At 33.6% G+C, this 139,732-nt stretch overlaps 19 protein-coding genes and 6 pseudogenes across 24 annotated transcripts; 14 read left to right on the plus strand and 11 right to left on the minus strand.

The window, feature by feature from the left end:
- Window positions 1-297: 297 nt before the first annotated feature.
- Window positions 298-3,558, minus strand: LOC120134154 (putative zinc finger protein CONSTANS-LIKE 11). The gene is made up of 5 exons (XM_039150628.1): window positions 2,898-3,558; window positions 2,539-2,763; window positions 1,507-1,853; window positions 1,090-1,246; window positions 298-556 (listed from the first exon to the last, which is right to left on the minus strand). Exons 1-4 carry the CDS (start codon window positions 3,483-3,485, stop codon window positions 1,120-1,122), a joined length of 1,287 nt encoding a protein of 428 aa, XP_039006559.1. The 5' UTR covers window positions 3,486-3,558; the 3' UTR covers window positions 298-556; window positions 1,090-1,119.
- Window positions 3,559-8,010: 4,452 nt separating this feature from the next.
- Window positions 8,011-11,647, plus strand: LOC120133978 (traB domain-containing protein-like). The gene is made up of 8 exons (XM_039150459.1): window positions 8,011-8,644; window positions 8,849-8,896; window positions 9,064-9,123; window positions 9,416-9,499; window positions 9,605-9,709; window positions 10,129-10,242; window positions 10,370-10,470; window positions 11,095-11,647. Exons 1-8 carry the CDS (start codon window positions 8,306-8,308, stop codon window positions 11,333-11,335), a joined length of 1,092 nt encoding a protein of 363 aa, XP_039006390.1. The 5' UTR covers window positions 8,011-8,305; the 3' UTR covers window positions 11,336-11,647.
- A 596-nt stretch (window positions 11,648-12,243) lies between these two features.
- LOC120133815 lies at window positions 12,244-17,278 on the minus strand (annotated as a pseudogene).
- A 944-nt stretch (window positions 17,279-18,222) lies between these two features.
- On the plus strand, window positions 18,223-20,796 carry LOC120134446 (probable metal-nicotianamine transporter YSL7). The gene is made up of 6 exons (XM_039150878.1): window positions 18,223-18,601; window positions 18,687-18,850; window positions 18,955-19,052; window positions 19,136-19,270; window positions 19,384-19,573; window positions 19,657-20,796. Exons 1-6 carry the CDS (start codon window positions 18,367-18,369, stop codon window positions 20,761-20,763), a joined length of 1,929 nt encoding a protein of 642 aa, XP_039006809.1. The 5' UTR covers window positions 18,223-18,366; the 3' UTR covers window positions 20,764-20,796.
- Window positions 20,797-22,632: 1,836 nt separating this feature from the next.
- On the plus strand, window positions 22,633-33,806 carry LOC120134583 (eukaryotic initiation factor 4A-3-like). 2 transcript variants are annotated; one of them, XM_039151022.1, is made up of 8 exons: window positions 22,633-23,017; window positions 23,460-23,781; window positions 24,218-24,325; window positions 24,416-24,535; window positions 24,694-24,861; window positions 25,204-25,290; window positions 25,378-25,496; window positions 33,796-33,806. In XM_039151022.1, the coding sequence occupies exons 1-7, from the start codon at window positions 22,716-22,718 to the stop codon at window positions 25,489-25,491; spliced, it is 1,221 nt and encodes a 406-aa protein (XP_039006953.1). In that variant the 5' UTR covers window positions 22,633-22,715; the 3' UTR covers window positions 25,492-25,496; window positions 33,796-33,806. The 2 variants fall into 2 exon arrangements, with proteins under 2 accessions (XP_039006953.1, XP_039006954.1); XM_039151023.1 differs by lacking the exon at window positions 33,796-33,806 and having other exon boundaries at window positions 25,378-25,689.
- On the plus strand, window positions 29,414-32,219 carry LOC120134584 (glutamine synthetase nodule isozyme-like). The gene is made up of 13 exons (XM_039151024.1): window positions 29,414-29,539; window positions 29,617-29,656; window positions 29,753-29,856; window positions 30,061-30,109; window positions 30,202-30,308; window positions 30,780-30,867; window positions 30,946-31,074; window positions 31,185-31,259; window positions 31,356-31,409; window positions 31,495-31,532; window positions 31,630-31,789; window positions 31,894-31,954; window positions 32,055-32,219. The coding sequence occupies exons 1-13, from the start codon at window positions 29,466-29,468 to the stop codon at window positions 32,144-32,146; spliced, it is 1,071 nt and encodes a 356-aa protein (XP_039006955.1). The 5' UTR covers window positions 29,414-29,465; the 3' UTR covers window positions 32,147-32,219.
- An 811-nt stretch (window positions 33,807-34,617) lies between the features above and the next one.
- On the minus strand, window positions 34,618-35,617 carry LOC120133817 (ATP-dependent Clp protease proteolytic subunit 2, mitochondrial-like). The gene is given in 3 exon segments (XM_039150334.1): window positions 34,618-34,911; window positions 34,914-34,984; window positions 35,202-35,617. Coding segments are annotated over 3 exon segments (666 nt in total). The 5' UTR covers window positions 35,503-35,617.
- A 589-nt stretch (window positions 35,618-36,206) lies between these two features.
- On the minus strand, window positions 36,207-37,318 carry LOC120134585 (annotated as a pseudogene).
- A 1,905-nt stretch (window positions 37,319-39,223) lies between these two features.
- LOC120134651 (uncharacterized protein YpgQ) lies at window positions 39,224-41,364 on the plus strand. 2 transcript variants are annotated; one of them, XM_039151089.1, is made up of 7 exons: window positions 39,224-39,476; window positions 39,765-39,795; window positions 39,887-39,905; window positions 40,041-40,138; window positions 40,374-40,472; window positions 40,768-40,979; window positions 41,036-41,364. In XM_039151089.1, exons 1-7 carry the CDS (start codon window positions 39,312-39,314, stop codon window positions 41,135-41,137), a joined length of 726 nt encoding a protein of 241 aa, XP_039007020.1. In that variant the 5' UTR covers window positions 39,224-39,311; the 3' UTR covers window positions 41,138-41,364. The 2 variants fall into 2 exon arrangements, with proteins under 2 accessions (XP_039007020.1, XP_039007022.1); XM_039151091.1 differs by having other exon boundaries at window positions 39,227-39,476; window positions 40,768-40,940; window positions 41,086-41,364.
- Window positions 41,365-41,602: 238 nt separating this feature from the next.
- Window positions 41,603-43,607, minus strand: LOC120134650 (cytochrome P450 86B1-like). Its single transcript, XM_039151088.1, has 2 exons — window positions 42,233-43,607; window positions 41,603-42,062 (listed from the first exon to the last, which is right to left on the minus strand). The coding sequence occupies exons 1-2, from the start codon at window positions 43,481-43,483 to the stop codon at window positions 41,667-41,669; spliced, it is 1,647 nt and encodes a 548-aa protein (XP_039007019.1). The 5' UTR covers window positions 43,484-43,607; the 3' UTR covers window positions 41,603-41,666.
- Window positions 43,608-50,044: 6,437 nt separating this feature from the next.
- On the plus strand, window positions 50,045-51,861 carry LOC120134034. 2 transcript variants are annotated; one of them, XM_039150512.1, is made up of 4 exons: window positions 50,045-50,184; window positions 50,355-50,450; window positions 50,555-50,811; window positions 51,607-51,861. In XM_039150512.1, the coding sequence occupies exons 2-4, from the start codon at window positions 50,440-50,442 to the stop codon at window positions 51,633-51,635; spliced, it is 297 nt and encodes a 98-aa protein (XP_039006443.1). In that variant the 5' UTR covers window positions 50,045-50,184; window positions 50,355-50,439; the 3' UTR covers window positions 51,636-51,861. The 2 variants fall into 2 exon arrangements, with proteins under 2 accessions (XP_039006443.1, XP_039006442.1); XM_039150511.1 differs by having other exon boundaries at window positions 50,065-50,184; window positions 51,612-51,861.
- A 1,127-nt stretch (window positions 51,862-52,988) lies between these two features.
- LOC120134032 (serine carboxypeptidase-like 34) lies at window positions 52,989-56,029 on the plus strand. The gene is made up of 10 exons (XM_039150510.1): window positions 52,989-53,339; window positions 53,989-54,096; window positions 54,223-54,318; window positions 54,404-54,496; window positions 54,588-54,676; window positions 54,755-55,048; window positions 55,134-55,270; window positions 55,348-55,440; window positions 55,514-55,622; window positions 55,734-56,029. The coding sequence occupies exons 1-10, from the start codon at window positions 53,024-53,026 to the stop codon at window positions 55,881-55,883; spliced, it is 1,485 nt and encodes a 494-aa protein (XP_039006441.1). The 5' UTR covers window positions 52,989-53,023; the 3' UTR covers window positions 55,884-56,029.
- Window positions 56,030-57,021: 992 nt separating this feature from the next.
- LOC120133818 (receptor-like protein 9a) lies at window positions 57,022-57,992 on the minus strand. The gene is made up of 2 exons (XM_039150335.1): window positions 57,729-57,992; window positions 57,022-57,486 (listed from the first exon to the last, which is right to left on the minus strand). Exons 1-2 carry the CDS (start codon window positions 57,990-57,992, stop codon window positions 57,022-57,024), a joined length of 729 nt encoding a protein of 242 aa, XP_039006266.1.
- A 5,099-nt stretch (window positions 57,993-63,091) lies between these two features.
- On the plus strand, window positions 63,092-67,490 carry LOC120134010 (succinate--CoA ligase [ADP-forming] subunit alpha, mitochondrial-like). The gene is made up of 7 exons (XM_039150490.1): window positions 63,092-63,437; window positions 63,749-63,958; window positions 64,241-64,411; window positions 65,068-65,191; window positions 65,504-65,565; window positions 66,546-66,627; window positions 67,135-67,490. Exons 1-7 carry the CDS (start codon window positions 63,186-63,188, stop codon window positions 67,272-67,274), a joined length of 1,041 nt encoding a protein of 346 aa, XP_039006421.1. The 5' UTR covers window positions 63,092-63,185; the 3' UTR covers window positions 67,275-67,490.
- Window positions 67,491-71,512: 4,022 nt separating this feature from the next.
- On the plus strand, window positions 71,513-74,390 carry LOC120133981 (E3 ubiquitin-protein ligase RING1-like). 3 transcript variants are annotated; one of them, XM_039150465.1, is made up of 2 exons: window positions 71,513-72,592; window positions 74,134-74,390. In XM_039150465.1, the coding sequence occupies exon 1, from the start codon at window positions 71,583-71,585 to the stop codon at window positions 72,585-72,587; it is 1,005 nt and encodes a 334-aa protein (XP_039006396.1). In that variant the 5' UTR covers window positions 71,513-71,582; the 3' UTR covers window positions 72,588-72,592; window positions 74,134-74,390. The 3 variants fall into 3 exon arrangements, with proteins under 3 accessions (XP_039006396.1, XP_039006397.1, XP_039006398.1); XM_039150466.1 differs by lacking the exon at window positions 74,134-74,390 and adding an exon at window positions 73,526-73,757; XM_039150467.1 differs by lacking the exon at window positions 74,134-74,390 and adding an exon at window positions 73,134-73,517.
- Window positions 74,391-75,638: 1,248 nt separating this feature from the next.
- Window positions 75,639-77,259, plus strand: LOC120133984 (E2F-associated phosphoprotein-like). The gene is made up of 3 exons (XM_039150469.1): window positions 75,639-75,807; window positions 76,072-76,237; window positions 76,934-77,259. The coding sequence occupies exons 1-3, from the start codon at window positions 75,696-75,698 to the stop codon at window positions 77,187-77,189; spliced, it is 534 nt and encodes a 177-aa protein (XP_039006400.1). The 5' UTR covers window positions 75,639-75,695; the 3' UTR covers window positions 77,190-77,259.
- A 693-nt stretch (window positions 77,260-77,952) lies between these two features.
- LOC120133982 (superoxide dismutase [Fe] 3, chloroplastic-like) lies at window positions 77,953-80,810 on the plus strand. Its single transcript, XM_039150468.1, has 8 exons — window positions 77,953-78,065; window positions 78,248-78,337; window positions 78,911-79,102; window positions 79,414-79,585; window positions 79,939-80,012; window positions 80,108-80,134; window positions 80,217-80,240; window positions 80,321-80,810. The coding sequence occupies exons 1-8, from the start codon at window positions 78,000-78,002 to the stop codon at window positions 80,444-80,446; spliced, it is 771 nt and encodes a 256-aa protein (XP_039006399.1). The 5' UTR covers window positions 77,953-77,999; the 3' UTR covers window positions 80,447-80,810.
- Window positions 80,811-85,065: 4,255 nt separating this feature from the next.
- On the plus strand, window positions 85,066-99,279 carry LOC120133985 (annotated as a pseudogene).
- Window positions 99,280-99,810: 531 nt separating this feature from the next.
- LOC120134575 lies at window positions 99,811-117,911 on the minus strand (annotated as a pseudogene).
- LOC120134578 (putative GEM-like protein 8) lies at window positions 106,844-108,039 on the minus strand. Its single transcript, XM_039151017.1, has 4 exons — window positions 107,781-108,039; window positions 107,623-107,691; window positions 107,270-107,544; window positions 106,844-107,173 (listed from the first exon to the last, which is right to left on the minus strand). The coding sequence occupies exons 1-4, from the start codon at window positions 107,929-107,931 to the stop codon at window positions 106,970-106,972; spliced, it is 699 nt and encodes a 232-aa protein (XP_039006948.1). The 5' UTR covers window positions 107,932-108,039; the 3' UTR covers window positions 106,844-106,969.
- On the minus strand, window positions 113,882-115,143 carry LOC120134577 (annotated as a pseudogene).
- Window positions 116,835-117,808, minus strand: LOC120134576 (annotated as a pseudogene).
- A 3,680-nt stretch (window positions 117,912-121,591) lies between the features above and the next one.
- LOC120134410 (calumenin-A-like) lies at window positions 121,592-125,563 on the plus strand. Its single transcript, XM_039150844.1, has 7 exons — window positions 121,592-122,046; window positions 122,503-122,702; window positions 123,042-123,144; window positions 123,236-123,301; window positions 123,927-124,269; window positions 125,184-125,324; window positions 125,401-125,563. Exons 1-5 carry the CDS (start codon window positions 121,709-121,711, stop codon window positions 124,147-124,149), a joined length of 930 nt encoding a protein of 309 aa, XP_039006775.1. The 5' UTR covers window positions 121,592-121,708; the 3' UTR covers window positions 124,150-124,269; window positions 125,184-125,324; window positions 125,401-125,563.
- An 8,657-nt stretch (window positions 125,564-134,220) lies between these two features.
- LOC120134634 (protein ASPARTIC PROTEASE IN GUARD CELL 2-like) lies at window positions 134,221-135,693 on the plus strand. Its single transcript, XM_039151078.1, has one exon. The coding sequence runs from the start codon at window positions 134,221-134,223 to the stop codon at window positions 135,682-135,684; it is 1,464 nt and encodes a 487-aa protein (XP_039007009.1). The 3' UTR covers window positions 135,685-135,693.
- Window positions 135,694-137,681: 1,988 nt separating this feature from the next.
- Window positions 137,682-139,603, minus strand: LOC120134633 (LRR receptor-like serine/threonine-protein kinase FLS2). The gene has a single exon (XM_039151077.1). The coding sequence runs from the start codon at window positions 139,559-139,561 to the stop codon at window positions 137,771-137,773; it is 1,791 nt and encodes a 596-aa protein (XP_039007008.1). The 5' UTR covers window positions 139,562-139,603; the 3' UTR covers window positions 137,682-137,770.
- Window positions 139,604-139,732: the final 129 nt, after the last annotated feature.

The raw sequence follows: 139,732 nt of genomic DNA on the forward strand, positions 1-139,732 counted from the left end.
CCTAAAGTCTTTAAAAAGAGGTTTCCAAGCATGTATAGAGGTTTAGAACAAGGTTTACAAGTAATCACATTTTCTTTTTATCACAACTTGAGTGTTTTATAGTACATCATCATTTGCTTCCTGCATATACATGGTACACTATCCTCTTCCTCTTCCTTTTCTTCAAGCAGTTTCCCTATTTCATTCTTGAGAAGTTCATTTCATCTGCTAACTAAAAAAGCAGGCAGCATAAGAATATACGGTACTCCAAATACCAAAGAAATAAAAAAGGATAAACTGTGACCAAGTTCTACTACTTATTTCAATTCGATGACCAAGGATCAATGTTTATTACATGGAACGGAGCACGTGTTTTGCACCGGTTCGAAAGATAAAATAATATTAACAAAAACTAACTTGCAACAAGGGTTTTGCCTTGTGCAACGGAGACATTAGATGGTTGGCAAAAGCTAAGAAAAAAAGGGTCTAAGTCAGAAGTAATATGCACCAAAGGTTTTACTTCAAGGTTCTTCAAAGCCAGTTGGACACCTTGATGTGTACCTTCATATATAGTTTCCTGCAAGGAATCAATAGAACAACATTCTCAGTATGAAGTGTATAATTTCCCTTTTTCTGTGGTTAATGAAGCTCAGAGAAGTATCATGTCGGTTTCTAGCGTGGCATGTAAGATAAGCAGTGGTTTTACACGAATAATATATTGTCAAGAGCCCCGTTAGCAATCATACGGAACTATAACGCAAGCATAACTGAGGCAGTTCATAGAAGCTCGGGGATGAGCTCGGTTATTTTGATTAAGTAAATCACTAATAATAAGTTCAATTGAAAAGGCCTAAGTTGAGCATGTATACAAGGAAATGACGCACAAAAAAGTACTTTAAGAGAGGAAAATCTTAAAAGTTGCATAAGTTTATGCATCAGGTATTTTTATCAACATTTGCAATCTAGCATTGAGCAAGATTCTATCAGCTCCTAAGCGATGAAATGAAAGGGTTAACACTTGAACGTTGAAAGTGCATGCAATATGCTACCAATGCCGAGATTAATCTCTTTGTATGCTAAGTCCAACTATTATCTTATTAAATATGTTACCGTCATGATCAGAAGCTTTCATAATCTGCCTTAGCAGTTCCGTGCAACGAGAGGATCATAGTCACACTCTTCACCTGCTTTTACAAATCTGCCTTTCACACGTTTCCTAGTGTCGGCTCTGGCCTTACGGGAGGCATATCTTATTTGCTTACCAAATCTGTAAATAGAAAAATGAAAAATACCAGTTAGACTTTAATTGAACAGGACTTTGTCATATATCACTCTGACCATGTGAATGAATAGCTATTTAAACTGAATGTCTAATTTTTTTTGCAAAAACAGACTCCTCCATCTTAAATCAGTAAAACATCACTTTAAACATATTTTTAACCCAAAATTGAATTATCTCATGATCATATTAACCTGAAAACAGAATGTAAAACACTACTTTCAATGGAACAAAGATGAGAAACATACATTCGTGTTTTCTTTTTTTCAATGTATCTCTTCTTTGCCTTATCCCTAGCTTGTGGCCAACTAGCTTCTGAATTTGATTCCCATCGGGAGTCACCAGTTAGAAAAGCTGGAGATAATCCACTGTCTTTGTAATCAGAAGGGCTATTTTTTCCTGTAAAGTTGGATAGTGGAAGAGCTGCCATCGAAGGAATTTGACCAACAGGATATCCCAGATTGATGTTTCTGTTACAATCCGGATTCATAAGCATGCAATTGGAAGTGCCAGTCATGGAAGCCATCATACTAGCTGAGCCACCAACTTGAGAGGATGAAAAAGGCAGGATCTCCTTTTGTTCGGATGGTGATGCCTGTTAAGTACACAACGGTGGCTTGTCAACCACGAACAGGCTTAAAATCTCTTATCCAATTTAACAAGGAAACATATAAAAACAAGAACACAATTAAGCATGTAGTTGCAGGTTTGTCATTTCTCTAGAATAACAGCAGTAATAAGTAAGCTCGATAAATAAAAAGCATGCAAATGCTAGAATGTCTTGTCAACACAATAACATGACTACCATACCAATCTTGTTGCTTATGGACGTCAATGACTAGGCCTGACAGGTTAAAGCATCTAATAATGGATCATGGAGGAGAGTCTCGACTTGATCCTAGCAATTATTAACTTGAGCGATTCCCAAACTTCCATATATCAAATGCTTATTTCTCTTTCCTTAGCACGTGTCTGTTTGATTTGTAGAAAGAAGTTAGTAATACAAGGTACGATTTGCTCATACGAGCAGAGACTAATGTGAAATGAGTCGGTTATTCCAAACAAATGCTGCATATGTGGGTGACTTAGGTCAAAAATAAAGGGTTTTCTATTAGAGCACAAGGTTTCCAATTTTTCATGTACCAGATTTTACTTTATATCAGAAACATATTAGATGCACATACTCACAATACTACAAAATATATGAGAAAATGGGAAGGGAAGAAATAGAATACTTAACAAAAGATGCCTTTATTATCAATTGAAATTGGAATAAAAACCTCTAACATGTTCCCAATAGGACCGTTAAATTTGGTTACTGATAAAGTTTTGTCCATTATAAGGCAGTCTGTCCCTATCTTCTCAAACTGGTACCTAGTTTGACCTTGAGAAGAGACAAATATCTCCTCAGCAGTTTCGAAGCTTAGTTGAACATCGTTCATGTTGAGAACTTCACATAGGCCATAACCATCAGGAACTTTGCAATCTCTGAGGTCAGAATAACCCTGCAACAAAGGAGGCAAACGATCGAATCATGTAATCAGAAATGATCCATCACATTGGAGGAATCAAGTGATCACTTAAATTTAGTAGTTTCTATCACCAACTCAAATAAATACAGCACCAAAAAAAAACATACATTTGGCATACTCGGTTCGCCTGAAAAAAGATGTTCTCCATCTCTATAATAAGGAACGTAATTTGCATTTGGTGATATCAGAGAAGTTAACTCCATACTAGGCTTCATCTCAGAACAAGAATCCAGTTCATTTAAGCTGGTACCAGCCAATTCAAATGAGCCCCCTTGTTCTGTTTGATTCAAACAGTCAGCAAAACAATTTTCATTAGCAGGGGAAGCACCGAGTGGCCCATCAACGTCGACAACAGCGGGAGACGAAGTACGGAGAACCGAAGACCAGATTATTCTAAACTCAGCCAAAGAAGGACAATCTGTATAAGAATTCAATGCTTCTCGACAATGTCCCAAACTCGAGCAACCGATGCCGTTCCTATCACAATCTTGACAAAGAGACAATTTCTCATCCAAGCATCTAACTACCGCTGATTGAGAATTGCATATCTCACACAAAAGTGAACGAGCGTGTCTACGTGACAACAAATTCGCAGAGTGAACGCACCCATCACAGCTCAAGCAAAGCCGAGCCGAATCCGATTTACAGTAAACCACCGCTCTTTCCCCTCGACAAAAATCGCATATAGGTTCCATCCCGTTCTCTCAACTTTTCCAACAAAAACTACTGCTCGTGGGCGGGAATCCTATTGAAAACTACCCTTCATCATTGAAATTAACAAACAAACAAAAAACCCCATTAAAATATACCCAAATAACGTACAAAGAACGAATGAATTGAATCATTTGAATGCTTTCGAATGAATTGAATCATTTGAATGCTTTAAGATCATGGGAAATGTAAAATAAGCTTAGGCTTTACCACTTCAATGAAAAACACCGAATCCCAGCCTCCAAATAACCGCATAATTCATCAAGAAAAAGCAAACATTCTTTGAATTTTGAGCGAAACAATTCGAAATTGGCGAAGGAAAAGGTTATATCAGTGAAAAGCTGTCAGCGTCGGTTACTGGAAGTTAAAATTTTCTGCGAGCAAAATCGGTCTATTTATCACATTTGTCCGAAGTTCGTTGGGTGAGTGCCACGTGGTGCAATGTTAGCTTTGTGGACGTTGATACTCTGGCGAAAGTGCCCAAATAAGGACGTGAGAATGTTTAATTTTCAAACTAATGCATTCATCTAATTAATTTTTGATCTAGGATATTTTTTATAAGATTTTGGGATTTTCGACGTTTTTAGAGTTGGATTAGATTTTTTGACGTCTTTAGGGTGAATTTCATTGTTGAAATCTCGACGTATTTAGAAGTAAAAAAGTTGACGTTTCTACACAAATATCACCTTAACAGAAATTAATTACTTGTTAGACACTGTTTAAGAATATTTTACAGATCTAACAAATTTTTAAATATTTTCTATAAAATTATTCCTGCATTAAATTACATAATACAATTATGTTTACCAATTACCACTTGACACTTTATGATGCGTTTTTGACCATTTCAAAATCCTATATGTATAATATATTCTAGGATTTTAAAAAATAATTTTGCAGAAAGGCGCGACACATTCACCGCATATGATTTTGAAAAATAAATATTAGTTATAAAACTTTTATAAATATTTTTCAAAATCCTATGCGGTGTATGTACCGCACCTTTCTGTAAAATTATTTTCAAAATGACGATGATGATGATGACCCGTAATATTTTATAAAATTATTTATATTTTAAATTATTTAATCTCAAAGTTTTTTTAGAATACACTATACGTATAGGATTTTGAAAGGGTTAAAAACGCATCAAAAAGTGTCAAGTGATAATTGGTAGACATAATTATATTGTGTAATTTAATGCAGAAATAATTTTATAGAAAATATTTAAAAATTTGTTAGATCCGTAAAATATTTTTAAACAGTGTCTAATAAGTAATTAATTTCTGTTAAGGTGATATTTGTGTAAAAACGCCAATTTTTTTTCTTAGATTTCAATTAAAGACGCCTAGAGATCCCAAGAAACAATCAACACCCCTGAAGATGCCGAGAGATTTCAAAATCCTGTAAAAAATACTGTAAATAAAAAAATAATCGGATAAGTGTATTAATTTGGGAATTAATACATTTAAACACTTTTGCCAGATACTCTAGGATGACGTGGACATAAGATTTTATTGCGGTCATCCGGTTTGGTCGGGTGGTGGCAACGATGGTAAATAAGTAGATGATTGAGGGTGGTTCCTTAAAAAAGTGGTCACAAACCGATTACCACGTCGGAAGCCGGGTTTTCTATTTGAACTCTAAGACGATAGTGTACCCCCGTATCTCGAGATTACGGATTGACACGTGGTTTATGTCTCTAAAAGGGTTTTGACTTGTCGTGAGATATACTGCTTACGTGCCCTACTCACTTGCCTAAAATGTTAAATTTATTTTTAGTGTTTAAATTTATTAATTTGAAAAAATATATTCAATTTTGATAATATTTATTAATTCAGAAAAAATGTATAAAACTATAAGAAAATAACTTTAGTAACCGAAAATATTTTATAATATACGATTTTAATTATTTTTTTTTATTTACGAAAATAACCAACAAATTCGCAACACGAACTCCAGTTTCGCAACACAGTTTTCAAATTCGCAACGCGATTCTCCAAAATCGCCACGCAAATTTCGCAACTCTAATTACCGATATACATAAACACAACTATTCGCAACGTTAATTATCGATATAGGTAAACACAACTATTCGCAACTCAGTTTTCAAATTAGCAACGCGAATTTCATTTTCGCAACTCGAATTTCGCAACCTTAATTACCGATATAGGTAAACACAACTCAGTTTTCAAATTATTGAATTCGGATTTTTATTGGATTTTTTCTATAAGTTTACCTATATCGGTAATTTAGTTGCGAAATTGGCGAATTCGAGTTTTGAAATTCGCATTGTGAAAACAAAAAACTGAGTTGCGAATAGTTGTGTTTACATATATCGGTAACTAGCGTTGCGAAAACGAAATTCGTGTTACGAATTTGAAAACCGCGTTGCGATTCTGGAGAATCGCGTTGCGAAATTGAAAACTGTGTTGCGAAACTGGTGTTCGCGTTGCGATTTTGAGATTACGTTGCGAATTTGTTAGTTATTTTCGTAAATCAAAATTTTTTTGATTAAAATCGTATATTATAAGACATTTTCGGTCACTGAAATTATTTTCTCATAAAATTATATTCAACTTTGTTAATAGTTTGTCCCTGTCATCTTCATGCTACGATGGTCATTGGTCAATCTAAGGTAAGAATCTGGCAAGTCTTACTCTGCTAGCACCGTCGTGCTTCATCGTTGTCGGGGTGGTCTCGTAGTTTATGGGAAGGAGAACCTATTCGTGTGAGTGGTATTTCATTTGATTTGAAGGGTTGACACTAGGAGTTTTTTTTTAACACTTTAAATTCGATTTAGATAAAATTTAGACCAGAGATATCAATGGTTAACATAAAATTTAAATACTTCTAAATAAATATCAAACATTGATCATGCATAAAAATCTAATTAAGATAATTTTGAATGATTGAATCACACAACATACGATAAAGTTATATAAAAATTATCAATTCTAGCGAGTCTCAAAATCTTTAAGATAATTTTGAATTGCCGACGAATTTCAAAACCTCGATTTCATTTTACTAAAAATATCATTTTAAGCCCAACAACACAAAAATACAAAATTAAACATTAAAATACACTCAACATACACTTATTAAGTCAATACACAATTAAATGTTTAATTCTAAATACAATCAATCTATTTATAAAGGTACTTATGAAACTCAACTTTCTTTATGATCACTATCCAAGCATCATGTAAGCACTTCATGCATTACTTATATGACCTTATAAACCTAAACAAACATTAAAAAATAATTTATGCATAAACCTCGTATAATATCTAAAAAATTATATTTATATTTATATTTATATACTACCATCTAAAAGTTTAAACCAAACGACATTTACACTAATTTAAAACTGATTTATAATATCTAAATACGATCTCAATAATGCTATAAAGATTGAGTACGTGAAATGATAAAAAAATAAAGATAAAAAAAACTTATATAATTTAGTAGGATAGTTAACAAAATGTAAACTAAAGATGTCAAAAACATAAGCTCTTAATGATTACAATGAAAATAACTTATCGACGGAACTTACTTGTATTTATGATCATAACATATAGAAATTTCATATCAATGTATATTTAATAGATTAGTCCATTGGAGTATAAGTAGTTATAGATACATAAATCTCTTATTCTTCGTTAATTAATTTAGAATGATCATCCTCCTTTTCATAAAAGACTCATAATTTTCCCCTATGCGTCAAAGAATCGTAATTAAACTCCAAAATGAACTCAATAGACTCTAAAACATGTTATGTATACCCACACTAAACTTATCATCCAAAGACATGCTTATCATGAGTTTATTATATTTGATTCTTATCTTGCTTACCAAGTAGAATAGATAAGCTTATATCTCCTTAATAGGTCACAATTTAGTTTGATTCATGTTTACAAAAAAACATGTATCATAATTACATAAAACTTATCACAACATAGCTCAAGAGATACATTGCAAGATTAAGAAGTTTACCAAACTTATCTTAATATGCAATTTATCATCTAATGATATAGGTGAGTTAAAATATATAAATAATTTTAATTATAAAAATTAATATAAGTAATGCATCGAGATAATATTAAGTTATCTGAGAACACAAACTGCATTCATAGATTAGATAACATAAAATATACTCACATATTTACTTTAAAATCACATAATATCTCAAATTATATATTGTTAGATAACATTTTTAGAAATTCGTTAATTTATTAAAATTCTTTTAGATTTTTAATAATTAGAATTATTTTTAAATTTTATGTGATAAAATTATAGTGTATGTTATAATAATAATAATGTATTAATAAAAATTATTAAAATTTGACTATTAAAATTGATGAAAGAATTTAACTAATTAATTTTTTAATTTAAAGATTCAATTGAATAAAAAAATCATTAACTTAATTTGTTTTGAAAATAAAAAATAAAAATAAAAAAATTGAGCGCTTCAAGCAGGCTATAAATAACTGAAATGATAAAAGGCCAAACCTGCAAACAGCAATTCTCCCGGTCCGAAGTGCAAATCATGCTCCTCTTTGTACACAACGAATCCCTTAACCGGAACGGTTTATACGTTACTCTTGACTCGCCCACTCAACCCAGTCATCTCGCCCGAGTCACCCTTCTCTAGCTTCTTTTCTTCCTCTAAATTCCCTCCCCGTTATTCCTAAACAATCTCCCCTCTTCCCTATTTGAATCAATTAACGGTCCTTAAAACCCTATAATAGCCACTTTCTCCGCCAACGCCGTCAACCGTTTCGATTACAAGCTCAAACTGCCGGCAATGGAGCCGATGCCGACGGAATCTGATCAACCGAGCGGCGAGGATTTTGTGCACATCGAAAGCCCTAACCCTAATTTTGTGGATGCATTGGGCGATAGCATCGTGAATGTTGAAAGGGAGGAGGATGAAGGAAAAGAAGAAGAAGAAGAAGAGATACTAAACGAGGGTTATGACGGCAACAATGACGACAATGTTTCTATGAACGACAGATCCGATTCCTCGGAGAGAAGGGAACTCCCGGAGGAGCTTTTGAGGAGCGTGATGGTTCTCTCCTGCGAATCTTCCGCTGAGGGCGGTAATTGCGATGTGTACTTGGTTGGGACTGCGCACGTCTCCATGGCACGTGCCGGTCTTGGTTTCTGATTGGTTTAATGAGAAAATGTTGGAAATTCATAGAATTTAAAAATCGGATTTTTTTTCTTCCTTAAATTAAGCTTTAAATGAAACCTATATGTAAATTCTCTGAAAGTCATCAGCGATAATCTTGGATGGGCAATGAGTATTATAGAAAGAGATTGATATTTACTTATTGTGGTTTTGCAGGAGTCATGCATAGAAGTTGAAGCTGTAATCAGTAGTTTGAAACCACAGGTGCTTCTCTTCTGAAACTAATTAACTCTTGATTCATGGATGGATCGTTTAGCAGGTTAGCTGCCTGTGTTTATATTGTACGGTGACTTGAAACTCACCTCAGCAATTAACTTGAAATTCTAAACTCACATGCATCTTTTTTTTTTAAAAAAAATTGTCTCCTTTAGGTTGTTTTCTTGGAGTTATGCTCAAGTCGAGTTGCAGTGCTTACTCCGCAGAATTTAAAGGTTTGTTCTTTCTTTAGTAAATTCTTTGCTTTTAAAGGAAGGGTTAACATGAGGCTCCAGATATTGGAATTTGGATATTGATGAAATAATTTTTGCCACCCTTTTTTGAGCTTGCTGCACTCTTTTGATATTCTTGTGCATTCTCTGATTAACCTTGCATAACTTGGTCATGGCATTGGGCCTTTGTTTTGATTGTAAATCTGTTTGACTGCCCTGGTGTCGCATATTTTCTAGGTTTTAATATTCTGTTGCTAGATTTTCATCTTCGTATTTTAAATCTATCAATTACCAGGTACCAACCATGGGAGAAATGGTAGATATGTGGAAAAAGAAGCATAACATGTTTGGTATCCTTTACAGCTGGTTTCTTGCTAAGGTACTTATATCTTAATACCGTTTGTCCCCATTCCTTTGGCATTGCTGTTGTTCCCATAATGAGTAAGCAATTTGCGTGTCCTAAATCATTACTCAATACTGATAGGTTGCTAGTAGGCTTGATGTCTTCCCCGGGTCTGAATTTCGTGTGGCATTTGAAGAAGCAATGAAGTATGGTGGCAAGGTGATTCTTGGTGATCGTCCTGTACAGGTAAGATGTTTCACGGGTTGCTAAAAGAAAACATCATTGTCAAAAGTTATTGGAGAAAACTCAAATTTATGTGCGACGATCTAGTTATTGTTTGAAGGCAAATTGTTGAGAAGGTAGTCAAATGTTTAATTTATGTTTCTCAATAAAAGAAGTTGGACAGGATTTCTCCACCTAATTGCTCAAGGAAACATTTTAAAACCTTTTTTCTTCGAATATTTAAATCACGTAATGTTGAATGCAAGATAATGTGCATAAGCCTCTCAGCACTGCTAAATATGGATGGTGTCATCTGTCATGGTGGTGCTATATGTGGCTATGCTACCGTTTTCTCAACATTTCGTGCTAGGGTAGCATTCTATGTACGGTTATTTTAAAACTTCACCTGCAAGCATTTTCAAATATTGGATTGGATGAAACAGGTTACTTTGCGCAGAACCTGGGGGAAAATGCCACTTTGGCATAAGATAAAGTTACTGTATTCCTTGCTTTTTCAAGCAGTATTCTTGCCGAGCCCTGACGAGCTTAACAAAATGGTGAACTTTATTATGCTCTTATTTCATCTTCAATAAATGTGCTTTATTTACATTTTCATATATTAAAGCACTCAGACTTCATGAAAACTAAGTACTTATGATGCTAAAAAATATATTGTATGTTCAGTTGAAGGACATGGATGATGTTGACATGCTGACTCTTGTTATTCAAGAAATGAGCAAGGAATTCCCAACTTTAATGGAAACTCTTGTACATGAACGAGACCAGTCAGTATTCTTTTTTCTCTCTTAGATGCTTATCAAAATTTTTGTACCAGATTATGTTACTTGAACTTTTATTTAATTTTCTAAAGCACCATTGTCCGGAACATATTCAGACATAGATATAGGGGCATGACCTTCCAAATGTGTGTCTATAAACGAGAAAAAAAAATGAGCATACCTTTCTCATACACATGCCCATATCCAACACGTTGTATTTGGTTAACTTTGAGTGTTAGTATTTCTCTTTTGACTACAAATCTAAATTTAATGGTTTTCTTTCTCTTCATTTTTTTGTTGTTGATAAATTTGGGATGAATATAAGGTAGTATGTGTTCAAAGACTCTTAACCATTTGACAATAAATGATAATATCCCTGCAATGCGGTGCTCGAACCCGGGGCCTCAAGGGATAACAACAAATCCCTTAACCATTGAAGTTGCTTGGTTTGTGCTTCAAAATTTGTATAACCATTTATGATTTAAGCCTGCCCTTATAGTTTTTCCCTAGCCTTGCATGTTGAATAACGAAGTATTATTAAGCCTTTTCATTTTATGCTTTTTGAAGCGCACGTTTTATACCTGTGCTACTTTTTGTGTTTGATCTTCTAAAACTTGTGTAAACATTCAGGTTCATGTCATCCACATTACTAAGAATTGCTAGCGAGCATACTTCAGTTGTTGCGGTAGTCGGTAAAGGTCACTTGCAAGGAATTAAGAAATATTGGAAGCAGCCTGTTTTGATGGACAATCTCATGACACTTCCTTCACAGAAGCCGACAGTTTCAGGTGGCAAAATTCTCATATCGCTGGGCATCGCGGCTTCTGGTGTGGCTATGGTTGCAGGCATCTATCTTGCGGGGAAGAAATAATCCACTAAAAGCATTTTTGATTGAGCAAAACTTGGATTTTGGTGAAGAAACTCGTCTTAAGCTTGATATATAAGGTTCAAACTCCAAGGAACTGACTGATAACCAGTTTGTTTCACAAAAATTGGGATCCAATTCGGAAAAACAGGTATGCTGGTTGGTATAAATGATTAAGATAAAAGCAGTTTTATCATTTTGTATCCATGTTGACACTCATAAATTTCGGTTTTAGTCTTCATTATTTTTCTTCCTTTGTATAGCAGCTGATTTGCTTCAGTTGTGTCCTCGCAAGCTATTTCCCTTTCTTCTACTTCACTTGTTACCCGCAGGTACATAAAAGATTCTGATGCTATTTGCTAATAAATATATTTCAAAGCGTTGTTGTCTTAGTTTTCTGATTTAGGCATATTTGGGGATGTTTTTAGAAATAATCCATTTATATTTGAGTATAGCTAAATCAATTTAATTTTGTTTAACAAACTAATAATTTTACTCTTACATACATGTTACAAATTTAAAGAATAAATCAAATCGAATTAGGTGACTAAAATAAAATAAAATTTTAAGTTTAATAATAATTAAAAAATTGAATAACTAAACAAGAACTGTTGAAATAGTTAAATGACTACATACTAAAATTTTCCCTTGAAACAAATAAAATAACGATTTAAACTTCAAATTTTTTACGATCGGTAAAAGGTACTCGAGTTAAAAGGTACATCATGTACGGGACAATGGTGCATCTAAACCAGCAAAAACAGTAAGCTTTTTATTTTAATTTACTCGGATTGAGCATTTACTAAATATTTTTTATATTATGTTATAACCCACCTATAACTATATGCGGCAACTCCAACTTTAACTTAACAAATCCAAAATTTCAAATTTCACTTGCATCAAATTTCCGTTACAGTACAAAATCTCGTATTTACAAGCTTAGCGAAGGAACGTTTCTCATCGAAACCCCTGGCCTTAAGCCTAAGTCTCAATTCAACGGCCAATCCAAGCTCTTACCATCATTGCTCAAGGTCCATGCACCTTCTCCAATCTCCTGAAACAGTTGGTGCCACCCCCAAACTGTGTGCCCGAAGAATAACCAGTAGTCATTGATCGATTCGTTTCAGCTCTTCAATTTTAGTAACCGTGGCAAATTGATCAAGAAAGTAGATGCCTGGAGATACTTCGACATACTGAGTTTTGCTAACTGTCCTAGTTAAAGCAATGAAGGGCATCGCCGCCCTTTTTAAAACGGGGACTCCAAAAGATAGAGGAGCCTCTTTCAGGGACTCTATCCCTTCTCCAAGTTGATCTAGAGCGTCCCATCTGATTGGCTTGTTAAATATCAGACCCTGAAATCCAGTTTCTTCATCTGCCCCCACAATGATAATCTAAGAACTATCAAATGGGATGACCTCGAGAGGTTTATCGGTGGCAGTAAGGATTGAACCAACCACCACCTCAAATGTGGCTTTATTCGAACAACTGATATGTGTGACCTCGACTGGCCACCATTGTATTCAGAAACTCTTTTTGGGTTCTGGTTTTTCAATATTACTTCATGAGATGTGTACTTCGCAGTTTCATCTTCCTCGTGAACTGCAACCCCAGGAGAATCTTGATTCTTCCCAACTCCTTCGGTGCTCGTCAATGAAATTCCTACAAAAACCGGAGAAACCAAAGAAATTAAGTCTGCGCAAACAGGAAATGTTTACAAAAGGAAGAAATGTAAGAAGGGAAAAGGGAATTGTGAGCATGAAGAATGGTTAAAAGTAGGGTGGAAACATCAAAATTTATCCATCTACTTCAAAGATTAAGAGATGTACATATCAAAGATGACGAAGAAGTTACCTTTGTCGCCATAGAGACGATGAGAATTACTTCCATGCTGAGCTATGATTATGTTAGTTACTGATATGTCTCCATTGTAAGAGAGAGCTGTTTCAGTTTCAGGCGGGAATAACACCAGAGCAGGATAAACTTCCCTCTGCAAAGCCCAGGTTTTATTGACAGTTAAAAAAGCATAATCATAAACAAAATTTGTTCTTTTTCTTTTGCAGCAATGGATGCATACAATTTCAACGTAGTAGAGAATAGGAGGTTTAGGAAAAAGGACTACCATATTTCACCAAGAGTCACAAATGAATATAAAATTAACCTGGTTTGCTGATTTTAGGAATAAACTGCAGTCATTCAATGCGCAATCCATCAAATAGATGAGTGGAAGTTTCGTATTATTATTCATCGAGTTGTCTGCCACAAATATAACACCAGTCAATACATAATTATTTATGGAACATTTTTCCCATTTTAACATTCTTTCTACCAAACAAACAAGTTGTTCGGTAGTAATAATAATCATAGTGATTCAAATACTTCATAAACATGAAGCAGCATATCCTAGCAGAAAGCACATATAATGGATCACCAATTAACTGAATTTTATTTGTCAAGTTGACGAGACAGAGAAACAATAGATTAGGTGTATATCTCTCATAATGGCTCCAAAAAGGCCTTTGAGAAGCATGTATACTGAACGACTATAACTAGTTATCATAAGGTTTTCTCAACATGATTTCTGTATAACACAACTTCAAGATAATCAATAAATATCCTCATTCAAAGCGAGCCAAATGTGGCCCTCAGCCTCACGTGCCTCTTTACAAATTCACAGAATTTTTATTCAAAATATCAAATAATATGCCTACTTAGTTATTATTTCTCTCTTTCAATAAGGAGTACACAAAAAAGCTACATGTCTAAATATGACAGGAAGAATAAAGGATTAACTAATTATAAATGTGAAAATCATGCTCTTTCCCAGAGGCGCTTTTCAACATTTTCATGTAACCCCTTATGGCCCGATAGACTTCACGAACAACCAATTCCATTCTCTGGCAAAAGCCACACCAATTACTACTAAAATGTACAACAATATCCTCACTGCGGGCACGGGCCGCATTTCCACTGTTTGATTCGACCCAAAAACAAGCTTGGACAGCGTAACTTGAGGGACGGAATCAATTTCATGAAAATCTAGATTAACAAACGGCGGAGAAGTGGACTCCCTGGGGCTGTGAAGAACAGGCACAGAGCGTTGGTACGGAGCAAGACTTCCTCTAAGGTATTCTTTAAGAAATTTAGAAATTGACAAGTAACCAAACATTGTTTCTTCAGAGTAGACATAATGATTCTGAGATCTAGGATCAACTAAAACCAATGATGGAATTGTTGATCCACCAGTCAGAGATTCAAGTAGTCGATAGTTATCATCACATAAGAAAAAAAGAACCCTTAAACTCTTTAACTTGAGGTTCCTGTTCCCCGGACTTCTCTATCTCCGAAGAAATTTTCTCTTTTTGCCTTAAAATCCCCAGCTATAACTAGATCAAGACTTTCCAAAAGCTTTTCAGTTTCTATAGATATGAAATGTTTGCTTTTATCAGGAGAAATTCCCTCATCTTCCTTGTATGGAGAAGAAGGTCCAACTTCAACACCGATAGATTTTGGTTTTTCCTCACGCACCAAAGCATTTTCAGTTTCCATTGGTAGAACCTGTGGATCAGCAGTACCAATTAAAGGAACTTCCTGAGATGGTGGCTGTGAGGCGTCATTTGATTGACCATCTGTTTGTGATGGTACTTCCTGGGCTGTTTTGAGTCAAGATCATCTGATAAAAGACGAAAGCCTAATTCCTTTGCAAGTGAGCTCAATTTGGTTTCCTTCTTTCTCTATATAAGATAAGCTAAGATCTCTTACAAAGATTCACCTTGCAAATCTGAGGCTATATTATCTAGAGTGGCATGCTTAGCCTCATTTATAATCATGAATGAGATTTTATCCTGTAACTTAAACTTCTTAGCAGTTTCAGATAGCTGTAGTCTCGGATGCCCTGATGTACCCTTATAAGCCAGAAGTGATGACTTTCCTTGATTCGCATTTTGTGAACTCATCCAATCTGAAATCTGGTATTGAAGCGCTACTTCTCTAAATGCATCAAGAGCTTCCCTACTGCTTCTAGTTTCTGATGTTTCAGATGATCTATCAACAAAAAGGATTACCGATGGCTTATTTGCAAGTGGAAGATTTTGGCCATCAAATTGTAGCTACATTGCGTGGGAAGTTAAACACGGAGAGAAAGAGATATAATCAGTATAAGAAAGACAAGCTATAAGAGACTAAAATCAATATTCTAAAAGAAAGAAAAAGATAACCACATTGTACGTGGAGATTGGAACTTAAATATAAATTCACAGGAAATAGGTAAAAAAATGGCAGTTGGAATGCCACCCCTGTGCATGAAAACCAATTGTACTGTATGCATAATAAGTATAATATGCTTGCTCATAGTTAACAAATACATTGTTAAGGAGCCTTATACACAACTAGATAGCTGTAATGCCAGTATTGGTGGGATAGATAGTGACCAAGTTCCTTTAATTCACTATGCTTTAGTAATCGGCAAAAAGGGTAATTGCAACTTCAAGCTAGAGAGCATTTGGATTAGAGCAAGATGTAACATAACTGGCAGAAACATACTATTCACGTGTCCTACCATAATAAGAAAAAAGAAGCAATTACCGATGTGCCTGTTTTATGTATTTCAGTGGTATACAATCAACCTAAGATCAATCTTTTCCCACCAAGCCTAAAACACCATGGAAAAAAAAGGAGCTCTAAACCAAGAAGGCTTCCACCACAATTTTTGGAGGGCACTGAGATGTAGAAAAATCCATACCTCGCGAACAACTGAATTGTCAGTCACTAAGGCGTTCTTGAGGTCATCCTCATCTTTAATAACTTTTGAACAACCAGGACATCCTTTAAAGTACATCACTGCCATCCATGTACCGGAATCTTCAATACCAAGCGATGGCATCAATGATCTATGAGAAATCAACCCAAATTTAAGCCTTTCGGGAGGAACTAAGAACTCTCTTCTAAGTTTCTATCATCAATCAACTTAGAGAAAAACGAATAAGGTACAGCTCAATCCAAGACCAAATTTCAAACTTTCACTCTCCCGTGAAGAAATACTATCATTTACCATACTAAACTCAGTAATCCAATGAATTCCAGCAATCCCATTTTCAACACCATATTTCAGCATCCCGCTTTCCATTGCCTGAATTTCAAGAAGATAAAAAAACAAACAAACAAAAGTTTAAGCAACATTACCTCTAACCCCAACCCAAAATTCTCTCTTCATTAATCAAGTCAAATCTGGAAACAAAATGCAATAAGAAACTACCAGCAACCTTGGGCGTCAAATCAGTCCCAGTTTCATTATTCTTGACCTAAGCCAATAACTTGGGAGCCCAACCACAGAATTCAGCTAAAATCAAAGCTTTGTCAGTTGCTTCTAGAAACGATTTCAAGTCCTCCTGAGAATTAAGGGGCTTTAGAGGAAGTTCTTCAGGAGAATCAGCTGTCATATAAGGATGAATAGAGTTCAATATACTTCGAGCTCGAAGCTTTCCTCTGTACTTATAAGATACGGAGTGATCATAATAAAACACCGTTAGTTATTCCATACGAAGCACCAATGGAATCTGCGAACACTTTCTCCGTGTTCCTATGAATAAACATCAATTTCAAGGAGTCAAACTCCATTTTCTTATCGGCAACTGATCGGGACAGTTCCCTCATGAGGGACCGGGACTGGCCGCACCCTGTAAAACAAATGAGAATAACGTGATTACAGATTACAATTGTAACATATCTATATTCATATTCGTAACCCTAAACCGAACTCTAAAAAGTCAAATTGATTTGTAGGATACATAGGACGGTGACGAAAAGGAGAGTGTGGGGGTGGAGACGGATATGAGAAGAATAGTTTAGATTGGTGAGGATCTGCCATTCCCCTGCGCCGTTTGATGCGCAGTCAACGGCGGACAAAAACGCGAATGAAATTATCAAAATCGGGATGGAGAAAATGTTGTTCATCTCCTTTTGGTAACACGTTCGTGATCATCTTGAAACATGTAATCATTAACAACATTAGTGATCTTATAAATATTAGAACCTATGGCATAGAATTGATTGAATAAATAATCCACAACATAAATAAGTATATTTTCAAAAGTTTCAAAGCTTAAAGGGAATGTGGAAAATGATTATTAAGTATTAAATGGTATAACATCCTCTTAGCAGTGAAAAAAAATCATATTGTAACAAATTAAAAAGTTCATGAATAATGATGATGATTTTAGTTACTTCCAAATTTGTATTAAATGAAAATAAACACCTATTTGTTGTCGGTTTAGAAATTGTAATATTTTTATAATTTAAGTGGAAAGGTAGAAAAATGATATAATTTTGTTATTAACACCAATGCTAAGAATTCTATAGAAAATAAAATTATCAAAAAGTCATTATTCTATACAAATAAATTAATTATAAATAAAAAATCTTAATTCAATATATTTATTAATTAGAATTTAAATCAATAGTAACAATTCTATCTTTATCTAAAAGTAGATATATTTAAAATTTAAAATAATAATTTAAACTAATATTATTAATTCGAAATTATTTCACGAAAGAGACAATTTGGTTTATAATTAATACGATATTATTTCTAAAAAGAGAGGATTTCGCGTAACATCTCTATATTCCAAATAAGGAACAAACACTAAGACTATCATCACTGTGTACGCGCCAATTGAATCCCGATTCTATCAGATTCCTTTCCCATCGAACGTATCCCTGTGCCACCCTGTAACCGTCACCACTATAAAATCTATCAGCCTTTGGACCATCTCCATTGCTCACATTTACCTGGATTTTCCCAATATTCTCTCAGATTTTTCAAGACTTGGGATCTCCGCCGATTCTACTTTCTCTTCAGAAAAATCATTTGAGAGTGAGAGTGCACCATGGATATGGAGAGTTCAAGAAACCAACATGAAGAACAAGGGTGGGAAACGCCAGCCATTGATGATGATCATCAATCAGCCGATAAACTATTGGTGGAGTCTGCTTTCAAGTCCACGCCGGTACCGCCGTGGACTCAACAGATAACGTTGAGGGCTATGGTGACTAGCCTTATTCTGAGTTTGGTCTTCAACTTTATTGTCTGCAAGCTTAATCTCACTACCGGTGTTATACCGTCTCTCAATGTCGCCGCCGGTCTGTTGGGTTTCGCCGTCATCAAAGCATGGACCACCACTCTCGCAAAGGCTGGACTTTTGAAACAGCCCTTCACTAGGCAAGAAAATACCGTCATCCAAACTTGTGTCGTCGCCTCATCGGGAATTGCATTCAGCAGTAGGCATTCAGAACCCTGATCTTTTTTACTTTATTTTATTTTTGTTGTTTTTTACTATGACTTTTTTTTGGTTATACTTTATAGGTGGCACTGCGAGCTACTTGTTGGGGATGAGCCCGTATGTAGCAAGTCAAGGAGGAAGTGGAAATATGCCGGAGAATGTGAAGAAACTCTCTGTTGGTTGGATGATTGGTTTTCTCTTTGTTGTTAGCTTTGTTGGGCTGTTCTCCATTGTTCCCCTCAGAAAGGTTATTTCCTCTCTTTCTTTCCTTCATGTCTCAAAATATTTGGCTACAAATATCATACATATTCTCAAAATAATGATTCAAAAATCTTCTTTGTGTTATAACAGATAATGATCCTAAAATACAAGTTAACATATCCTAGTGGGACTGCAACTGCATATCTTATCAACAGTTTCCATACCCCCAAAGGAGCAAAGTTAGCAAAGTAAGTGTAATTTGATCACATCTCTTTCAATTTGCCTTTCTTAATCACCATTCATCAGGCTTGATTATGAATTGCTTTTTCAGGAAACAAGTTCTGGTTCTCTTCAAAAGCTTTGTCTTTAGCTTTGCGTTTGCCTTTTTCCAATGGTTTTACACTGGTCTTGATGGATGTGGATTTTCCAGCTTTCCTACTTTTGGCCTTCAAGCGTACAAACAAAAGTATGTGTGTTTAACCTTAGTTTAGTATCCATGGAGTTATTTGTTTTTGTTCTTTTAATTTTGACAACTAGCGACTGACTAAATTGATTACATGATAATCTTCTTTTTTAAAGGTTTTACTTTGATTTTTCATCAACATATGTTGGTGTGGGGATGATCTGTCCTTACATGGTGAATGTTTCTTTGCTTGTTGGAGCCATTATCTCATGGGTATTCATGTGGCCGATGATTGAGAAGAAGAAAGGCGATTGGTATAGCGCTGATCTACCATCAAGTAGTCTCCATGGTCTCCAAGGATATAAGGTAAATTTACCAATTGATTTTGATCTTGTTATTAACCCATGTCTATTTAGCAACTTCATATTTGTTTTGGTTGGTCTTAACAGGTCTTTATTGCTATAGCTATGATGCTCGGGGATGGCTTATATCATGTTGTCTTCATGTTAGTCAAAACTATACTCAGCCTGATAGCTAACTCCAGAAGGAAGGACTCGTCCATTGTTGACCCTAATGGAGCAGACCTTGATTCTCAGGTGGTAGATTACGATGAAGTTAGACGATCTGAATTCTTCCTAAAAGATCAGATTCCGAATAAGGTAGCCATTGCAGGCTATGTTGCCCTGGCGATCGTATCCATAATTGCTGCTCCCTTCATCTTCCACCAACTAAAATGGTATCACATTTTGGTTGCCTACATCATTGCCCCAGTATTGGCCTTTTGCAATGCTTACGGTTGTGGTCTCACTGACTGGTCTCTAGCATCCAACTATGGTAAATTGGCCATTATCATTTTCAGCTCGTGGGTCGGGCTTGAACATGGTGGTGTCATTGCTGGTCTTGCATCGTGCGGTGTAATGATGAGCATCGTTTCTACAGCCTCTGATCTGATGCAGGACTTCAAAACAGGATACCTTACACTGTCATCTCCCCGTTCTATGTTTTTCAGCCAAGTTATTGGGACTGCAATGGGTTGTGTCCTGACACCATTGGTCTTTTGGTTCTTCTATAAATCTTACAATATTGGTGATCCTGACGGCACCTATCCGGCACCTTACGGTCTCTTATATCGTGGAATCGCACTTCTTGGCGTAGAAGGCATCTCTTCACTCCCCAAAAACTGTCTTAATCTTGTCATCACATTCTTCCTCATCGGATTCGTCATAAACTTGCTTCAAGAGCTGTTGAGGCGTTATGAGACGAGATTCGGGATTTACAGGTTCATTCCAAGTCCAATGTGCATGGCTATTCCGTTCTACCTTGGTGGATACTTTGCCATAGATATGTGCGTGGGGAGTCTGATTCTGTTCATGTGGGAGAGGAGTAACAAGAAGAAGGCTACCGACTTTGCACCGGCGGTCGCGTCAGGCCTCATCTGCGGTGATTCGTTGTGGAGTGTACCGGCTGCTATTCTGGCACTTGTGAATGTTAACCCTCCTCTTTGTATGAAGTTTTTCACTGTCGCACAGCTCAATGACCTCTTGAAAGGAAGCTAATGCATTGCGTCGGCCCACACAAAATATTATAGTGTACATACGGTGGAGTAACCATTCTATCAGGTCTTTATATTTTAGGATTTTATCGTCAGGTTTTTATATTTTAAACAATTGTTGGAAATTTGGATTTAGTGGTTGTGGGCAGTGTTTTTGTTTATTTTATTTTATTTATATGTTTGGGGTTCTGTTAATTATTTCTTTATGGTTTATTTTCTTTTCTTTGGTTGATATTTCATTCTTATCATAGTCATAACTTCACAATTTAAAACCAAACTCAACCTAAATTTTCGTAATTATAGTGTTTTCTCATACTATACTCCTTGATCATTCAATGAGTTTTTGTTTTTTATTAAATAAACTTATTCTCGACCATACCACTCTCTGACCCAAAATCATCATTTGCATTGGTCAGTAGCCGTGCTCATCGCTTCTTGAAGATCAAACTTATTGACGTTTCATCGTAATTACTGGTATGGAATGTAGGGTTGGACTCCAATTTTAAATAATTTAGTATTGGCAGATGGGTTTATTAGTCTAGTTAAACATATTATCATTTTCTGTTAATTATGTGTTGATTGTATGATATTACTGGAACTGCTATTATGTCTATGCTTCTCTAATATAATATAATATTATTTTTTTAGTTAATATAATATTATAATTTTATGTTTTTTAGTTTATTATATAATAACATTATTAAATAATGTTTTAACATTAAAAGAAATAAATAATCACGACCTGAATTACATTCACTTTTAATGAAGCCATAGCTACAAACATGAGAAGTAAAGCAAGATATAGATAATAAAATACTAATGAACATAAATTAGCATTTAATTATAGTAATAAAATAATTTATTTTTTATTTACTAGGAAATATACTTTTAAAAACATACAAAATTCTAATAATAAATAAATAGTTTGTCGTACTTATAATTTGAGTGAGTAAAATATTTTATAATATTTTTATAAAATTGTTCAACAAATGATCATGTGTAGAATGATAGAAATTATATATATATATGAATTTATTAATCTCGTATTTATTCCTTAAATATTAATATTTAATTATTTTATTTTAAATCATATAAAACATGAAAATAAAAAATATGTATTATTAATTAAAAGAATAATATTTTTATTTTTAATTGAATTAATATCAATCAATTCATAAACCAATTCAGTAATTATATATATAATTTATTAAATTGATTTTTAATATAATTTTATTATGAATCAATTATTTTTAAAATATGATTTTATTTTAAGTTAATATTTGGTTGTAATTTAAAATTTGGTTATTTAAAGTTTTTTGAGTTTAGATATTTTTTTTATTTCCAGATCGAACTAATAATGGAGTTAGGGGTGATATTTAACTTAAAACTAATTAATTCAATTTGATAGTTTTGGATTTTTTTTAAAAAAAGATTGGGTTTGCGTTGGGTTGGATCGGACTTTATAAAGGTGTCAGAACAAGTCGGGTTGGATTTGATAGAGGGTAAAAAAAATTTGACTCGACCAGACTTTAGGGTAATAGTATAATTTCATCAAAAAAATTTATGAATAATTGTTATAATATCCCTTTCGTTATTGTTTTTTTAATTAAATCTTTATTTTAGATCACATCGATTAAAATTTATACTCTAAAAATTCAGATCACTTCGATATGAATTAAATAAAAAATATATATTTTTCGAATCAAATTAAATCACATAAAACAATATTTATTCAAATCAAATTAAAATAAAAAATATATAATTTTCGGTTCGTGACAAAAACAAATCCAAACTCCGACCTATCTACCACTACATCGAGTTATTTTCTAACATAAATTTTCTTTTCGTTCCCGCTAAGCCAACCCCTTTATAGCTGTTTTCTGCAGCTTCTTTTTAATTAATTATCTCTTTAATTTAACCTTCGAACGAGACTTAGGCAAAGCAGAGGCCAGAGAAATGTCGGCGGCGGCGACAACTAGCCGAGCAACTAGGCGGATGGGAGCGGAGGATGAGAAGTTGGTGTTTGAAACGACGGAAGGAATCGAGCCGATAATGAGCTTCGATCAGATGGGCCTTAAAGACGACCTCCTCCGCGGAATATACAATTACGGCTTCGAGAAGCCGTCGGCTATCCAGCAGAGAGCGGTCATGCCGATAATCAATGGTCGCGATGTGATTGCCCAAGCCCAGTCTGGTACCGGCAAAACATCTATGATTGCCCTCACCGTTTGCCAAGTGGTCGACACTGCAAGTAGAGAGTATGTTTTAATTTTAAATACTTTTCAATTTTAGTCTTTTACTGTTGATTTGAATGTGTTGTGATATCGATTTTGTGTATTTTTTGTGAAATCCCTAATTTTTATATCCCTGATTTGTTAAACCCTAAACTTGAAACGCAATCGATAAAATTAGTCGTATTCTGATGCTTTAAATGTGTTGTGGTATCTGTTTTGTGCTTCTTTGTGAAAGCCCTAATTCTTAGTTACTTGTTTGATAAAACCCTAAATTTGAAAGACATTCAATAAAATGTGTAAAAAATATTATTTTGAAAATGGTAAAATTGTGTTACAGCTTTGAGGTGATGTTTCAAATCTGTTGATGGTTCCCTAGAATTGATTTGAAATTTATTTTCTATATTTTGAAGCATGAATTGTCCTTGCATCTGCATTTTTTTAATAATGTTAACTGGTATTATTTCAGGGTTCAAGCGTTGATCTTGTCACCCACAAGGGAACTAGCTTCACAAACCGAGAAAGTGATAAGGACAATTGGTGATTTCATGAACATACAAGCACACGCTTGTATTGGAGGCAAAAGTGTGGGTGAAGATATAAGAAAGCTAGAACATGGAGTTCATGTAGTGTCGGGAACTCCTGGTAGAGTTTGTGACATGATCAAAAGGAGAACCCTACGTACAAGGGCTATTAAACTACTGATTCTCGATGAATCTGATGAGATGCTCAGCAGAGGGTTCAAAGATCAAATTTATGATGTTTACCGACATCTTCCACCAGAGATTCAGGTTCCTTTCTCAGTTTCTTAAAATTGCCTTGTTCAAGTTTTTCATATTCTTTGTTATTAGGGCCCTTCTAAGTTCTAACCCTCACAATAAATTTTATAACCATTTTTAGTTCTTTGGTAGTACAAGTTTGTGTTGGTTACTGTTTTCTTGGTTGCTTAAACAATTTTAGAATCTAATTTGATTTGTCTTGCTGCTGCTATCTTGCAACATTCTTGTCACTGTGGTTACACTATCAAGTAGGTGAATTGGTTTGGTTTCACATAGGATAAATTTGGGTTGGGTCAATTAGGTTTTATATTTTTGGTTTAGTTTCGGGTTTGGGTTATTTTGGGTTCAAGTCATTTTAGGTACAACAAACATTGTTTTCTCTCTTTATCCTCTTCTGAGTTTTGTTTATGTTTGTTGAAATTGATTTTTGATTAATGAATTCTTTTAGGTTTGTTTGATATCTGCTACCCTCCCTCATGAAATCTTGGAAATGACGAGCAAATTTATGACCGATCCTATAAGAATCCTTGTGAAGCGTGATGAACTGACTCTGGAGGTAATCAAATGCTCGTCATGCTAATGAGATTTTTACAAGTTCTAATGTGGGACTTAACACAAATATTTCTTTTGTTTTCCAATACTACAGGGAATCAAGCAGTTTTTTGTGGCAGTTGAAAGGGAGGAGTGGAAGTTTGATACACTTTGTGATCTTTATGACACGTTGACTATCACTCAAGCTGTTATTTTCTGCAATACAAAACGAAAGGTCTCTTCTGGAGTCTCATAAGCATGCATTTTCAGATTTTCTTTTCAAAATTGGGACAGAAACCTCAACTGTATTCTTATGTAGTTCTTTTATTCATGTTTTTGGATTTCAATCTGTGATCTTGAGGCTTGTCTTTGTGATTTCTGCTTTTGGAATAGGTTGATTGGCTAACTGAGAAGATGCGTAGCAATAACTTTACAGTGTCATCAATGCATGGGGATATGCCTCAGAAGGAAAGAGATGCAATTATGGCCGAGTTTCGTGATGGTGCAACCCGTGTTCTTATAACTACAGATGTTTGGGCCAGAGGGCTTGATGTTCAGCAGGCAAGTCTCTAGGGGTGCTTTTTATGTCCCCTTTCTGGATGTATTTTTTCTTGTTGTTTCTCTATGAGTATTAGTTTAATTTTTTAGACAATAAAATATGGTTTGATGCAAGTATTATAGTTCAGTATCATCTTGGAGATCAGTTATGTATGGTAGTACTGGCTTTGATGTATAAGGTTACAAAAGATCTAAGTGCATATCACGTGCTTGTTTTTCTATAATTGATTTTCTTAATCTAGTGAGGGAGAGGCAGGAGAAAGAAAAGCTTTAATTTTCTATAGAACTAGAAGCCTTTTTGTTTTCCATTTTATATTCTACTAAATTTACCTTTCTTGTTTCCAGGTATCTTTGGTGATCAATTACGACCTGCCAAACAATCGAGAGCTTTACATCCATAGGATTGGACGTTCTGGCCGTTTTGGTCGAAAGGTATTTCTTCTGCTATATTAGATCCTCTTCCCACCTTCAAGTTACCTTGTATTGTTACTGTATGGTGATTGTAATGTTGCTTTGCAGGGTGTTGCTATTAATTTTGTGAAAAGTGATGACATCAAGGTTCTTAGAGACATAGAGCAGTACTATAGTACCCAGATTGACGAAATGCCAATGAATGTTGCGGATCTGATATAAGGATGGTTTTTAAATGCTTGGATTGAAGGGTGGCACGTTCCATACTATCTGTGTAATTGACTTGTGTATACAGTTACATGTTTCTGTGTGATTGTCTTTGTATGCTAGCTGGAGGTAGATTGATGCAAAGTGGAGGTTTTGGTAACCAGAAAGACCGAATCAAATTAAGGATCTATGGAAAACATAGCGATTTTCGTGCTTTTCTTCCATGTTGTATGTATGTGTAGTTGGATTTTCTCAAATTTCGGTAGTGTTAATATTTCAGGAGTTTGATTTGTAAGGTTTTTAAGCGTCATCTCTTCTTCACACTTTTTTTAATTCGTTCCTCCTGGGATTTACCAAGAGTGATTAAAAAAAACCTGGAATGGAAGTTATCCGAACCTCGTACGATATAGGGTTTGGATCTTAAATTTTGATTTTATCAACACAGAATTTCAAACCCTACTCTCTTGGAATTGTTAGCGATAATTGTACGATTTCATGAGCCATATTAAATATGCGTATTAAATTACGTGCATACAAACTTAAGACAAATTGGAATTCAGAACTGAATCACTGCTATATTTTTAGCACCACTAAATGACGACCGAAAAACACTAGTAAGACGAAATCAAATTAGAACACCGTGTATTTATATATATTTTCACTTCAAAAATGAAATGAACTTTGCGGTGTGAAGGTATGTCTTTGAAGAAGTTGTCAAGAGGTTGGAATTACAATTACTTGTATGACTTAATACAATTGTTTAAATTTTGTCTCGAAAAATGTTTTAGTGCTTATATAAATTTTTGCAAAAAATAGGTGTCTCATGTTTTATCAATTATATTTTTAGGTGTCTATTGTTATATTTTTTAATTAATTTTTTTAATAATAAAAATATTTTTTTAAAAAAAATAAAAAAATATTAATTTATTTATAAAAAATCGAATTTTTAATGAAATTATAAAAAAAAAACTCTAAAAAACTAAAATATCTCATTTTAACCCCATTACCAACGGTTGCCGGCCATCTCAAATCGCCATCGCCACGACCACTTGGGTTTTTATCGGAATTGCACGGTGGTTTGAATGGTGGTGGCGGTGTGGCTTATGGACATCAGGATTTGCCGGAATCAACGAAAAACAACGACGATGCTTAAAACCCAACGAACCTTTGAAAGTTTCTCCACGGAAAACGGTGACAGTTTACGACGAAATGTCAACAGGGGTTCGTTCGAGGGTCGACGTCGGTGCTAATGAAGGTGGCGATGACAGTCACGGCTGTCTGGTCGGTGAACTATCGAAGGGGGAATGTGGAAGGGGAAAGGGGGTTGACGGTCACGCTGGGATTTTTTTTAATAAAATTTTTTTAAATAAATTCTCAAAAATACTAGAACGTGACATGTGTCACTTAATGACAAAATTTAACGGTTGTTACGGTCTAGGCACCTAAAAATCTCCAAGGAAAACGTTAGGCACTTATTTTTAGCAAAATTTTCTTTAGCAATTAAAATGTTTTTCGAAGCAAATTTTAAGCGCTTGTTTTTGTATTAAGCTTACTTGTTTTAAGTTAGATTCGATTAAATGTTCATAAATTTGGTTTGCGTTTGTATCAGGATTATGGTTGGATTCGAGAGTTGTTTAAACGTGGAGAATATTTAAATATCTCCAGAGATGTCAAAAGCTTGACACCTTAAAAAATGATGTTGTCTCAATGTAAAAAATAATTAGAATGATATTATACAGAAATGTTAGGAATAGTAATAATAATATTAATAATAAATGAAAATAATAGTTAGACTTAATTATAAATATATGAAAATACTAACACATGCATGCTAAGGGATCAATTTGAAAGGAAAAAAACATAAATTAATTTGACTAAATTGTAAAAGAAAATGTAAAAAAAAAAGGGTACTTAATTATTATTAATAATAGTGTTGAAAAGACTAACACATAAATAGCTCAAAAACAAGCTAAAGGCAGGTGAAGGATCCGGGTCAGATCAGGCGTGGGTCGGTGGTTCAAATAGATATTGTGCAACATATGATGAGTACAATAACAAATTGACGATTACTTCAATGCCTAAATTTAATTTAACCACGTGATATTTTCTGGATGTGTTGTTCTATGACGGTTTTAGGTATTATCGTATCAGCCTAATCGATGAATAGATCGAAGAGGTAAATGTAATAATAAAAAATATATTAAATACTTGAAATATAAAAAAATAATTAAGTTTAAAGAATTATCAGACTTCAGTTTCTTTTAAATGAAATGCTTTATTACCAAATATACTTTGTATCCAAAAATAAAACAAAGTTGAATTTATTATAATTTTTTCTCAAGTAAATTTGGAGACTGAAAAGACTTTTCACTCAAGTTGTAATGTTGGTCCCTTTGCTATATTACAATTAGGGATTCAGTCCTTGCATTTAATTTCGGATGATTTTATCCCTCTATTTTTATGATGCCAGTAATTACTCTAAATCTTCAATACAATTAGTTACTCTAGATTTACTAATCACGCTATATGTGTATGCATAGAAGGACACGTTCTCCCCTCAAATGATTGTTTTAAGTACCTAGAATCTATGATACATAAAGATGGGGGTGTAGATGATGACGTTACACACCGTATAAAAGGCGGGATGGCTAAAGTGAAGGGTTGCTGCTGGAGTTTTGTGTGACAAGAAGGTGCCTCTAAAACTTAAGGGAAAAATTTATAGAATGGCAATAAGATGAGCGCTGCTGTATGGATCAGAATGTTGGACAATCAAGAAGGATCACGTAAGGAGGATGGATGCCGCAGAAATGAGAATGCTTCGATGGGCATGTGGTAGGACTCTGTGGGACATGACACCAAACTCTGCTATTAGGATGTCATTTGGGGTGGTGTCTGTATTCGAAAAATTGAGGGAGAGAAGACTACGGTGGTTTGGGCATGTCCTTAGGCGACAACCGTCGGATGCGGTCAGAAGGGTAGAGTCGATTACAGTCGACGGTGTCAGAAGGAGAGGACAACCAAGGCAAAAGTGGGAAGACTGCTTGAGATCTGATTTGAAGGATTTAACCCTTAACAAGGACATGACCTCTGGTAGGAAAGTATGGAGACTTAAGACTATGGTAGCCGAGTAGTGCGGGTCACAGCCATACGGTGTAACATCTCTGTCTTCTTTTTAATGCCTTTGTAGTAATTCCCATGACTTCTACTTTTTATACGTTTCTGTCATTGGAATTTATGAAGGCTTAGAACTAGGGTAGCGGAGTAGTGTTGTCTTAGTTTAGGTTTTAACCCATTTGACTTTAGTCCTTCTCGTAGCTTGCTATCGTTGACTTCTTTGTATCATTCTCTTCAAGTTTCCTCTTTTTAAATTTAGCCGGGTCTTACGTTTCTGTCTATATGCAGAGAATTTTTACGCATAGATTTTTTTGCAGGGATTACTTTCCATTACAGACTCGTATATGAAGACTGTTCAACTATGTATTTACTTATTTATTTATACACGCATTGCATTTTATCTTTATTTTTAATTTTCTAACTGCCGGAGGTCTTCCACGGAAGCTTGCTCTCAACCTTGCGTTTGGGGCCAGCCTACTAACCTACCTCCCACTTATCCCATTACATATGAAAATAGAGTTTTGTTGTTGTTGTTGTAGGCAAAGTTCAAAATTTAATCATACTAGAGGGACCAAAATCAAATTTTGACCTTTGAACGTTGAAATGCTTTCCAACAATTTCGGAAACATGTGAGGGGAAAAAAAGGCAAGTGCATTGCTGTGCACAACTGGCAATCACCTTTGATTCCCTCGTTTTACCTTGAATATTCCGTTGCCAAAATAAAGTATCTTCATTTTGATTTTCTTACTGTATACTAATAAATGTATTCACATTTGTTTTCTTAGAACTTTCCATCCTCCCTGTTTAAAAGCTACAAACCAACCAAACAAACCCAAGCCCATCTCTCTGAATTTCTTCCTCTAGAAGCAGTGGCCATGCCTCTTCTCAACGATCTCATCAACCTCGACTTCGGCGAGACCACCAATAAGATCATTGCTGAATACATATGGTTCACGAATTTTCTCTTCCTTAGTTTGAAGACGTGCAATTTGCTCTTCTTAACAAACTTTTCTAATTATGTTTCAGGATCGGTGGATCCGGAATGGATCTGAGGAGCAAAGCAAGGGTGCGCCTCTTAGTCTTCAAAGTTCAAACTCTGTTCGTTTGTTCAATCTTTTTTCAAGAAAAAAACATTTGATTTTACCGTATATGATTTCTACAGACTTTGACTGGACCAGTGAACGATCCTTCGGAACTCCCGCTCTGGAACTTCGATGGTTCGAGTACGGGCCAGGCTCCCGGAGACGACAGTGAAGTTATTTTACGGTATTTTTGTTTGGGTTTTTCATCGGATCATTGTGACTGATTATATTTTGGATTTTATATTAAGAAAATAATTTTATAAACTGTGTTTAAATGATATTATATGTTTTTTTAATTTTAAATATATTTATTATTAGTTATAAAATTATATTTTTAGACGATAATAGTGATTGTTATGTTTGTTGTGATTTTGACTGATCCGCTCAGACCTCAAGCTATATTCAAGGATCCCTTTCGAAGAGGAAACAATATCCTGGTAATTAATTATTTCTTTGTCTCGTTATTTTCGGTGATCCCTACTTTAATGAATATCAGCGGTGACTTTAATAAATACGATTGTTCTTATAGGTGATGTGCGATGCTTACACTCCAGCAGGTGACCCTATTCCCACCAACAAGAGATTCAATGCAGCCAAAATCTTTGGCCACCCTGACGTTGTTGCCGAGGAACCTTGGTAATTTTCTTTACAAACTTGTTGCTTATTTTTCTAAAATTTCGTTGGTTAAATTCCATTTCCAAATCCATGGAATTTCTGCAAGTGACAAAGTCAGCATTAGAAAATGAGTCTGGACCCCACAAACCAAATTTCTATATGCACATTTTGGAAATAGAGAATATGATAGTTGTAGTTATTTTACTATGAAGTAAAAAGAATTAAAATTAGGTTCTATAAAAAAAAAACTAAAGTAATGATATATCATGTATGTAACTTAAATCATCATCCTTTGTTCTCTTAAATTGGAAGAAAAAAGATGTACTCAATAACAATAAAAATATTTAAATAAAGGAAAAGAAATTAGTCTATTTTCTGTCAAGACCATCTCTAGTGGTTTACTATTTGGCATTGGTATTGTTTTGAGAAGTCAATTTTACTCTATTTCATTCCCTTCTCTTCGTGTACTTATATTTGGTTGATTGAAATCAGGTTTGGAATAGAGCAAGAGTACACTCTCCTTCAAAAACATGTCAAGTGGCCTTTGGACTGGCCTGTTGGAGGGTTCCCCGGCCCACAGGTTCTTCTATCTCACTGCCTTTGTTATAGATTCGTCAGATGTAATAATCTAAACTAAGTATTTCATCCATCCATACAGGGTCCTTACTACTGTGGAGTAGGGGCTGACAAGTCCTTCGGCCGGGACATCGTGGATTCCCATTACAAAGCCTGTCTTTATGCTGGGATTAATATCAGTGGAATCAACGGCGAGGTTATGCCTGCTCAGGTGGGTTTATTCTTCGTAAGTAATTAAGCTAGGCTTTCATTCTTCGTTAGTAATTAAGCTAGGCTTTCATTCTTCCTTTTTTTTCATGAATGATCTTATGGTTTAAACAGTGGGAGTTCCAAGTTGGACCAGCCACTGGAATATCAGCAGGGGATCAATTATGGGTTGCTAGATACATACTCGAGGTATTTCGTTATTTGTATTCTGGTGTATTTAATCAATGTAGTTTCCTTTCAAGGCGTTAAATTACTGTAACATCTTATGTATTCTTTTCCGAACAGCGTATCACTGAAATTGCTGAAGTTGTTCTTTCTTTCGACCCCAAACCTATTCCGGTTCGTTTCCTCGCCAACGTTATCCTTTAAATTAATCAAAATTATTTTTCTTGTTCTTGAATTACCCTTTTTTCCCCATTATCAGGGGGATTGGAATGGTGCTGGCGCTCATACCAACTATAGGTATATAGTATATGCTTAATCAACGACCACTACACCTTTTTAAGTATTGGTTTCCATGAATGAAGTGTTAATTTGTGGGAAAAAAATATGGTTTCAGCACAAAGTCAATGAGAAGTGATGGCGGCATTGATGTGATAAAGAAGGCAATTGAGAAGTTGGGTTTGCGCCACAAGGACCACATTGCTGCCTATGGAGAGGGTAATGAGAGACGCCTCACCGGTCGTCATGAAACTGCTGATATCCATACATTCTCTTGGGTAAGTCACTATGTGAGTATATATATGTAAGCATTTAGCAGTAACACATTTTTTTTTTTCTCATTTAATAAGACTAATTTTGCTTGCAATTTCGGAAACTTCAGGGTGTTGCAAACAGGGGAGCTTCCATCCGAGTTGGCCGTGACACCGAGAAAGAAAGAAAAGGTAAGCATATTCTGTTTTATCTAAGTGTAAAATTTTATAATTCCGTCCCTACCTCATTGTAATCTTACATTGATGGATATGTATGAAATGACACACGCAGGTTACTTCGAAGATAGAAGGCCAGCATCCAACATAGATCCTTACATTGTGACATCAAAAATCGTTGAAACCACCATTCTCTGGAAGCCTTAGAAACGGAAGATTAGATGGATAAACCTACATCAGATTAGATCCTATATAAATAACCCTCCCATCTTCTTCCATGGATGAGTGGTGGTCATAACTTATGTTTTATTAATGACTTTTTACGACAGTAGATGCCATTTAAACTCCTCTCTTTTCTTTTCTTTTCATTTACTTATATAACTCTCTCCTCTCATCTTTTTTCTACCAAATAAAATGCATGGTATGACATAAACTGTCACGGTTCTGCTATAAATTAATGCACCACGCACCGGCATAATAATAAATATTTATGAGATTTAAAATCCTTCGTAAAATAAATTATTTATTATATCAAAATTAATAAAACATTGTAAATATGATTATAAAATGACAAATGACATGAAAGAACATCAAATGATTTCAATAGTAAGATGAAAGATTATTCTTCTTAGAGGTTGTAGATTTGGGTAGTTGTGTCTTAATATCTGTAAGATATGTATGTGCTGTAAATAGATTAAAAAAATTTTAGACGTATATTATCTTATATTTTACACTTTTTAAATCTTTTAATTTAATTTAAAAATGTAAATGTAAATTTTATTTATCAACAATTTCCATTTGGTTTGGTTTCTACGTTTCAATGCTCCAGATCTTTTAAGAATTTCGATTCAACCATTAAGATATCGGAGGTCAAATACAGAAGACTGATAAGATTAGGGTAAATGAATTGTTTTTTTTTCTTTTGTTTTTCAAAGAAAGGGGGGAATATTCAGAGGGAAAGGGAGAGGTGGAATAGCGCCATCGCAAATGGACACTACAGTTTCGATACGAATGGGTATTGTAGTCGGTTTTGTAATGATTATAGGCTATTGGACGGAGATAAGATTTATTCTCCCACGTTACCTTCTGCTGGTTACATTGAACATACCGTTTCCCGTTTCGATACTCTTGCCGGCGTCGCCATCAAGTACGGCGTAGAGGTAGCTATGTTTTCATTTATATTTTGAAATATGAGGAAATTGATAAATGTTAACCTAAGACTTGAATCTAATTGTATTATATTATTTTATTATTGTCGTCTGTGATCTGTAGAGGTAAATGACAAATTGTTGTTTTTGATATAGCAGTGTGAACGTGATATCACACTAATAAGAGCTCACACTAATAAGAGCTGATAGTGATCGCAACTTAACGGGTATGGGCCAATTGTGACAATAACAACTCACTATTTTCTTTTATTTTTGGCCAAGCCAAATCAGTCCATCAAAACGGGTTCGAAAGAAAAAGAGAGAGAAGGAGGATTCGAACAAAAAAAACAGGGTGATTCGAAACAAAAAAATGAAAAAAGAACGATAGGAGATTAGCGTTATTCCACAGTTACTACAGAAAAAAAACTTAATTTTTTGTATACATCGTCGCCAAACCTCGTTCCCCCCCCCCTTTCTTTACTAATCTATGTTTTTGATACGTGTATGTTGAGATTCAAAAGAAAAAAACAGAAAAGTAAAAAAAGAAGAACAAAACACTTTACCTGTTTTGTGGGTCTTCCTGGAGTGGAAATCATTAGAATTGGAGAATGAAAGCTTTTGTTTAACTTGAGTCTCTCTTTTAGGCTTGAACAGGTCATGATTTTTTAGTGTTTTAGCTATTGAGGAAGAAACAGTAAGAAATGAGAGAACGGTACGGTGGGTTGGGGTGGGGTGGTTGGGAGGAGTTTAGGATTAAAATATTTTAAGCTTTATTGGGCTTAAAGCATAATCTACTCACATTCTTATTTCACAATTTTATTTTTTAAAGGAATATATTAATTTGTCATCCTACTATTTTTTAGAATTTATAATTTAATCATTAATTTAGAATATAAATTTTTATTTAATCTCAATTTCAGTCATTTAAATAATAATGTATTCACAATGTTATCATTAATTAATTATCTTATTCTATTACTGGATTTTTAAAGTCTTCTATTTAGTTAAACTATATATATATATATATATAATTTTCACTTAAAAAACTTTCAACAAGTTATTAAAAATGATTCCTTATAATTATTATGTTTTAGGGTAAATTATACGAAATTTAAAATAATTCACGATCACGACACCCGCAATGACGGCAATGACATTTATTATTTATGCAATCTCGATAAACACGACCGTAAATGTTATTTAAATCCCTTATATCAGGTATGTGATATAAAAAAGATGAATGGTCTTGTTACAGACCTTCAAATGTTTGCTCTTAAGACACTCCAGATCCCTTTACCCGGGCGGCATCCACGTCACCTAGCTTGTCAGATGATTCCACCGCATCAGGGTATTATATCTTTTTTTCAGTATTAATTTTGTTTCTTCTTCCAACTCCTGAACTTTACTTTTTTAATGCTTGTAAAATTAATCACTGTTAATTACATCCATAGTAATTGTTTTTCAGAACGTCGGATGGTGTTGCGTATTCGAACCTGAAATATAGGATTTCCATGAGGAACCATGGTTACCCTAAATTCGATCAATAACTTCATCAATTAATCCAAACCCTTTAGCTTCTTCTGGTGTCATAAAACAATCCCTATCCATATTCTTCTGTATCACATCGACCGATTGCCCCGTGTGTTTGGAATACAAGGCGTTCAATGCATCCCAAACACGAACGATCTGCTTGGTGTGGATGGTCAGATCTTTAGCCTGCCCGCTGTACCCGCCAGAAGGCTGATGGATCATGATGGTGGCATTGGGGAGGGACCGCCTTTCGCCCTTGGCACCCGCTGCTAAAAGGAGAGAAGCCATGGATGCGATGCAGCTTGCCCCAAACAGATTGTGTTGATCGGAGACTTTATGTACTGCATCGTATCATAAATTGCAAGGCCTGCATTCAAAACAATAAGTTTAATTCATTTAATCCCTCTACTACTATGCTGAAACTCAAAACTCCCTTAATCTAAATTTATTCCCTTGTCCACTTTAAAAACGGTATTAATAGCTCCAAATTCCAGGGACTAAAGTCATAATTAGACCAATATAAGATCGATAAGATTATTGAGAGAAATCAGAGAATTAGGAATTTAGGGAAGAAAGCAAAGTACCTGCGGTGACATGGCCGCCAGGAGAGTTGAGGTACATGTTGATGGGTTTGGAGGGGTTTTCGGATTCAAGGAAGAGTAGCTGGGCTACGACGACGTGGGCAGTATCATCGTCGATGGTTCCATTTATGCAGACGATCCTTTCCTTGAGGAGACGAGAGAATATGTCATAAGCTCTCTCGCCGCGGGAGGAGTGCTCGATCACCATTGGTATTAGGCTGTAGTTCCGGTGGATGGAAGGAGATAGGGAGGCCATTGTAGTGGAAGATATGAGGCGTTTGGCGCTAGAAATAAGGGCCCTCATGGCTGCCTGAGCGGCGACACCTGGGTTAGGGTTTTGAAATTGGATGGAGATATTGGACAGACGAGGTTAGTATTACAAGAAACTTCTTTTCTCAGCTTTTGTTAGTGAGACTCGAATTGGATCGTTCTTTCTCGACTATACTTCAAGGGCGTCTCTCTTATTCATCTCTTTTTGGTTTAATTAAACAATAAGTAGCTAAATTATATCACATTTTTCATTTTAGTATTAAAAATAACGTTTTTATCAAAATAAAGTAAATAGTCATATTGCATGGGTAAAAAAAATATACAAACACCACATTGAAAAAAATGATAAAATACAGAAGCCATTCCTGCTATTAACCCATATATTTTAGATATCTACTTTTAAAATAAACTTTTTGAAGTTAATTTGAATGGTATGAAACAAAAATATAAACTTAATAGATTAATTTACATATTTTTAATGAAAACAATTAGTTATATTCAAAAGCTTACTATAATTTAGCCAATTTATCCACGCATTATATAATTACCCAATGGATACCAAATAGTAATTATTTGAAATAAATTAAAAAATGTTCATGTAATTTCTATACACGTCATTTTTATAATAAAAACTAAAATAAAAATGTGTTTACTATATAAATAATAATTTCAATAATTGATTCAGTTAATTATCTCAATCTTTTTTATAGTCGAATCAAGTTTCAACATAAGAACTAATGAAACAACTGCTAACAATGAGCATTTAACCAATGACATTAATAAACCTTAAAGAACACAAAATCCTCTGGAAACAACATTCGAGAACTAAAAGAGAAGTTGACAAAATTCTACGTAAAACCCATAACATAACATTTGACATGTGAATAACATCACATTTAGAAAAGAGATGTTCCTTTCCCCTTCTTGTCTCCACCAATCTTAAAGTGCTTGCACCTCTGCAAAAACCACGATATCAGAAAACAACCGAAAGTTAGCTCCTTAAACAGCATGTCTAAGGGAAACAAAAATAAAACAGCTAAGGGGTTTTCACTGCACCAACCTTGATTGGATGCTGTGAAACCTGCTTACATCCCTGGCACTGAAGCCTTAGCACAATCTTCTTGGTGGTCTTTGCCTGTTCAGAGGAAACGGAAATAATCGAATTGACAAAATGGTTGACCAAATATCCCTTACAACCTAGTATCAGAACATGCAGTATAAGATTATTGATCTTTTCAATGTATATCTAACATACATTCGAAGGCTAGGCCTTTGACAAAAATGGATAACTAAACAATTTCTTATAACCTAGCAGCAGAACATGCAGCATAAGATTATTGATTTTTCGATATGCATCTAGCATCCATTCAAGGGATAAAAGATAAGTGAATTGAAATTTTACCTTCTTGTGGAACACTGGATTGGTCTGACCACCATAACCTGATTTTTTGTGATCATAACGCCACTTTCCTTGAGCAGTCAAACTATCCTTACCCTTCTTGTACTGTGTAACCTTGTGCAAAGTGTGCTTCCTCCTTGCTCTTGCAATAAGTCTTCTTTGTCTTGGGTGAGTTCACCTGCGATACAGATTCACAACTAAGCTCAACAGAGAAAAGAGTGGTAAATTTAGCAACCATTTCCACAATGAAAACCTAGATTAGACTTCATTGACGAATGGCTCTGCCACTACAATGTTTACCATTTGCAATCTCATCAAAGTTTGTTTAACACCGGGATTTCTGACATCAACCATAGGCTAATTTCATCGACACATGCCCCACTTTCAGATTCATCCATAGTAAAGTTAAAATTAATTCATCAGAATAGAATAGTCTTCATCTTTACTGGAAATCTCTTGAATTTATGCATCATATGCAAATACAAATTTAAGTAGTCCAATTTAATAGTTGGAACATATTGCACAAAAGACATATAGACGAATTAAATTCAACATAGAATTCTGAAAAATGGGAAAACAGAAGAAAAAGAAAACCCAAACTCGACATCCTACCACCCAAATGCTCTTATACAATAATGACCATTAGATTAAAATTTATTCCATTAAAAAAATGTAAGGGAGAAACATATCAGATCCAAAACATGCTCAAAAGATTAATGAAAACCAAACAAAGAAAAGAAAAAGAAAGAATACCATGGTAGCAGCTGAGCTGTGTGCCTTGTTTCGGAGTGGATTGTGAACTAGGAAACAGCCAATGTAACAATATAACCTATCTAGGGTTTTTAAATGGATCCCATTTAGGGCTAGGTTTTGGGCTTAAACGAATATATGGGTAAAGTACGTAAATTGTCCCCCGATTATAGAGTACTATTTTGTTAAGTTAATCGACTATTAAAAGTTACAAAAGGTCTACAACTATTCATATGTTTCAAACTCGCCATTTTCCGTTAAAAATTGACGCCCGTCTGAGTTGGATGTCAATAAATTAACGTCTAAAAATACAACTCAAACGGTTCTAGGATTAGATTTTATCAAATCTCAATCAACAAGTTAACGTTCACTTTAGACGATTGTTATTTTTTTAAGAAAAAATGGCGATATTGGAACATATGAATAGTCGGGTGACTATTTTTAACTTTTAATAGTCGAGGGACTCAATAAAACAGTACCCTACAGTCAAGGGACTATTTTGTAACTTTAATAGTCATAGACTCAACAAAGAATTACTTTAAAATCGGTGATCATTTGTGTACTTTACCTTATACTTTTCTAAAAATATATGGTATATAATATATTTATTTTAATCTTAAATTCTAAACCTAAAATATTGAATCCTCTAAAATATCAAACTTAAATTTTAAATTCTAAACCATAAAAGTAATTTGAGTTATAAATGAATTGGACTTGGACTAATAAGATTGTATTCGTGTTCATTTATTTATTTTCGAAAGTGTTTGTGTTTGTTTATTTTTTTTTAACGTGTTTGTATTCGTTTGTTTATTTTTGAAAGTGTTCAATTCGTTTAGCATTCACGAATATATTTTTTCAATGTTTGTCAACATGTTCACTTATATATTTGTCAGCATGTTCGTTAGGAGTTCGCAAACATGTTCGTCAAGAGTTTGCAAACATATTTGTTTATATGTTCAAAAAATAATGAAATTATGCCATTAGTCCTTAAGCTCATTAGGTTTCACATTTAAACTTTAAAGTTCACCATGTGTTCAATTTAATCCCCACATTTACCAATATTTAAAATGTAAAAAAAAAAAGAACCAAGTAAATGAGCTTCTAAGCAAGTCTTTAAACTAAGTTTCAAATGAGTTTGTTCGTGAACATAAATGAACCGAACATACTTTTATTCATGTTTATTCGTTTATTAAATGAATATAAAAAAATTATTCAAACTGGTATATTTAACTTAAATAAATGAATATAAACAAATGTTATACGAATAATTGATATATAATTTATCGGACGTGATGTTCATTTTATACATCTAGCCTTGGGGCGCTACTTGTTCCGAGCAATTCTGGTGCATGAATCAATTGTAAACTTTGACTAGTTGAATTGGAGTGCATGAATCAGTTGCAAACTTGTCATGTCCTAATTCTAGTATTTGAAACATAAACTACATGTGAATGAAACCATTGATTTAATTTTGTTTCTTTGTTCATTTTCACAGCGCATGCCCAGCCAGCACATTTTTTACTATTAATACGCAGCGTTCAATGAAGGGGGCAAGGCCTTAGCCCACAATCACATACAAAGAAGAATGTGCACCATATCCAAGCTTTTCTTTTTAGTTTGGTCATCCATCGTTACTCGAGTTGAGTCCATTTCCTTGTGCAGGTGGAGGCTATCTGGGATATCGCCGCAACGCAATGGCCAGCAGAGACACCGTGAAAAGGGCGGAGCAGCTGGTAGAGACATCAATGAAAGGGAACGATGCCTCCCATGATGCCTTGCACGTGTGGAGGGTCAGAGACCTTGCCCTTTCCCTCGCACGAGAGGAAGGCCTCTCCTCCAACCCCGACTCCATGGAAATCGTAAATCATTACATAAATCTCCCTCTTCTTGTGTGTGGGTACTTCAAGAATCAGTTCAAGTCTTCAACTTTAGGTCTCTTTTTATATAAATTGATCCTTTACTTCCGGCTTGCCAGGGCTACCGAAACTGAACGATTGATTGGGGGATTTTTGTTCTCTCTTTTTTGTCACTATTGTAATTGTTTGATCTTCTACTTAGAAAGTTTTTATGTTTAACTTTTTATAGTACTATTAACTATTAAGTCTTCCCTTCAAACCTTCTCTTTTGCCTTTGGTTTTGCATGTCAGGTGGAGCTAGCTGCACTTCTTCACGATATAGGTCCTCTTCTATCTCTATTTCCTAAAACCGTTTTTGATTCCAAATTTGGTAGTCACTTATAAATGTTGGTTTTGTTTTGGCTCTGCTGCAGGTGATTACAAATACTTGAGGTTTGTATTTCTAGTTTTTGTTGAAATATCTGGCTTTTGTCAAAAGAGATGATTTTGTGTTTCCCAAACCTACCCTAGAGAGTTTTCCATTTCATTTTTTGCTCTGAATGTGTGACTTCCTGCATTGGCATAAAGGGATCCATCTGAGGAGAAGCTTGTTGAGAATTTTCTTGAGGAAGAGGGCATAGCTGAGAGCAAAAAGATAAAGATATTAAGCATCATAGAGGGATTGGGTGAGTTTGAGTATTATTTTGTAGGCCAATATTGTCCCATTTCTGCTTTCATGCATATTGATATAATCCTAGTATCTTGGTCACTAAAGCATCTTATTCTTCGGTGATATTCGATGATCGAATATCAAGTAGGCTTCCTCATGTGACTCGTCATGAGTGTTCTAATTACCCTTTTCTATGTACTCCTTGATTTATATTTAAATACAAGTACGACACACTTCTGGGTTTTTTTCAGGTTTTAAAGACGAACTTGCAGGAGGAGGAAACCAGGAATTTCCACCTGAATTCGGGGTTGTACAAGATGCTGATCGTCTTGATGCAATCGGTGCCATAGGTATATGTTTCACCTTAATTTTCGGTTTCTTTGTTAGCTTCCGAAGGAAATTCTTCCATCCATGATCCCTTACCGATGTTATAAACTCAAACTTGAGATAGTTACATGGCGCATTCTTGGCTCACTTGAGAAATCAACTTGCATTTCTTTTGCCTTGATATATGACGCAGCATGCTTTACTTACTAATATGCTTGCTTTGAATTACATAAAGATATCCATACCTTTTTATGCACTTTGCTCAACATGCAAAAAATACCTAGATGTCTTGATCTGAACTGAAGTTCTTTGATTTAGGAATTGCTCGCTGCTTTACTTTCGGTGGGAACAGAAACAGAGTACTCCACGATCCTACCATCCTGCCACGATCTGACTTATCCAAGGAACAATACATGAAGAAAGAGGAGCAGACTACCGTGAATCATTTCCACGAGAAGCTTCTTAAGTTGAAGGATTTGATGAAAACTAAGGTACTCCTATGTGCAATTCAATTCCATATAGCTGTAACCATAATTGGGGTGCATGATTTTACTTTATGTATTCCAAATATGTGTATATCACAAGTATTATTAGTGTCTATTGCGCTATTGAGTTTGGTAACCGTGGAAATTTCAGGCAGGGCAAAGAAGGGCCGAGAAAAGGCATAAGTTCATGGAGGAATTCCTAAAAGAGTTTTACGAGGAGTGGGATGGGAAGGCCTGAATGACTTTGATTGTGTGAGTTCCTACATTGGCATGATGTATCATAATAAACAGGTCGGTGGCTCAGTTACTTCCCGTGAACTATTTCTTTATTTTCTACGTTTAAATCATGTCGAATTGTGATCTATACCTGGATTAAGATTGTGTTAATCGTGATCTATGCCTGCATTAAGATTGAAGCTGGTTTGGTGAATCATTGAATTAGTTTATTTCAACAGTGTTCATATAATGTTGACATGTATATATATATAGGCAACATGCATCTCAAGTCTCGAGACATAGCATATAAATACTTACATTGATCATTAGTTTTTCGAATAAATAAGCAATTCAACAACAATAATAAATAAATCTATTATTGTACCACCCTAAACTAAAGGCAACTCAACAAGATACAATTTTTTTATAGGGTTCAATACCATCAATATAAAAGAAGAAAATGAGGAAACATATTCATTAATAGAAGGCATATTCAAGGTATTGAAGCACATATCTTCACTTTAGGTAACTTAAAAGCTCTGTTTCAAGGCGCTTGATGAGGTTCACCTTCAGGCCATGCTTCATATACATGGTCAAGGAAAGCTTTGGTGCAATAGGATGATCTTCCACCACCTTCACATGGTAACGGCATATGGTCGAGGCGGCGGTGAACTTCATCTGATAATAAGCAAAATCTTTGCCTAAACAGAGGCGAGGACCGCCGTTGAAGGCGGTGAACTTGTAAGCCGACTCGCTCATATACCTGCCGTCTCTTAGCCATCTCTCTGGTTTATATTCCCTGCAGTCTTTTCCCCATATCGCTTCCATTCTTCCCATTGCGTAGATTGCATAGACCACATTCGATCCTTTCTTTAGCAGTGTTCCATCTGGAAATACGTCGTCTTCAACAGCCTGAAATGTACGTAAAAATGAAGTGTTTGGTGAACAAATTTCTAATTTCATTTTTGCCCCCAAGGACAAGAAACCAACAACAATCGATCATGTACACTAGTTAAGCTTAATTAAATAACAAATAAACAAAGATGATAATTGAAAAAATATTGAAATAAAATGTAAATTACCTCCTTGTGATCTACAGGTACCGAAGGATACAACCTAAGAGCCTCTGATAATGCAGCTTGTAAATAATCCATCTTCTTTATCTCCTCTGGTTTGAATATCAACGATATTTTCAGTTCATCGCCATTTTTCATCTCTTCCCTTTCATTAATGATTCTGCATATCTCTTCAAGAATTTTTTCTTCCGCCCTTGGGTTCTTTCCCAGCAACCAGAAAAACCAGCTCAATGCCACTGAAGAGGTGTCTCTTCCGGCAAGTATAAAGTTCACACAAATATCTCGTAGGAACTTGTCTGAAAATGGCTTCCCTTGCTCATCTTTCGACCTCATAAATACGGTTAACAAATCTGATCTTTGCTTCTGTGTGTTGGTTTGTAAGGACAGTTCTTTTTTCCTTGTTTCGATAACCTTTTCGGCGAATTCGTCGACTCTGTTGATCGATATTTTCAGCTTCTTTTCCGTTCCCAGGTCAAGGTACCTCATGGTTTTCCATACCCATTTCGGCATAATGAAACGGAGCAGGGTCGCCTCGGTAGCGTCCTCGAAGGCTTTGGCGAATGTTATATCTGGCAATCCGGGGCTCAAGCACCCAGGGTCGACCCCAAAGGCTATCATGCAAACATTATCGAATGTTAATCTCAATAGGACATCTTGAAGATCAATGGAGATTGATTTGTTCATCGCATTTTCTAAGACAGGCAAGAGCCGAGCGTGAACGAGCTCCAGCAATGACTCAGTCGTCAATTGCCGGAACAAAGCCGAGTGGAACTCGATGCTCGCCGTCTTTCTCTGCCGTTTCCAGGTTTCATTGTCGGCACTGAATATCCCACCGCCGAGGAGATCACACATGTTGTCACGAAAAAAGGGTCCTTTGGGGTAAACAGAGAACTTGGTCTTGAGAAGATGCTCGAGGTTCCTAGGATCGGCGGTCACCACGCAATTAAGGCTGCTAAACCATGGACCTCTAAACATGAAAGTTCCGTTCTGCCGGCAAAGCACGTCGGTAATCCACTCGTAAAGGTTGGACTGGAGACCAGCCACCAACGACGGCAGCATGCCTAGAAATGGCCACACAGGGACACCATAATGCCGTTTCTGCCTCAAGGAATGTATAGCAATGAAGACAAGAAAAGCAAGGATAATCTCCAAAATCTGAAGGTCCTGTAAGAAAAACAGCCGCCGGGAAACAATGTTTCCGACGAGATTACCACCGTGGCCGGAGGAAGTTAGATTGCTACTAGGGTTGATCATCATGTATTTTGGATGATAGGAAAAATGAAACAAGGACTAGTATCTAATTTTGCAAGGGAATTAGTGTGTTATAAGGCATGTGTTTCTTGACGTGCATGTTTTGGTCCAATTGGTTTGATTTGGTGAGCTAAATGTTTGTCTTTATAAGTGCGCTTTGCCTTTGCGGGCGGGTAGCCGGGCATGAACTATGAGATGTTTAATAAAAGGGTAAACTACTTATTCGGTCATTATTTCAGTTTTGTTTTCGTCGTCTAATTATTTTCTTAAGATCATATTTAATATTATATTTGGTTCTATTTTGTTCACCGTCATTAAAAAATTAATAGTTATATTGACTTATTATCATTAAAAAAATCACCACGTTATCTGTTCTACTTATTTTTTAATGATATGTGACCAAAGTAAAACATAAAGATAACATTAGATGTGATTCAAAAAAAGTTAGATGACAAAAACAAAATCGCATGAATAGATGTATATAGAGAGTGGGATGGGCTCTTGTCCATCCCAAAGTTTTTCGTCTAATATCACTTTAGGTCCTTATCAGTTTAAATTTCAGTAAAATAAGACTTTTGGCTCCTCTAATTTGTTAGATTAAATTAGTAATAAATTCTTATTATTTTGACTTAGATACCTTATCATTCACAATATTTAATTCTAACTCTATCTTCGTAGGTACTAAATAATTAATTTACCCTTAATAAAATTGTGGGCTGTCCCTCCTGGAATATTTCCCTCGTTTGTGGGAATATTTGGCAATGACTAATGAGTTGGGTGTGAAAGGAAGTTCCTAAAAATAGAGTTCCAGTTTTGGTGTACAAGAAGAGGGTGCTGTCCGATAACCTTAGTTGAACAACCTTCACATGTTTTTCTTTTTGGGTTAATTCCCCAATATATCCTCGTACTACTTTTAATGGTCTTAAATCTCAAATTATTTCAATATAATTCTCAAATTAAGGATCTGTTTATTAAAATATTTAAAGAATCCAGTTAATTGAAAATTAATATTTTTTACATTTGATGCTTTAAACATGTTTAATAACCTAAATAATCAGAAAAAATTACTTAAATGGTTTGAAAATTTAAAAATAACTTAAAATTCAACACATTTACTGTAATTTGGAACACACACCCTATAAATATAGTCATTTGAATTCAAAATCTTAAAAAAAAATTTCTTTTTTATTACTCAACGTTTGATAGGTTTGTTTTCTTTATTTATAAGTTGATTATAGTCTATAGATATAGAATAAATGATTTATGTGGCACTGATAATCTGGTATGCTTACTTGGCAAAGTATTAATCATGCCACTTGGTAACAACCCGAGCATAGTTTGATTACTTAGCTCAGCTAATTTGGTTGAATATGAGAATTGTTGATTCGGGTAAGCTCCTTCACCAACTTCAATTCATTAATTCATTCCATTTTTGGAGATAATGTTTTTATACCAAAACTCCACTCTCTAACGTCACTCTTCTCTTTTTCTTTCACCAATAAATTATAGGGTAAACTATGTGAATAGTCCCCTATGTTTTCAATCTAACCAACTTTGGTCACTAATTTAAAAATTAAGGGGAAATGGTCCCTAACATTATCAATCCATTCGATTTTAGTCCCTAATATTATCGATCCATTTGAATTTAGTCTCTCGACCGTTAACTCCCGTTCAATTTTAATCCCTCAAACATGTTAGAGACTTAAACAAAAGGGATTAACAAAAATTAATAGCATAGAGACTTAAACCAGACAGACTAATAATGTGAAGGACCATTTATCTTTAATTTTAAATTGGTGATCAAAGTTGAACAGACCCTAAACAAAAGGGATTATTTACATAGTTTACCCTAAATTATAGAATAAACTACACATTTAGCACTCAAAGTATCACTTTTGTTTCACAAAATATATTTTATATATATTTGATATATATTGTATCAGTATCAAAAAAATGATAATTTAAGTATTAAACGAATAATTTACCATAAATTATATGATTAATATTTTTTTTAATAAATTTTAAATATAGTCTTAATCATATCTAGAGGTAAGGGGAATGAGGGAACTCTAGAGAAAAGAATGAAGATTTTCCTAGTGAGTCTAAATCTCATAACCTAAGGAATATGAGGAAATAAGAATAAACAACTTAACCAATCGACTAAATGTGCTTACTCATTATATGATTAATATTAAATTATTGTTAATTTTTTCCCTAAAAATAATAAAATAATTCAAGGGCCTAGGAGTGAAAATTATGGTGAATAAAATTTGTTTGCCTAGAGATGGATGATCCGTTAACTTAATCTTTACCTTTATAAGAAGACTTTTATTTTGGTAGGTTTAACCAATTTTTAAGGTCATTTTTTTAATGTTTTTTTTCTTGGGTTTCAAACGATTACCAATTCTTATAGGTAAAAAGACCCTTGAGGTCCCTCTAAATTTCAATAATGAACAAATTGTACTCTCTTAAATAAACGATGAAATTGAGTCCCTATCAATTTTGAAAGTACGTAATAGAAGACAATAGACGATGATATTTACTTTATCCATTTTATTGGTGTATTTTAAATTTAGCCCTCTATATTTATACACTCTTTCATTTGATTCTAAAAAAATTAATAAATTAAACACTCAAATTTACATATTCTATCTATTTTGTTCAAATTATGAAATATTATATGAAAATGAAAATGAATATAGATATTTAAAATTTTAGTATATATATATATATTAAACTTCAAAAAGTTTTGAAAGATATTTACTTTTTATTTTAATACAATGTCATTTAATTCAAACTCCAATGTAAAATCAATTTCATAATTGACAATTAAATCTATTTTCATTACATAGTTTTTATAAATGTTGTTATTCTTATTCAAACTCCAACCTAAAATTTTAGCACAATATTATCTAACTCAAATTCTAACTTAAATGTTTTTTAACGTAGACTTTTCTTATTTCTTTTTTTGATTTTTTTATATTTTTAAAATATATATACATATTTTTTTATATAATTTTTAATAACCAAAATCAAATTGATAAAATATGTAAATATTAAGAATTAAATTTATTACTTTTTTAAATCAAGACCAAATGAACCAATGCATAAAATATTGATGACTAAATATATAATAATACTAATCAAAAGTAGATGAAAAAGCGAACATCGTCTTCTATTGTTCCCAGTTGCTTGGTTTCGAATTTGGCAGAAACTAAATTACTTCATTTATTTTGAGAGGGTTCAATTTGCTTATTATCAAAATTAAGAAGGACCTCGACGATACTTTTACCGATTCTTTTACATTTTGTGCCAAATTATTACGCCGTGATGATGTATGTCGTAGGTAGGTACACAAGCAATGCACACGTTAGGTGGACGTGCATAGGTGAATAAAAGATGGGATTCTTTATTCTCAATACAAGTAAGTGATTAGTACAACTCTTACAATACGATCAGATTGGTACACATGGATAGGCGCAACCTTTTTATATCATATATGCGAATTTTAAAAATTATATTATAAATTTAAAAAGTGTTAAATTATGAAATTTTAGAGGTACCAAATTTGATTATCAATTGAAAATATAGAAAAATATATCTAAAGTAAAAGATTTGAAACTTTTAAGAGGTGCAATTGTATCCCTACCCTTCCTAAATTCATTATGTACCCGTAACTATATTATTTTAGCCAAATTCATTTCAAAGTTCAATCCTCCCTTGCCCTACGTTACTAACTAACGAAATCATTTACCAATTCGTTGCAAAGTAGTCTGGAGTAATTACAAGATAATATATGTTCATAATCTTTCTTAACCTTTAATAACACACACATACCTTACAAATGTAACTGTTCAAACCTAGCATCTCAAGAAAGAACGAAATTTTCTTTAACCACCGATGTCAAATGATGAATTCTCGATATTTAAAATATATTTAATTCTTACTAATTTTTCAATTTAAATTGGTTACTAATCCTTTAATAAATGGAATGGAGTTAGGCTGAAGCACATGGGACTTTGTTTGCCCATTAAAAAACTTGGTTTGATTTCATTAAAAGAAAAGAAAAGAAAAACTCTGAAACAAAAAGGCAAATGAAGCGTAAGTGAAGGAAATGTAAGAAATGATCTATACCTAATAGTGATTGGCAAAACAATTTCGTAAAGGAAGGAACACGTGACCATTTCCATTTCATTTAAAACACAATTCACATTTGAACATTTGGACTTCCTGTTTATTTTAAAAATAATGTAATTTTATAATAAAGCACATATAAATACATTCTAATTATTTTTAAAAATCCATTAATTTATTAAATGCTTTTCAATATTAACTAGAGTATGACGCTCACTATATTTTCTTGATAAATTTTAAATCTAATTTTAATCTTACTCATAATGGAAATGCTAGCAGAAGGAAAGAAAGTGTTCCTAATTAATCTATAATCCATAACCTAAAGAAATATAAGAGAATAAATATGAGCAACTTGACCAACCGACAAAATATAATTACTCATGACACTCACTACATTTAGATTAAAGTATGATACAAATAAATATAAAAAATTAACATATGACGTAACATAAAATCAAAAATAATATTAATTTGGCACTAACTATTATGTTTGAAGTTCATGGCTAGCCTTTCAATAATGTTGTTTTCTGATTTGAATTTAGGTTATTCCTTTATAGTCTAAAATATCTTATCATTGTACATACCATTTAATAATAATAATAACTTATTAATATGTAAATTTCATATAACTTTATAACATTCAACAAATAAAAGTATCATGGATATAAAAACATGTTTAATGGAATGAGTAATATAACACCATAAGTATCATATAAAATTATTGAAATGATTAACTATTTTTATTTAAAACAATATACTTCACTTTTAAAATAATTAAACAATGTATGGAAAACATAACCTTTTATAAAAGTGGAACTCTTGTTTAGAAACCCAATACATAAATACATAAATAAAATATTACAACTTGACCCAGCTATAAACTATAACTTCTATATGCCTATTAAATCGTCATCACTACACTCTAGTATTCCCACTGAGACTCCTTTGATAATATCATTGTCCCATCGCGCTTCACAAAACCTATAACCTGTGAACTAAAACACATTTCGAATGTTGAACTAACAAGCTCAGTGTCACACAATAACTCTATTATACTACATGCATTCATAACATAAATATACCAGAAAGTATAGTTAGAGAATCAATAATGTACATTCAATGCATATTCACAATCACGATATAACAATCAAGGATAAGGTTTGGGTCACGAAGCTCAAACACCAATCCACGACACACAAACAAGCATCATTGTATAGTCCATGGTTACACGTGCATTAAGGGACTCACACCCCTCTAGTCTATAATAGGTACTTTGGATGAGACTCGTGCCACTCGTATTAGGAATGTATATCCAATGCCCCTCATAGCTAAGTACCTCAAATGAGACCTAGATCACATATGCTTTAAGAACATACACCCTACTAGCTTACTCTTATAGAGTATACAGATGAGTCTAGGTCATAAGAACGTTAGATTAACATTCGTTGGTATACTTTCAGTGTCTCGACACAACTCTTAAGATATCCGAATAATCCATCAAACACATTCATAGACGATCATCATACATAAGTAACTCAGGTATTTTTATCGTTTTCCTGTATAAATCTTATGAAATTTTTGCTCAAAATATTTTTATGCATACCGCACATATTATCAATCATCACATTACCAATCAAACTCTCATTTTAAAGTTAAATGTTCAGTCACACACCATTACTTATTCACATTACTGCTCAAATGCCATTAATTGTAAAGTTTGTTTATCAATCACATATCATCAAGTTCCTATTATTTTCTTCTCACTATTAATTTTTCACTTTTTAGCTTATTAATTGTCCCCACTTGCTATTAGACTTATCACTCTTGAGTTGTATTCAATATCTTAAAGTTCACAAATCAATCATCACTAATGATATTGATACATGTACTTAGGTATCGATACTCTCTTTGAGCATCAATACAAAAATATCCTCGAAATCCACTTATAACCCTCAATATTAATAGCATGCCTTGAGTATCGATACCAACTTTTAGGGTATCGATACTCCCCGTGAGTATTAGTACTAAATTAAGTCTCGAAGTTGTCTAAAATTGTCTCGATTTTGATACTAAACTTTCAATATCGAAGTTGCCTAAAATTGACTAAAATATAGGCAAACATTAGGGTCTTATTGTCTTAAAATAAAATGTTGGTGGTCAAAATACTCCAAAAAAAGGAGTTAAAATGATTATTTAATCAAACATAAGGGTATTTGTTGACGTTATATCTTTTGTTGTTTGGGTTATTAAATTTGGGCTCATTTTCTGATTAATTTCTCAAACAAATATAGGTAGCCTTGTAATTCAAACCCAATCCCTTACTAGTAGAGCTGAAGCCTGAAAAGCCATGGAATGGGAATCTAAATTAAACCCTATTATCCATTAAACCCCAATTACTCTGAATCCAATCCAAACCAAACCAAATGGTCCCAAAACCGGTAAAAAGGGACTCCCCCTTCTCCACTTTCCTCTTCCATCGCATCTCTAATAGTAAAACAGCGTATACCCAAACTGAGCAAATTTTGTCGGCAGCTGCTTCCTCAATGGCTTCTTTTCTCAACAAATTCCAAGACGTAAGTATCCTTTATCTCTCCACCGTTGTTTCATTTAGGAACTCAAGTAACATAAACATCGAATTTATGTCAGTTCATTTGTGAAACTGGATAATAATGAATCAGATTTGGAGTTTAGCCGAGTTCATTTTATGAATAGAATAAATGTTTGTTTCCTATTGATATTCCAGGCTGTGAGAACTTTTGCAAAAAGCCCCCAGCTTTTCTAGGGACCCAAGGAGACTCCAATTTGAAGCTGACATCAATCGCCTTTTTATGTATACAAGGTTGGTTTATCTTCAATACCCATACCCTTTTTTCCCTCATTCGTTATCATTGTTTTTGGTTCAGTAGTTTGATTGCTTGAAATTGTTGCTTGTGCATTGTTCAGTTACAATAGTTTGGGGAAGAATGCGGATGAGGCTGATGCAGATCAGATCATTGACATGGCAATTAAAGCCTCTTTTGATGACCAACAGAAGCAAGTGCAAGAAAATATTCATAATCAAATTAAAAGGTTTTGCACTGCCATGGATGAAATTCTTATCAATATCAATGAGCCACAAGAATCGCAATCGAAAGCTACTCCTTCCCGAAGCGGTCTTAGTTTGGCTGTTGGAAAGAATTCCCCAACTATTAACCATCCCGGTGAGTATATTTCTAGTTTATGTTTTTCACGGTATCGTCAAGGATTGCGCTTTATATATCATCTATGGGATGTTTGGCATCTCTAAATTTTTATTCCCAAAGCTTTTTTGCAAGGAAATTGAGCATTTCACTGTCAGCACTCAGTATAGTAGTTTGTTTTGCCCTACATTGTATTGCATTGCAACTATAATGTGATGATTTTGGTTTTGGAACTTAAAATGATAATAATTTTTAGATCTTCACTGTGTTGCTATGCTTTTTTTTTAACTAGGCGAGCTTCACTGAGGTATGATATAGGAGCTGATGCTCATATTCGAACCAATTTTTTTCCTCTCTGTTACTAATGGTTAAGGGTTTTTTGCTTGTTTTCAAAATTGTGATAGGTGCAAAATAAATGTTGAACATCAATCTTCTCATAACTATTATGAAAAGATAATTGCTAGTGTATATGTTAATAAGAAATAATAATAAAAAGGTTTAATGGAAGCTTTTTATCGCTTCTAAATTTGTCGTAGATCTGTACAAAAAATGAATAGCAGCAAGTATTCCTAATATGAACCTTTAGATACGTTGTTTGACTTTGATCATATACATGCTCGGCTCTAGTTTCTATTTTGTACCAGTAATAGCCGAGGTAAATGGCATAGGGCACTTGAATCTTTTGATCTGTTATTGAACTTTGATCTATATGCCTTTGCTCTCTAGTTCCCAGTTCGTACTAATAATAGTAGATATTAAAGGAAGGCTCTCTCACGGATATGGCCTTTGCAGTTCTAACTATTGAAAAATTATCAGTGCAGCTGTTCCTAAGACACGGCCATTAAAACATGCTGAACTCTAGCAGAGGTTGAAGGATTCTATTGGCTACACTCTTGATGTCAAACCATCTCAGATACCCCACAGTGAAGCTGGACAAGGACTATTTCTGAATGGTGAAGCTAATGTTGGTGCTGTAATTGCCATATACCCTGGTGTTATATATTCCCCAGCTTATTACAGATACATTCCCGGATAATCAAATAATCAATCAAGTGTTTTTTTTAGAGAGGATAGCAAAATTTCATTAGGAAAATTAATATTGTTTACTCGATTCGGTTTGAAAAAATTAACTCAGAAAATTTTTAAATTTGAATTGAGTTATAAAATAGAACTCGAATAACTTGAATAGTAATTCAAATAAGTTGGAATTTTAAATAATTAATGAATTAATTTCAAGTTTGAGTCGAGTGCCTCAATTTAGAATGATATATGTATATCACTTGTGAAGAAACATATATGTATTGTATATTATTATAGAAAATCGTTTAATTTAAAATCAAATAATACTATAATATTATAAATATTTACAATCAAATTTAAGCATAAACTCCAACAACTCGACTAAAAAAATTCAAATAAAATTTGAGTTATAAAATATGACTCGTCAACTATAATAATTTAAAATTTTTTGACTCAACTCGGTCAAACACTCACCCTTAGGGAAAGCAAATAATTAAATTGGTTTGGTTGCAGTTTTATTCGGTTAGAGCACCCGACCTAAGGGTCGGGCATTAAACATGCAGCTTACTACAACTATAATTAAGGATAATTAAAAGGTAAGATCGAATCAAATTTAAACTGTAACAATTATCTTTAAAAATATAAAAGTCAATCATATTATTAATCTTGGATAGATTATTTTTACCTTAAATTTGAATATGGTGTAACCTTATAGTTTAAAAAATTCAATTTGATCCATATTCAAAGTTTTTTAAGAAGTAATACAATAAGATTAAATCAAAACCTATCAGATTTGTCTAAGATGTCCATCCTCTAATCATAATACTTTGAAAATATGAATCAGGAGATTACATTAAACACTAGTTTTTGGAATAGTAAGCAGTGCGGACATATCATTTGAGTTTGAAACCAAAGCAAGTGACCAAAACACACAAAAAGAAAACTGGGGATGGCCATCCATTTAGACATTTTCCATAACTCTCCAAGATTTCCGTCTTAAGCAACAAATATTTGGTTAGAACTTACACACTTCACCCCCTCAAAACAGGAAAAAGAAAATCAAAGTAGGATTATTCCTTAAAAATCTTTGACTGATCATTACTTATGATTCGTGTATGCCGTTGCAATATCCACAACTCTCCCTCTATATAGATTAACACCACGCGGCAACGACAAAATGTGTTCGTATTTCCTGCAGACGAAACTAGCAACAATGGCTTCCGTTAACTCAGCTGTTTCTTTGAGTTTGCTTTTACTTTTGCTTAGTGTAAGCCAGGCTTTAGCTAGAGTAAGTGTGGGCAATGGAGGATTTTGGCATGACGGTGATGAGCCGAGGGTGAGTGCCGATGTTTCGGGTCGACAAGAAGCCGACCGAGTTGTCGAGCTTCCGGGTCAGCCTCCGGTGGGTTTCAAGCATTATGCTGGGTATGTTACAGTGAATGAGAAACATAGAACAGCACTGTTCTATTGGTTTTTCGAAGCTACGACCAAACCCGAAAGTCATCCTCTTCTACTATGGCTCAATGGAGGTAATACTAAACTCCAAAATCCCATGAAATTTCTTTTTCTTTTTGTCTTTTATTAATGGTTAGATTATGCATTCGGTCCCTCTATAATATCAAAATCACGATTTAGTCCCTTTAATTTGACGTAATTTGATGATTAGTGAGAAAAATATACTATCAGAAGGGACAGGTTGATTTTTTTTCTTTCTTTTTTACATTTATGATTGAACACCTCTCCTTTTCAAGTCTCTACGGACTCGGCCATGCCTAGCCCATAACTTTCCTTCACTTACACCATGACTATATGATAATATGTGAAATATCTCTCATTTTTGGTTATCTTCACATTAGTAAAAATTGTCATCTTTTGCTATTTTTCTATAAACAAAATCTCATCATTCATGCGTATGACATCATATTATTTTTATTAGAAATATGTTTTCAAAGTTATGTGGATATAAATTTTGGTACGTAGTTACCTGTAAAGCATAAAATTAGCAGTATATAATAAATTATGATTAAAAAGTTGTCTAAAGACATGTGTTAAGATTAATCAAGTTACTATTTATAGTAATGCATTTACATTAAATGTGTAAGGTTGTATAAATAAACTCCTTTGATCTTTCCACAGTCGGTTCATTTTTACCGAGGCTTAAGTTAATTAAAATTGCAGGTCCTGGATGTTCATCAATTGGTTATGGAGAAGCAGAAGAACTGGGGCCTTTCTTCCCTAAGAAAGATCAACAAACGCTGAAGCTCAACCCTCATAGCTGGAACAAAGGTATGTATGTGTGTGTTTGTGTGTGTTATTTCTTTCATTGACTGAGTAATTTGAGTGTTGTTTCATGTTATTTGATGGGGTTTGGTACTAATTTATGTTCTTTTTTTGCTTTGTTTTCTCATCCAGCTGCCAACTTACTGTTTGTTGAATCTCCGGTTGGTGTTGGGTTTTCTTATACTAACACCAGCAGAGATATCGATGAACTTGGTGATGAAATTACAGGTAAAAAAGAACCCCTTTTAATGCAACAAAATTTCTAAACAGAAATCTCATTTTCTGATTATTCCCTGTTTTTTTAATGATGTAGCCAAGGATTCCTATGTGTTTCTCGTCAACTGGTTCAGAAGATTCCCTCAGTTCAAGTCCCATGATTTCTACATTTCTGGAGAAAGTTATGCTGGTATGAATGACAATGTTTCTCCTCTTTTTCCAGTTTTGATTTTTTGATTCTTCAGTTTCCATGTTAATGCGGTTTTTAATGAAATTTTCAGGGCACTATGTTCCACAGCTAGCCGAGCTCATTTTCGACATCAACGAGCATGTTCCCAAGTCAGATTACATTAATCTCAAGGGATTTATGGTAAGAGTTTAATTGCAGTAACATTCTTTTCTGTCATTATCTCGGATGCGTATTGGATAAGGGTACGTATCAATGCAGATTGGGAATGCGTTGCTGGACGATGAAACGGATCAAAATGGTATGATAGAGTATGCATGGGATCATGCAGTGATCTCCGATCGAGTTTACCGCAATATCAAAACCAAATGCGACTTCCGCAGGAAAATGGCATCTGTAGGTTGCAACAGAGCCCTCAATGCTTATTTTGATGTATACAAAATCATCGACATGTACAGCTTGTACTCTCCTAGTTGTGTTAGCAACTCCAGCAGTAGTAGTAGCAGACAACGCCGTGTGATTCAAGGCATCGCTCCTCAGATACTGTCCAAATTTGTAAGTTCGAAAGATTCAAATCGAATCCCGATTAACAATTTCTTCTAATATGTCCCCCGATTCATACCGAATGAGGTTCCTACAGGATGGATGGCATAGGAGATCAGCAGGATACGACCCTTGTGCACCATTCTACACAGAGAGTTACTTCAACCGACCTGATGTTCAAAAAGCACTTCATGCCAATGTTACCAATATGTCCTATCCATGGACTCATTGCAGGTATTATCAAATTAACTTTAATTTGACAACCATAGGACAAATACATAAAATTTTAGGGTTATTTTTTGTGTGTACAGTGATGCAATCTCAATTTGGAGGGATTCACCAGCATCTATGCTTCCTACAATTAGAAAGCTTATAGCTGGAGGCATTCACATATGGGTTTACAGGTAAACTTTTTACCAACAATACTGTAAATTTTTTTTCTTTGGTTTATCATTTTTCTTCTTTCCATGTTTGCAGTGGAGATACTGATGGGAGGATTCCTGTTACTGCAACTAGATTAACCCTCAAAAAGCTTGGATTAAAGATAAATGAAGACTGGACACCATGGTACACCAACAACAAACAGGTTAGCTTTCATCGTTTTTAAGTACCCTTGAGAGCTGCTAACCTCGAAGTAACTGCATAAATGAATCGGATTAAATTTGGGTTTTCGATTGCATTCTTTTAAATGTCACAGGTCGGTGGGTGGACGATTGAGTATGATGGGCTAATGTTTGTTACCATTAGAGGAGCTGGTCATGAAGTTCCAAGTTTTAAACCAAGGCAGGCACTTCAGCTAGTTAAACACTTCCTGACCAACAAGAAACTGTCATCGAAACCATTTTAGGCCGTTATTGAATGCATTTCTGTTGGTTGTTTTCGAGCCAGATGGATTAGAAGAAACTTTTTTAATCAGCTTTTTTGTAGTTAACAAACAATATTAGCTGCGGCATCAGTCAAGATCTACTTGGCAAATGGCATGAAACTTGTACAGCATTGTTTCATCCATGACATAATTTGAAATCACATCGTAGAATGAATAATGCTATGATCAAATGCATGATAAAAGTGACTAATTGCATAACATATGTGTGTGTATATATAGTCCACCGTAATGTTCGATTCCTTTTCATTAAACCTGTGGTTTGATTCTATTCCAAACAAAAAAGTGATACTAAAAGACGTGCCAAAACAGCAAAGTACATAACTAGTATCTGACCTTTTTGCACCACCGTAACCTGGTGGCGTCTTTGCATTGTCATTGCATTTGTTCGAAAGTGGAATACCGCAAAGGCCAGGATTGCCTAAATAACAGTCATTTGAAAATGTTTCGAATTGGTGATTCAATGATATCATGCCTGATAGATTGTTGAATGATACGCAAAAACCGCGAGAAATGTAAGACCAGTTAACTCAGGTGGTATTGCACCGAAGAGATTGTTGTGTGAAATATCTAGGCTCTGTAGATCTGTCAAGTTTTCCAAGAATGAAGGTATTTGACATGTGAGAAGGTTGCTCGACATGTTAAGGAAATGAATCATCTTCAGACGGGTCATTTGGTTTGGAATTCGACCTGTTAGTTTATTCGAAGAGACATCTATTCCCCTAAGATATGGAGGCAACCGATAATAAGTCAGAACACCTTAATTTGTTGAAGATTTCAATACTATTCAAGTAGTCAGTCTCAAGAAGGAAACCGTGAGAATTATCCATCCAAGTCCAAGAAGTAACGTTATCAACACAGTCAGGAATCTCACCAGAAAGACTGTTTCTAGAAAGATCTAAAACATGCAAATGCCTCATTTGGCAAAGTTACCGTGGTATTTGCCCTATAGAGCGGTTCCCTCCGAGGACTAGAGACTTTAACTTGGGGAGGACGGGCAAGTACGATGAAAGCTCGCCTGAATTCTGAATGTCAACAAAGTTCCAACTCCATGCTCTTCGACAGTTCCTGAAAACTGGTTTCTGTCGAGATAAAGCCAATCTTATTTCAGGAAAGCTTGAGTTTTGGGAAACAAATCTCCTGTCAAATGGTTCCCGGATAGCCTCAGATATAGTAGAGAACTCATATTACTTACCATGGTATGGGGAATTTCTCCTTGGAACTGATTGTCTGATAAGTCCAGCATCTGAAGTTGGTCTCCTAAGAATGGAGGGAGGCTGCCATTGAAGCTATCATTGGAAAGATCTAAATGGCGCAGATGTGGAAGATTGAAGTCAATATCTCTGGGTAACGTCCCATGCAAGAAATTGTTAGAAATATCAAGAACAGTAAGCCTTGAGCTAACGTTTTGAAATCTCCAGGGGAAAGGACCAGTCAAGTTATTGCCTCCAAGCCATAATTCTGAAGTGATACAGTGGAGCAGCCAAGTAGATTTTTCAGCATTCAGTTCTCTGTTGCAAATTGTTATGGGGATCCAACCTTTGAAGGTACTCCAGTTCTCTGAATGCTGCGGAGTTTTGTCATCAAATCATTAGAAACTATTTGATGACTTGAACAGATTATTCAGCTATCATTTTAAAATCATCATAAATAGAACTGCAGGAAAAAAGAAAACCAACACACAAAGTAGAGATCTAAATGGAGGTTTTAGAAGAATGTTTATCATGAAGTGAAAGGAAACCTCTTATATGATTCCCGGCGGTTCAAGTTCATTCAACTCCTCGAACAAACAAGGTAACGTTTGGGTACCAAGGTTGAAACTCGCCATCGCTTAGATCCCTCCAGTAGTGAAAGAAGATGCATATTATGGATATGAGTACGAGTAGGACCGCATTCGATTCCCTCCCACTCGCAACATTCTTCTTCGTACCAGTTTGAGAAAGCAGGCTCCTGGAGACTGGTCATGGAATCTTTGATTTGTAGAAGAGTAGCTCTTTCAACTTCTAAGCAGCCTTGGCAATCACAATAAAGAAGCAAAACTAAAAACCATCGGTAGAAACTGGTAATCTCCATCACAAGCTTCTCTCTTTTTAATTCATCAATGAATATTGAGTCATCTTTATTGAAATATGATAAATTTGCTCTGAAGCTGAATGATTTATGTGGTCAAACGAGAAAAGGAAATATGATAAATTCCTTGTGGTGTTTTCGAGTTTTTCCACAAAATCAACAGGAAAAATAGAAATACTTCCCAGTAGTAAGGAACGGACTGCTGAATCTAACGAAATATTGAAAAGTTTTTAATATTTGGTATTAAAATTAAAAATTACTATAAATTATATATTTTAGATGTTGTATTATAAATTGAACATATATATATATATATATATTTAAATTTATTTATATTTTAGGGTAAAATACATAAATTGTCTCATGACTATAGGGTGTTTTTTTATTGAATCCATCGACTATTAAAGTTACAAAACGATCCCGCATTGCTTTTTGAGTCCCCTAACTATTAAAAGTTACAAAATTGTCAATCGACTATTCATATATTTCAAACTCGTATTTTTATGTTAAAATATTAACAGCAGTCTGAGCTGGACGTTAACATGTTGATTAATATGATAAAATCTGATCCAAAAATCTCAAACTATCCTATCCCAGTCAACAGGTTAACGTTCAACTCAGAATACGACAATTTTTTAACAAAAAAAGATGAGTTTAGAACATAATTTCATATCATCTAAATCTTAATATAATTTGTTAAGTTCGCACATTCTAACATATATTTTTGCGCCCATCTATATTAACATAATAACTCACAATGTTTATATAATAAACTATAATATTAATGTGGTTGTCTACATTGAATTATAATGTGATAGATAGATTTAATTGACTCTTTTTAAAAAAAATTAAAGGTTTAATTGAATTTTTTAAAAAAGTTTAAAGTTTATTTATTTTTTTAAGAAAATAAAAATTATTTAAAATAAAATATTAATAAGTAGTAAAACTAAAATTACTATTAAAACTTAAAAAATCTCAAATTATAAAATAATTAATTATAAATTGTTAAAAGTATGTTTAGAAAAATAATTTTTTTAAAATTTAAAAACTTTCATCGAAAAATCTTTGATTATCTCTCGTCAATTTTAATCGACTATTATTTTTCGAACATAATTTTAATTTTTTAATATAAATTTGAGGTGAATACAAGGTAGTATATGTTCAAAAACTCTCAATTTTTTCTACAATAAACGCTCATACTCCTTCATATGTGGTACTCGAACCGGAAACTTAAGAGATAATAATAAATCTCTTAACTACTAAGATCATTTGGTTCGTACAACATAAATATCTAATTGTGATGGTAATGAGATGAGTTTTTAGTTAACTCGAATATAATTGATACTATAACAATAAAATCCAGTTTTGGCTCTGTCGTAATCGTCTTTCGGTTGGGCCCCGGAATTGGGTTTCGACTTGAAAAATATGGATTGAGAGTCGCCACCGATCATTTATTTAAAATAAATGGGTTGATCGGATACCATATTTCTTACCTGATCTGCGTCTTTCCAAAGATGTGTCGGGTTCGGGAGTCGGTTACGGTCAAGGAAGGATTATCACCCTTGAACCGCCCTTTCGGTACTACGTAATTTCCAGTTGTCTTTTATTAAGAAAATTGTAAGTTAAATTAAAAGGTAAAATTTGATCCGAATTACTTACCCTTAATGAGTTTACGGAAATACCCTTAAAAATTAAAATAAGATGTTAAAAGAAAATAATAATAATAAAAGAAAGTAACAAAACTAAAGAGTAAACCAAGGAAATAAATGAAACCAATAATAATAAACATAAAATAATTGGATGAAATAAATATAAAAAAAATAAAATTGAATAAAATAAAATAAATAAAGAAAAAAATATATATACAAAAAAGAATAAAAAATGTAAAGTGTTAAAAAAAAGAAAAATAATAATAAGAGCAAAGAAACTAAAAACATAATGAAAATAAATAAATAGTATAAATAAAATAATAAAATAAAAAATATATATAAAAATATAAAAATATATGTATAATATAATAAAATATTAAATAGTAACAATAATAATAAATAAATGAAAAATAAATATACATATAATATTAACTAAAAAAATAGTAATCATAGAAATATAAAATAAAATGAAGTAAGAATATATATATATATAACATTAGGAAAATATAGTAAAAAAACATAGTAAATAAGTAAACATAGATAAAAAAATAATAATATAATATATATATAATAATAATAATAGGAAAATAATATAATATAACTCAAAGAAAAATGAAAAAAATTATAATAAATAAATAAAATATAATTTTATATATATATATATATATAATAAGGGTTAAATTAAAATAAAAAATGAATTAGGGGTCAAAATTAAAAGTCAATCGAAGAAAAAAACGACAAAACACGCGGATCCACACGACCCGTTTATAAAAATCCGAATAGTTTTTCAAACACACAAGCCTCGGGGACTAGATCTACAAAAATAGATCTCGAAAACGCCCCTGTTCATCGGCCAAAAACACTTCTCTCAGTTTTCTTTCGAATCAAAACACAGCAAGAGTAAGGAAAAATAACATGTGAATGTATGAACTTTACCTTTCAAAATATAAATACTTCGAAAAATGGCTACGAGTTGCTTGTAATTTTTTGCTTGGTATTTCGTATATCATCTTGTGTTACAATAGTGAGTTACAATGACTATTTATAATGCTTGTGGATCCTATCTTTAGGAGTTTAAATAATAGTAAAACTCTATCCTATTTTTAGGAGTTTGAATCCTAGCAAAATTCTATCATATTTTTAGGAGTTTGAATCCTAGTAGGACGAAAATGTGTGTTGACAGGCTCAATCAAAATTTTAAAATATTTTTAATTGTTTCAAACTTTTAATTAAAAATTCAAATGTGGCTTAATCTAATTTAATATGATTTTTAATTTTCAATATACTTTTTATCAAATAAAAAAATAATCAAATAAAATATTAATTTATTCAATTTAATAGCATAACATAAATTTTAATTTTAGTATTTAGTATGTCAATTTTTTACATATTTTTATTATAATTTAATCAATAATGTATAAAAATATATTTTTTATAAAAAAAATTAATGATAGTAAAATTAGTGTTATAAATAGGAGTGTAAATGAATCAAACTTTAACAAATAAAGATGTGTTCATATTTTTTTTAAATGTGTTCATGTCTCGTGTTCGTTTAAATTATTAATATTGATTTGTGCTCGTTTATTTATTTTTTAAAGTATTTATGTTTATTTGTTTTTCGTTCACGAATATGTTTGTTTAACTATTGCAAACATGTTTATTTAACGTTCGCGAAAATATTTGTTTAACATTTGTTTAATGTCGGGCAACCAAAACTCTTTTTATTCTTTTATTTGTAAGCCAAAGAATAATTGAGAAATTATGTCATTAGTTTTTAAATTATTTAGGTTTCACAATTTGACCTCTAAAGTTCATTAGTTCTTATCTTCACCAATATTTAAAATGTATAAATAAAAGAAAATGAGAATAAATGATTAGTGTTTAAATTATACATTATTTTATGATTAATTATTCATTGATTAGATAATTTTAGTTGCTGACTTGGGCATTTTCATTCATTTTCGATGCAAGACATTGAATTCTATAAATTATGCTAAGAATAACGAAATCGTGCACTTTTTTATTTTTCTGGATTAATCGCTGGATTAGTGAGCACGACATGGGACATGACACCCCGATATGGTATCTAGTCAGTACTGACATGGCGATGACATGACGATGAGGCAGGTGACATGACACTCAATCAACAGCTTCTAGAAGGTCCAGTTAGCAGCTTTTAAAAGATAGATTGACACATAGAGCATTTCAAACAATTTAAAATTCAAGTTTTTAGATTTATCTTTTTATTTTAGGATTAAATTTAAATAATTATTTTTTATTTTTTAACATATTTTTAGGGTTTTTAGAAAGCTATAAATACCCCTTGGGATAAGTCTAATAGAATCATCTTTTTTTTTTTAGTTTAATAAACATTATTTTCTTTTCTTTTCGTTTTCTTTAATTTTCTTTCAAACCGAGGGCTAAAGCGATGATTCAATTCCAACGTGAGAATTGAAAAACACTTGAATAACTTCATAATATATCTCTAAATCTTTGTGCTTATTTTTCAAAATCAAAACAGTTTTCAAAATCAAAGATTGATTTTGGTCAAAATGTTGTTGTGATTAAATGTGTGGGAGGAATGATTAACTTATTGAAAGCACATTCGACTTTTTGGGAATACAATTGGCAAGATTGCATTGCTAAGAGGGAAATTGTGATAAAAAATAGTAGTTATTGAAACAACAATCTGAGTCCGTTTTCACGAACGTAAACGACTATTGATATACGACAATTGATGTTGATCAAATCAATTTCCGAATTCATAATCAAAGATTGTCTTGGGTATTCGGTATACAAAGAAGAGACATAAGGATTGCCCTCGTAGACAAAATTACTAACGTGAATCCCGAAAGGAAAATCTAATTTGATGATCCGAATGAAATTGAATCAAAGCGAAAGCCTAAGGTTGATTTTACCATATTGAATTTTATTTTAAACTTTCTTTTTAATTTTTTTTTAATTTTTTTATTTATATTTATATTTCTTTTATTTTATTTATCTTCATTTATAAATCCCCACTATTACTTAAATTCTACTCAACTCTCTTCTTGACTCAAAGATTAAACAAAACATAAATAAATCATGAAATTTTTTTAGTTTCTATGAGATCGACTCTTACTTATTTTTTACTATGATAAATTTCATTTATTTATTAAGTGAGAAAAAAATTATTTTGACGTAAAAAACGATAACATAGTAAATGAATTTATAAACGAGTTGATAAACAAGATTATAAACGAGACTATATATGAGCTTATAAACAGAGTTAAAAAACGAGTTGATTAGTTCATCTAGTTTAATAGATAAACATAAACACTTCAACTATATTGATTTACACCTAGTAATTATTTTCCACTCTAGGATTTGTGTTAATGAATTGGGTATTCGAATTGTAATTTGACAAGTCTAAAGGTAAACCAATATAAAGAGGGAATTCGGTTTCATACGGAATAATATTATTCGATCGGAGTATACTTTTCTTCTTTTTTTGTTTATACGGCGAGAGAGGGAAAGGAGATTCAATACTGAATCAACGGCAGCAGCAATGGCTAGACAAGCCTCACGACTCATTCGTTCTTTGTCTTCCCAGATTTCTTCACCCAAAACCCAGATATCCCCGCTCAGCTTCCTCTCTTCCTCTTATCATTTTCTTACCCAGTCACGCGCTTTCTCGGCGGCTCAAGCGCCTCAGCCGGCGGTTTTCGTTGACAAGAATACTCGCGTTATTTGCCAAGGCATAACCGGGAAGAATGGCACTTTCCACACCGAGCAAGCCATCGAATATGGCACTAAGATGGTACTTCATATCCGTATCCAACTTTTATCTCTTCTATTTTTCATGGTTTTTTGCCCCTTTTTTCATGAATTTTATAAATGGGTCTCTTTTCTTCACTGCAATATTTGGGTATTGAGAAAACCCTGGAAAGTGGGAGCTTTAAATGATTTGTTTATGCATGTCTAAGAAATGGGTTTAAGTTAGTTTTGTAAGAAATTATGTTAAATTTTGCATATCATAATGTTACAATTTCCATTATGTCTTTATAAATTCTGGAAATGATCAAATGCTTCTTATTAGTCCTTGGTTTTATCTCATTTTTCTTTTGATAGGTTGGTGGAGTTACACCAAAGAAGGGTGGCACAGAGCACTTAGGACTTCCTGTTTTCAACTCAGTTGCTGAAGCAAAAGCTGAAACCAAGGCCAATGCTTCTGTCATTTATGTTCCTCCACCTTTTGCTGCTGCTGCTATCATGGAGGCTATGGAAGCTGAACTGGATATCGTCGTTTGTATCACGGAAGGAATTCCACAACATGACATGGTAAATGAATCAAACCTTAGAATGAAAGCTATTTTTTTCTTGTGTCTAAATTTGTAGCACTGCTTCTTTATTTCTGGAAATGAGTTTGTATTGTGGTTTTCTTTTTAGAAGTTATCCCAGTCTGCTTATTTGCGTTATGTGCACTTCCAAGAGTGTGACTGCAATAAGCACCTGTGGGCTACCTGTGGCTCAAGCTGCAATTTATTCCTTTGGAGTTGTGATTTGGAAATGAGTTTTATTCATCATTTTTTTATTATCAAAGCTGATATCTTTGTATTGCAGGTCCGTGTGAAGGCTGCCCTTAATCAGCAATCAAAAACCAGGCTAATTGGTCCAAACTGCCCTGGCATCATTAAACCCGGGGAGTGTAAGATTGGAATTATGCCTGGATATATTCACAAACCTGGTCGCATAGGAATTGTGTCTCGATCTGGCACTTTAACATATGAAGCTGTAAGACCTTCTATTGGACACAACTAATTTCTCTGTTCCCTATATCACTTTCTTATTCTCATCTTTGTTCATGCTAGCCAGTAATTTTATCCAAAAAAAAAATGCTAGACAGTAATCACCCTTTTAGTATCATGATGCCTGATGATACATCACCACATGTTTTTTTCCCAAACCACCTAACCCATTTCTCAAGATATTTTGAAGATGAGAATTTGCCCTTCTGGCAGAGCTTGTGGCCAAATTGCACATCTCTGTATCTGTAGTGTTTCTGTTCTAACCGCTTGGTCTTATCCTTTTAAGATATCTATTTGTGTTACAGAAAACGTGAAGTAATTCTCATATAACATTCTTTTTCTATTCAGTGAAGAATAAATGTTTTCTAGTGTTCAATTTGATTTGATGGAAATTGTTGAAAAGTATGAATAGAATTAACCCTATGGAATTTTCGTTGATGCCTAAGTTAATCTGCCCTGCCCTTCAGTTGGTATATATATGTGGATTCACGGTTTTCATATTTGAATCATCATAGTACACAAGAAAATCACACAAATCTGTGTTACACTAAACTAATTCTATTTTCTATATTCTGATGAAAATTGAAAAATACTCCCCTGTAATAATTTTTCAATATAAGTCTTTGTCAATTTATCTTGTAGGTTTTTCAAACAACTGCAGTTGGTCTGGGGCAATCTACCTGTGTAGGAATTGGTGGGGATCCTTTTAATGGGACCAACTTCGTTGATTGTGTGACAAAATTCCTTGCTGATCCTCAGACAGAAGGTAACATTTTCCTAATTTTGTATTATTTGAGTTGTTAATTCTACAATACCTTTTTGATATAAAGGTCTTTATTAAGTGTGGCTATATCTTGTCTATCATGGGTTTGGCATATTGCATGCCTGACTGAACCATATTTGATTATCCATTTATTCCCTTGTTTCCATCATTTGTTGTTTTCATTTTGTCTCATTTACTCTTTTACTTTTCGGTTTATACTTTATACTCGGTGTAAGTTACTAACTATTGTGAAAATTCTTTGAACTGGTTACCGAAATGGGATGCCAACTATCTGACTTTTGCAATTTCATTCAGGTATCATTCTAATTGGTGAGATCGGAGGCACAGCAGAAGAAGATGCTGCTGCACTGATAAAGGTAATATTCATAATTCAGAATGAAGGAACTAAAGGACTCCTTGTTCCAGAGACTGATGTTAGTATTTACTAATTGCTTGTGGTACATATGCGGGGTAATAAATAGTAGACTTCCATGCAGATTCTCACTGAGTTAATAGTAAGATCAAATTATTTTGTAAGAGTTGGTTTATAATTTATACTTTCTGTACACTTCAGCAACTACTAGAATAGGCTTCTCTGCTACTCAATTGGATAAGAATTCACATTTTTTATAATTCCACTGAATTATATTTTAGCAACATCCAGATTTTGCACTGATGATAACATGTAAATAGTGGTAGGATTGAGAGTTTGTTTTTATGAAAGTCTATTTCTCTTAAAGAACTCATGCGAACCTTAATCTTCCTCGGAAAAAGGTAAATTACCTTTGGGTAAGAGAAACATAATAAATAAAAAAATCTAGCTGGGAGTAAAATAGGAAACTATAAATATCTAGAGCAAATATAGCTCTTTATAGTTCAAGTGTAGGTTTATGGTACATGTTTCGCTAGTAAAATTTCTCGACTGTAACTTATGGCTATGTTATACCCTGGACTGCATCTTACACTTTATGTTGAGGCCCGCATGTTATTTATTTGATTGGATCTCTTACAAATAATTTGATTTGGTGATGAACATAGAAGAACCTTGTGATCCATGGATCTACAAATGAAATGTGTTTGTGCCCATATATACCCATATGGTGAATTAATTCAGCCCCTCTAGCGTTTTGGTCCTTGTTTTTGCTTCTATGAACTTTTGATGAAGTGCTGTTTCGTTGTGCTTCATTTTTGTTAATTTTACGTGAAAATATATATAATAGAAATGTTTGAATTTATTTTCTTTTTTCACAGAGCAAGATGGCAGGTAGTAATATCGAACATTTTATCTCATTTCCACTGCACTTGCATATAACTAAAAATGGATTTAACATCTGATTTTGTTTTATAAATGAAACAGGAAAGTGGGACTGAAAAGCCCATTGTTGCCTTCATTGCTGGACTTACTGCTCCTCCGGGACGACGTATGGGTCACGCAGGAGGTAAGACATTGCTTCCATGTTTTGCCTATTAGGTTTATTATTGCAGTTGCTAGTATTATATATCTCTTGCACGGACTCTTGCATAAGCTAAAAATATAGTTCAATTCCAAGACCCTCTCTATACTGGAAAAGGAAGATGTCCAGTCTATTATTACAATTCAGATATCACATTTTCACATTTTAGATGAAAGGTAAATTGTTATCTTTGTTCTTGATGTATTTATTACCATTGAAATTGGCCATTGTGGGCATGGTTGAAAGAAAAATCAAAGAAAAGATCGAACTGGTTAGACCTTTGTTGAAAACTCTTTCTGGGTTTTTTTCTTAACCTATATTGGCTGGTTCTGTAATTGTTCAGTTCAACTTGTATGGTTGAACCACCAATCAGTTCTCGATTCAACAACCAATCCTGTCTGGTTTTTACACGACCATGACGTTGGGATATTTTTGTGTGTGGAAATAATATAGGAATTGTTGGTCTAAAATGTTGTATGTTTGTACAAACAGCTATAGTATCAGGGGGCAAGGGCACGGCTCAGGACAAAATCAAGACACTAAGGGAAGCTGGAGTGACGGTTGTTGAATCACCTGCAAAGATTGGTGCAGCAATGCATGATGTTTTCAAGCTAAGAGGCCTTCTGAATTAGCCCCTTTTTTCTTCTTTTTCATCGGAATAAGTTTCAGTTGGGTTGACATCTTTCATATATTTCCATTGTTGTTTTTTTGGTCCAAATTTGTTTTATACTGAAAATGAGGGAAAATCTTGTACCCTTCCTCGATGAAACCATCATTTGGCTGAAGAAAATGTTTCGCTTTTAACTTTATTCTATCAACTTGATTTAATTATTGATTAGAAAACAAAAAGAAAAGTAAAAAAAAGAAAAGATGTTAGTTTAACTTGATTAATTATAATTAGGATTATTATCAGTAAAAAAATAAAAATTTTACAAATCGGATGAAAAAAATAATATTCTTAATATAAAACAAACAGCTCAGCTGGACCACCTCATTAACAGTAAACAAAAGAAGAAGAAAATACTAAAATCTTACAATTCATATAACAAACATCAAATGACAATCACTATTATCCTAAGCCCTGGTCAGCTAGTCGGAAAATAGTAAACATTTATTGCATATCCACACAAAATCATAATACTTTATCAAAACAAATATCAGTCAAAATAACTTAAGTCAATCAATCCAAAAATCACTCAAAGTGTCAATCACTCTCTACTCTACTACGTCCTTCACATGCCCAAGTTATTTTTCCACACTCTCTCTCTTGGAGTCTAGCGAAATTTAATTCGATCTGGTTTTTTCATACTATTTCTTATGGTCAAGCAAAATTCTATTCGATATAAAAAATTAATTATTTTAAATATATTTGATGAGCTAAAACTTAAGTGACCAAAACTTAATTTTAAATTTGATGAGAAAAATATGAAGATATAAAAGATAAGTGGCCATTTAGGAGTTTATCTTTTTGATTAAGCCAAAATTTAAAAATATGATTAAAAAAACGATTTTTCCAGAAACAGGGTGTATTAATATTTGTATTGGGCGTGGCGCCACATTTGGAAGCTCCACCACCTTTCGGACTTCCCCTCCCCACCCATCCGCTCTCTGTTCTTTTGCAGTACCATATTCAGTAGTTTGTTTGTCAATGGTGCCGGCGCTGATGAAGGGGCCAAAGCGGAAGAGAGCTGCTGGTATCAGTGAGTGTGATCTTCATAATAGTAAATACGAAGGAGTGATCTTGAGGAATCAACGCCATGAAAATAGTAGGATTCTTAGAGCCAAACCCAAAAATTTAGACGGATTTTCTGCAAAGGTGCCTCCTTTCAAAGGAGCCAAAACCGGACGAGCCGTATTTTACCCTAAGAAGCTCAAACATAAGACTTTGGAAAGAGAAAATAATGAAGAGGAGGAGGAAGATGTTGATTTAGAAACTGATGGCAGTCAAGAAAATGACGGAGAAGATAAAGAAACAGAGAGAGCAAATGAACCCGTGACAAATTATTCAAAGAAGAGGATGGATGCTACAGTAAGAAAATGAACCCTTCGTTTTACGTTGGTCCTGATGGTTTTTTTCCTGATTCTCTTTTCATTTTTTTGGGGGTTTTAGGGAACATCACTAATGTGCCATCAATGCCAGAGGAATGATAAAAGTCGAGTCATTAATTGCAAAACTTGCCGCAGGAGACGATATTGCATCCCCTGTATAACTAATTGGTATTCTTTATTTTCATTTAACTTCGTCTTCTTTCTTTAACTAGTGATGCCTTCCTTAGGTTTGATTCTTATTTCTATTGTCCATCTCCATAACTTGGTTTAACCCATATAGGTTGTCATCCACTTAAGATTGTATGTGACTGTGAGTTTGAATTCTTTGGTAATACTAGATTATATTGGAGTTCCCATCTACCGCTTTATTATAGGTTTAATATAAAAATATTTGTTCAAATATATCGTTTTTTAAAATAATGTCAAATTCAATCCATTTTAAGTATCCAATCGCAATAACCGTTGAAAACTTTTTATTAAACGATATGTATTTTATTTTGATAATTTTAAATATTATATTTTTTTATAAAACTTAAAAATAAATTATTATATTAAAAATACCTTCTTTACATTTTAAAGATTATATTTTAAAAACAACCTTAAGTCCAACAAAAAAAACCTTAAACGACACCCTTAATTATTAGGAAACATAAATGAACAACTTTCTATTCAAAAGTCCATCCAACAGTTACTAACCAACATTTATCTCCAGCCTTCATCTCTACTCTAGAGTATCTCTATATCTACTCAGGAGATGAACCAATAATTAATCTCCAGCATTATCTCTACATTACCACAAACTCTATTTTATTCACAATATTTAACTATTATAATATTGATTTTGCAAATATAAAATTAAACATATACATTTCTAATAAATATCAAAATAAAAAAATATAAATAAAGCATTCATAAATAATATTGCGAAAATAAAAATAAATAAGAAAATTACAATTCATAATAATAATGCGAAAAACATAAATTACATAATTATATATTCTAATTCTCTGAATTAGAATATTCATTCTACAAATACTCAATTAGTACATTTCGTATAGCAAAATGAGCATTTGCATCTTTAATTTGTCTAAATCGGGTAAGGAATTCTTGAAATTGAGTCTCATCATCTTCAACAAATTTGACATTCGGAGGGGGTGCATCTCTTCCTTCAACAATTGGAGAATTAAGATCTCGTTCATCATCGATTATAATATTTGAGTTGTTGGTTAAAATGGTGTTTGAGTTTTATTAGTATTTTCTATGTTTTTATATTTGTTGTATTTTTATATTTCAAAAAATTAGTGTGTTTATTTATCTAATTTCAATGTATTTTTATCTATCTTGTAATTTAATATACTTTAATCTACTTTAATCTGATTTAATCTACTTTAATCTAATTTAATCATTTAAAAAAATTCTATGTTTTTATGTTTGTTGTATTTTTATGTTTCAAAAAATTAGTATGTTTATTTATCTAATTTTAATGTATTTTTATCTATCTTGTAATTTAATCTACTTTAATCTAATTTAATTATTTAAAAAAAATTTTGTAGTACAATTACAGTAACACACTAGATGTAGTGTGAAACTACTTGCCACGCTAAACTGGAGCTCAGTTTTGGCACAGCGTTGGAGCTCCAAAGTGGAGATTTTACTCCACTTTTGCGCAGCGCTGGAGAAGCTCTAAGCACATACAATGACTTACCGTATAATTTATCAGTCATTCAAGCCAAATAACATTCATACGCTGATTCTAGAGTTTATTTTATTGATTTAGCATGTTTAATTCTGATCCTTTCAAACATAACTTGTTAATCGTCTAAGAACACATCATACACTAATCCACCCAACACGTAACTTCTTTTAACTTAGAAATCAATCAATCAAAATCACCTCTATGACTAAACCTCAAAAGTTGTAAAAATTCAAAAAAAAAAAAATAGTATATGTTTAAAAATATTTCATCATTCTTACATTTAAAACATACTCTATATTTATTGAATCAGATCTTATCACCAAAAAACTAATTACATAAGATTTCTTTTCTAGAATAAGTATTTACTTATTAAACAAAATTAATTGTTAAATAATCTTAAACTACTAAAATTATAATAAAATCTAAATTAATTATCAATTATAATTTGAGTTAATATAAAACATTTTCTCACTTTAGAATTTGATGAATCTACAGAATTAGTACTTGGAAGACACATGATCCCAATTATCATAATCTAAAACATAAATATGGAACACGTATAAAGATTTAGGATTCACAGGGCCTTTACCTTATTTTGCATAAGAGATGAACCATAATTCTAGCTAGTTTGATCTCAAAGATTACAACCAGAGAATGGGTTTCATGATCAAAACATGGATTCTCTTTCAATTTTTTAGATGAATTTTTGAATTATTAACCTCTTTCTTTGGAGAGTATTTCGGTATATAGGAAGAGAAGACAAAAAAAAAAACTCTATACAAGCTACACATGTTTTTTTCCCTTAAGCTATTTTCCTCACAAATTTCATAAACTAAATGAAATTTTAAGCTTCCCTATATCACAAACAATAGGTGTCGACACATGAAAGAAAATTCTAAGGCTCATCACCCCAATGGTATATTCACATTCTAAAATTAGTTAATTGAAAGATTTAAAAGATATGTAAAACTTTTAAATATTATATTAATTGATTCAATAATTTAAAAATATATATAAATTTTAAAATATTATATTGGGAAGACGAATAGTTGAATACTAACTCAAAATATAAAAAATTTAAATTTTATACTATCTTTCAACCGTCGTGTGTGTATATATATTTAGAAGAAGAAAAAAATCAAAATCAAAATTCATTTCTCTGGTTGTTCCGTTGAAACCATCTTAGACCTGAAACATGTCGTTCGACGGCGGCGGTGGCGGCGCTAACACAGACGGCGCGACTAACAAGGATTTCTTTTGCTACCAATGTAACCGTACCGTCACCATAACAATCTCCCCTTCAGCTGACCCGTCTTGTCCAATATGCAACGAGGGATTCCTCGAAGAATACGAAAACCCTAGCCTTAATCCAGGTTCCACCTTCCAAAACCCGAATCCGAACCCAAACGATCCCTTTTTGTCGGTATCGGATCCGTTTTCTTCCTTCCTCCCGCTCCTTTTCCCTTCTTCCACAGCGACTTCTTCACCATCCCCTCCTTCAATTGACCCTCATAACCCTAACCTGTTCGGACCGACCCGGTCAGGCCGAGGTGTCCCATTCGCTTTCGATCCATCTACTTTCATCCAAAATCATCTCAACGATCTCCGTTCAAGAGGAGCCCAAATCGAGTTCGTGATCCAGAATAATCCCTCCGAGCCTGGCTTTCGGCTTCCGGCGGACCTAGGGGATTATTTCATCGGACACGGGCTCGAGCAACTGATTCAACAGCTGGCCGAAAACGACCCTAACCGGTACGGGACCCCACCGGCATCTAAATCAGCCATTGACGCGCTGCCTACGGTGAAGATAGCGAAGAACAACCTGAATTCGGAGTTCAACCAGTGCGCGGTTTGTATGGATGCGTTCGAGGAAGGGACTGAAGCGAAGCAAATGCCCTGTAAACATCGTTATCACAAAGATTGCATATTGCCGTGGCTGGAAATGCACAATTCGTGCCCCGTGTGTCGTCACGAGTTGCCTACTGATGATCCTGATTATGAGAGGAGGGTTCGTGGGGCACAGGGTACTGCTGGAGGTATCGATGGCAACAGTAGCGAGGGTGATAATGGCCAGACGTCGGGGGATAATCAGACGGTGGAGAGGAGTTATAGGATATCGCTGCCTTGGCCGTTTCGGGCCCGTGGGTCGGGTTCAGGATCAGGTGATAATGCGCAGACCAGGCAAGAAGATTTGGATTGAGAAATGTAAGTATTCTTTGTTCATTTTTCTGACAAATATATTAATCATTATACCCCTTTTCTTTGTGTTGGCTTTCAATTTGCTGATGTTGAAAATCTGGGTTGTAGTTTAATTTTTTGTGTACCATGTATGGTGAACGTGCTCATCAAATTAGTTTGGTTGATAATACAATGGAGACATTCGTCTGAGTTTTGGATATAGGCCTTTGGTCCATTGTAGGGCATGAATGCAGGAATGTGGATAATAGAATGAGAATGCATCTAAAGCATGAATTTCATCAAAATTTTCATCCCTATGATGATGCTCTTTGAGGGTCACAGGCCCTGGCAACATTTATTAACTAAAAATGTATAATATTGATCGAAGTAATTGGATATATGCATTCTTTTATTTGAAGTCCCAAGTGGGCGAATGTTATGCCTGAATGGTTTATTTCCTTGAATTTATTGTTGATGTGATAAAGTTGACATTTGTAAAATATGAGATGATTAATAGTCCATTTTGTGCACTCATTAACACATACAGCTGTCATTATCGCTATAATAGGAGTATAGTTATTACAAAGGTGGAGATCAAGGCTCTTGCATTTTTTGCTCAGTGGAGAACTGGACATGTTGAATCCCTAGCTCAAGTGTTTAAGGAAGGGAGAAGTCTGAACTTGTTTTTAGCTGCCAATATAGAAACTAGAATTTACAGTAATGACAAAGGGGAGTTTTACTTACTTTTCACACATGCAATTTACCGCATATAGTCGCTAATAACTTCCTCAAGGGGGCTTTTTCGTGTTTGACACGCTGTTAGTTTGTCTCTTCATTATGTAGATGCTTGCCATATTGATTTTGGAGGGTATTATAAGTGGTTTGTTTTCTGAACTTAATGCTCTCAAGTATATAGTTAACTAGTTTTAACTGTGAATGGCTTGGTGGCCAATCTTTCAGGCTTAAAATGGTCGGAAGTAATGTTATATATAGATTGAATACCAATTTGAAGATCAGTAAAGTGAAATTCACTGGGGCATGGAAAGATGGTGTAGCTGAACCAAGATATGTTTTCAGAAATATTTTGAAGGAGATTATAGGATCATTTGATTTCTTATGGAATTCTGATTATTTATTTAGGAGTTTGTTTATCCAATATAAGATAAGTAGTTAGATTATCTTTCTCTTTAGCTAATAAGGTAAAGAAAATCATGTAAATAAGTAGTAAAAGAAAAGAGGTAGTGGTAAATGGGAGAAATAAAAAACTAGAAATGTATGTTATTTATAAACTTCTGATATATAACTTGTGACGCTAAAATCATTTTCCGTGGAAGAAACTCCTGGCAAGCTCTGATGGTCATACAATCTTGTTCCATTTTAAGCCGTTTGAATAATCTTGTGGTTGTACTAACCTGGGTTCTTGTAGCATATACGTTTGCATGGTGCTGTAATTCTTTCATTCATTCATTTTTTTTTTTTGTATTGTATCTTCATGGTCAATTTGAATGTACTTGTTCTGTAGTCATATCTGTACAATGGCACCCTAACTTGGATTTAAATTTTGGCAGATTGAAATGCTGTGAAATATCAGCATTTCTTCCATGAGACATGGTGATAGAATAACTTCTTCCAGTGTCTGGAAATCAGAGTATGTTTAATTAAACATGAAGAATTATGTTATCGTGGTTACATTCTAAGAGAGTCTTAGTTTTGCCATCTGGTATTATATGTATATCTGAATTCATTTTACAGCTTTGTTTGTTGTATGACGGATTCAATTACGCTTCCATACATTGTTGTATAGATTCTTCGGTCCTTTGCCCAATTATGCAAAATATTAGTATGTGAAAAATAAACAATAGGTTCCGGTTATTCGTTGGAATAGATAAGTGAATCACCTGAGAAAGGTAACATAACATGCATGTGCCATGTGTTTCAGTGGTGGTATTGGAGCTAACAGGTGTTGGAATGGTAAAACCGACCTATGGTGCGACCTAGTTTGAGGGTGACATTTCAAAGAGTAGAGAGTTGCCTGTTGTTGCATTCCATTTTAACCGACTTACGGCTAGGTATGTCAAATGGGTATGGTGCGGGAAAATTTTCGTCCTGTGACCCGCAAGACTAACGCTATTCCTGTCCTACCATTCACGTAGTTATTGAAATTCACCTAATATATATTATATATGTCTGTCCTATCCTGACCCACTTCATATAATATATGTATAAGTATCAGTTGAATAGATATAAATTATTTTTTCTATAAAAAAATATGAAATATTCGTCTCCGGATTTTCATCACTTCAACGGTCATCAATTAAAAAATAATAATAAATTGTTGTATCTTTTAATTGATAAATTAATATTTAATTTTAATATGAGTTCAAACAAAATTAAAAAAAAAAATCTTTACACAATATTCAAATATGAACTATGTCTTAAATACATTATAAATGTCTTCAAATATAATATAAATATAAAAAATTTACACAAATATATAGAACATTTAAAATTGTTTTCTTAAAATATGTTTATTATGTACATTAAACTGACGAGGAGAAGGGAGAAGGGAGAAGGGAGAAGGGAGAAGGGAGAAGGGAGAAGGGAGAAGGGAGAAGGGAGAAGGGAGAAGGGAGAAGGGAGAAGGGAGAAGGGAGAAGGGAGAAGGGCAACAATTGGCCCAAACATTGATGTTGACGAACCAAAAGCATACGAAGCACGTCGGTTAATTCATACAATATTTTTTATTAAACGAAGAAATATTATATCCTAACAATAATAAATGTTAAGGTTGGAACTTATATAGAAGCATGCTTAACATTAGACTAATTAATTTAATATTTTGTATTTGATCTATGATACTTTTTATTCCATACAAATGGTTAAGTAAAATTAAAATTTTAAACTAGTTTTTATGCAAAAATATGTAGTATTAAATATTGAGTGTGGTAATTTAATTGGATCTTTTATGCATGCATGGACTCACTGGTGTTGACCCATTTGATAATTCGGGCCACCCAAGTGAGCTCGTTAAACAACAAATTAAACCCTCAGCAATGGTCTCGCCATTCGTTCATCGCTGCAAGCAATTCTTCCATTTCCAGCAAAACAGAAAGGCGGGTAGACACGAACAATGGAAAAAGAGAACACAAATACTACCACCTGTAGTAGTAAGCCAGTATCGAAGATGGAAGAAGATACCACCACACCCAAAATCGATTCCCCTACCAATTACCAGCAAACCGGTAGTTTTTTCTTTTTCTCTCTGTCTTTAGTCTCGATTATCTTTACTGTTTTCGATAGCATATATAATTGAAATTCTAGCATGAAATTTAGTCTTGTCAGTCAATTTAATGTGTGAGGTATGTTAAACGGCAATACTTTTGAAGGCTAAATGATAAATATGGTAAATTGCCCAAATTTTATGTTTTAGAATACATGATTAATTTGAGTGGTTGATTTATAGTGCCATGAATTCGACTGGTTGATTTTAATGCTTGCATTTTCAGTTTCTGACGACGATGAAATAGACTATTCGATCAAACCCGAATTCTATGACCCAAACCTTGATGATAAAGATGAATTATGGGTTCAGAAGAAAAGGAAAGGCCGGATTTCCGATGCTGTGCTTAGCTGTCCTGCTTGTTTTACCACCCTCTGCCTTGAGTGCCAAAGGTACGTGCACTTGGTCTATCTGTCTTTCGCAATATGCAGACTGTTCCGTGGACGATATTAGATCAAACATTATCCTTTGGATAATGTCTAGGTAAATAAAAAATGTCAAATTCATGTCATATTGATATGTTTCTCTATTCCGTCTTCAAGCGTTCTATGAAATCTGAATGAACTTCAACTTAACAATTGTGATTTGTGAATGGAAGTAAAGGAAGAGAAACGGATATGTTATAAGGATGTAAAGTCAAATTAAAACTTGGCATGTTGTCGATAGTGTACTGTTATCTTATCAGATATTATTCATAAATAATATATATAAAAGGCACTGAAGCTAACTTCTGGTAATATACCATGTCAATAAGATATGACTACAAGCACTTTCTTCCTTACATCGAGTTTCGTTTCTTCTATCTATTAGACGAAAGGTAATATCTCTCTCTTTTTCTTTTTTCTTTTCTACTGCTGCTTGTGAAATGTGATTAGTGGTTCCCAACAGCATTTTTTCCTTGTTTTGGGCGATAATATGCTTTGCTGTTTTTAAGTAGTTTTTACATTTAAGGGATAAATGAGACATAATGTCTTTTAACGGGGATTTACAGATACGATTGTTCCTCATTGCATTACGGAGAAGTATGTGATGGGATCGAAATGTGCATTTATTCATCCTATAAACTAAAGTTAATTGGGGTTTTGCAGGCACGAAAAGTACGTGACTCAATACAGGGCGATTTTCGTTGTGAACTGCAAGATAGAAAACGAAAAGATCAGGCAAGCAAAGGTAAAACCGAAAAAGTCAGGCAAGAGAAGAAGAGAATCCGGTGAGGATGAAGCAGCTGCTGCCAGTGGGGAAACTTTCAAGGCAGTCTGTTGTTTGGTCTGCTCGACGGAGGTTGGTGTCATCGATGAAGACGAGGTTTATCACTTTTTCAATGTTCTTCCAAGTGAGTCCTGAGCCTTGGGTCATGACCTGCGCTTTCTCGCTTGCTGGGGGATACCAAACAAACGACTACTATATCTCATTCTCAGTCTGGATATTAACGTCCAACTTAGACGACTGTTAAATTTTTAATGAAAAAGACGAGTTTGGAATATAATGAATAGTCGGGTGACTGTTTTGTAAATTTTAATTGTCGAAGGGACTCAACAAAGTAATGCTTTATAATTGAGAGATTATTTTATAACTTTGAATAATTAAGAGACTCAACAAAACAATATCAAAAGACCATTTGTGTATTTTACCTTAAAAAAATTAATAGCATTATACTATTTTTTATCTTTTCAAAAACTAAAAAAGTATCTGTCTTTGGTACATTGGTTTTCAACAAGGACTTGAATAGTGTATCCATGGAGCAAGAGACGATGGGTGGAAATGGGTATAAATGCTAGGGAGAAATTTGCAGGACTTTGTTTTACTTCATATGGTAAACTGTTTTCCAGCTCATTTGAAGAATATGTATCTACCTCTTTATTCCGTCTAAAAATTAACTTTTGATAAATCAAGTGAATAATATATAATGTTTTATATAAGAGTGACCTAATTAAAAAGTTTTCTATAAACGAGGGACTATATTAGTAGTTTTCGCTTTGTTCTTCCATTTGCAGACCATTTTTTTTTGCTCTTAGATGGGGACAAAGCCCAAATCCAGTACAGAAAAACAAAGGTTTACTGGTATTTATTAATTAATTTTCTGATATTATTATTATCCAAACAAGGCCATAAGCATAGAGCAAGAGCGAGAGACAAAGGAGAGCGAGGAAAGAAATGGCTTGTCATCTCCTGGGGACCGACTTCACTCTCCCCTTCAAAAGCTCCAAGTTTTCTCAATTGGTTCGCGCTTTTCATTTCAAACACTCATTTTTTGTTCATGTAATAAATATAATGTTTCCAAAGCTTCAATTTGTAGTCAATTTCAGTCTTCTGTTATATCTGTGTTTTTCGGTACTTTCCAGTACGTAAATTCTTACCCTTTCTTCCTCATGTTGTATACACTGTTTCGTTGATGTATTCAGCGCCAGCAGCGAAAAGGAAGGTCTAAAGGGTCGCAGAAAGTTCCTTCAACTGTTGCTTATTATGGACTAAAGACTCCTCCTTATAACCTTGTCAGTGAACCCTTTTTCTCCCTTTTTATCCTTAATTTTGCATATTGTAAACCACTTGTGATGTAGCAATTTTTGGCTCTTTGAATGGTCACTTCTAGAGTGAGTCGGATTGAATTTTTTTGAGTTAGTTGGGTTGATAAGTATTATTTTATAACTAAAATTTTATTTGAATTCTAATCTAGTTTATAACATTCGATTTGAGTTGTTTGAGGTTATTTTTAAATTTTATTGTAAATATTTATGATGTTGTTGTACTAATTGATTCTAATTTAAATGAATTTTTATAACCATATACGATATATATATATATTTTTTCATATGTGATGCAAAGTTTAGACACTTTACTAACATGAAAATCAATCTATTAATTATTAAAAATTTTGAGTAATTTGAGTCTTATTTTATAATTCAAACTTTATTTAAAAAATTTTCGAGTTGAGTTTATAAAATTAAGAGTCAAGTCGAATCGAGTTTTTTAGATCAAGTCAAATACATCGATTTTTTGAGTCGAGTCGAGTTTTGCTCGTTCCTAATCACTTCCTAGACTTATCTGCATTCATTACCTTCTTGCAGGATGGTTTAGAGCCGTTTATGAGTAGGAGGGCATTAGAGGTGCATTGGGGTGTGCATCATCGTGGCTTTGTGGATGACCTGAATAAACAGCTTGGCAAAAGTGATATACTGTATGGCTACACCATGGATGAACTTGTCAAAGCAACATACAACAATGGGAACCCCCTACCTGAATTTAACAATGCAGCCGAGGTATAACAACGACGACTGTTCATCTTTTAATTGTTTGGTTGTATTCGATGTGTCATTCTCATTCGAATATTATTCAGTTCAAACAAAAGCTTGGGTCTCCGCATCCACTGATGAACGAGTTTTAGGAACCATTGTACCCTAGAATTTTATCCCTAAGAGTGCATTTATGTTGTTTTCGAATTCGTATGGTACTAACATCCGATGTCTCTTGAATCTTTATCCATTTTTATTGCATTGAAGTAATATACCTTTGCCCAATGAAGTTGAAAAAGCATCTAATGTAGGATCAACACTTGATCTTACAATTGCAGGTGTGGAACCATGACTTGTTTTGGGAGTCTATGCAACCTGGAGGTGGGGGCATGCCCAAACTTGGTTTACTTGAACAGATTGAAAAGGATTTTGGATCTTTCACGAACTTCAGAGAGAAGTTTATGGAAACAGCTCTCTCACTATTTGGCTCGGGCTGGGTTTGGGTCGTCTGTAAGTCCTTTCTCGAGTTAATTTCTGTTTGATTATTGATAAACTGTTCCTCTGCTAGGTGCCTAGGTCTCATTTCCATAGCTTGCATTCTCCCTACATTAGCCCTTGCATATTCTTGGTAGTACGAGGCCTATGTGTTCAAGATATAACTTAATACTCACGTTTTCCCTTGTGATTCTTATATTCTCTTTGCTTCAATTTCATTATTTTCTTTCCGTTTTTTCTTTTTAATTCAGTTTGATTCAATAATAGTTCAATTGCTTCTACTTGACAACATTAGCATATAGTTGGAACATGATTTGTTTCTTAACAAGTTGACTCTGCAATTAATCACTTTCATTTGATTGTTTCAGTGAAGAGGCAAGAAAAACGGCTTGCAGTGGTGAAATCGTCGAATTCAATCAATCCAATTGTGTGGGATGACATTGTATGTCAAGTGTCAACCAATATATATATATATATCTGTATCTATTTATGTCCGTCTTTTATACCTGAAAATTTAACCATCATCTTTTGGTGCAGCCCATCCTCAATTTGGATATGTGGGAGGTAACCTTTTCTGTCTCTTGTTCTCTTACCGTATTCCCCCCATGTTACTAGGGGCTGACTGTTTGTTTGTTTGCCATTACAGCATGCTTATTATTTGGATTACAAGGTATGCTACTTGATCTACACCGTTATTTTAGTCCGATATGAGTATACTTTCTTGAAATCGTCATTGCCTCTTCCAAGCAGAATGACAAAGCGAAATACGTGAGCACATTTATGAACCACCTTGTTTCTTGGAATGCTGCAATGGTACGCATAGCACGTGCAGAGGCATTTGTGAATTTAGGCGAGCCTAAAATCCCCATCGCTTGAAATGCCAACCCTCGAAGCTCGAGACTAAATGCAATCGACAAGCTCTCCACTTTGATTGCAGGATTTACTCAAAGAATGCAAATTAACCGCAGGCCATGTCTGCTGAACTCCTTCCACAATGTTTCAAACCGGATATCTGCTTCGTCGGTACAGGACTCGAATCCATCATAGGAAAGCATGGTATTTCCTTGTGTGGGTTGTACCATGTATGAGCCTAGGCTCCCCAATCCTAACAGATAGCTTTTTTTTTTGGGGTGTCGCAACCGTCTTTCGGTTGGGCCCCGGAATTGTGCTTCGACGTGAATTAAATAAATTGGGAGTCGTCATCAATCATTTACTTTACGAAAAGCGGGTTGATCGAATACCTTATTTTTTATTTAATCTGCGTCTTACCAGAGATATGTCAGATTCGAGAGTCGGTTACAGTCAAGAAAGGGTTAGCACATTTGAACTGCTCTTTCGGTACTACGCAATTTTCAGTTGTCATTAAGTAAGAAAATTGAAAGTTTAACTCAAAATGTAAAATTACGATTCAAAATTACTTATCCTAATTCGATTTGAAAATATCCCTTTTAAAAAAGGCGATAAATACGTTAGAAGAAAAAGACAATGAAAGTAAATAAATAAAATAAAGAAAACACATAAATAACACGAATAAACAAAATGAGATAAAAAATAAAAGAAGTAAAAGTAAAAATAAACAAGAAAAAAATGACGTAACGAATCTAATAATAAAAAACAACAATAAAAATAATGAGGAAAAATACAAAAAAATAGAAAATAAATGAAAAGAAAAAGCAATCACATAAAATAAATAAAAAAATGTAAGTTAGAAGTAAAATAATAATATCAATTATAATGATAATTATAAAAATATAAATATATACGTTAATAGCAAAAATAAATAGTAATAATACTAGTTATATGAATATATATATATATATATATATATATATATATATATATATAACAACTTATAAACAAGGTATAAAAAAATAATAGTAATAATAAGTATTAAAATAAAAAAATAGTAATAAAAAAATTATAAAAAATATGAAAATCAAAGTAATATATAAATATATATATAAATAAAAAATAAAGTATAAATGAAATAAATAATAATAATAATGGAAATATAAGTAAACATATATGATATTAGTAGGGGATTAAATTGAAATAAAAGCTAAATCAGTAAGCAAATGTCAAAGAACATTGAAGATTAAAACCGGTAAAAATAAAAAAAAAATTATTTTTTAATAGATTTTCGCACCCTCATTTCAAAAATGTAATTTATTTTTTGCGAAATAATCTATAGGGAATGTAGATCTGAAATCAAAGTTTCGAAAAACTCCCTCCGGGTCATCGACTAAAAATTTGTCTTTGGGGTTCTCAAGCAAAGAAAACGCGATTAACAACGTATGCAAGTGAAGAGTAAAGAGAAACAAACGAAAGGTAAAAAAAACCTTTTACCTTTATTACTTCGAATCGTTTACAATAGTCTCGAAATCACTTTTTCTTTTCTCGTTTTTTTCTGGCATTCATTTTGTGTAACTCGTGTGTGTTCTGGTGTGGTAATTACAAGGCTTATTTATAGTACTAAAAAATCTTATTTTAGACTAGTATTTGAGTCCTGATCCAACTCTATTCTAGACTAGTATTTAAGTCATAATCTAACTCTTCTTTATTGGTTACATGAAGACTCCTTAGTTAGTAGGACAAAATCTGATATCTTCATGGTTGTAATTCTCCAAATGTCCGTGCCAAAACCTAAGGTTAGGTTGGGAACTGAATTCATTAGGGATGTTTGGTTTTGTTTTGATAATAGAGTTAGGCTGGGACCATACCCTTAAAAATTGAATGAGTTGGAACTCAGCTCAGCTGCCCCATTACTTGCCTTTATATAACTTTTTAAAGGAAGACGGGGGCAATGCCCATTGCTAGAAAACTTTAATTGAACCAACTTTTTTAATGTGGAATGGGGACCTTTCAATTACCCTTTTGCCTTTGAATGATAGCTAATGTCTCCATAGTTTCTATTCTAAATTAGAAATTTCCATGAAAGGCAGCTTGGCATGTCTTCTTGCATACCAGATGCGACACTTTAAGCATGTAAACCAAATTGCTTTATGACTTTCATTCTTGATTTAACCATCTATATTCAATTTATTAATCGATTATTTAGAATTAGGTTTTTTTAGAAGTTGGAGTAAATTTCTCAATTATATTTGCTTTATACACAGATCTCAGTATTCAAATTCCTTTACTTAAAAAGATCTCGTACTTCGTTCCGTTAAACTTTAGTAATCAACCAACTTTTTGTTGTTGGTAAATCTCATTACAACTTTAATAATCCACATAGTTTATGTACTACCTCTCTCCTCTTTTTCCAATGAAAATTACTTGGGATCTGTCCAAATTGGGTGCTGGAACTCAAAATATCAAGATTTTTTTTCATTAATTTAGAAAGCCAATTTTTATTTTCTTGTAAAAGTAAAGTAGATTCGGATAACATATTTATAAATTTATTACATAATATAGATTTGGATAATTAATATCACATTGTTAATTTCGATATCCATTATAAATCCGTTATGGATAGTGATTTAAAATAAAATATCAAATATTTAAATCCGTATAGTGTATTATCATTCCTAAACATACAATTATAAATATTATAATTTTTTATTCAAATAAAAAGTTCGATATTTTTTTAATAAAATTATTATCATATGAACAAAATCAATTCGATGGTTGTGAATATTTGTCGATGATGTGATTGACTGATGCATGATCTTGAGCCGTCCAAATGCAATCAAATGGGTTCGGTTGAAACATCGTCAATGCCTTGGATTCCCTCCACGGTTTCTGCTCAGAATTTCTCTGTTCCAACTAATTTGTCTCAAAACGTCTGTATTGACTAATTTGCCCCTTCATTTAGTATTTTTAGGGTTATCTATACTTTTAGTACACCGATAAAAAATTAATGGAGATGTGACATATCACAATAAGTTAGTGCCACTTTCATTAATGTTTTTTTAAATGTCACGTCGGTAGTTTTTTTAATTTTTTATGACGGTGACCGAAATGAAATCAAAACATTACATTAGGTATGATTTTAAAAAAATAATAGTTAAGTGATTAAAATAGAACAAAAGTGATAGTTGAGATACTAAACATATAAATTACTCTAATTTTTAAAAATATTTTATTTTTAAATTATATTTTTATTTGATACTAAACAATCTTAATATGCAGTTAATAATATATAAATATTAATATTCTTACTAATTTAATTAAAAAATTCTAAAGAACTAATATATATTTTTTTTCAAATTACTTGTGAAATTTTCAAATCTATCATTAAGTAATTTACTTCGACTCGTTAAGAATTTAATTCAAATTCTAACTTAATTTAAATATTAATCAAATTTTAACTGAATAAATTTTAAATAATTCACAATATGTCTAATCTTATTTACTCCCCTAACCATCCTCATTTCCTTTCCCAACTATTTTTCAAATTAACATAAATATCAGGAAGAGCCCCGCCGGCAATATTTTGAAAATAAGTGGCAAAATAGTCTTTTTAACATTAAATTCGTAAAATGTTAAAATCCTCATATAAGTACGGTCGGTATCCGGTAATTAAAAACCTCAAAAATTCAAAATTTTGAGGGAAAATTGAATTCTCTACCTTCCAATCTTCTATTTTTTTTTAATTTTCTCTACATTTTCTCAGAAGCCAAACATACCTGTACATTGTCCTTCTACTCTATTGAAAGAGTACATACACTGAACTTCCTTTTAAGGCTTTTATTTAAAAGGATAAAACTTGGCTTTTACAGGCATTATAGTCTGTTTCTTCGTTAGTACTTTTAATTACTTGGAATGTGGAGCATTTTCTAGGGTTTAGAGATCAACGCTTTGAAGTGCTCACCTGGATTTGAAGTAACCATTTTCATTTTTCTTTTCAGGTAAGTGAAGAAAAGTTTGATATTTTTGCTTTTTATTTTCTATTTTCTTGCTAGCTTGGATCGCGTTTGATTTGGCATGTCGTTTGTTGTTTTCTAAGGCTTAATACTTATCTGTTTCATGAGAAAATAGAGAAATGAAGGGATGTTTCTAATTCTGACAATTATTTAATACGGCTTTGAAATTGTCATTAATTATCTATTTCATTATTATTTATATTTAAATTATTTTTATATTTTTAAGCAACCGAATGATAGGACCGTTTATGTAAAGGAATGGTGAAATTACATGAAGCTTGAGGATTTTGATTTAAGATTTGAAGGAATTTATGTTGATATTAGATAGGATTTAACTTTGCTGAAGGCTTTTATGATGCTGCGATGTTTCCAACTGGTTAATTACAATAAATTCTAGCTGTGATAGTTGATGCTTTAACCATCCTATAAGCTTTGAGCTTGTTAATGGTGACTGAGGATTGAAGAGCACTAGGGTCTATATCTTAAACAATGGTCCCCACCATTTGTATTGCCTGGATATGTCTTCAAGTGGGCTTGTATTAAAGCTAGATAGAACTTTTTTCTGAAAACTGAAAAAAAGTTTACCTTAATCGGAAGCCTTTTTATTCCTCTTAAAGCTCAAAACTCAGAGTTATGCACCACAAAAGAGAAGATGTCACAGAAAACAGGGGTTCCTCCTTCCCACCGGTTTACTAAATCTTTGCCTTTTGATTTTAGGTTCATGGGTTCTCCGACTTCTGATCGCATTGGATACGCTGATATAAATTTGGGAAACAATGGCGTAATCAAGTTGAGTTCCCTTGAAAAAGATGGTGATTCAGGGGCCAAGGCTGTTGACAGAGTTGAAAATGGTGTTGCTGATACTGAACAGGGAAATGAGGATTCACCATATAGTGGGAATGTTAAGCTGGTTGAAAACATGCCTTCTGTGGGCAATGAGGACTTGGACTCCGCAACAGCACCATTGCCTTCAGTATCAGAATCTAATATTGGACACAGGTGGAGTGACATAACTTCTTATGCTACAAAAAAGGTAACTTATGGCTATTGGTTTTACATTAGGTTAGCCCTCTTGGCTTCGACAAGATCTACACTTTGCTATGCTTATGTTAAATTTCATGCTGAACTGCTGACTGACTTAATCTTGCTGTTTCAGAAGGTTCAGTCTTGGTTTCAACTTCCAAATGGGAATTGGGAGCTGGGCAGAATGATATCAACTTCAGGAACGGAGTCTGTTATTTCGCTTCCTGCTGGGAAAGTAAGCATATATTAAGAAAGCATGGAGTATAAGTTCCTACATTAAGTAGATATGAATTTACTTGTATTTCAATTGTAGGTTTTAAAGGTGAACTCTGATAGTTTGATACCTGCAAATCCTGATATCCTTGATGGCGTGGATGATCTCATGCAACTTAGTTACTTGAATGAGCCATCAGTGTTGTTCAATCTCCAATATAGATACAATCAAGATATGATATATGTAAGAGCTCAAACTTGTTTTATATCAATTTCTAATATGCACCTAAAGGTAAGTGTTCCTCTAACACTGTTATTATTATAATCATACTCGATCTAGACAAAAGCAGGACCAGTTTTGGTTGCCATCAATCCTTTTAAGAAAGTTCCGTTATATGGCAATGATTACATTGAAGCATACAAGAGTAAATCCATTGAGAGTCCACATGTCTATGCAATTGCAGAAACAGCAATCCGGGAAATGACACGAGGTACTTTCTGTTTCTTAAAGTTGTTAGATTTGATTTTTATTTTTATCAACTTTGTTATTATCGGGAGTTTAAGTTTTTAATATGGTTCTTTGTTTTTTGGCAGATGAAGTAAATCAATCTATCATCATAAGGTTGGTATTCTTTCTCCTTTTTTTACAATCTCTGTTAACATGTTTTACATGGATTCCACAAGTTTTATTTTATGGGCATCCTATACAGATGCCTTATTTTTTAATTTTAATAATGGAAAACTTGTAACACTTTCTGTAGACAATTGTTGAATACAATAGTGTGCCTATAGAAGTAATCAGTTCCTCCTTTGGATTTAAAGATACTTTGTTATTTATCTCTGCTTTCTTTGGTGATAAGGATCAAATACTTTAAAAACTTCATTGCTTCTTAGATGTTGGGACTTTATGTAACACCCTCAACCCGTACCCGACCCGAATATGAGTCTGAGGTGTCATATTGACTTTTCAAACCTTGACTCTTGACAAAATTCAAAGAAAATTTAAAGCTTTCATTACAATAAAAGCGGTTTATTTGCATAAATCGACCAAAATAATCAAAATCGATCAGAGCATATTCAACTCAAATCAATTAGTACATGCCAACTATATTCAAAATAACCAAACACATTTAAATCATCTATTTTCTGATTTGAAATTTTGTAAGGGAGATGCTGACCTGTCTTTCTCCTCTTAGCTTCTTTTCTCCCTTCTGTAACCTACATGTGAAACAATCACACGCTAAGTCTATAACTTAGTGAGGCAAATACATATAATGTAAACTATAACTTGTAATCATGCATGAACTATTACTGCTATCACTTATACTTTTATTCATGTAACAAATTCCTATAGCACATAGGCACTATATCATTACATGTAAGAACATATACACACATATACTCATCATTTCCATCATTAGACTTATTTCCTTATCATTATTATTATTATTATTATCATTTATAACACTTAATACATATCCTCTTATCTCTAGCATTTTAACCATCATTTGACTCATTTAATCATACCATCCACATGTCATCATATAAATCATAAATACAATCCATAGCACAAAAGCATACAAGTCACATGTAATATGTTTGTTGTTATTTCTTTATTAGCCCATGTACACATGTGAGAACTATAGATATGTGAGTCTATAGAGATTGTGCACAAATGCTGTCACCACAACTCGTATAAATGCACCTAAGTGCCACGTAGAATTGCATCGAAGTGCCGCGTAGAATTGCACCGAAGTGCCATATAAAATGTCCCTAAGGACCACGTAGAAAATTCCTTAAGAATCATATACATATACAAAGGATCAAGTATGTGTCTCAAAAGACATCACACCTGTTCCAAGGAATACATATATATCCCGAAGGACCGCGTAGACCCTCGACTCTTGGCATGCCAACTATACTCCTAGCTCTCATGACACATAACATGGGCATTATTATCTCTGTCATTTCATATTCACACATTCATAACACTCATCTCTTATCGCATGTTTGATCTCTTATAATCATGTAATCACATAGCTCATGTCATTTCTTGTGAAATCATACATATCATGTAAGACATATCAGACATGTACACACAAATCACTTCCATATAATTCACATGATTTATTATCGTAGATCATATCACATTTCATACAATTTCACAAATCATTGTCATATATGGATATCACATTTGTACTTAATCACATAGATAATGTTATATAGCACTAAAATCCCACAGTTCCTATTTCGTAGCTTATGTATATTGTTCTTATATCTTTTTATAGACATGTAAACACCTAGATCATAATTCCTTAATTTATTGTACATAATCATATCATCATTTATATTCATAACCTCTAGCTCATATTTTGTTCTCTTATGCTTACATAGATTCTATAACATATATTGTAGCATACTAACATATATCACTTATATAAATTCATTTATATACAAATTTCTTATATTCTCTTAATTCAAGTTTACGTTACTCTTATAACCTTTTCCTATGACTTCATAGATCTTTACCATGTAATTTTTATATCATAGCTCATATAAGCACATCAATCTTTCTCATACAACTTATCTCCCATATGATTATCATTATTTATGTACAGATCTCCTAATTGATATTCTATTTTCATATTGTCCTATAAATCAATGCTAGTTAGTTTATCTCACTTTTCATTTAATACTATAAGTAAATTATATAGTTTCCATAACTTGACTCATGTAATTTATGTTTTGCTATTATATCTTCATCTAAACATATATTTACATGTTCATGATCACTTAACTTATTTTCTTTCTATGGTTATCACATACAACATTTACTATTATACATGATTCGTGCCTTTATAACTTATTTCACATATTCACACAGCTCATAAGGTTCACATATAGTTACATATTTTGTTCCCATATAACCCATATCATATAAATTTACACCTCATAACATATAATATGAACAAAGCATATACATATAATACAAACTTAATCATGCTTCTATTCATGCAAACATAAAATATTGGAAACAGACTTATCACAAGTCTAATTTCCATATAATAATATGCACAACCTAATAATATGCACTCACATTGGTCTCACTAAGTTCCAATCCACTTTTATGATTTCCGCTCTTTCGATCGAATCTTAACTTGATAATCGTTCTGGAACTTGTTCATGTTCGATATCTACATAATTGTACATTTTCAAGACAATTATTAGATACCTACATCTTGTAATTCGATACTAACAACTTAAACGAACTTAATAAACCAATATTCATTTCTTCCTTTAGGGGGGAATCGGTTCCCTTATGTGGGGGTATCGGTTCCCCATGACATTCTGTAAATTCTGGTTCGTTTGAGGGGGTATCGGTTCCCCTTGAATGGGTACCGATTCCCCTAGCCCAGAAATCACATTTTGAGCTCGAAAATCACTTCATTTTCAGCTCAACACTTCATACTTCACTCCCTTTAATATTCCTAACTTTCATACACATACTTAAACCAATAAATTTTCATTCAATATCTTTTTTACTTAAAAATCCACTCCTCCACATAGCATTCAAGAATCATACCAATTTTTTCATGTTATCCAAAATTAATTCTAACACTTATAACTTCTTACTCTTCCATATGACAAGTCAAATTCAACTTTTAAATCTATTTATATATCCTTATTCACAAATTCACTTATCCACTTCTTAACTTAAATCAACCATAACTTATTACTCTTTAAGTTTCCATGCTTCTTTTTGATTTCATACTCTTTCCTAGTGCTTCATTAACCAAAACTATGCTTGACTCTTAAGAATTAACCAAAAGAAAACCAACTCACCTTTTCTTAAGAGCTCCACGGTGAAGAAGAAAATGAAGAAGAGAAGAAAACTCTGGATGTTTTCTCACATTTCCCACGTTTATATCACTCAAAAAGGGAAGATAAAAAAATCTTTCCTACGAAAAGACCATTTTACCCCTTTAGTTAATCCATCTTACTATTTAATCCAAAATCCTTTACTTAAGTCCCTAAACTTTTAGCTTATTTCAGAATTGAGCACAAAGTTTCCAAAATTTACATTTTAGTCACTGACCCGGCTTTTGAAATGTTACAATTTAGGACCTGTTGAACATGCATGCAACTCTTTCTATAGCAAATACTTCTATTGAGTTGAGATACAATTAAGATAAAAATGGAGCACTGTTATTGAAGAATTATCTCTATCATTGCCACCTATTAAAGTTGATGCTCTGAGTTTTGACTCATTCTATGTTTAGCATGTCTAAGTTTGTGCGCGAATTTCTAAGTCTTTTGTACAGTTGCACTTAACCATGCTGGGTAGAATTCAGATCTTTCCTCTTTTTCTCCCTTTTGCAAGTTTCAAGAAGATTCTCATTATTTTTCTACTTTCGATTAGTCTAACTTATCTCTGTATAGACTATTTTTTATCTGTGCATGTGTAATATTTTGTTCATTGATTTGCATCTCTTTACTTTTTGGTAACTGTACTACTTTAATTCAGTTTGGCACATACCTTATATGGAATGTAAATTGTAAAGCCTTAAATTTCATAAGTTTAAATTACATTTTTAATAATTTGTATCATGAAACATCTGATCATAACCACAGAGCACGTTTCTGGAATTTTTTTATAGCTTTTGTTTGTTTTTTATCACATGTGTACATGCATGTAATGGTTTTGTTGCTATTTACTTGTAGCGGTGAGAGTGGAGCAGGAAAAACTGAGACAGCAAAAATAGCAATGCAATATTTGGCGGTTCTTGGTGGTGGGAGTGGAATAGAGTATGAAATATTGAAGACCAATCCTATCCTAGAGGCATTTGGGAATGCAAAAACATTAAGAAATGACAACTCAAGCCGCTTTGTATGTTCCATTTTCTTTCATGGCTATCAAAGTTTACCTTGGTTTACCATTTTGCATAGTATTTAAATTTACTGAAATTTGATTAGATTTCAGCTACTAATAATTTTGGTTAATATTTTTCAGGGAAAGTTGATTGAAATCCATTTTAGTGAAACTGGAAAAATATCTGGAGCCAAGATTCAAACTTGTAAGTGCATTTACTACTAGATCCTGAAATGACATTCATTTATTTGGGCATATTTATTTCTCCTTCGTGAAATGAGTGACTAACATCAAGTTTGAATTTGTTCTTCACATGGCAGTTCTACTAGAGAAGGTAATTTTTACACCACCTTGTTCCTATGTGCCATTGGATCTATTATTTTTCTGAAATACGTGTTTCTGATTTAATCTATTATATGAACAGTCTAGAGTGGTCCAATGTGCAGAGGGAGAAAGGTCTTACCATATATTTTATCAGCTTTGTGCTGGGGCTCCTCGTGCTCTCCGAGGCGAGTTTGTTATTATCTTTATCTTTCTTTAATCTAAAGTGCTTCCTCCTGGGAACAATTAGGGACTCAATTTTTGTTGCTTGGTTGCTTATGATTATATTCATCTTTGAGTTTGTCTTGGGGTATGCTTTTTTATGTCCAGTTGTAAATTAGAGGCTTCGACTGCGAAGGCCTGAAAATGTATATGTTAGAGTTTTGACTCTCCTAAATGTGGCATTTGAAAAGTATCCATGAGATAATAACTAGTTTAGTTGTTGTATTCCTTTTTTTGCTGTTAGCTTTTTGCGTTAATCTTCTTATTTGAAGAATCATGTTCTATCTTCTTATTAAATTATGTTCTTTGCCTTTGTTCATTCAATTATGGCCTACAGAGAAGCTAAATTTGAAGGACGTGAATGAGTATAAATATTTGAAGCAGAGTAATTGCTATTCTATTACTGGGGTTGATGATGCAGAACAATTTCACATTGTTAAGGTATTTGCTTGTTTATCGTGAATATCATCTCTGAATCATTTATGTTTTTCATGGTTCATACTTTAAAATTGAGAAAGTAATTGGCATATACTATTTGTGTATTATTTTAGGAAGCTTTGGATGTTGTCCATGTTAGCAAAGAAGACCAAGAGAGTGTATTCGCAATGCTTTCTGCTGTACTGTGGCTGGGAAATGTGTCATTCACCATGATTGATAATGAAAACCATGTTGAAGCTGTGGAAGATGAAAGTAAGAAATTTCCATAACCCACAATAAAAGATTGTTACTGCGTGGATTGGTTTCATGTTTATAAATTCTTCTTTTTTGTTATTATACCTCATGACCCTTCGGCCATATAGCCTTTACCCTACCCTCCTCCCTCAATCTCCTCTTCTTTCTGACAACCAACTTTACTTGGAGATGGAAAAATGAAAAGAGGCAAAGGTGAAATCCAAACTAAAGTTTAGTGATTTTAGATATTTTATTTTTATGGCAATATTTTGTGTCAGGGTCAAGGTTTAATGTCCTGTTTACTAGATTTCTCTTTTTTATTTGTTTCTATTTGTATTAGGCAGTTGTGTTTGCTTCTCATCTCTTTCCGTTTTAATGCTGCCTATATGCCTTCTTACATTTCCTATGTATTATCTCATCTGTTTCCGCTTATAATTGGTCTGCATTATTTTATTCATATTGCTTTTGATTGGTCTCCATCTAATCTGTGAATATACATCTACTTTTCAGGTTTAATCAATGTTGCCAAGTTGATTGGATGTGACACTGCAGACCTTAGTCTGGCTTTATCAACTCGTAAAATGCGAGTTGGTAATGATAATATGTCCAAAACCTAACACTCTCACAGGTCATAAACTAAGAATCCTTCTCCATACAAATACCATGCTATAATTTGTCTTATAGGTCATAAAAGTGTAAGCATTCTATTTTAGTTTAAGATAGAGAATGTAAAAGACGGTTTCTTCATCTAGAATTTCTCCATGTTTAAATTTTCAGTAACATTTCTGCATCTAATCTGTGAATATACATCTACTTTTCAGGTTTAATCAATGTTGCCAAGTTGATTGGATGTGACACTGCAGACCTTAGTCTGGCTTTATCAACTCGTAAAATGCGAGTTGGTAATGATAATATTGTCCAAAACCTAACACTCTCACAGGTCATAAACTAAGAATCCTTCTCCATACAAATACCATGCTATAATTTGTCTTATAGGTCATAAAAAGTGTAAGCATTCTATTTTAGTTTAAGATAGAGAATGTAAAAGACGGTTTCTTCAGATCTAGAATTTCTCCATGTTTAAATTTTCAGTAACATTTCTGTGATCTTTTTTCCTCATCATGGCCTGTTTGTTGGCTGGCTGGAAGAAGGTTTGAATTGCTTTGGTGCCAAGTATTGTGCTCTTTCTATTCTACCTTATATCCATATCTCTCTTCATATGAAGGAAATCCCTGAACTGATGCCATGATTATTGAAATTAATTTTGATATGACTGCTCCGTCATGTTTTGAAGTATCAAATTAACCAAATATGGCTGAACTTGAATGATCAGATTTGCAGTAGCGCTGTATATGCTTTCCCTAAATTAGCATGACATCTACAATTTCAAGATTTTACTCTTTCATTCTACTGGCCGAGTTTTGTTATTTCATTTAGCTTTGTGCTTCATGCATGACACTGTAGCTTAACAAAGTTTCTAAATCGCTTTCTTCTAATTCTTAATTAGGTATCAAAAGTTAAAGTTGTTCACTACCATGTCCTCCATTGTTTGTGGACCTCTCTGACTGATGATTATCCTAGATTCTAACCTTTTATAATTGAAGCGAGTTTATCTATATTCTCATAGTAAGACTTATTTAAATTCATAATAAAATTATTCTTTCATTTTCAGGCAATTGAGACAAGAGATGCCTTGGCTAAATCAATTTATGCTTGTTTGTTTGAGTGGCTGGTAGAGCAAATTAACAAATCACTTGCTGTTGGCAAGAGGCTAACAGGCAGATCTATCAGCATTCTTGATATTTATGGCTTTGAATCATTTGATGTATGTTTTAATAATGACTTTATTCTCTCTTTATGTCTCTATGGTTCCTCTTACATCCAAACTGAATTTCTTTTGTTATTCAACCAACCTTTTTTTCTTCTCTCAGAGAAATAGTTTTGAGCAGTTCTGCATTAATTATGCAAATGAAAGATTGCAGCAGCATTTTAATCGCCATTTATTCAAGTTGGAGCAGGAGGTAGCTTTGTTTTATGTTTCAGATGATTGGATTAAGAGTTCAGTTGATTGATCTGAGTTGTTATGGCATTTAGAACCTGACCGAAGCTTAATAGATTTCTTCAATCTTTTTGGTTCAGTATGTTTTGCACTGACTAACTAATATGGAACAGTGGCTATAAAGGATCATGAATTAGTATGAAGTAATGACAAATATTACAATTTTGTTTGCACATTCATTGGCAGGGAAGAGTTAGTGTAGTAAACTAGAAATGAAATGTTGAATCTTCAGTGATGATGGTTGAAACTACCTTTTTGCATAATTAATGATGACTGAAGTATGCAGTCAAAGTGAGGCCATGCATAAACTTTCTCTACCATGAACTAATGCAGAGAAGAATGCTGAAATATCATCTTGCTCTAGAAACACTCTTGAATATATATTTTTATAGAAGATAATAATATGTTGCTTTGCTTTTGCAATTTGCACCAGTCAGTTTTATTAGGGTATTAATGTGATTTAATCCGAACAAGACCTGTTAATTTCACAATTACTGATCCTTTTTCCCTTCTAGGAATATATTCAAGATGGAATTGATTGGACAAAAGTTGATTTTGATGACAACCAAGATTGTCTTCATCTTTTTGAAAAGGTAAGGGATTCATTTTAATGCTTCAACTTCATGATATTCTTTTCTTGTATGGGCATGGTTTAGGAAATAATGAAGTACTTTTGTACAAATGTCTTACCTTATGGTCTTGTGGAGGTTGTATTGCTTTTAGTGCTAGTCTGATCTTGTTGTTCGTCATCATGCCTGAAATAGTGATGTGCTTCTAGTACTGATATCTTTATTCTTTACAGCATCAATTTAAAAATGTGCTTCAAATCCTATGTTTTAAATTTGATGCAGAAACCTTTGGGATTATTGTCTTTGTTAAATGAGGAGTCCACTTTTCCTAATGGCACAGACTACACCTTTGCCAACAAGCTGAAGCAGCATTTGAATTCGAATCCTTGTTTTAGGGGAGAGCGAGAGAAAGCTTTCACTGTCTCTCATTTTGCCGGAGAGGTACTGTTTTTGTTGGTTGTCAATTTCATTATTCCTCTTTTGTGTTTCAAAGGTATTTGCGTGTCTCTTAGTTATTCATTGTTCAACATATTGGTGGTGGAAGAAAGATGTGTCACTTTTAGTTTTTACTAGATTTTCCTCTATGGGTTTTAACATAGTGATTATCATAATTATGATAATTAAAATGATAAAATTGGCCAAATTTTACAATTCATCTTTGTCCCAGTGCAGGTTACATATGACACAACTGGATTTTTAGAGAAGAACAGAGACTTACTACACCGGGATTCAATTCAACTACTGTCCTCAAGTTCATGCCACCTTCCTCAAGCATTTGCATCAAATATGCTTAACCAATCTGAAAAGCCTGTAGTTGGTCCTTTACATAAGGCTGGTGGTGCAGATTCTCAAAAGTTGAGTGTTGCAACTAAATTTAAGGTGAAGTTCTTTCCAAATTTCAAGTGTTCACTTCTATCAGTATGATCAATCTTCACGATGTAATAAGCATGAATATTTGAAAGAAGCTTCCATTGAATTAGAAGCACAAGTACATATGTGCCAATGATTTGTAATTTTTTCTGTTCATTCGATGTAATGGACAACAAATAGTTTTGATCTCCTTATCCTTGTGTATACCAATTCATTATTTGACCACCTTATGTCATTTTGTTGCTTTTGTGAAAATTGTTGATTCTTGCTCTAGGGTTCATGCACATCTTAAATCATAATTGGCCATTGTTTATGTTATTTTGAAGTTTCTTTTGTCCTCTTTTATTTCTTGTGTCAACTTTCTAGCCACACTAAATGAAATCTTTATCAATTTGGGATGGGTTGACCATTGTCTCAAATCTGATTCTTGCATCTGTTTTGTTGGTCTAAATTTAAATCTCATAGATTCACCTTTTATTGTGTTGCCTTTAAAACCTTTTCAATTAACACATAAATCTCTTAACTCTCATTTTCTGTCATAGAAAGACTAATTTCATTGCTTATTGGCATATGTACTTTTTCTTTTGCCTATGGTGATTCTTTAATATTAGTATGAAGTCTATCTGTGCTCAATGGAGGAATCTCATGAATTGTTTTAAAAGTTTTCTCTACTAGAAGTTAGATTTGATCTTTTTACCTTTTCTTAAGATATAAAATACCTAGCATCCATGGACGGGAGGGAATGGCAATCCCAGTGATTAGGGAGGTGTATAAGATTAATAATTGTGGTGTTTATCATCCTTGTTAGATTACTGTTTCTTGTATTATTTTTCTGTAAACTTACTCCATTGCCAGATGAAATATTGGTTTAGCATGTTTACATGTTTGGTGTATAAATGATTTCAATCTCTTTGTTTACATTGTCTTTGAGAAGCTAGTTATTTGTCCTTCAAAAAAAATTGTAGTGTATATAGTATTTTAAGTGTATTTCTGTTTGAATATTACGGTTAATGGTTAATTTATCCTCTATTACTTTTCTCATGTTACTCTCTATAGTACAGGGTCAACTCTTCCAACTAATGCAACGTCTAGAGAGCACTACTCCACATTTCATACGTTGTATAAAGCCCAACAACTTTCAGTCTCCTGGATCATATGAGCAAGGACTTGTTCTGCAGCAATTGAGATGTTGTGGAGTCCTAGAGGTTGTTCGTATATCACGGTTTGGCTTTCCCACAAGAATGTCCCATCAGAAGTTTGCCAGAAGGTATAGAAGAGGAAATTGTTCTCTTTGTCAAAGGCAGAAGCATTTACTTTTATTTTGTTTCTCTATTTTTGTGGCTTGAGAGTTAATATGTAGGTGTTATGCATCTGGTTCTTTTCCGTTTTTATCTTTTGGGTTTTGGCTGTTTTTGATTGGTGGTGATGGTTTGTTTGCACTTTTCCTCAGGTATGGCTTTCTTCTAGCGGAAAATTCTGCCTCGCAAGATCCACTTAGTGTTTCAGTTGCAATTCTTCATCAATTTAACATTTTGCCCGAGATGTATCAAGCTGGCTACACAAAATTGTTTTTCCGTACTGGGCAGGTACGCAAAGAATTTTGCCTGGAAACATTGCTATCAATGGTGTATCTCCTGATAGTAAAAAGATTAAATGTATTTGCAAAATTTATCTTCTTATCTTGATAAATTGTTATAATATTATTTATGCAGATTGGGATACTTGAAGATACAAGAAATAACACTCTTCATGGCATTTTACGTGCTCAAAGCTGCTTTAGAGGGTACCAAGCTCGCTGCCACTTTAAGGAGCTTCAAAGAGGAATTACCACCCTACAGTCATGTATTCCCGTTTTCTTTTTTTATTGCAAAATAAGAATTTTTCAAAACTTTATTTTCTTAAATCTCTTACTGCAGTTGTCAGAGGAGAAAAAACCAGGAAAGAATATGCAGTCTTACTGCAGAGACATAGAGCTGCCGTTATTATACAAAAGCAGATAAAAGACAGACATGCTAAGAGAACATTCAAGAACATTAGTGATGCATCGATTGTGATTCAATCAGGTATGCATTTAGGTTTTCTTTGTATGCATTTAGGTTTTCTTTCTCTACTTGAATTTTAAGTATAAACATGCAAAGCAATATACTGCTTTGTGTTTCTTCAAACTGATCTTCAGAACTGGAAATGGCCCAGGCTTCTGGTTGCCACGGTCGGGACAATTTAAGGATGGAGATGTTTTTGTATTTCAACCACTAGTTTTTTTATGTCAAGTATAAATACATCAAAGTGCCCTTCTTCTATAATTCATAAAAAAGTTAAAAAGGGATTGTTGGAAGACATTTAAAGTTTTATGTAATTGAATGCAGTCCATACGTGAATATGATAAATTTGGCTGTTAAAATTGGAAAGATATAGGAGTAATATACAAAGCGGATTTAGGTTAGACATACTTTCTTCTGTACAGTCGGTGTTTAAAAATCATGCCACTGAAAATGCATCTTAGACCATATAATGATGCTTGGAAATATTAAATGCCAACACTAACAGAAATTGGCATTGAATCTCAAGCCCCTCCAGTCTTCTTGTCCCCTGCCATATTTTTTCATTATGCAGTTCAGTCACTATGCTCAGAAAAATATTGGCCAATCTTGCAAAATAACATCATAAATAATGTTATTCCAAATAGTTTGCAGACCAATCTGTCATCAAGTTCTATGATCCTATTTTTGTCGTTGGTTTTTAACTGTTAATACGATCCTATTTTTGTTGTTGATTCTTTCTTTTAAATGTTTGTGTCGCTGACTTTTGATTGTTATTCTACCCCGGACCTTACATGTTAGAATTGATTGCTTTTAGTAAATTTCAACTTTTTCTTTGAAGACATGTGCTTTCATCTTTATATTATTTGTTTGAGAGTTGAGACACTATAATTTCTGATACAGGTGAATGAATCAGATGAAGTGCTGGTCAAGTCATCATTTCTTGCTGAACTTCAGCGCCGAGTTCTTAAAGCTGAGGCTGTTCTGAGGGAGAAAGAAGAGAAAACGACATCCTCCACCAGCGACTCCTACAATATGAGAACCGTTGGTCTGAATATGAGCTAAAAATGAAGTCCATGGAGAAGTGTGGCAGAATACAGGTGAATGAATCAGATGAATGCTGGTCAGTCATTTCTTGCTGAACTTCAGCGCCGAGTTCTTAAAGCTGAGGCTGTTCTGAGGGAGAAAGAAGAGAAAAACGACATCCTCCACCAGCGACTCCTACAATATGAGAACCGTTGGTCTGAATATGAGCTAAAAATGAAGTCCATGGAAGAAGTGTGGCAGAAACAAATGAGGTCGCTACAATCAAGTCTCTCCATTGCAAAGAAGAGCCTAGCAGTCGACGAGTCTGAGAGAAGTTCAGATGCATCAGCTAACACAAGTGACGATAGAGAATACTGCTGGGATGCAGGAAGCAACCTTAAGGTCCCCGAGAGCAATGGATTGAGACCAATGAGTACAGGTTTGAGTGTTATAAGCCGGTTGGCAGAGGAATTCGAGCAGAGGAGTCAAGTTTTCGGTGACGATGCAAAGTTCTTGGTGGAAGTAAAATCAGGCCAGGTAGACGCAAGCCTGAACCCGGATCGGGAACTTCAAAGGTTGAAGCATATGTTTGAAACATGGAAAAAGGATTATGCAGCGAGATTACGAGAAACAAAAGTGGTATTGAATAAACTAGGAAGTGAAGAAGGTGCACTTGACAAGGTGAAAAAGAAGTTCTGGGGCAGAAGGAACAGCACCAGGTACAATTAAGCCAACTTATTATAACTGCTAGTAGTTGGTCTATATTTGCTGTGTTGCTGTTAGCTGCATATTTCTATCGGTAACCAGGAATGATTTCATAGAGAAATTGCGAGAGATTTGTTTGTTATAGTGCATACCCAAATTTCAAATAGGAAGATAACTTATGTCCACAATGTTTGAGCATTTTCTATCGTTTGAAATGCTGAATGTCTGTATTATGATAAACCTCAGATTAATTGCCGTTGCCTATTTTGGTATTAACTAATAGTGTTTGTTTCCAAATTCTTCTTTTCATTATTGTTCGTCATATTTTTCATCAAACCCTAGAATTTGGCAACCAACAACCGCTAATGTTGCCAACCACCGGTCATCAGTTATTGTAAACCCCTAATTTAATTTCAAGATTTAAGAACAGTTGGTTTGGGAAGAAAGGGTCTTGAAAGGGAAGAAAGTATCCCAAGCATGGTTGAAACTCAGGTCATTAAAGGGAAGAAGTTGAGATTGGTAGCCATTGTAGTATATTTAAGCTATATCTGTTATACACATTTGGCGTATGTATAAGCTAAAGTTGATTGACAATAGGCAATATTGCACAATCGGATTTCTTCATTAGATACAGTTGTTGAGTGTAGTCATTAATATTCTAGATTTTTATCAACCGTCTCTGTTATATGATACTTGTGACACCTCGTGATATTTGACAGCGTAATCTTTCTTCATCTACACTTTAATGAAAAGAAATCTTTTTACAATTGTATGATTGATTGTTTTTTTCACATTTCATCAACAAGGACAATTTGATGAAACATTTGTAAGCCACCTAGAAAGTGACTTGTAGCAGTACATCATGCACCAGTCTTTGGGAGATTGCTTGCTGAAGGTATTTGAAAGATTTCTGGTGATTCAAGAACCCCATAAACCAGAAATCGGAATTGTCTACCGTCAGTATTTCCATGTACTTCTGCGACGGTTTCTTCATGTTTTCACTCTCATTCACTACCTTTATTTTTTCAAGTGGAATCAAAACCTGCATCAAAATTAACATACAACAGCATGAGGATTGAAGGGTGCAAAATTATACAGTCTGAGAGGGAAAACAAAACAGATGAAATATACAAACCTTGTAATGGGCTCTGAGGGATTCACCATTAGGAGAGGGGATTTTGATTGATCTGTCACTGCAAAAGGCAACCTTTTGAGATGAGATGAAAAGTAAACCAGCTATGGGACCTGCTGTTGTTGATAAATAGCATTGACATGCCTTCATCAGCTTCTCCTTCCTCAACACTAAACAATTGTTTGAATATCTTTTCCACTCCACCTACTTGAAGAATTCTTACCCTCAAACTCAACTTTCCCTTCACTGTTTCACTGATCTTTGGCCCTAGCCTCGCTGCATATTCAAAGATAACCTCAGTTTTCATATGCATACATTCACGCATACATATATATGTTTAGACTTTAGAGTGTATCATACCATGTTCTCGGATTCCATGTGTGAAAGTATCAGCCTTCTTCCCAAGCTTGTTCATCCTTTTAAGTACAAAATTTCTTTTGCCTGAAATTTCAGAACTTTCTCATTAGTACTATAAAACATATTTCATCATGAATTTCTAAACCCTTAAAAGGGAGCCACCTACTTTTTCTAAATGTGTTGGACCCTTCAGAAGATGACAGAATCTGATACTGGGCGGTAGCCTCCGGTAAGTATTGTGTTGGCCTTTTCTCAACTTGACATGTTGTCGATTTGATTGTAACCCCAGTGACGTGATCAAGTATCTGGTTCTTCATTTTGATGAACGAATTTGAAATCTAGTTATCTTTAAGCTTCTATGATCAAGGAAGAGATGTTTTATTTTGCGGTAATGGATGAACCTTTGGATTAGGGTAGTGGTATTTAAAGGGATATAGGTATGGTGGTTGAATCTAGCTTTTCTGTTTGCATGAGTCATCCATTGCTCATAAAAAAAAGAATAGAGATAATATTTAAAGAAAAGATTTTGTGGAAAGATCCTAACAGACATCATGGGTTGCCTTTTTCTTCTCTTGTTGTGAGTGTAAGAGAATGTGGATTTGAAGCTTTCTGAGTTGGCATTGTAACTTTCTGATGTCTGCTGCTGCTTTAATACTAATATAAATATGGAAGATAAATGTCAAGTTTCAGCATTTGATCATTTAAAAGTCAAGGATTGCAGTGAAGATTAGGGGTGTAAACGAGCCGAGTCGAGCTCGAGTATTGCTGAGCTTGACTCGACTCGAAAACTCTGAAATGAAGCTCGACTCAATTCGAAAACTCGCGAGCTTAAAATTTTTAAGCTCGACTCAAACTTGAAATCCTGAACTGAAGCTCGTGAGTAGCTCGAAAAGGCTCGAAATGAAAAAAAAATCTTAAACTTAACTAGATTGAAGCCTCAAACTTGAACTTGAATCTTAAATACATTAAAGTCTTATTGTATTTTTAAAAAAAAATTAATACATAAATGTTAATATTATTAATAATTTATTTTTAAAAAAATTAAATCTTAATATATTATATTTTCGAGCTGCTTATGAGTTTTTCGAGTCGAGTATCAAGTAGCTCGTTAAGAATTCGAGTTGAGCTCGAGTCGAGTTCATTCGATCCGAGTATTTATCGAGCCTTGACCGAGTCGATCTCTAATAGCTCGTAATCTGTCTCATCTCATTTACAACCCTAGTGAAGATGTTCATTTTCTTTCTCAAAGATCGTGAAGAACTGATAAGCAAACTAAATATAACCAAGGGGGTCCATTTATGACCAGAAGAAACCTCTTTTGAAATGGAAATGAGGCACAGCTTATCTGGTGTGGAAATGAACAAGCAGATTCAAGAAAGCCTCAACTTGTTCTCCAATGCCCCAAATCCAGTCATTAAACTATGGATAATCAACCCTTTACTTAACATAAAAGGAACCCCATGACTTATTTTTATCAAACATAAAGTAATATACCAATGGATAAGTTTGATACTTTAATGTTTGTAGCAAAACCAGAAACTATCATTCCCCACACGGTATGATTGCATTAAGTGTCCAAATCCTTTATCTTCAAATGAATTCAACAATATTTAGGTTAATAGGGTGGCGGAAAAAAATTTGGTAAATATCACACATTTTATTATCATTCCTAGAACTTTTAAAGTTCACTTCTGCAGTAGTTCAGTCTCCAACATTATACTCATATTCTACACGCAATGCATAAGCATTTATCACACCTCTCCAATTTATATTTTTCACTATGAGTCTGGTCTGTACGATTTCTTTAAAACCAACTGACCTTTAATATATTTATATATTAGGCATTGAACTTCTAAAATGCTTTAATTTTATGCATTGAGCTTCAGTTTGGTTATCGCAGAAAATCGACAAGTCCTCCAAGGCTCCAACCATCGTTATCGGTCGTCATTTGCAGCAAGATCGGTTTTAAAATGTCCGCATTTCATTTTCCTCATGCTAAATTTGATTTTCCACAAAAGACTGAAAATTTATCTAAAGAAAAATGGGAGGAACGTGTAAAAGATAATTCGATAAAAATGGGAATTTCAAGGGTGAGATAAAAAACCAATACCAATGTGGGAAATTTCCAAACCTTGACCACTTCCAACTCGGATTTGCAGTATGATTTTTGAAGTTGCAAATTTGAAAATGTCCTCGACTGCGTCTAGGTGGGCAGTTCCATGTTGAATTCGAGTTGCCTATTGTGAGAATTAAAGCCAAAACTATTGGTTAAAGCAGTTAATATGAAGATGCAAAAAAGAAAAATAAATTAAGAACGAAAAAAATTATTCGTATATAGTCATGGAATCAAACGGACATAGTACAAGTCCAAACATTTCACGTCACCCATGTCGTATGGGTGTGCCCCAACCCCGATTGGGATGGATTCACACTGATTTGCACCCATGCTTGCGCGTGAGGTAAAATCTAGTCCTGCACATTCTATAACCTGAGTTGGTTCATGTATATAAAACGTTTGGTATCCCACCAATGCGTGATATAAGCTCTCAATTTTCCTCAACATAATTCACTAGTAACTTAATTACATTGAGAATCAATTTCTCATTCACCACTTAATAATTTTGAACATATGATATATTGTTGTAGACATTTCATAAAGTAAAATATAAAATCATAATTTTATGATTCTAATCTTCACCTTTACTCATTGAAAATATGCCTCAAAATTTTCAAAAATCCATTTTTGCCAATAGTAGTTTTGGGTCGCCAAGGTTTGGATGGCATTGAGAAGTGGCAGGAATTGTGTTTTCCATGCATGATAGTTATTCTTTGTGAACTTAATGGAAGGCATATGATGTGGCTTTGGGTGGCTCGTGATATATATGTAGAAACTAATAAGAGATACATTTCATATACTTGATATGGCCAATAGCCAAGAATATATACATAGAAAATACAAGAGCAGCAGCCGTAGAGCTAATCTTAACTAAATGTAATCCTAACCTATAACAGGTTTACAAAATTTAAACAAAGAATTGTTTATTCTCTACTCTCAGTAAGCCATATGTACCAGGGTAAGCTAGATTGCCTCCTATCTTTGTTTATGCAGTTCACTCAAATGGAACTGATGGTTTTCTCCATATTTCATCAACTAAAGCAATTTGATGAGACGGAGGATAACTCATTTGTAAGTCGCCTAGAAAGTGACTTGCAGTGCATCATGTAGTAGTCTTTGGGAGATTGCTTGCTGAAGGTATTTGAAAGCTTTCCTGTGATTCAAGAACCCCATAAACCAGAAATCGAAATCGTCTACCGTCACGATTTCCATGTACTTTTGTGATGGTTTCTTCACGTTTTCACTCTCCTTAACTTCCTTTATTTTCTCAAGTGGAATCATAACCTGCATATCAAAATTAACGTACAAAAACATGAGGGTTGAAGGGTGCAAAATTATACAGTCTGAGATGGAAAACAAAACAGATGAAATATACAAACCTTGTAATGGACTCTGAGGAATTCTCCATTAGGAGATGGGATTTTGATTGACCTGTCACTGCAAAAGGCCACCTTTTGAGATGAGATGAAAAGTAAACCAGCTATGGGACCTGCGGTTGTTGATAAATAGCATGGGCATGCCTTCATCAGCTTCTCTCTTCTCCAACACTAAAAATCGTTTAAATATCTTATCCACTCCTCCTACTTGAAGAATTCTTACCCCCAAACTCAACTTTCCCTTCACTGTTTCACTGATCTTTGGTCCTAGCCTCGCTGCATATACATACTTACATGCATGCATATATATATGTTTAGACTTTAGACTGTATCATACCATGTTCCCGGACTCCATGTGCGAAAGTATCAACCTTCTTCCCAAGCTTGTTCATCCTCTTAAGAACAAAATTTCCTTTCGCTGCAATTCAGAAACTTTCTGATTAGTACTAAAGAAACATCATCAATATGAATTTTAAACCCTTCACAGATTAAATGAGATCACATACTTTTTCTCAATGCGTTAGCCCCTTCCGCAGATGATGGAATGTAATACTGGCCGACAGTGTCCAGTAAATATCGTCTCGGTGTAAGCTCGACTCCATATACCGTTGATTTCATGGGAAATCCAATGACCTGTTCAACTATCTGGTTCTTCATTATTTTTTGTTTTGGATGAATGAAATGGAAAAGTTTGTCTTTCAGCTTCTATGATCAAGGAAGAGATGCTTTTCCAGTGATGATTGATGAATCTTTGGATTAGGGAAGTGGTATTTAAAGGGGTATAGATATGCTGGTTGAACCTAACTTTTTTGCTTTCATGACTCACCTCTTGCTCATAAAAGAAGATTAAAGGTAGAGCCCAGGCTTGGGGAAGATAATTTTTAAAGAAAGGATCGATGATGAGTAGATTTTGTAGCTTTTCTGAGTTGGCATTGTACCTTTCTGATGTCTGCCACTGCTTTAGTGGTAACAAAAGAAAGAAAAGATGAGATTTGGTAAACAAATTGCAGTGATGATGTTCATTTTCTTTCACTTTGTTATGCCTCCCCCACCCCCACCCCCACCCCACTTGTATCAGTCAAAGGATCATGGAGAAACTGATAAGCAGACTTCAGAAGTTGTAAAAATGAGGAAGAAAGGGGAGTGAAGTATAGGTTATCTGAGATGGAAATTATGAAGGGGCAGTTGGGCATGCAGGTTAAACATTGCCCCAAAAATCAGTCATTAAAGTATATGAATAATAAAGCTTTTACTTAGCATAAAAGGAATCTATGACTTGTTTTTGTCAAAGCTTAAAGGAATATATACCAAACGGATGAGTTTGATGTTTGTTGCAAAACCCCACCATGGCCACATCAGTACCATTCCCCCACATGGCATCCTGCTCCTCAATCTTCTAATGAATTCAACCAAGTTTTGGCTCGTTGGGTAGCGGCAAAAAAGTTGGTTGACATTCTGAGGTCAAGTAACGTGAATAATTTTTCTACTTCACACAAATAATATAAGAATAGTTATAAATCAATACTTGATAAATTAATAACCTTTCTAAAATAATCATTTTTCTCGGTCCCGATTTGATCCCAAGACAATAATTTTATGAAAGACCTTATATAAATTTAGAATTACAAATATATCTAGGATAACTTAATAAAATATGATTATATTGTTATTTGTTTCTTCTTAAAATTTAAATCTAACTGTATTTCATCTTTAGCTTTCTTTACTGCATCAAAAAATTCTGGTGTTGCATTCTTATACTGCAACAAAATTATGAAGAGTTGTTGCCGCTATGAGTGATTTCTTCCACGTAATTGGTTGTAAAGTCATTGCATCATATTCAGTTTTGGTTGCAAAGTCACTCAATGAATTCATGTCACGAAGAATAATGTAGGTTTATTTGAATCGGAAAAAACCTCTCTAAGTTAATAAATTAATTATTAATTTATGAATTAATTAATATCTCTTTAAATTTATAAAATTACAACATTATTAATTTATAGAGGATTTATTGTATACACACACAAGCATATATATATATATATATAATTTTTTTTAAATTTTACATATATTTGAGACCTTTAGATGTGTGAAAATAGAAATGAGATTAACTCCTTGTTTTTCCTTTTTATAAATATCTTCTCATTTTCTATTGTAAATCTCATATATCTATTTTCTCCTATCCAATAATCATATAAATTACATCGTTCTATAAATCGAAAAAGTATTAATTTAAATAAAGAATTATAACTATATAATATCATGTTTCTATTATATTATTTATACATATAGAGTGCATCGTTCTACTTTTATTTATATAATTACTTTTTTACAATAGTTTAAATTTAAATTTATTGATTGTTGTAAATTATTATTGTTGCATAAATAACTATTCAATAAAGATATTAGTAAATATTTAAATTTTAAAAATATATTTATATTTATAACTAAAAAACTAACCAACTATTAGTTGGTCCAGTGTGATGAAACACTATATTCATTAAGTAAGGCCAGGTATTTAAGCTCTGACATTTACGAATTAAGTAAATTGAGGTGAGAGAATTACCTTTACCTCTGTAATATTTAGATTTTAACTACTTCTCTAATCCCACACCCATGGTCAGTATTTAGATTTTAAACTTCTGTAGTTTAGATTTCAAACCCGCAAAGTATTATTGTAGTTAAATAGAATATCCCGAAGAAATATATTAATCGGTTGAGCGATTGAAAATGCTTATACTATCCTATCTTGTATGAGTTTAAATTTCGACATTTACTTTAAATAGTAATATCTCTCTCCTTAATCAAAAATAAAATATAGTGAAATCTGGACCGCTACTATCTTTGTTCATGGAGTTAAATGGAAGGAAAATCTTTATACATGTGTAAAATTGATGGATTTTTCCACATTTCATCAACAAAAACAATCTGATGAAACAAAGGGCAACGCTATCGATCGTAAGCCACCTAGAAAGTAACTTGTAGTACATCATGTAGTAGTCTTTGGTACATTACTTGCTGAAGGAATTTTAAAGCTTTCTGGTGATTAAAGAACCCCATAAACCAGAACTCAAAATCGTCTACCGTCACAATTTCCATGTACTTTTGTGATGGTTTCTTCATGTTTTCACTCTCATTGACTCCCTTTATTTTCTCAAGTGGAATCATAACCTGCATATCAAAATTCAACATACAAAATGATGAGGGTTGAAGGGTGCAAAATTATTCAGTCTGAGTGGGAAAACAAAACAGATGAAATATACAAACCTTGTAATGGACTCTGAGGGATTCTCCATTAGGAGATGGGATTTTGATTGATCTGTCACTGCAAAAGGCAACCTTTTGAGATGAAACGAAAAGTAAACCAGCTATAGGACCTGCTGTTGTTGATAAATAGCATTGGCATGCCTTCATCAGCTTCTCTCCTTCCCCAACACTAAACAATTGTTTGAATATCTTATCCACTCCTCCTACTTGAAGAATTCTTGCCCCCAAACTCAACTTTCCCTTCACTGTTTCACTGATCTTTGGCCCCAGCCTCACTGCATTTTCAAAGGTAACTTAGTTTTTATATACATATACATGTGTTTAGACTTTAGACTTGAGTGTGTGTATCATACCATGTTGTGCAAAAGTATCAGCTTTCTTCCCAAGTTCGTTCATCCTTTTAAGTATGAAATTCCCTTTGCCTGCAATTCCACAACTGTCTCATTAGTACTATAAAAAATCATATTTATGAATTTCTAAATCCATCACAGATTAAAAGGGAGCCACCTACTTTTTCTAAATGTGCAAGAACCTTCAGAAGATGATTGAATCCGATACTGGCCGGTAGCATCCGGTAAGTATCGTCTCGGTGTTCTCTCAACTCGATATGTAGTTGATTTCACTGGAACTCCAATCACCTGATCAAGTATTTGATTCTTCATTTTGTTGATGAATTAATGAAATGGAAATCTTTTTCTCTTTCTGCTTCTATGATGAAGGAAGAGATTGTGTTTTTGAGATGATTGATGAATCTTTGGATTTGGGAAATGGTATTTAAAGGGTTATAGATATGGTGGTTGAATCTAACTTTTTGGTTTGCATGAGTCACCTATTACTCAGCAAAGAAGAATAAAGGTAAGAGCATAGACTTGTAAAAGATAATATTTAAAGAACAGATGATGACATGATTTTGTGGAAAGGGTAGGTCAACTTTCAGCAACCAAAGTTGAGTCCAACTTTCATTTCCGAACCGACATTTAATTCAGTTAATTCAACGAAATACTTTTACAAAATAACATCCATATATCTTTTAGAATGAGATCACCCTTGAAAATGAGAAAAGATCCCAACAGACATCATGGATCGCCCTTTTTTCTCATGTTCTGACCATAAGTGGATGTGTATTTCAAGCTTTCTGATTTGGCATGGTAGCTTTCTGATGTCTTCCATTGCTTTAATATAACATAACAAAGAAAAGAAAAGAAATATGAGATTCGGGAAACAAATTGCACGGTTAAATAGATATGATAATGCAGTAAGTGATGATGGGACATTTTTTAGATATGTCAGTCACTATGTCAGCCATGTGAGATCAACTATCATATCCACTATCATTTTTTAAAAACAAAAGAAGTTGTAGTTTGGGATAGAGTTTAATGCTAATACTAATAGTAATTCTGTAATATTATAGTAAACTTCTAAACATGATTTGAAGTTTCTAAATTCATTAGGTACTTAAAATACCCAGAATTCGTCTATGTAATCTCTTTGCCCTCTCCATTCTTTTTCACCATTTGATCATTTAAAAGTGAAGGACTGAAATGAAGATCTTCATTTTCTTTTTCTCCTTCCATCTGTCAAAAGATCATGAAGAAATTGATAAGAAAACTTGAGAAACTTCTAAATATGAGCAAGATGGTCCATTTGTGACCATAAAAAACCTTCTTTGAAAAGGCAATGAAGTATAGCTTATCTGGAAAAGAATGGGAAGTATGCCATGCAGATTAGAGACTGACTCAACTTGCTTTCCAAATCCCTGACATTTTTTTAGTCATTTTCGGAACATTAAAGCTCACTACAGTACTTCAGTCTCCAACACATTTATCTCCGTAATCTCTTTCCCTCTCCATTCTCTTTCACCATTTGATCATTTGAAAGTCAAGGACTGCAGTGATGATCTTCATTTTCTTTGCCTTTTTTCCCCTTCCATCAGTCAAAGGATCATGAGGAAACTGATAAGCAAACTTCAGAAACTTCAAAATATGAGCAAGAGTGTACATTTATGACCATAAGAAGCCTCTTTTGAAAAGGCAATGAATCATGGCTTATCTGAGATGGATATGAATGGGTAGTAGGCCATGCAGATTAAAGATTGCTTCTACTTGCTTTCCAATGCCCCAAAAACAGTCATTACACTATGGAAAATAAGATTTTACTTAACACAAAAGGAATTAATCCCTGGCTTGTTTTGTCAAAGCTTAAAGAAATATACCATGGGATGCTACATCAGTATCATTCCCCCCATGGCATGATGACATTGAATGTCCATATCCTGAATCTTCAATGAATTCAACAAAGTTCACTACAGTACTCCGGTCTCCAACAAATATTTATGCAAAAATTATTGGAAGAGAAATGCTTATATAAATCTGGGAACGAACTCAATACACCTTCAAATTCTGCAGCATAACATAATTTAGATCAAATCATTTATGGTTGTGAATGGTTGAGAGTTTGGTATGATTTCTTGAAGTGGTGGAATCTATCATGGTGTCTCCCTCTTAAACTGTCATCTTTCTTGTTGAATTGTCTTAAGCACCAGTTTTCTGGTTTTCTAAAAATATCCAGTTGGAAGTTTGAATATTAATGTGGTCGGCTCGATATATTCTCATCCCACACTGCAGGCATTGGTGGCCTTATGAGAAATAAAAAAAATTATTGTTAATGCCTTATTCTTTGGTTCTGTGATGACTCTGGACCACAGATTTGGTGAACTTTAATATCAAAATGGCTTTATATTTTTTTCTTGAAACCGAATGCAAAGGCAAGGTGAATCCTTCTATTGAACTGGATCCCGAACTTTCTGTTTGCTTGTGCTAAAATCTGATGACCAACCTTGGATGGTCATGGAGCTTTGTAACAGGATTGATTTTGCTTTCTGCTCAGGAAATGGAGCGTTTTGCAATATTGCTGATTTCACACGATTAAACCAGCTTTATTTTTTTAATAAAATTATCCTTTATTTAACATTTTCCTTTTTCCACTAGGCAGAATGTAACATCCTAATGTCGGGTTAGTGATCAAATGGTAAAGTTTCAAAATTTGGTGACTAAAGTATAAGAATTGAATAGTTCAATGATTTACCTGGAAATATTTCCTGAAATTTGCTAGTAATTATTAAGGGAATTAAAGGGAAAAATGGCCATTTGACAAGGAAGATTTTTATTTCTCTTTATAAGATAAGGGAACCACGTGGGAAGGAAAAATTTCTCCAGAACTTCTTCTTCCTTCTTGTTCTTCCTCTCCTCCCGTATCTCCAAGCTCAAAGGTAAGTTTTCTATTTGGATAATTTCTGGTTAAATTTAAGGTTGGGTTATGATTATTAGATGATAACTAAGCTTAAGGAAATCTTAAGTTATCTTAAAATCAAAAGATAAAGGAGTTATGAAGGATTAAAAGAAGAAAGTGAATAAATGAGATTTTAGTAGAAAGTCATTCATGGGATTTCTAGACCAAATTTGACTTGTCAAGGGTCCAATTAAGAAGTTAGAAGCAATAGAATTGAATTTGGAACATGTTGAAAAATTAGTGTAATTCAATGTGTACCGATGCATCAAGGGTAAATTTTCAGAAATTGTTCAGTGTGTATCGATGCACAGGAAGTGCATCGATGCACCCCTTAAAAATGAAACATCGAATGCAATTAGTGCATTGATATGCATCGATGCACATGTTAAGGGATACATCGATACACGATAGAATGCATCGATGCACTTCAAGGGGAAATTGAAATAGACATTTCTTTTGGTTAAGAAATGATAGATTAGAGTATATCAATGGGATACTGATATGTATCAATGTATGATTATGTAGTTATCGAACATGAACCAGTTCCGGAACGATTATCAAGTTAAGATTCGATCGAAAGAGAGGAAATCATAAAGTAGATGGGAACTTAGTGAGGCCAAGGTGAGTGCATCTTATTACATAGGATTATATGGAAAGTGACTTGCGATAAGTCTATTTCCGATAGTATAGTACATGATTATGTAATTAATATGAAATGCATGTATGTTTGATCATATGAATTGATATGTTTTTGTATGTGCTATGTGGTTTATGTAAAAACACTATTAAGTGTTGATGAAAGAATATAAAATAAGTTATGAAATTATAGGAATAAAGAAGATAAGTCAAGTGATATATGGAAATGGAAATAGATGTCTACGAAGAGTCATAGGAGAACAAATATAAGTCATATGATAATGAAATATAAGACCACGTGAATACATGGTTATGAGATAAAATATATAATAATAGGAAAATATGATGAAAGTGAATTCGTGAGAAGTGGTAAGAACTAGGTAAACATGTGTAACAGTTATATGCATAATAGAAACATGAGTTGGACAAGTACATAGTGATATGATCCACTATGAGAATTAGTATAATAGAGCTTTTTGATTTATTGAGAGTGAAGGGAACTAAATAAGATTGAATTATAGAATGAAAGGGGAATAATATATCAAGTAGGAAACTTAAATATAAAGGGATGATACGAATATGTAAGATAAGTTATAGGCTAAAGATCTATGGAGTTATATGAAAAGGTTATAATAAATATATGAAATTGAATTAAGTAAATAGATTAAATTAATACATAAATAAAATACTATTAAATGACAAATGTTTAGAAATAAGATATAATTTATGAAATCTAAGGGAATATAAAGAAATGGAGCATAAGGTAGATGATATGATAGAAGTTATTATATACATATATGATATATGTTATCAAGTAATATGAAAGGACTCCGAAAATTGATATAAGCTATGTGAAAGTGTTCTAGGTGTTTCTATGTACTATATGAAATATATATGATTATATGTGAATAAGATATGATATTTAGGTTTACATGAACATCTAAGAAATGATCTACGTTATTATATGCAATTTGGATTATGTTACATGTCATGGATCTATGTGACTACGTGAGAAAGAATAGAAGCTATGTGATATGCTATGAGAAATAATCCATGTGAATACATGAGCTTATGTGAATGTATATGTGAATATAAGTAATATGAGCTACGTGCTTATGAGATATGAATATGGAACATGAGCTATGTGAAAATAAGTTAAGTAATTACATGTGTAAATGGAAATGTTATGTGAAAAGCTATGTGGCTATGTGAAGATGTGTAATGGTATAAAAAAAATAATGCTCATGTTATGTGATATGAGAACTAGGGGTATAGTTGGCATGCCAAGAGTCGAGGGATTATCAGTGGTCCTTCGGGACATAGTGGTTCTTCGGAACAATCAGTGGTCCTTCGGGATATAGTGGTCCTTCGGGAAAATATTCAGTGCCCCTTGAGGGAATTATACGAGCTGTGGTGACAGCATAGTGCACAACCTCTATGTACTTGCATATCTTTAGTTCTCACATGTGTATCATGGGCTAAATAAGAGATAATATTAATAAACTTGATATGATGATATGTTGGTTTCCTTGTGAAATGTTATGTGTGATATATGATTTTACAAATGATAATTACCGAATCATATGATAAAAGGGATCAATGATAGTGATAAGCATGAAGATGCTGATATAGTTGCTTCGGTGTATGTGTTTTATGATAGGAAATTTATGAGTACATGTTACAGTATGTGTGAATGATTATAATGGATTTACATGATGATATAGAACAAGTTTACAAGATAAATGATATGACATATACGTATGTATGTATTTGTTACCTGTAAGAGTGTATGAATTGTATGAATGATAATAGTAATTGTTCATGTATGATTATTAGTTAAAGTTTGCATATATGTTTATTGTCTCACTAAGTCATAGATTTAGCATGTGATTGTTTCACACGTAGGTTACAGAAGCGAGAAGAAAAGCGAAGAAGAGCAAAACAGGTCAGCATTTCCCTTACAAAGATTTCAGATCAGAAAATAGATGATTTAAATGTGTTTGGTTATGTTGAATATAATTGGCATGTACTAATTGATTGAGTTGAATATGCTCTGATCGATTTTGATTATTTTGGTCGATTTATGTAAATAAATTGCTTTTATTTTAATGAAAGTTTTAAATTTTCTTTGAATTTTGTCAAGAATCAAAGTTGGAAAAGTCAATGTGACACCTCAGGCTCGGATCCGGGTTGGGGGTGTTACACAGAAACATATAAGTACCATCCCTATGGCTAATTTAGATTAAACAAATAACAAATTAACACAAACTTGTTTTGTGCCTGCAAATAAGCAAATCTTATTCAGGCTGAATTGGAAAACCCAATATCCGCACAAGCTAGTTGTCTTCTATCCTTTGTACATTTGGCAGCTAAACGAAATATTACGTATGAGAATGTGTTGGCAGCATTAGGCACCTTGCAGGATCCATGTTCATTGTTGCACAGGGAAACACTGCTCCTGGTACAGGAGCACTCACTCGATAAGCCATGTGTACCCAGGCAGGAAGATTCAATGACATGCCAACTGCTGAGAAAAGGGGACCTCATATCAGTTGCCCTATACTTCAAGCACCATACATGCCAACACCAGCTGGTGCAGCAGGATGTTTAGGTAGCTGTTTGGATGACTTTCCAGATGAACCTCCAGCTGCAGTGCCATTCAATTGATCTGGTTTGACCCTTGGGGTGCTGAAATATCTCCCTTGCTGAAACTGGTGATATCGTGGATGCTAGATCGCCACCAATCTTTGTTTATGGAGTTAAAACAGAATTAAATACTTTTTTTGCATGACTTGCCATTTATGTCAGCATTCTTGTGACGACATAATTCCGGGATATTCAATTAAGAAAATCCTTTTCCACATTTCATGAACAAAAACAATCTGATGAAACAGAGGAGAACACATTTGTTAGCCACCTAGAAATTGACTTGTAGTACATCATCTATTAATCTCTGGGAGATTGCTTGCTGAAGGTTTTTGAAAGCTTTCTGGTGGTTCAAGAAACCCATAAACCACAACTCAAAAGCATCTACTGTCACAATTTCTATGTACTTCTGTAATGGTTTCTTCATGTTTTCACTCTCATTAACTCCCTTTATTTTCTCAAGTGGGATCAAAACCTGAGTAAAAATTGATGTACAACATGAGAATTGAAGTGTAAATTATACAGTCTGAGAAGAGAAAAACTGATAAAAATATATACCAACCTTGTAATGGACTCTGAAGAATTCTCCATTAGGAGATGGGATTTTGATTGATCTAACACTGCAAAATGCAACCTTCTGAGATGAGATGAAAAGTAAACCAGCTATAGGACCCGCTGTTGTTGATAAATAGCATTGGTATGCTTTCATCAGCTTCTCTCCTTCTCTTACACTAAACAATTGTTTGAAAATCTTATCCACACCTCCAACTTGAAGAATTCTTGCCCCCAAACTCAACTTTCCCTTCACAGTTTCAGTGAACTTTGGCCCCAGCCTCACTGCATTTTCAGAAGTAACTTCAGTTTTCATATACACATGTTCATGCCATACATATGTATGTTTAGAATTTAGAGTGTATCATACCATGTTCTCGGACTCCATGTGTGAAAGTATCAGCTTTCTTCCCAAGCTTGTTCATCCTTTTAAGAACAAAGTTCCCCTTGCCTGCAATTCAAAATTTCTCGTTAGTACTATAAAACATTTCATTATGAATTTCTAAACCCGTCACAGAGTAAAAGCAAGAACCTACTTTTTTTAAATGTATGAGGCCCTTCTGCAGATGATGGAGTCCAATACTGGCCAGTGGCATCCATTGTCCCGGCGTTCTCTCAACTAGAAGTGTTGTTGATTTCATTGGAATTCCAATGACTTGTTCAAATATCTGATTCTTCATTTTTCCAATAATGAAATGGAAATCTTTTTCTCTTTCAGCTTCTATGATGAAGGAAGAGATGTTTTTTAGTAATGACTGATGAATCTTTGGATTTGGAAAATGGTATTTAAAGGGATATAGATATGATGGTTGAATCTAACTTTTTTGTTTGCATGGGTCACCTATTGCTCAGCAAAGAAGAATAAAGGTAGAGCATAGACTTGTAGAAGATAATAATTAAAAAAAATGGTGGCATGATAAGGATCATAAGTATGCAAGCTATTAGAAATTGTTAAACTACCTTACAGATTAAATTAAAAGCAAAAATGGGTTACCTTTTAAAATGAGAGAAGATCCTAACAAACATATTGGGTTACATTTTTTTCTATTGTTGTGAGTGTAAGAGGATGTGGATTTGAAGCTTTCTGAGTTTGCATTGTAGCTTTCTGATGTCTGTCACTGCTTTTATGCTAATACTTTAAGAAAGAAAAGAAAAACCTAAACATTCATCAACCAAACAAATTGCATGGTGAAAAGATATGATAACGCAGTGATTGAAGTTGGAACATTTTGAGAAATGTCAACCATAAGAAATCTACTGTCATATGCACTATCATCTTTCTTTCTCTAAAAAGAGAGGTAATAGGTAGCTCCAGTAGTCTCTTCAATGTTCTGGGGAATTATTTCCAAGTTTGATTCAATCCAAAGGAGTAAATCTTGGTGTTCCATATCATTTTACAGTGAAAGGTTTAAAAAAACAAAAGAAATTTCAGTTTGGAGATAAAGAAAGGAAAGTAAATGCTAATCTTCAAATTCTGGACATCTAAGTGAAATTTAAGATTGATTGTATGAACAGAAAGGAGTAAACCCCAGGTTTAGTTTGGTGTTTAATACTAATATTAGTTCTGTAATTTGATTATAAACACCTAAAAATGGTTTAGAGTTTCTAAATTCATTAGGTACTTCAAATACCCTGATTTTATACATTTACCAAAAGTCAAGGATTGCAGTGATGATATTTTCTTTGCCTTTTTTATGTCTTTATCCCCCTTCCATCAGTCAAAAGAAGCCTCCTTTATGACTAAGAGGGTCCATTATGACCATAAGAAGCCTCCTTTGAAAAGGCAATGAAGCATGCCTGAGGTGGAAATGACCATGCAGATTAAAGATAGCCTCAACTTGTTTTCCACTGCCCCAAAATCAGTCATTAAACTATGGATAATAAAGCTTTACTTAACATAAAAGGAATTCATGGTTTGTTTTTGGACAAAGCTTAATGAAATATATACCAATGGGATTAGTTTGGTACTTTAATACTTGTTGCAAAAACCGACAACAGTCGCATCATGGCCACATCAGTACAATTCCCCACATGGCATGATAGCATTAAGTGCCCACATCCTGAATCTTCTAATGAATTCAACAAAGTTTTTGTTCATAGGATGGCAAAAAAGTTGGTAAGTTGACGTTTATAGTGGATTATTATTTCTCTCATCCGTAAGAAGTGTTTCATGTATCGTCACGTTCTTAGATATGCTGCTCATGATAGCAAAACATGTTAGTTTTATTTTTTTTAATTACACTTTTTCCAAGAGTATTGACTATTCTAGTTCTAGTTCTAGTGGATGCATCAGAGAATGCCTAAGAAATGAAGAGTGGAGTTGAGATGCTGTCTGACCCATAAATCTTCCATATGTAACATTTTTTTTTCTTTTTCCGTATTTAACATTTCAACGACAAAAACAATCTGATGAAAAACAAAGGGCTAGGCTGTTGCAAGCCACCTAGAAAGTGACTTGTAGTACATCATGCATAGTCTTTGGGAGATTGCTTGCTGAAGGTATTTGAGAGCTTTCTGGTAATTCAAAAACCCCATAAACCAGAATTCAAAATCGTCCACGGTCACGATTTCCATGTACTTTTGTGATGGCTTCTTCATGTTTTCACTCTCATTAACACCCTTTATTTTCTCAATTGGAATCAAAACCTGCATCCAAATTGATATATAACATCAGGATTGAAGGGTGCAAAATTATACAGTCTGAGAGGGGGGGAAACAGACGAAATACACAAACCTTGTAATGGACTCTGAGAAATTCTCCATTAGGAGATGGGATTTTGATTGATCTGTCACTGCAAAAGGCCACCTTTTGAGATGAGACGAAAAGCAATCCCGCTAAGGGACCTGCTGTTGTTGATAAATAGCATTGGCATGACTTCAACAGCTTCTCTCCTTCTCCGACACAAAACAACTGCTTTGAATATCTTATCCACACCTCCTACTTGAAGAATTCTTGCCCCTAAACTCAACTTTCCCTTCACAGTTTCAGTGATCTTTGGCCCCAGCCTCACTGCATTTTCAAAGTTAAATTTAGTTTACATATGTATAAATGATATGTTTAGACTTGAGTGTGTGTATCATACCATGTTCTCGGATTCCATGTGCGAAAGTATCAGCCTTCTTCCCAAGCTTGTTCATCCGTTTAAGTACAAAATTTCCTTTGCCTGAAATTCCATAACTTTCTCATTAGCACTATAAAACATCTTCATTATGAGTTTCAAAACCCTTCACGGATTAAAGTAGAGAACCTACTTTTTCTAAATGTGTTAGACCCTTCAGCAGGTGATGGAATTCGATACTGGCCAGCAGCATCCGGTAAGTAGCATCTCGGTGTTCCTCAATTTGATATGCTGATGATTTCATTGGTACTCCAATGACCTGATCAGGCATCCGGATCTTCATTTTTTCTGATGAATGAAATGGAAATCTTGTTACCTTTCAGCTTCTATGATCAAGGAATAGATGTTATATTTTGTGATGATTGATGAAACTTTGGATTTGGGTAATGGTATTTAAAGGGATGGCTGAACATAACTTTTTTGTTTGCATGAGTCACCTATTGCTCATCAGAAAAGGATAAAGATAATATTTAAAAGCAAAAAATGAAAGGCTGAGTAGTTGAGACAACCTTTTAAAACCAGAAAAGATCCTAACAGACATCATGGATTTGATGCTTTTCTGAGTTGGCATTGCAGCTTTCTGATGTCTGCAACTGCTTTAATACTGATATAAGAAGAAAAAAAAGAGTGAAAATTAGTAGAGATTTGAGGAACAAATTGCATGGATAAAAAATATGATAATGCAGTGAGTGAAGGTGGAACGTTTTTGAGATATGTCCAGAGATGGACGAAGGACAGCTGGGGCAGTCCCCTGAAAATTTTAAATTATCATATCTTTTAGATTTTTTAATGTATTTTCTATTAATAATCTGTTTCGCACCTAGAATTTTATAAGTTTGTCGTCTCCTAAAATTTTAAAAGTTCGTCATCTAACATAAAATCTTACGTTGTCCCTGAATATGTCATGTCGCCCATCTTCAAATAATAGTGACGGCATTAAGCTTCCAGGTTCCCATGAATTCAACAAAGTTTTGGTTCCTAGGGTGGCCAAGAAAGTTGGTAACGTGACACTTTTTTGGTCAAATTTTATGAATAGTTCATATACTTTAAGTAGGTTGTTGAATTAGTCCTCTACTCTAATACGAGTAATTTTGGTTCTCTACTCTGCGGGTTGGGAAATCTCAATCCAAGACATAGAATCTTGCCAAATCAACCAATAAAAAAGTAAAAAACATTAAAGAATTGACAACGCCAAAATAACGAAAATTGCAAATAGCAGATAATAGTAGGATTGAAATTTCTAAACCTGTAGAGGGAGCAAAATACACAAATTGAAGTATAAGAACTAATTCCGCTATCTGCATAAAGTGAAGGTACTATCCATAAAATTTGACTTTTTTTTAGTAACTTTCAGGACTTTAAAGTTCACTATACTACTTCAGTCTCCAACAAATACTTAGGCAAAAATCTTTGGCAGAAAAATGTTCATATAATTTTTGGGGAGAATGTAATGCTCCTATTATAAATCATAGCCACGTTGATCAAAATTTGCAACATAATATACTATTCGACTTCTTAGCAGATCAGGAAACCAACAACTGCTCCATAACAATATCATTAATATAGCACTTTATTCTTAGGATATGTTACTTGGATTCGAGTGCGAAAGCAGAAACGAGCATATGTCTGCAACAGTTATATTCAGTTTTTTTTATACAAGATTTTCATGAATAATCATGTTCTCTGCTCATAATAAAAAATATGATAAAAAGACTTGATAGTTTCTTTTTCCCATGAAACTTCTGAGCCTTGACTATTCTAATTGTAATGGATGCACCAGAGAAGAAGCATGCAGCATTGGGTATGTTGCAGGACAACTGCTGGGACAAGGGGGCTCATATATTGGTTGCCCTATGGTTGGAGCACCACACATGGCAAACTAGCTGCTGCAGCAGAATGTCGGGGGTGTTTACTGATTTTTCATACGAACTTCCAGCTGCAGCACAATTCAATTGTTGATCCTTGGGGTTCTGAAATATCTCCATCTTTGACACTGGTGATATCGCGGATGCTAGATGCCTCCTATCCTTGTCTATGGAGTTCAATTGAATAAAAACCATTTTTACATTCGTCAGTTGATCGACCTCATTGAAGCTTGTGCAAGGCCTCCATGGTCGGCTCTCTCTCTTTCTTGCCCACGTGACTGCAAATCCTGGAGTCAGACTCCACCACCAACGTCTTGTTAATTAGCCATTGAGAGCCAGCAAACAGCTCAAGGGCAGTCTTTATAGCTAGCAGTTTAGCTTCATTTTAATAGTGTTGGTGCGTGGGATTGAATCTTTTCTTCTTCTTTTTTGCATGAGTCACCCGTTGCTCATAAAAAAATAGTAAAGGTAAAGCATAGTCTTGTAAAGACAGATATCATTTAAAAGAAAAAGATGATGTCATGACAAGATTGTGGAAAGATCCAATTTCTTCTTTGAGACATTGTCCAACATGTTCAGCAAACAAAGTTGAGTTCAACTTTCATTATCCCCTGGGTCTCGAACTGACATATAACCCAGTTGACTCGTGCAATTATCTTTTGAAAAAAATGTAACATTGAGAGTATCTACAACTCCTTTCATCATCCTCAAGTTCCGACAACGGTCTCTTTGTTAAAAGAAAAAAAGTGCATTCTTCAATGCCGCTGCATTTCCTGAAACTTTAGTTGATCAGTAGAAAATGACAGAATAAGTTATATAAGATTGCGCGTGAAGAACATATATCTATGCAAGTCATTAGAAACTCTCAAACTGCGGATTTGAAGCTTTCTGAGTTGGCGTTTTACTTTCTAGATGAAGAACAATCAATGTAGAGCTAGTAAACCATCTTTGTTCTAGATGAAGAACAAAAAGAAATAGATGATGAAACTCAACTCAACATGCACGTTCACGTTTGATGTTAATAAATATGACAGAGTAAAAAATAATGAACCAATATTTATATATATTGTACAATTAACACAATCCTCCAAGTATTATTTTCCTTAAATATGATCACATCTTTACAAAGAACCTCTGAGTCCATTTCTATAACAATTTTATTGAACTTGTTTCGTTTTTGCTAACTTAAACCCTTCTTTGACCACCATGGCTTTTGTTATAATAATTGCTTCAGCAATGATATTTTTTCACAGTTATCAATTAATTCTCTTTCAGAATTACTTATGATCACATAAACACCAGCCTCTTTCGAAATCTCTTTAACTATTTCGTCACAATTGACAGTCCTTTAACCTTCTTTAAGAGACTTTTCATTTTATATTTATATTATAATATAACGGTTTGAATTTTTAAATCAACGTATGGAGGTTGACATGAAATAATCTTAAGCCGGATTAAGATCTTAATTCAATCATTGAAGTAAATTAGATCTCATTTAGGTGGGGATCGAACCTAATTAAGTGAAGGAAAACAAGAATTTTATGATGATACAAACATTTAAGAAGATTTAGGATCATAATCAAACCATTGGGATAAGTTGGGTCTCTTTATTTGATCTGGGAAAATTTTAGAACATTTAAGTTATATTTTTGTTTGATAACTATAATAATTTCACTAATATAAACATATCCAATATTTAATGTTAATTTATACACTAAATAATCTTATAACTTTCATATCAATAAAATCTGTCATTGAAATTTGAATATTTAATTTTCAACATATAATTTTTTTAATTTATAAAAAAACCCCACATATATATATATGTATATATAATAGTGATATTTTTATAAGTTATTTATATTTTTAAGGCTTAATATAAAAATTATTGTTTAAATTATACTATTTTTCATGCCTAAATGAGATTTTAGAGATTTTTAAAAAAATTATATATATATTTTAAAAAATAAAAAATAAAATATTTTAAAAATATTAACGTCACACGTGTTATTTAATGGAATTTTAATATCTTTTACGGCTTGCACTTAAAATAATAATGTTCGTAAGCTAGACACTCAAAAATGAAAAAGAGATATAATTTAGATATTTTTTATATTATATTTTTAATGCAAAATAAATTAGAGTAGCAGTAGGCGTTCAAATGTCCACAACCACACCATACTGAAACAGTACTTGTCTTCTTTTTCTGCATTTTTCATCGGATGAGAATATGTTATTGTTTGCTAATCAAATTTCGCATAATTGATAATTCCTAGCAATTGATCTTCTCCTTTCACAGTCCTCAATATTAACTTTTGTTTACTCCCCAGGCAATGGGAAAAGATTCAGTCATCGTATACATTACATTGGCCGTTCTAATCCTCTATCTCATCTCTTATTCCCCTAAGAAACACTCCACCAGCAACCACCGCCGCCGCCTCAAGCTCCGTTATTCCTCCACCCATCACGATCCCGTTGCTTTTGATCCCCTCGTCGCCGAGATCGAGCGCCGCCGTGAAGACAACCAATGGGAGAAGCAGTACTTGGAGCATTCCCATCCTGAGTTCTTACAGCACCCCGCTCCCGCCGAAGAATCGCAGCCGGAGTTGGATGATTTCATGAATGCCGAAGATTACTTGAATTATGGGGACAAATTTAACGTAACTAATAGGTTGGTAATATTGCATTTAATTTTAAATTCATGTTACTACTTTTATTGGTTACTAAGGATTTAAATTTTGCAGCTTCAGTTAATATTTTAAGTTCCAATTTTAGTGAAAGATGTTCTAATTAGATTATCAATTATACTAATTATGTGCTAGGTGTCTTCATTACTTAGATTATCAATTTTAGTTAATGGTTTATATGCTTTACAGAAAGCATGCTAGGTGTCTTCATTATTGCAAGTTTCTGTGAGTATGCTTAATTATTTCTAATTGCATATTTGAATGAGTATCAATGCTTGGCGTCTTCATTCTTGACAATATTGAGATGTTAGTTTGCTTAGTTCCTTTGTGAATGTCTTCTAGAATGAATATATTTGTGATGATTTGTTGGAAATGTAAGCATCATGGGCAGTAGCATTTTGGACGATATTTATTGAATGGAGGTTTAATGTAATGAACAGGTTGGTATTGCTGTTCCCCAAGATTGATGTAGACCCAGCAGATGGTTTTGTGACTGAGAATGAATTGATTGAGTGGCATCTGCAGCAGGCTACGAAAGAAGTATTGTTCAGGAATTTGAGGGAGATGGAAATTCATGACAGAAACAATGATGGGTTAATTTCATATGCTAAGTATGAGGCTCCCAGTTGCGTGAAGAATGGTCTGTTGTCTATACCATTATGCTACTAAATTATAGATATCATGCTGTGGAACTTATCCTTCGTGCTTTACCTTTTTTCTTTTCTTATGAGATCTTGGTATTTTCTGTTTTTCTTTTAACCTAAATTCTTAGCTGGATGGAGTTGTTTGATAGATGGGTTTTTACAGTTTAGAAAATTCTTTCGATGAATCTGATTAATAGCATAAAAACAAAACCATAAACATGCATGATCTATTCTTTGACTTCTACTACAAAACTTGGATATGGTAATTGATTTCTGTTTAATTTGCCTAGTAGTGATATTTAGAGGTGTTACCTTATTTGTGCTTCTTTCTATAGACAACCCATATTTTGGCCACAATATGGGCTGGTGGACAGAGGATCATTTTAATGTCTCAGATGCCAATGGCGATCATTTATTAAATTTAACCGATTTCAATGAGTAAGTTTCAACTAATATACTCCAAGGGATAGCTGTTATTTTCAATTGCTGCTACTGCTTTCCCTAAATTTTCTGCTTGATATTTTCCTAGCTTTATGCAACCGGCTGACAGCAAAAACCCAAAGCTGCTTCAATGGTTATGCAAGGAGGAAGTAAGGTGATCTGAGTTTTATTACTTTTCCTTTTCCCCGTGATCATTATATTCATTTATGTCCCAATATAAAGAACCAACTTATGCTTAAATTATATATTCCGAGTAGGGGTGTAATCGAGCCGAGCCCGAATAGTGGTAAGCTCGAGCACGGTTCAAAACTTGGGGCTTGATACTCGGCTTGAGCTTGGTCGAACATCAATTTCCAAACTTGGGCTCAGTTTGAGATATAATCATGCTACTTGAGCTCGGCTTGATTAAACTCATTTACCAATTTGTGTACTAAAGCTCGAACTCAAGCACGATTAAGCTCGTTCATATTCAATAATATATATTGTAAGAGTAGAAAACCAGTTGCATTATATAAGAAAATAAACTAAGAGTGAAAAGTTTGATTATGATCGCAAGCCACTCGAGCTGGGTATTATTATTATGGTGTTTGAATTTGGGTCAGCAATAACTAGAGCTGTTCTAGCTCGGCTAGATAATTACCAAATCAAATTTGAGTTTTTTCCGAGTTGAACTCAAATAGCTTGCGAGTCTGGGTGTCGCATTTACACCCCTAATTCTCATTTTCATTTGATCTGTTTTTCTATTATTGCGTTTAAATTTTGCTTTTTTCCTCCTTTAGGGAAAGAGACGAAGACAAAGATGGGAAGGTTAGCTTTAATGGATTTTTTCATGTTATTTTTGACTTGGTAATTAGCCATGATGAAGAAGGTCATTATTCAATGGAGACAGAGACCCCAGATAAACTGTTGTTTAGCCAGCTTGATAAAGATGGTGACAGGTGCTTGTATGAACTTTTAATTTTCTGTATCATGTTTGAATTGGGAACTTGTTTGGATGGTTAAATAAATTTCCAGTAGTTGAGCAGATTCTTGATAGATGAAGAGCTACTACCTATAATTGGTAAACTTCATCCATCTGAACGGTACTATGCAAAACTACAAGCAGATTACATCATATCACTGGTATTTATGACACCATATAATTTAGCATTACTATGCATGGATGTATACCGGACTTCTCAAATGTTCCATTTTATTATTATTTTATTGCATTTAGACCATGCCAGTTGTGCATTTGTACTTGTAACATAATGCAATAGGAAAATGGATGGGTTTGTTTTAAAACAGGCCTAAGTAGTACCATAGCCAAGGAAACCATTAGGACGTAGGGTGGACGTAGGGCTCTTAGGAGAAGTTAGGTAGCACTCTTATAATAAACAAAGTTTTACGACTCTTAGAATAGTTGACTCTATTTAGTTTGATATACTTTATTTAATTACTATAATCTCTATTTAAAGAGATGTATGGGATAATAAAAGCTAAGCAGAACTTTTATCAAAACCCTAAAAAGAGATCTAAGTCTCTGTCTAGCGAATTCTAAAGGTTTTAGGCTCCCCTTTATGAACTCCATAATAATGTATATGAAAGTAATGGATGGTAGCCAAAACCCATTTTCCAAGGAATCTCGTTACATACTATGCTAATGTGTTACAGATGATAACTCGGTTACTACCCTTATTGACTTCTTCTTCTTCTTCTTGTTATTGGTTTTATATTTAATTCTAAAATATTATGATTTTTTTGTATTAGATTAAATATTCTTGCATAAGGAAATTATTTTCTTGCAAGTCATAGTTTCTTTTTTGAATAGTCTGGGCTGATTAAAGGTAGTATCTGTTAAGAACTTTTATTAGCCTATGACAACTTACACACATCCTGTAGACATGTCTGCAATGTTTTTGACAACTATGAAATGAAAATTCTAAGTTTGACATCATTCTCAACAAAGGCTTGACCTTGTAGTTTTTACCCCTCCTCTGAAGCCCAAGGATTAAAATAAGCTCTATCATTGAAGACTTTGTTAATTTTAATCACAGGCAGATTCGGATAAAGATGGCCGCTTAAGCTTAGTTGAGATGATTGATAACCCATATGTATTTTATAGTGCCATCTTCAATGACAGTGAAGATTACTATAGGCACCAAGATGAGTTCCGCTAAATGCTGATTTCTCGATAGGTAAGAGAACCATCCATAATTTGCTTGCATCCACTTTATGCTGTATGTATTTGCATAAACCGAGCTCTTTTTGCAGGATACAAAGGCAGCAATAGAACTCTAGTTCTTTTTTCTAGCAATAGTATACGCTATTTCAATCAAGATCATGGTAATCAATGTTGATATCCATGGTGAGTTCTTGTTCTCTAATTGTTTTTTTCCGAATTCCGACCTTTTTTCGGGTTTTATTCCATCTATCAGCTACTTAAGATTATTATTCATTACAGATACAGTAGCTGGTCCTTAGAATTTCATCTTTCTTGGCATAGATCTATTATTACACTAGACATATGTGTGTGCCATTTCCCTGTGAAAACTGAGAATCTGGTCTGGAGCTCTCAGAATTGGCAGATTCAAAGTTGTAAATAATTCCATTCCATTAATTTGTTTATTCAACCACTTGAAAACATCTACGGTAATTTATAATTTATTATTGTTCTGACCATCAACATGTAACAGTGCACCATAGAATTCAACTTGGTGATATAAAAAACTATTGCCATGGAAATGGGAATGGGTTTTCTTAACAAAACAATCAAGGGGACAAAATTAGTCCCAATGTCTGCACAAATAATTACTTTGTGCTTTATTCTTTTTTTTTAATATTCTAACTCTCAACGTTTTAATTTTTTGTCAACACATGTTATTACGTGATATTTTCACATATTTTAATTGGTAATATGATACATATTATACCATTATTTTAGTAACGTGTCATATAATCATTTTGAGTAATATGATACATGTCATATCATCTTTTGCTAGTACGGCCATCGTCGCGTGGCGTAAAAAAGCGTGGGAGACATGTCTTCGTTGGTTCCTTGAGTTTGTATTTCCGTTGCTGATAACCTCACAAAATTAGCTCCCATTGGCTTGTCTGAAATTTGTTTTTTTGATTCACCTCCGCCTAGCCTGTATCCTTTGTCATGCTTGATGCAAGGAGGCCTCCCCCACTCTCCTCTACACCGACTTAGCCGCTGTAATAGCGCTACTTTTATATTCAAAAAAGAAAGAGTGTAACGTCAATAATAGTTTATATATATTGACCATTAATCAACTATCAATTTTTATCTACAAGATTTATCTTAATTAAATATTAAATATTGTGAACTAAAATATCAGAATAAAAAAATAATTATTTTTAACAATTGTTGAGAATTAATTTTATCCTTACGTCAACAATCAATTTGTTTTCTATTTGAACCTTGCCCTCATGGGATTGGCATTTGTTTTCCTATTAAATTTCGAATTTATCCCCTAAACCATGATCTAGTTCACTTGACGCGTGTCATTATCGTTAAAAAGTTAGAGCCGTTATGCTTGAACTTTTTTTTTAATAATTTAGGGTGATTATAAGGGTAACATATGTTCAGATTGTATTTTTAATCATTAATAATGTATGCACACCTTGTACGTATAACTGGTCAAATTTAAATTCTTAAACGAGAATAACACTCCTTTAACCTAGAGTCCATTTGATAATAAAGCAAAACCCAGTCCAACGTGTTGAGTCCAAATAGTAACATTGAGGAAGAGACACAACTCCAGTTCTGTCTGGTCTGCAGGTAGTTCATGTTGAGCCCTAATAGAACGTAGTGTTCCACTTCTTACTGAACACTTTAACATCTATTTTCACACACAATAACATTTTCATGAATCACGTGTGCAAGCCTAACCTAACGTTTTTGTTATTTCAAGGCGTGAATGAGGTCATCTAATAGTTGTTGCACCTAATGCCAAGGAAAAAAATCTAAAATTCAAGACATTCTATTACCATCGTCTTCCCCTAATAACATGTCTAAACTTGGGTCGAGCCCTGAACATATGTACTAAGATCCAAGATCGTCTTGTATTAATAAGAACAAATGATAGAAAACAAGTTCCATACATAACGGATTTAGAAACATTTTTCAGGATAGCTCAAGAACGCAAATTTTTCGTATAGGACATATAGATACCATTATGATAATAAATAATTAATGGAAAAAATTCAAATTTTAATGTCTACCTTAAAATAGACTTGCATCCGCAACTGGTTTCATGTATAGTACTTTTATACAAGGGATCCATGAAGCTTCTTCATAAACCGAAAACAACCTTCAAGACTTATTGAATGTACATATATTCCACTGAGGAAAATTAAATTATCCACTTCCAAGTTCCAATCATTCTGCCATATAATATTATAATTGTCTTCCAGAAACCTTCATTATTGAGGAAAGAAACTGTTGGTTCCAAAATAAAACATTGGATAGGTTTTATCTCCACCGAAACCTGTCTTGTTCTGCTGATTAACCCAGCCATTATACGGCGATACCTATCTCAATCCATATTTATTCTCAAAATGATTGTTTAAAATAATTTCTTAAAAAATTCAAATTATCTCTATTTTAAATAATTTTTATTAATAATCTACTTTTATCTCTAAAATGTTGTAAATTCGTTTTCTAACATAAAATATTATGTCCTATCTATATTCTCAAAAAAAAATTATTTCAAGATATCCACGTACTTTTCTTCTACTCTTAACTATGCATATATATTCTTCATTTCACTCGATGTTCATCTAGCATGATTCTATCATATGGAAGGATGAAATAATTGTATTTCTATCTTGATATATAAAGAAATCACAAACAATTTCAAAACCCTAAAATTTCATTTCTTGAACGTTCCACGTGCATGGTTTACAACGACATTTAGAAAGAGAAAGATTATATAATCACATATATTTCAGTGCCCGTAATTTAAAATTAGGACAACTTTTAGGTGGTAATAATGGTTCAATTATTGGGAAAACTTGGGTAGTGGTGCCTATCTTTTGTATTCCCGGCCGTCTTCACCATTTTCTGGTCATTTCCCCCCACTTTTGTTTCCTTTCATATTTTTCTAACATATCAGTTTTGGTTGCTCCTTTGTCGTTTTCCCCCCACCATTAACACAATTCTATTATGCCCCTTTATTGCATTCCGACGATTAAGTTTTAATTCCATTGATGTCTTTTGAAAAACGAGTTTAAATACAATAACGGATTCAGAAATATTGTTTAGGGTGGATATATATATATATATATATATATATATATATTACTAACACAAAGTTTTTAAATGATGTGAGTATAAATAAAAATTTCAGAATGTATATCATTAGTAAATATGTAATTAACTTAAGAAGATTTAAATTTCAGCACGTGTTCACCTTAGGAAAATTGTAAACCCTCTATGTTTAAATATATAGATTTAAGTATAATTATTTTAATTTAAGAATTTAAAAGAATTATAAGTAATTTAAATATTGTATAAAAAATCACTCTAAATTCATAAATTGGTTTACTATTATTATTTTTATTGATAATTTATAAATCTATAAAATTTTAAACAATCTTCGATATAAAATCATATCTGAAAGAGATAATGACCTAAAAGAGGTGGAAAGAAGAGAACATGTTTATAATTTGATAGCAATGGTATTGGTTGTTCCTTTTCTTTTGGGGTTAAAGATTTAAATAGATCATCCATTTTGCTTAAAAGGATACAATCTACCACTCTTCTTCTTCCACAAAACACAACCATAGAAACCTTGCAATACTTTATTACTCCTTTTAATATCTTTTTATTTTTATTCAGAATGTTATTAATCCATTAACAATATATATATATATATCATATAGACGTAACTGCTCAAATCCAAAACTTCTAAAGAAAATAACGTTCTCTTTAACCATTGAGACCATTTGATGGGTACAATTATAGTCATTAATAATTTACTTCAGTTCTTGCTATCCCTAAGATAAATAAAAAAATATTTTTGGTCCTTCTAAAATTAAATAATTTAATTTAATCTGGGTTGACATAATTATTTTATCTTCATCCTTTTTTTTTTCAATTTTATCTCGACCTTAGCATAATATTCTTGACTTTGCCTCTGTTACAAGTTCGAACTTTACCGTCCTCAACACCCCTCGATTATTATTATTATTATTATTATTATTATTTTTCTTTCTTTCTAAAAACATATTGATTTAGGAACAGAGACAGAGAAATAGATGTATAATTTTATATTAGGGATATGAACTTAAAAAGTTATAATAAAATTTTGGGAGATATGAAATTATAAAATTTTAAAGAGTACGAAGTTAAATAATTAATAGAAAATATAAAAAGAATACATGAATTATATGAAAAATTGAAATCTTCAGGGTTAAAGATATTAAGGTTGAATAAAAATCCGAAAGGATGAATTCATGAACTAATTAAGTAAAATTTTGAATTATTTTATTAATACTTTTGAACGTATGCAACGGTGGATCCACCCTTAATTTAGAATAGATATGTGTTCACCTGAAATATGAATTTTCCTCAGTTAATTATATATTTTATTGGTTGTGCTCATCTTTAAATTAATCATGCTCACCCTAAAATTTTATTTGTGCTCGTCTCATACGAAAATTTTATTTTATTAACGAAGGTGTGCACACTCTAAAAAAACTTCTAGATCCACCACTAAACATAGGTTAGAATACCCAAAGGCTGGACTACTGTAGATAATATAAACCTAGTCAGTTTAACGTTGGTACTAAAAATGAAAATAAAAAGGGTAGGATTCAGCCAAAAAGAATGAGATCAGCCGTCATGCTTGGGATTAAAATATAAGATTACGAGCAATCTTTGCTTTTAAACTAACCTCCCACTCAAATAAAGGGGACGAAAGGTACATATTTTACTGTTGTTTTATTTATTACAAAATTAAATTATTGCCATTAGTTGTTTATGATTTGACAACAAAAGAAACTCAACTTTCTGCACTAACGTCTACTGATTATGTTTGCAGTGAGAAGAAAAAGAAGAAGAAAAGCATAAAAACCCTGGATTCTAAAGCTCTTTTTTAAACAAAATCTTTAAGTTTACCACTAAGGTCTTCTCAATGGGCAATTTTCAAATTAAAAGTAAAAAGTTTTTTTATCTTCTCAATGGAAATGTAATTGTCACTTAAAGATTGATTGAGACCATGTTGGTTCTATTGTTTATATTTAGGGTTTATAATTGTTCATCTCAATAATATTATTTCTAATGTTAAACTTGTATTCTTTTATTGAAAATGTAATACTCCTAATCCTTTAGCATTGTATCCGACACTTATTCGTAAGAGTTTGTTGAGTGAGCTTAGAAGATGAGTATTATTGTCTTTCCAAAACAAATTAAGTCAACCCTCAAAGTCTCCTGGGAGAAAGAGGATCGGAGCATATTAGGGATGAACATAAAATTTTATATCATGGAATAAATCTATAAAATCCTGAGGGGTGAAATAGATTATCAATAAAAAATATTTAAATAATATAATAATTTAAAATTTTCATAGGGAGGATTATCCCCTCCGGCCATCTTTGTCCATCCCAAACATATATTATTAAAGAACCCTGTTGTCCCATTGGTCGGGTGGAGTTGAATATGCAGGAAATGATGGGTAACAGGCTAGCTATGAGAGTCCCATGTCGTGCAATGATAATGCATTTCCATTTCTATAACCACCCCTTTTGTGTCTTCTCTCAGTTCCTTGCATGGCCTGCCAACAGCATTATGCGTGAACAGCTAAAGAGGAACATTATTCTTCATCATATCACCATGGTCCATTGCCCATGGGGGAAGTAGTCAGATCACCATCCCGATTAATACATAAAATTCCTATTTTCATCTACACATCTACATTTATAGTAGGTAATCGTCTCCTTCAAAATTTCAAATTATAATTTATTTTAAAAAAAAATTATTCCTTATTGATAATCTATTTTTATCCCAAGAATTTTATAAATTTAATATCTCATCATAATGAAAGGAGAAAGCAAAAAAAAGGAAATATTAATTGATGAAAAGGCGAAAGAGAGAGTTACTATTAGAGAGACTTGTGGAAATTGAGCTAGATCGAAACTTGATAGTGATGTTAATTAAATAAAGTAATTATCACTAGCCACCATAATCATTTATGTTTTAGGTAATTAACTAAGAGTATGAAAATATATGATGATATCAATTTTTTGTTTTTTTAGTGAATATTTTTTTTATTTTTTATCGTTAATTTCAACAGACTACTTTCAATCATTCAATGATTTTATATATATAAAATTAAAAAATTTATATTATATAATTAGATCATATACAACAACAACAACAACAACAACAAAACCCAACATCATATAAAATGAGGTAAAAGATAATGGTAACTTTAGGTATCCTTAATTAATTTAAAGAAAAGGAAAAGAGAAGACAGCCTTTCCTAATTAACATTTTCATCGTGGGTGGATTGATATTGATGTATGGTTCATTGTTAATCAATTATATATTTTTTAACATGAATATGTTTTTTATGTCATAGTACATAAAACTCCAGCCGTTTTTTTCTTTCTTGCACTTCTCTATTAATTTTTCTATATATTTTTGTTTTTAACAGTGATATTAATTTTAGATCGATAGTTAATCATTGATTTATTATTATTATTTTATATTAATTTTTAGTTAGTCTTTCTATTTTCATATGTAAATGATGAATGGTTTTATTTTTCATTTATTTTTGCTTAACAAGAGGAATTAATATTATAATTAGCAAACTACTTAGATTGTGAGCATCGTTTAAAATTTACCTATTCTTAAATGAAGAAAAAGAGTATCAACAACTGAGGAACAAAACACATAGTCGATATTGGTCGCTAATACCCTCTGAACCAGGCTACCCTGGCACCGGTATACAAACACAGACAACAATTCAACTCAAATAACAAATATACTTAAATAGCATTTAAACGATCCTATTACCTCCAAGACTTAAAAAATTGATCTCTGGACACTCCATCTCTCGCTAATCGAGCAGCCATCCCATTACCTAATCTCTCCACGTAAATAAATTTGATCTTTCCAATTTGTTTTGACAAGGTATCTATTTCAAACAAGCAGTTATCCCGTTATCTGTTCATGTGGTACGTCTTTTCCTTATTTATTCTTATGATTGGATTTCACTATCATCTTTTCAAAATCAGATGGTGTTTATTTGGTTATTCTATCAATCTATCTCTGCTCTGGATCCTCATACTGGATATTGATAGGTACTCAAAATTACAAAAATAAGTTATTATTGAATTGCAGTAATGTCAGTTTTTCAACGAATCATCATTATTGTAAACATTTTTATGTCAGATTGATGGTGTTTATCTTTCACCACTGAGAATGATGTTTATTTGTATCTATAATTTATTCAAAGTGTTTAGTTGGATTTTTAACATTTTTATATGAATCTTTTTAGTCTTAAGTTGCTAGTTTGTTCATTTCAATTATTTTGAAAAAAAAATATTTAATTTAAATAATTAATTTGTTTTTAACTTTTATTATAATTTATATTATTTTTGTCTAATAAAAATTAAAAGATACTATTAAATAATAATAATAATAATATAAATATGCTTTTTAGGGTTAACATAAAAAAGTACTATACTAAAAGATTCAATATCTTTTGCTCTCATTGTAGTTAATAATTTCGTGGATTATTAGTATAGTTGTTATATTTTTAGAGATGATTTTTGAAAGTTTTTAAATTTATGATAATTTTTTACTAACTTACATTACTTTAATATAGTTTTTAGCCAATACAATGTATAGATAAATTTTTGACAGACTCATATATCGTACTAGAATAAAATTTAATGTCTTAATATCAAATCTACTTAGTATGTTGACATACGAACAGAGGCGGAACGTAGGTTAGGTTAGATGGGCCATGGTCCCCCAAAAATTAAAAGACCTTTAAATTTTTTTAAAAATTCAATTTGGCCCTCAATTTTTAGAAATTCAATTTAAATTTTAAATTTTTAAGGTTTTTGATTAAAACCCCTCCCATAATTTTTAAAAAAATTCATTAAATCTCTCAAATTTTCAAAAATTGTAGTTAATCTTTTTGGAAAAAAATATAAACTAAACCTTTCAAAAAAATTAAAAATCTTAATTTAAATCTCTAAATTTTTTAAAATTTGAAGTTCCCCCCAAATCTATCACTAAGTTTCGCCACTACATACGAATAATCATGATACTCTATGGCTGACACGATAATTAAATGTTATTAAAAATATCTCAACCAAGACTAAAAAGGGGTTAGAACCCTCATAACTTTTATATTATTTTCTTTATTTTCCATCCTCCACTCTCTTCAAGATAAAAATATCAACTAAGAATGTTCTCTCATCGGTCGCGATTCTCACCAAAATTAAAAACGATAAAATGTCATTGACCGACGAACTAAATTTATTCTCATCAATAATAATTATTAAACTTTATAGTTGTAGATATAATATTCCGCTTCAACAATTTCAATAGTGTGTGAACGAACATGATGGACTTAGAGGATGAGTGAGGTAGTTATCCCTGAAATTTTTAAATTCTTTTATATTTTAGATTTTTTTAAATTTTTTCTTAATGACAAATTCTCGTCTCCTAAAATTATTCGTTCCCCTCTAATATTTCATAAATTTATATTTTAACATAAAATTATGTATATATCCGTATGTACGAACTATAGTATATACAAAAATGTATATAAATACAGTAATCAATTACTGGGGGTCAACATAACACCCACTCATGAAAGCAGAGGGGGAAAAAAGTTGAAAAACAAGACACTATTTTCCCTCAAAAGTGATGACGATCAGTCCAAAAACCAAAACAGAAACCTCTTTAAGCCTTTAACCTCAATTTCCAAACCCCACATGTCCTTTTCCTTGTATGCATACCCAAGCCTAAATCCGACTCAAATAAATCCCCCACCACCCCTCCTCCTTTCTCCATTACCATCCTCAACACCAAAAAGCCCCAGCTCCACCATGTCATTAGCTTCACAGGCAATGTTAACAATCCTGGCGGCGATGCTACAGTTAACTCTATGTAGTATCGGCGTCGCCGCTACTTCTTACCTGGACTTTCAACTCTTGAACGTCAATCAAACTCTTATGGGGTCCAAAATGTTTAAGCCTGTTGAAACATCTGAATTTCATCAACATTCTTCCAACGTTAGCGGAAGTGATCATCCTGGGGAATGGGAACTGAAACTTGTCCATCGAGACAAGTTATCTTCTAGCGTAACCACTAGTTTTCACGACCACGGCCGTCGTTTTAATGCACGTATGAAAAGGGACGTGAAAAGGGTGGCAAGCCTCCTCTGCCGTCTCCCCGACGGAGGAAACCACGACGGTGACGCTGCTTACGAGGTGAACGATTTTGGGTCGGATGTCATTTCGGGAATGGCTCAAGGAAGTGGAGAGTATTTCGTCAGAATAGGCGTTGGTAGTCCACCGAGGAGTCAGTATATGGTTATTGATTCGGGTAGTGATATTGTTTGGGTCCAGTGTCAGCCTTGTAACCAATGCTATCGACAATCCGACCCGGTTTTCAACCCGGTTGATTCCGCTTCTTTCGCCGGCGTCTCTTGTGGCTCCTCCGTTTGTGATCGGATTCAGAATTCGGGTTGTAATGCGGGTCGTTCCTGCCGGTATGAAGTTTCGTATGGTGATGGGTCTTATACGAAAGGGACCCTGGCGCTTGAAACGCTCACTTTTGGTCGAGCAGTGGTTAAAAACGTGGCTATCGGATGCGGCCATATTAACCGGGGCATGTTCATCGGGGCAGCCGGATTGTTGGGCCTTGGAGGTGGATCCTTGTCTCTCGTGGGTCAATTGGGTGGTCAGACAGGTGGTGCATTTAGCTACTGTTTAGTGAGTCGGGGCACCGATGCATCCGGGTCACTAGTATTTGGTCGTGGAGCGATGCCCGTCGGGGCTTCATGGGTCCCTTTACTACGTAACTCACGGGCCCCGAGTTTTTACTATGTCGGGCTTTCAGGTCTTGGAGTAGGAGGTATTCGAGTTCCCATATCTGAAGAAAATTTTCAGCTCAACGAATCCGGGTACGGAGGAGTTGTTATGGACACCGGCACTGCCGTGACAAGATTCCCCTCCACAGCTTACAATGCCTTCCGCAATGCTTTTATCTCACAAACGTCTAACCTTCCTCGTGCCACGGGAGTGTCTATATTTGATACGTGTTATAACTTATCGGGTTTTGTCTCAGTTCGGGTTCCAACAGTGTCGTTCTATTTCTCGAGTGGGCCAACCCTAACCCTACCCGCAAGGAACTTTCTTATCCCCGTTGACAATATGGGAACATTCTGTTTTGCATTTGCTTCCTCTGGTTCAGGAATTTCAATAATAGGGAACATCCAACAAGAGGGGATCCAAATTTCGTTTGATGGAGCCAATGGGTTCGTGGGGTTTGGCCCCAATGTTTGTTAAGTCAAATGTCATGAATTTTGCTACCTATATACATAGTTTTAGTTTCTTAAAGTATATTCATATAACTATAAATATAAGTCTATGTTACTAATAATCTCATGTGCTACTTACTTGTTTTCTTTATAGTATATGCTTTTGATTAAAATTTTGGTTTTTCTTTTTAAATAGCCTATAGTAATTATAAAGTAATATATGTTTATAATTTTTTTTAGTCGTTGCCAACGTATTCACATTCTGTAGATGTAATTGTTTGAATTGGGACCTCTAAGAAAAACAATATTCCCTTTTACTGTTGAAGTCGTGTTCGAAAATTTGAGATTTTTCTCCTAGTGTAAAGAAAGGTGTATATTTTCGTTACAAAATTATATATGCAAATGAATGCAAAGAGGCAGGCTAAGGGTGTGTAAGATAAGAGCATGAGCCAAATGCACAGCCAAGACGGTCAAAAAGGGGCATAGGAAAAAGATAAATGTTTGATTTTGAGAGTAGAGCATTCTTTTACATGAGATGAGAGCAGCCTTCCAATTTTGCATTGTGCATATCAATTTACCTGATTCTAATTAATGCTAACTAAAATGAACAACTCGACCTGACTAATTGACATGTCCAGAGATTGGAGAGTGGAGCTAAGGTGGCACTTCTATAACAAAATATAGTTGATGGAGAAAAAGACATTGATTGACCGCCACATTGCTGATTTGCCCACCACCTTAACTTTACTTTTTTCACCATCATCCATTCATCTTAACACAATACGAGATTCCTTAACTTTCCATTTTTTCCACTATCATCTAAAATTACTGAAAAATGAATACTTAATATTGACTAAAACAATTTAAATAAATAATCATATCGTAATAAATTATTGTGTTAGAAGTAAATTTGTCTCAATATGTGTAATCGTTACAATAGGTGAACACCGCATGTGATTAGTACGATTTCTTTAAAAAAAAATAATTACACTAAAAAACTGAAGTAAACTTTCGTGGTGCGGTTATTCTCTTACAAAATGAAAATAAAAAATATTTTGAAAGTAAAGAAAGAAGTCAAAGATAAAACAAATTTCAGAATATTTTGGATGATTCTCAAATGCTGAAATGAGATATGTATTTATAGGCTAAAAAAGCAAACGCAAAATATAAAATTCAGTGAGAACCTAGGCTGAGATTACGTAGCAATAAAGGACACATTTTGGTACAGCTGAATATTCAAAGGAAAATGATTTTGGTACAATGGAAAATTACAAAGAAAGAAAACAAGAGGGAAAGGGATTTTAATTGTTACCATATAATTTTTCTCTTTAAAGTTTTTGTAATTTAAGGCGAAAGCAATTTTGGAGGGTCATAAAGAGGGAGGGAATCAACAAAAGCAAAGGCCTCAGCTTTTGGCTGCAAAGGCATCAGTATCGTTCGGGATATAATTCAAAAGATTCTTCCAACACCTCATCGCCCAAAGCCGAAACAAAACAATGCTTTCTTTCCATTACTGGAACCTATAAATTGGGCCTTCAGAACCCGAATTTATGGCCCAAAGTTTACTTCTACAATGGCGAATGACAGACGAAAACCGTAGATTTCAAATTCTCATAATTGTACGGTGGATGATGAAGCCAACTCATGAATCCAAATGAAAAAAAACTTGACTCCATTTAAGATTTTGGCTTTCTATTATACTAAAACTCGATATTTATTCTATATACTTTAATTTAGTGTAATTTATTTCTAACCCATTGAGTGGCCTCAGTGATTACATTGAAAATTTTCAACCTTTAATGACCAAAATAGGAGTGAAAAGATAAATGAGTGATGAATGTAGTTTACCCAAAATACAAAAACAATCACATTTTCTTAAATATTGACACGTCAGGCATATAAGGTCACGACAATTGTCTCAATAACGGTTATGCAAAGTTGGTAAGTAGTACAAAGATAGTAACTTATCTATAGAAACTTCGTACTGAAACAATATTTGTTCCCATAATAGTTATTAATTGTTCTTGAAATTACAAATGGAAAAGGTGAAATATATGTAGCTAGTACTGTAAAAACATGAATATTTCTACTTTGGGCAGATTTGAGTCAGCATTTCACTGACTTATCTCTTGTTTCTTTCCCCTACAAGGTGGCATTGGTTTCCCACAAAGGCAGAGATTATGCGCATAAGCAGAAGCAGGGAAGATGTTGTAAGGTCGACCTTGTGGGATCTCTCCGCATAGTCTATTTGCCCTGAAGCTTGCACGTCTCATACCCTTGATGCCCAACAAGCTAGTTGGGATTTTACCAGTGAGCCTGTTGATAGAAAGATCAAGCCATTGAAGCTTCACCAATTGTCCTAAACTTATTGGCATCGTGCCGGTTATCAGATTCCTCGAAACATCCAGCCTTTCGAGTTCGACGAGATTCGAGATTGAACTTGGGATCTGCCCTGCAATCTTGTTGCTTCCTATATTCAGCACTTTTAAATTCAACCCTTGGGTGAATTCTGGTATTGTGCCAGAAATGAGATTGTTCGACGCATCTATAACCTCCAAGAAGCTGCTCGTTCGGTTATTTAGAATGATCGAGAGAGAGCCAAATACCCGGTTCGAATGAAGATCGATAGAGGAAATCCCATCTGGGACTTTGAGCTCTGAAAGATCAAACATCAGCTGGTTATTTGAAAGCTTCAGCTTCTGCAGACTTGTCATGTTTGATAAAAATGTTGAAATGCCTCCTGTGAGGAAATTGTTGGACAAGTCTATGGAGTTCAATGAATCTGGCCTTGTAAACTTTGGGAGGCTTCCTCTCAGTTTACAACCAGCTAGGTTTACATCTGAAAGCTGTCTGTCTCTGATCCAGTTAGGAACTGTCCCCAAACTGAGGTTGTTGAAGGACAGGTCTATTGACAAAAGTGAAGGGATGCCCATGCTAGAAACATCTGGTAAAGGGTCAGAAAATCCATTTCTGGATAAATTAAGGTACCAGAGATTCTGCAATCTTGAAATAGATGCTGGAATGTGACCTATAAACTTGTTGCTACTCAATGAAAGACTAGTGAGAGACTTGAGGTTCCCTATCTGGTCTGGGATGGTTCCAGTGAGCTGATTATGGCTCAATGACAGATATGACAGACTGACCAAGTTGAACATGGAGATTGGTAGGTGATCTGAGACTCGGTTATTCGAGAGATCGATAAACGTAATGTTTTGAAACTGTCCTATAAATTCAGGAATGGAACCAGAAAATGAGTTGAAGCTGAGATCAAAAGACTGCAAACGAAGAAGAGTTTTGAAACTATAAGGGATAGGACCTGACAAGAAGTTTCTTCCTAAATTCATCATCACAAGGTTTCTCAAATTCCCTAAGCTTGGAGGAACTGCCCCCTCTAAACGGTTACCAGCCAATGAGAGTGTTTGGAGATAGGACAACCGACCTAAACTTAAAGGAACGTACCCTTGAAGGGAATTGTCTTCAAGGACCAACTGTGTAAGTCTAGTTAGCTTGGAAAAGCTATCCGGGATTGGACCTGAAATAAGCTTCATCCCACTTATGACCAACACCTCTAAGAAAGGCAAACTACCCAGATAAGAAGACAGAGTACCCTTCATGTAGAGGGTGCCATCCCTTGCAGGGCTTTGAAGAGCCAATGTAGTGACCCTTCCTGCTGGATTACATTCAACACCTTCCCAATCTCCTCCACAGCAATCCGTTCCAATCCATGAAGAGAGACTCTCCGTTGTGTCCTTCACAATTTTGGCTTTGAAACTGTGCAGAGCAGCTCTGTCAGCCCCTGAACAAACAGGTGGAGCTTGTGAGATTGTTTGAGCCAGTAACAATGGGTGGAATGGAAACACTGAACAAATGAGTACAACTTTAAAAACCCAAATCAGAATCTGCATTTTGGAAGGTGGGTCTTGATCTAATCACAGAAATTTGTTGAAAAATTTATAGGGTTTTCCACTGATGCATTCACAGGAGGAATTGTGACCGTTTGATGAATCACGAGAATCCTGATTTCAATTTGAACGTTGGAGCGCGACTTATTCAAAATTTCCTTAACCTTTTTGGTA

This window comes from Hibiscus syriacus, unplaced genomic scaffold (genome assembly GCF_006381635.1).
Source record: "Hibiscus syriacus cultivar Baekdansim isolate YM2019G1 unplaced genomic scaffold, ASM638163v2 tig00110597_pilon, whole genome shotgun sequence".
NCBI lineage: Eukaryota > Viridiplantae > Streptophyta > Magnoliopsida > Malvales > Malvaceae > Hibiscus > Hibiscus syriacus.

Excerpts from the sequence above, each read along its gene's own strand:
- LOC120134154 (XM_039150628.1), bottom strand. The coding sequence starts at position 3,485 with ATGGAACCTATATGCGATTTTTGTCGAGGGGAAAGAGCGGTGGTTTAC. Across the intron at positions 2,764-2,897 it reads GCGAACCGAGTATGCCAAAT|GGTTATTCTGACCTCAGAGA; the intron begins GTATGTTTTTTT and ends CCTTTGTTGCAG. Across the intron at positions 1,854-2,538 it reads CTATTGGGAACATGTTAGAG|GCATCACCATCCGAACAAAA; the intron begins GTTTTTATTCCA and ends TGTACTTAACAG.
- LOC120133978 (XM_039150459.1), top strand. The coding sequence starts at position 8,306 with ATGGAGCCGATGCCGACGGAATCTGATCAACCGAGCGGCGAGGATTTT. Across the intron at positions 8,645-8,848 it reads GGACTGCGCACGTCTCCATG|GAGTCATGCATAGAAGTTGA; the intron begins GCACGTGCCGGT and ends GTGGTTTTGCAG. Across the intron at positions 9,124-9,415 it reads TTACTCCGCAGAATTTAAAG|GTACCAACCATGGGAGAAAT; the intron begins GTTTGTTCTTTC and ends ATCAATTACCAG.
- LOC120134446 (XM_039150878.1), top strand. The coding sequence starts at position 18,367 with ATGGTGACTAGCCTTATTCTGAGTTTGGTCTTCAACTTTATTGTCTGC. Across the intron at positions 18,602-18,686 it reads ATCGGGAATTGCATTCAGCA|GTGGCACTGCGAGCTACTTG; the intron begins GTAGGCATTCAG and ends TATACTTTATAG. Across the intron at positions 19,053-19,135 it reads AAAGGAGCAAAGTTAGCAAA|GAAACAAGTTCTGGTTCTCT; the intron begins GTAAGTGTAATT and ends TTGCTTTTTCAG.
- LOC120134583 (XM_039151022.1), top strand. The coding sequence starts at position 22,716 with ATGTCGGCGGCGGCGACAACTAGCCGAGCAACTAGGCGGATGGGAGCG. Across the intron at positions 24,536-24,693 it reads TCTGCAATACAAAACGAAAG|GTTGATTGGCTAACTGAGAA; the intron begins GTCTCTTCTGGA and ends CTTTTGGAATAG. Across the intron at positions 24,862-25,203 it reads GAGGGCTTGATGTTCAGCAG|GTATCTTTGGTGATCAATTA; the intron begins GCAAGTCTCTAG and ends TCTTGTTTCCAG.
- LOC120134584 (XM_039151024.1), top strand. The coding sequence starts at position 29,466 with ATGCCTCTTCTCAACGATCTCATCAACCTCGACTTCGGCGAGACCACC. Across the intron at positions 29,657-29,752 it reads ATCTGAGGAGCAAAGCAAGG|ACTTTGACTGGACCAGTGAA; the intron begins GTGCGCCTCTTA and ends TGATTTCTACAG. Across the intron at positions 30,110-30,201 it reads GAAGAGGAAACAATATCCTG|GTGATGTGCGATGCTTACAC; the intron begins GTAATTAATTAT and ends TTGTTCTTATAG.
- LOC120134651 (XM_039151089.1), top strand. The coding sequence starts at position 39,312 with ATGGCCAGCAGAGACACCGTGAAAAGGGCGGAGCAGCTGGTAGAGACA. Across the intron at positions 39,477-39,764 it reads ACCCCGACTCCATGGAAATC|GTGGAGCTAGCTGCACTTCT; the intron begins GTAAATCATTAC and ends TTTGCATGTCAG. Across the intron at positions 40,980-41,035 it reads AATTCCATATAGCTGTAACC|ATTATTAGTGTCTATTGCGC; the intron begins ATAATTGGGGTG and ends TATATCACAAGT.
- LOC120134650 (XM_039151088.1), bottom strand. The coding sequence starts at position 43,483 with ATGATGATCAACCCTAGTAGCAATCTAACTTCCTCCGGCCACGGTGGT. Across the intron at positions 42,063-42,232 it reads TACCTGTAGATCACAAGGAG|GCTGTTGAAGACGACGTATT; the intron begins GTAATTTACATT and ends CGTACATTTCAG.
- LOC120134034 (XM_039150511.1), top strand. Across the intron at positions 50,812-51,611 it reads CCCAACTATTAACCATCCCG|CTGTTCCTAAGACACGGCCA; the intron begins GTGAGTATATTT and ends TTATCAGTGCAG.
- LOC120134032 (XM_039150510.1), top strand. The coding sequence starts at position 53,024 with ATGGCTTCCGTTAACTCAGCTGTTTCTTTGAGTTTGCTTTTACTTTTG. Across the intron at positions 54,319-54,403 it reads ACTTGGTGATGAAATTACAG|CCAAGGATTCCTATGTGTTT; the intron begins GTAAAAAAGAAC and ends TTAATGATGTAG. Across the intron at positions 55,441-55,513 it reads ATTCACATATGGGTTTACAG|TGGAGATACTGATGGGAGGA; the intron begins GTAAACTTTTTA and ends CCATGTTTGCAG.
- LOC120133818 (XM_039150335.1), bottom strand. The coding sequence starts at position 57,992 with ATGGAGATTACCAGTTTCTACCGATGGTTTTTAGTTTTGCTTCTTTAT. Across the intron at positions 57,487-57,728 it reads GATGGCGAGTTTCAACCTTG|CATTCAGAGAACTGGAGTAC; the intron begins GTACCCAAACGT and ends AAAACTCCGCAG.
- LOC120134010 (XM_039150490.1), top strand. The coding sequence starts at position 63,186 with ATGGCTAGACAAGCCTCACGACTCATTCGTTCTTTGTCTTCCCAGATT. Across the intron at positions 63,959-64,240 it reads GAATTCCACAACATGACATG|GTCCGTGTGAAGGCTGCCCT; the intron begins GTAAATGAATCA and ends TTTGTATTGCAG. Across the intron at positions 65,566-66,545 it reads ATGCTGCTGCACTGATAAAG|GAAAGTGGGACTGAAAAGCC; the intron begins GTAATATTCATA and ends TAAATGAAACAG.
- LOC120133981 (XM_039150465.1), top strand. The coding sequence starts at position 71,583 with ATGTCGTTCGACGGCGGCGGTGGCGGCGCTAACACAGACGGCGCGACT.
- LOC120133984 (XM_039150469.1), top strand. The coding sequence starts at position 75,696 with ATGGAAAAAGAGAACACAAATACTACCACCTGTAGTAGTAAGCCAGTA. Across the intron at positions 75,808-76,071 it reads TACCAATTACCAGCAAACCG|TTTCTGACGACGATGAAATA; the intron begins GTAGTTTTTTCT and ends TTGCATTTTCAG. Across the intron at positions 76,238-76,933 it reads CTCTGCCTTGAGTGCCAAAG|GCACGAAAAGTACGTGACTC; the intron begins GTACGTGCACTT and ends GGGGTTTTGCAG.
- LOC120133982 (XM_039150468.1), top strand. The coding sequence starts at position 78,000 with ATGGCTTGTCATCTCCTGGGGACCGACTTCACTCTCCCCTTCAAAAGC. Across the intron at positions 79,586-79,938 it reads GGGCTGGGTTTGGGTCGTCT|TGAAGAGGCAAGAAAAACGG; the intron begins GTAAGTCCTTTC and ends TGATTGTTTCAG. Across the intron at positions 80,013-80,107 it reads CAATTGTGTGGGATGACATT|CCCATCCTCAATTTGGATAT; the intron begins GTATGTCAAGTG and ends CTTTTGGTGCAG.
- LOC120134578 (XM_039151017.1), bottom strand. The coding sequence starts at position 107,931 with ATGAAGAATCAAATACTTGATCAGGTGATTGGAGTTCCAGTGAAATCA. Across the intron at positions 107,692-107,780 it reads TTCTTGCACATTTAGAAAAA|GCAAAGGGAATTTCATACTT; the intron begins GTAGGTGGCTCC and ends GTGGAATTGCAG. Across the intron at positions 107,545-107,622 it reads TGATACTTTTGCACAACATG|TGAGGCTGGGGCCAAAGATC; the intron begins GTATGATACACA and ends TTGAAAATGCAG.
- LOC120134410 (XM_039150844.1), top strand. The coding sequence starts at position 121,709 with ATGGGAAAAGATTCAGTCATCGTATACATTACATTGGCCGTTCTAATC. Across the intron at positions 122,703-123,041 it reads TCCCAGTTGCGTGAAGAATG|ACAACCCATATTTTGGCCAC; the intron begins GTCTGTTGTCTA and ends TTCTTTCTATAG. Across the intron at positions 123,302-123,926 it reads TTATGCAAGGAGGAAGTAAG|GGAAAGAGACGAAGACAAAG; the intron begins GTGATCTGAGTT and ends TTCCTCCTTTAG.
- LOC120134634 (XM_039151078.1), top strand. The coding sequence starts at position 134,221 with ATGTCATTAGCTTCACAGGCAATGTTAACAATCCTGGCGGCGATGCTA.
- LOC120134633 (XM_039151077.1), bottom strand. The coding sequence starts at position 139,561 with ATGCAGATTCTGATTTGGGTTTTTAAAGTTGTACTCATTTGTTCAGTG.